The 127,887-nt window shown below is 39.7% G+C and overlaps 2 protein-coding genes across 2 annotated transcripts; one reads left to right on the forward strand and one right to left on the reverse strand.

The window, feature by feature from the left end:
- The first annotated feature begins 19,881 nt into the window (after positions 1-19,881).
- Positions 19,882-28,649, forward strand: CSRP2 (cysteine and glycine rich protein 2). Its single transcript, XM_067289928.1, has 6 exons — positions 19,882-19,911; positions 23,431-23,566; positions 25,603-25,771; positions 26,798-26,930; positions 27,574-27,667; positions 28,311-28,649. Exons 2-6 carry the CDS (start codon positions 23,455-23,457, stop codon positions 28,385-28,387), a joined length of 585 nt encoding a protein of 194 aa, XP_067146029.1. The 5' UTR covers positions 19,882-19,911; positions 23,431-23,454; the 3' UTR covers positions 28,388-28,649.
- A 5,396-nt stretch (positions 28,650-34,045) lies between these two features.
- ZDHHC17 (zinc finger DHHC-type palmitoyltransferase 17) lies at positions 34,046-121,571 on the reverse strand. Its single transcript, XM_067313073.1, has 17 exons — positions 121,497-121,571; positions 100,729-100,832; positions 91,448-91,570; positions 85,867-85,944; positions 84,291-84,435; positions 77,827-77,891; positions 76,894-77,056; positions 71,913-72,038; positions 70,191-70,333; positions 64,095-64,195; positions 50,545-50,669; positions 47,480-47,542; positions 45,998-46,091; positions 42,058-42,141; positions 41,496-41,653; positions 39,140-39,234; positions 34,046-37,187 (listed from the first exon to the last, which is right to left on the reverse strand). The coding sequence occupies exons 1-17, from the start codon at positions 121,557-121,559 to the stop codon at positions 37,049-37,051; spliced, it is 1,869 nt and encodes a 622-aa protein (XP_067169174.1). The 5' UTR covers positions 121,560-121,571; the 3' UTR covers positions 34,046-37,048.
- Between the last annotated feature and the right edge of the window lie 6,316 nt (positions 121,572-127,887).

Genomic DNA, 127,887 nt, shown 5'->3' on the forward strand with positions numbered 1-127,887 from the left:
CATTTCCTAATTTAGGCAACTCAAAACACACCAACAATTATAATTTTTAATGACTTGTGTGTATGTGAGGGAAGATCCCAGCCTTTCAGCAAATGGCAGCCGAGATCCCAACACAGTTAGGACTGGGATGCTGTAACATCTGCTAATCTTAACAGAACTAACTGCGCACCAGGATGTGCCTTAAAACTTGTTCTTAATTTTTTAATATTTTTTATTAAATAGGGAATTTGGGAATCACAGCACATTCATACATTTTTTGCTTCCTCTGTCAATAGGACAAAAACCAGGCCAGTCACAGAGAATAAATTAAAGATGAGCCAGTTGAAATATTAATTTAAAATAATATTTTATATAGACATAGCTCTGTCATGATGACAAAATATTCAAAAGATTTTCTAATTGTCTCTGAATTTGCAATACTTGCTGAATAACTGCAACAAGTAATTTTCCCATGAGGTAGTACAAATGTTTCAGCTCTCTGCTTGTTTGGCTGGTAACTTAAGTCATCTGGTACTGGTTACTGCTATCGGAACTCTAAAGGGCAACAAAAACAAAACGAACCTGTACGTAATGCAAGTGCTCACAATAATAAAATGGTATTATTGCACTTGTGAAGCCTTTGAAATAGTCTCCTAAGTAGCTGGTAACTTTTGGAACAGTTACACCTAGCAAACAACATGAGCAGTGCTAGCTGAGCATGAAAAATGGTCTTTTTTTTCCCAGCAAAGTATGTTATTGAACATGCTCTAAAACAAAGGGTTCTAATTCAAAAATCTGTGCAGGCTGATGGAAGTCTCCGCAGACCACAGTCGGTTTTGAGTCATGTCTCTAGCAATGTTGTCCTACCGCAGCAAAGAATGTCACCAGGGCACCAAAAAGTGTCCTGCCCAGTGACAAGCTGCCCTGTCAGAGGGCAAACAGCATTTCCCCCTTCTCCAACAGACTCATTTAGGAAGCTGTTCACACTCGCACTGCTGCAGACCTTCCTGCAGATGATCATTATGCAGCTCCCAGTGAAATCCAAATGCTATCACCGCTGATGACCTTGCCTGTTTCAAGAAAATATGCAAAGGCTTTTCTGTGGATGCAATCTGTTTGCAACTGAAGCCACAGACTAGAAGATAACTTTGTACTTTTTAAAGGAAAGTCAAATGGGAAAGCTAATCACCCATCCCTCCTGGGCTTCATTTGAACTTAATCTTATGTTTTTCCACAGAAGTATCACTGAGCAAGCCCAAATGTGGCCACACGCCATAAATTATGAAAACATGCCTACAAAAGATGCAGCACAGTGAAGAATGATAGGAACAAATCTGGATGACATTTAACATAACAGTTAATGGTCATCTTGTTCTTGGATTTTATTGAAAATTACCAGGCAGGGGCTGGAAAATATGTGCTGTTGGGAATCTGTTCAGAGTTTTTATCAAAGCTTCTTTACAATTAGTGGCAAATTATTGTTCATTCCATTGGAATTCTTTGAAATAAGATCACCCTGATTTCAGCCCGATACTATTCACGGGCTCATGATGTGCAACTCCCTCCTGCCGGGGGGAAGGTTTCCAGCAGCTCGTCATCCCCCGGCTCCCGTTGCTCTGCTCCTTCCTGGGAGACACCACAGAGTCGTGATAGAAAACTGGAATTAAACGTTCTTCTGTGGGAGAGCTGCAAAAAGCCTTAATGCAGCAATATCTGTATCAGTTGCAAGTGCGGTGCTGATGTGGCCCGAGGCATAGATTAATAGAAATGTAGGTTATTATTAGATAAGGCCTTGAGAAAAAGATGGTATTAAAAGTATTACAAGTCGCATGGTGCCTGACCATGAGGGACATAGCTGGAGTGATGTCGCTACCTTCATAGCTGTTCCCAGTAACACAATTGTTAGTAGAGTGGACAATGGGGAAGTTTTGTTAATTTAAACATCTTCAAGCAATTTATGCAGAAAAAAAAGCCCCTGACATTTCCAACAGCTATAGTGAAAGCATGTAATGTTTTTGAAGGCAAAGAGATGTTACTAACAGTTCCTTTGAATTGATGGGATGCATACTGTTTCCCCCCCCCAAATAAAAAAACACTATTAATTTGATTAAGGCTCAACCTTCAGAAATTGAAAATGCAGCATGGAAATCTTGATTAGCAATCACTGCTACCCTAAGTTAATGATTGTTAATGATTTATTAACAATTGCTGCTAACTCAAATGAGTTCCTGCAGCAATTGGATGAAATTATATAGGAAATTACTGTGCCATGGTACACTAGACAAATGATTCCCCTAGTGTGTATTTATAGAAGTAAATTGCACAAAGAAAGCAGCAGAACAATTACCAAAACTAATCACTCTTGGAACTTGGGATCTTGTTTACCTTTTATTTGGGGATGTGAAATGGACATGTAATATCCATGAAAAGCAGTGTAATAGTCAATGGCAAGACTTAGCACCTGTTCACCCAGTATGCTAGCTTTATGACCACAGCATACACTTTTCATGCTCCCTGATAACCTTTTAATTTTAAAGGAAAATACATAAAATTGTGGAGACTCCCTATTTTTCAGTGATCAGGATCAGGGATTGGAATAACTTTGTTTCTCTTTTAGGGCCTTATCCAGCAGAGAAATGCAGGCAGGCAACTGTGTGTGCACGTGTGACCACCAGCTTCAAAGAGGTGATACAGATCTATCCTCATTCATCCCACTGTAGGATCAATTCTTGGTCATTTATTTTACTTAGATGTTCTTGCAAAAAACTGAGGCTCGAAGCTGCTTTATATTATGTTTAAAAAACTGTGGGGGATAAGGAGGAAAAAATGATGCAATCACCAGATAATTATATGAAACAGCAATAAAAGTTTACTAGTCTAATGAAAAGGAGAGATGGAATACAACCCTACAACAAACATTTTTGTCACACAGCTATATTTTGTTTAATAAGAGAAGTTATTCTTAAGTGAATGAATGATTCACATGGAAGAAATATGTTCTAAATGTTCATCATCTGTAGGAGAGTATTGTTTCAACATGCATATTGTGGTTTGAGAGAGAACAGTTTGGCTTTGTAATAAAGATATGGGCTTTAGTGGTAAGAAAAGGCTACGTTACTTTAAAAATCAGCCAAGGCTCCAGAAATAAAACTTTATTTAATGAAAAAATATAGCATCATTATTCCCAAACTGTTATTACAGCTTGGTCTTGTCATGTGGAGAAATCCACAGTCGGTTATCCATGCTACTGAATTATTTGATAGTTTCCTTGAAAGACACCATCCCATTCACAGTATAACATTAGAGTAGCACAGCTATAGTTAGATGATAAGGGAAGCTATCTTCTCTTTCACAATAAATGAGGGTCATAACACTGCAGTGGGGAAAAATGCCCACATCCTAAAACTTTCAGTTGCGCTTCTGGGCTATAAGCCCCTTACCGGCAGCTTTTTCCCTTCCTTCCTGGAGCATTAATTTATTCAACACAGAAATCTCCTTCCAAGTGAGCTCTGATTCAAGTTTCCAAAGCCAAAAACGTGTTTCACAGGCGGAAAGCGAAGCCCAAGTTCATTGTCTCATCCAAAACCAGTCCTTTTGATGATTGCATCTGAAGGGGATGGTTGGACCCATTTTTATTCGCAACAGGATGTTGGTACATAGCCCTTGGGGATGGTATGTGAGCTCCTGGGCATATATCAGTTTGGTAATGTGAGATAGTCCCCAAAGCTTTGTGCTGAAGTGACCCGCTGAAGCAGGTAGCAGAGATACAAGTAGGATTCAGCTGGTCCAAAACTCAGAATGGCGCCTATATGAGTACCAAATGTACTGAATTCAAGTAAATGTATCAAGTCTTGTTTTATTCTCAGAGGAAATTGTGCAAGAATGACATTTACCACTTTGGGTGCTTATTTGTTTAAAACATTGCAAATGAAATGATTTGTTGTGTCAGAAATATAGCTATTGCTTGTACACCATAATCGGGCCTATCCAAATTTCTGCTCCTAGCTGTGCTACTGTCTGGAAACAAAGAAATTTTCAGTATTTGCAATTTAACTTAATTACAAGTATTTAGAGAAATGGATAGGTGCATCTGAAACAAATTAGGTGAGTGAAAACAAGATAAAAAATAGAGAAGGATTCTGTTACGCTGAAAACCAGCCAATACCACATCCATTGTTCCTGCATTTCAGGTCTGCCAGAGCAAAGGACAAGAGAAAATAACTTGTTTAATTCATTAGGAAACAAAGCAAAGATGAGGAAGCATCATTTCTGCTCTTTGATCCTAACTTCTTGAGAAGCAATGTTTGTATCCAGTGCAAAGATGAAAGTTTCCATGCCCCTCTCATCCAATCTGAAAAATGCAGTACATTTCAGTCCCCCGCACTAGGAAATCTTCAAGTAGGAAAATGCATCTATTTATAGGCACTGTAAGACAGTAGCTATATTATTTCAATGTTGCATTCCTGTTAGAACATATAAAGAACGCACAGTTGCAGCTTGCTGTGGCTTTTACCCAAGCCGTAGCTTTGTTCAATCATCATCGACCACACCACAAAAATATGCACGTAGCCAAAAAGGCAAGCCATTTAATTTGTCTTTTTTTTTTTTAAGGTCATATTCAGGAAAATCATATGAAGCTAAAGAACTCTTGCAAAGCACTAGCAGTCACATTAAAGGAGAAAAAGGAACCTTTAAGTAATATTTATATTGGCAACTTGTACCAGTTTCAGCAATCCTGATATGGACTGAAGTAAAATCTCAGCAGCCAACTCTAATAAACGCTGCATACGATTTGGAAAGATCAATATTTTGACACCTTTCTTTTGGTTAAACCTCAAATTAAGGCCCAAATCCCAGGCCTTACTGAATGTTCCCATGAATTGCTGCATGCTCCCCGGGGAATGCTGGTTGCCCTCTGCTCCCGTTAATTCAAAGGTCCCTTTATGCCAGGAGTTTGTATAGATCTATTTAAGATAAAGGAAACACAGGTTCCAGTTTCCTCTTGGCTATCTCTCTAGGCCTGAGGAAATTCAAATCAGACAGAAAACACTTTCTATGCCGACAGGAATAATCCCAGTTCCATAAAAGTGGAAGTTTCTTACAACTCCCCAAATGTCAGAATGGCTGCACCAAATTCATCATGTAACTGAAATGCACAAACTGGGCACTGTCCATAATGATGAAATTCAAGGAAATGGCCTTAATTGGACTCCCTTCTTTGAAAATGCCAAAGAATTAAGTAAAACTGATGAACCTAGAATGAACATGGAAATAAGCCACTCCAGCCACTGAGCCAATAAACAAGCAAATAAATGAGCTGGTCAAACTACTGAATCAAAAAGGAGCTGAACCTTTTATCCTCCCTTGTATCCGCAACGATCTTCCGAGCCAAATCCAGTAGCAGCCATGGGGCAAGGGAACTGCCTTCCTGCCCAACTCCTCACCCCCTTTTGCCCTTCAAATTGCTTTTTAAAACATATTCTTTTGTAAAGCATTATAGCTCCCTTCCCTGACCCATGAGGCATCAAATACTGATGCTCTCATTCTGTATATGTCTCACCTTGACATGGACAAACTGATGGCAAAAGCCCCTTCGAGTCAGTATAGAGCAAAGGCAGCAGGATTTGGCCGGGAATATCCACATCAGCTCACTCAGCATGGGGTTAGGAGGAGGCCCAGGCACTACTGCCCTTGCCCCAAACCACAGCTGGATTAAAACTGACTTTGCTGAAGTGTAGTTTCATCCACAGCAGAAATTCAGAGCTCGCTCTCATGCCCCTAAAACTCGTTTAAACTTTCGCTCTCAGAGTGCGTGCAACACGGGGAGCCGCTGACAGCCACCTGCTGCTCTGCTCTGGGCTGCAGTGGCATCCTCCTGCTACCGCAGTGACATTTTCAAATGCATGCTGTCAAACTGTCACAAATATTTTCAGCGCCAGGCCTCTGTGTTCAGGCTCTACAAACGCATGCTAATGCAAGCACAAATTGTCCTCGGGGAGGCTTTTCTGGGACTTAAGGTAAATTTGTGGGTTTGTGTTTGCTGTGTTGTGCCTTTTGCAGCCTAACTCGGTACTCAGGATGAATGAGAAAATATGTCCTGGAAAACTGGGTTCCTGGAGATGTTTTCATTGATTGCTGCTTTAAAAAATGCTTTGAGAAAATACGGGAGCGTTTCAGTTCAAAAGGCTGAGGATTGCAAGATATTTATGAGCCTCAAATGCGTAAATGCTCTACGTCTACTACCTCGGCTAGACTGTCTAGAAAGAGGACTAAGAGGAAGGCACAGAAAGGGAGCACAGCATACCTTCTGTGCTATAGCTCCAAACTGGTGTCATGTCTTCCCTGAAGAAGCAAAGCCTGAAATCCTCGCTCAGCGCCAGGGCCCGAACTGCCACGTAGCAGTACCAGCCTATTTATCACGTTGACTCCAACGCCTGAGCAGAGAGCAAAATCAGGTCCTGAGCCCACCACCCCCTTCTGCAAGCTATGCAGTACCTTCATGATGTGGGGAGCCTATTTAAGTCGACAGGACTTGAGGCATGTGCTTAAGTGAGCATTTTGCCAGGGACCTTACTTCAGCCATAACTGAGCAAAGAATATGCTTGGGGAATCTCTTAAGAAGGAAAGAGCCCTGGGCACGAGGAAGGATGCACAGGATAACCTCCCCTGTGGGGCAGAGCCACCCCACAGCAGCACTCGAATTGCAGGGTGATTGCCCACAACAGCACCGCGAATTGCCTTCGGGGAAGCCTCAGCAAAGGCGTTTCTGTGCGAACAGTCCTGCCCGCGTGCTCAGCGTGGAGATGCATGCGGGGCAGCAACGTTTCGCTTGGGACCCCCCTTGGCCTCGGGCATCATCCAGGTCCCCAGCTGGCCCATGCCAGGGCTGGGGAATGGGCAGCTCCAGCAAGGGGGAATGTTAAAATTAGGAATTGAGGAAGCTTTGCAGGCAGGTACAAACCTGCTACCGAGCTTCTCCTCTAACCAGCCAAGTTCTTTACTGGATTTGGCTCCAAGTTTTATACCAACAGACTCTGCAATGGGTAAAGCCTACACACTGGGAAAAAAAGAAAGGAAAAAAAAAAAGACTGAACCACTCCAAGTGCTATGAATCATATTTGATATCTAGTGAACATCAGCAACAGTGACAGCTGCTGGTCTTGGAAGAAATCATGAATGCTGACACTGCAATGTGCAAGTACAATATTGCACATTATTTGCAAGTGCCTCCTTCCCACCCACCCAAAATTAAGCCTTCTGGGAAGGCATCCAAGAAAGAGTACACCTAATACCCAGGCCCCTGGTCTCCTGTGGCAAAACCCTATAGAATGTAGCAGATTTAAGAGCAACAGAAAACCTAAAGCAAAACAAAGAAAACCATTTTTAAGAGCTATGCTGAGTGCCAGAAAGCTAAATGAAGACTTTATCTACTCCCAAAATAACAAATTGGTCCAGTGCCATGAGTAGTCTAGCAGTTCTGGAAAGCATATCAGTTAATGCCAATAATAATAGACACCTTCAATGTCTTCTTTACAGAAATTTACCATATATGACTGATTCAGACAAGGAGTAGTAAATCAAATGCCTGTACCTCATCTATACAAGAAATTATTTATAACACACTGAAATTCTTATATTAGAGTAGTATGTTGCATAATTTTCTTTCATATTTATTTACTTTTCCAGCATTTCTTCCCTGCAGTATATTTGAACTATGGAGAAAAGAATCAAACTATAAAATACTATATAAATTCAATTGTAAAGGTGCTGCTAAGGCAAACTAAAATAATACAGAAACTTCAAATGAGTTATTTGAAAAGGTCAGGGCAATGGATGTGTGCTCTCAAGAGAAAAAGAAGTATTCAGAGCTGTGGAAATAATGGAAGGACATGCTGCCAGATGGATTGAGTGAGTGCCTACTGCAAGAGTAAAAGGACATGAACTAAAGGAGAGAATAACTCAGGCACTAGAAGAATTTCATTATCAACGCATTGCTGAAAGAATGAAAAGTGCCAGCAGATCCAATGAGTACAGTTTAAAAAAATGCAGATGGGCACGTGGAGGAAAAAAGTGACCTGAATAGCAGGTCAAGTTTAGCACTCATATGACCAGGTTTTTCCTGACTGCCTGTGATCTGCATCTCTGCTTCTACTACTGGCTTCGAACTGTACAGGCACTTCTCTAACACAGTCGGTAGTTCACATGCCACCACGTAACAAAGCTGTGCTGCTCTCCTGGTCCCCGTGAAAATAGTACTTTCCTCTGTACATATGCATACACATATATGCGTATGTGCGTGTGTGTGCATTGTGTACTTTGTACTGACTCCTGATCTGCTCTCAAACAAGGAGCAGTAAAGCAGGCCCAGCTAAGGCTTCAGGGTGGAGATGGTAAAAGGACTGCCAGGCAAAGGGGAAAATAAAAGATCAGGCAGCATGACGTGTCCTGCATTTTTCCATAAGGCAAGAGCAAGAGGACCTAAAAGGCGCTGAGAGCAAAATGAGTAACGGGAAGCGTTTTTATAAGCAAGGAAGTAACCCCTAGAAACTATTTCCATACACATTGCTGAGCTAATTAGCTTAGAAAACATCAGGAAAGGATTACATTTATACAGATATGAACATCATATGAAGTTACAGTAGCTAAAATAAATAACTCCAAGGACCACTGACTGGCCGCAGGCGAGAAGGATTTTGTTTTTTTGTACAGTCGTGAGCAACAAGAGCGGGGTGAAACCGTACCCGGCCCTACTCACTGGACTAAATAATCCACCACTTCCCTGATAAGAAGAGCCCTGTTCAAGCAGCAGGGCCCCTGGGGTGTGCTGAGCCCCCACAAACCTCCACACGCTCTTGTGGGGTCTCCAAGCTCGGAGGAGGGTTGTGGTGACAGCCCCGGTGAGGTGGCACAGGGGCCACTTGAGTGTGTACAATCCTGCTCCTGAGCTGGGAGCACGACGTGGACGACCGCACTGGAAAACGTCTTGTCGAGTGCCCCAAGCAACGAAGGAAGCTGGTGAACGTCTCTGAGACCTCCAGGCCTCGAAGGTGTCTAGGTGCCCTATGGTTAATGGGACGGAGATGTCTAACCTGCGCTACTGAAAACTGATGAGATGTCTTCTAGCTCATCTGTCTCTCAGCTCTTAAAATGAAACCTGTACTCCTGAATCATGTAAGCGGTTTGTAAAATATTTTCCTGAAATATTAAATGGGTAAGAGCGACCTGAATGTCCCAAGAGAGGCGGCGATCTGTGCGTGAGACATCTTTTGCTGTATGCTGGAAATTTGTCAAGTCATCTTTGAACACAAAACAGCCACAGGCTGATATTAACCACCAGCATTCATTATCCTGAATGTGTAATTATCAGTAAATACGTCGCCCAGTGGTTAAATCCTCCTTTCTCAGCTGACTTTCCTGTTGTTTTTGGTAGAGCTTCCAAACGCTCTGCAGATGATGGACTCTCCCCATTGCCTTCTCTCAATTGTAGAGTGGACCATAGACAGTCCCATCAAACAGTAAATATTGCTGTACTAACCTGCAGAGTTGCTTTATTTCACCTTATGTCTTTTGCAATAAAATAATTATATTTTGTATTATGTTTTGCATAACATAATTTTAATGGCCATGTGTTAGAAGAGCTACTTGCTTTTGATTTCTGTTAATCTTTTTGCCAGGAACATAATACTGAACTGAGAACAATGTCTGGTTGCATGACAACAGTTACATGCAAATAAATCAAAACAAGTTTTAGCTGTGAATTTCAGGCCCATGTAATTATTTGTAAGTTGTTAAAAGCTAGTTTTGGAAGAATGCATGCAATGCCAAGGGGTCTTTAAAAGGCCTAATTCCTACCAAATAACCACAAGCTGGAAACAAAACACCTTTATTTCTGATGTACAGGTAAACACAGAGGTTAGATTTCAGAAAGCAAAATTAATATGAAGGATTTTTAATCCTGCAGCACCTCACACACTGAAATTAGCGCGAGCTCGTTGTGCTTTTGTTCCATTGCTGTTTCTGTGAGGTTTGCCCTGAGCCGTGCTGAGACTTCCCTGTTTGAAATACTGATGTTGGGGCCAACTGAAGAAGCGAGGCTGAAAGCGTGTATTGTACAGAGGCAGAAGGCTGTTTGCTAAAGGACCAGCACCATAAAAATAGCTCCTAGCATTTCCTTTTCACACTAATATATTGACCTTTAATTAGTGCCAGGACTGTAACCAGCTGTAATCATGGTGTGGCACTAGCTAGTTAAATATCCCTACCCCAGTGCTGGTTATTATTATTCTTGCTTTACAGAAGGGGAAAGGACTAGCAAAGGAGTCCAGATCTTACTGAAATCAGTGGGCCTCTTTTAGGTGTTTTTAGGGGGTTCCTGATCTGGCCTTTCAGCCTTGCCTTGATTAGGGGCTTGCCCACTCGCACGAGGGCTTTGCAGCCCAGCAGCACCGCTGGAGTCCTGCTTGCAAAACCGCCAGTGGACACTGCTCTTCTTGCATAACTTCAACCAGCCCCCGAGGAAAAGAAACCGCAGTGATAAAAGGCCCTTTTCCTGCTGTTCCTCCCACTCCCGGCCAACACAGCCATGTCACCACGATTGTTGTATGTGCACGAAGCGTGGGGTTAAACTGCACGGGAGAATGGGCTAACTGATGTTTTTCAATTGAAAGTGGAACATTTTAGGTGATTTATACTGCACTGGAGGCGTGTACTTGCCCTGTGCTCAAATGTGTAGAATAAATAATAGAGAATAAATAGTAATGTGTGTAACTAGAGACCAAAAAAGACACAGACTTTACTATGGAAATATATACATAATTGACTACACTTATTTCTGACTTGAAATTCAGTCACCGAAAAAAAATTATATACCAACTGTTTTGAGTTAGGGGAAATAACCTTTGCAGTAGTGAGGAAAAAACACCATTAACTAATAAAATTTCAATTCATGAATGGTTTATTAAAGCTTTTGAACACCAGAAATAGAGCCTTTTTGGACTGCTACAGGAAAAACATCTTTGGACAGAATAGCATGAACAGTGCCAGTACTTGCAAGGAATATTGAGAATAAACATATTCATCTAGTAGCCAGTTTGGAGTTAATAAGCTTCTGATTTTTTAAAAGAATTTTTTCAACCTAATACTAAAACCTGTCTCATGCTGATGACTGGCCACCTCCCTTGTTCAGTTTTCATGTCTCAAACAGCATTAAATGTTGGCTCTTTGTCCTCATCCAGAAGACCTTATCCACTGGGACCGGGCATATTATCTTCCTAGTTATCTCTCTTCCAGTTTCCATTATTTCCATTCATCTTTTTTCCCATTTACACATTTACCCTTTTTGCTCGCTTTGTTCCTTTTCTCACTCCTGGCCTCACACTTGCTGTTCTGCTTGTCATGCTCTCCCCATGCACCCGAAGTGGGGTGCCTGCAAAAGCAGGTTGCAAAGCAACCTCCAGAAACATCTTTTAAACTCCTGTTTAATTCCTGCCTTTCAGAGAGCAAATCTCAGTCACCTGCTCTTCAACTTCCGTTCATATGTCTTCTCCTATTTTAAGTTTTGGATTAAGTGGACTGTCTTTCTGTGCTGCACAAACACTGTCTCTTTTTAAGGTGCAATGCATCTTTTAATTGATTGTGTGGAAGAAGCTCGGGTCCCAAGCAAGGTCAGAAAAGACCCCGTGGTAGACAGTGATATAAATTTGTTCAATTTTAAAGTTTGTGGAGATAACTATCTATCTCGTCTATGCTAGAAAAGAAATCAGAATAGCATTTACCACTGCCCTACATCTAGAAAGATAAACTGACTTTCAGCACAATGTGGAATCAATAAGATGCATGACAGCCTTGTTTCATTGCCTTGCTCAATGAAGTGTAAAAAGCAAACTGACAGCACAACAAGGAGAAAAGAATAATTGATTTTAAACATATTTTGAAGATGATATTTGTAATCCAGTTAAGAAAAACATTGTAGGTTGTTTGGGCTTTTTCCTAACCATGGGATTTCACTTTCATTAAAGCTGGATCTTCCTCTCCAAGCGACAAAGTATCTGTAAGAATCCTTTTAATTCTTTCATCTCTTTTCCACACCAATATTTCTCAGCAAAACAGATTTGTATTGTACGGGCTCTGTTCTGTCTTTGAAAAACTGTTTGTGCACCGTTACCGAACATGCATTATGTAGCCATGGCCATTATAACTTGAACGCAGCATTAAAGATAATTAATAAGCCAAGTATTCAAAGCTGACCATCAGCACTATAGAGAAGAGCCTCTGACACCCTGCAACTTCCTCGTGCTTCTGTATTTGTGCCAAGAAAGAAGGGCTATTGCCAAGGCTGTGCGATGTGCAACAGCCAGTCAACATGATCTTTTTAAGCACAGCTTGTTTTCACTCACTGTTTGGGGAAGAAGGTCATAAATTATTATCCAAAGAAACCACAGAAAACAGGAGTGTCTTACAACGATTTGTTGCTTATGCTGTAGTTAATATGATCAGCCGAAGCCGGCGCCGCCACCATAAATTATTTTTGCACAGCCTGTTTTGACTGGGGTCCGTTCTGTGCCCTGGCCGAGCGAGAGGGACGGAGCAGGGCCGGGGAGGGGAGCAGGGAGGCGCAGCAGGTCCGCAGGGCAGGGAGGGCCGGGGAGGCAAGGGAGAGCCAGGGCAGGCAGGTCAAAGCTCGTGGTGGAAGGGCAGCATCCCTGGTAAGCAGTTTCTGCCAGGCCACCCACACCGGGTGCTCACTTTGACATGCTTTCCCTGCTGAAACCTCCACCTATAATCAGTGTTTCCATGGTACAGCTATCATCCATTTTTACTGGTTCGAAATTATTTAGTGATAGTGGTAATTAAAATACTCCAACCAGCGCTGATAACTGCCTTAATTAATAATCAGCATTAGCTGAGGTATTCTTTCCTCCTCATGCAGCACTGGGGTGAGCAGTTCAGCTGCGGTTGTACCTAAAGCACGTGGTGAAATCCATATGTGAGGTGTCATTGTTTTATCCCAAAGCTGCTGCCGTGAATCCTGCACATGGGGACACCCATGGCTACGTTCCCCTCCACAACGAGCCAACACTACCAGCCTTGGCAGCGGGGACTAACGCTGCCTTAGCCATGGCTGGTGTCCGCTGAACAGAGCCACCACGTGAAAGCAGTGCTGGCAGGAAAGATGGGTTGTTCAGAGGAGGTCAGAAATACAACTGCTGCGCGCAAGATCGTGGCTCTGCAGATGGAGCTTTTAGCCACACATCTCCCATCTGCAAGCTGAGTGCAGATAGGGCCCTCTTCGCTCCTGCGGGCAGAGTCTGCTAGAGAGGTTTAAAGGTTTCCACAGTTTCAGGACGGAGGAAACGAAGGTGGGCTGTAGCTTACGGTTGGCTCTTCCTGCTGCTGCCACGCTCAGCATCGGTTAGCAGCATCAGTAACGCCCAACCCTGGTGCCACCCCTCCTATTTTACCAGGTTGCTAATGAAGCATAATCCAGCATATGCGTAGTTCCCAGGTCTTTCTTCCACCAGTGGATTGCACAAAGGTGGAGGTACACCTCTCCTTTGCTGCTCCGCTGCTGCAGAAAAGAGATTTGCGTAGCACGCTTGTGCACTCCACAGTGACATATGTTTGCCATTCAGACATTACAGTCAGTTGCAAAGTAGGAGTCTGATGCTCATTTTCGTCCAAATGAGAACAGGAACAATATGCAATCCCGCAGAGTCCCTCTGCAGACAGTCAGTGTAATTAAAACGCTCCTGGTTGCGAGGAGACATGCTAGAAGTTACAGACCAACCACATTCAACAGCTTATTCCCCTGGAGGCTAGGCAGGTTGCCTGCCAAAATTTCTGCCCCTCCCTCTCCCCAGCTCTGAGTTTCCTAGCCTGGGAAAGGTGAGGCATCACTGCATCTTAGCACGTTGTGCTGCCAGGAGGAGGGGCACCAAAGACCTATTTTGTAGCAACCCAGCATCCACAGAGACAGCCTGCTTTCCAGCCGGCATCGGCACGTTGCTGACTTCACACGCTGACCACCCTCTAGCTGTTTTTGTGGAGTCCAAAATGCTTCTCCTTTGATGTAAAGACGCAGCAAACTCCACAAAGAGGGCTTGGAAATGAGCCACCCCCTACTTTCTCACTGAAGCTAGCAGTGAGTTCTGGCCCCAGACTGCCAGGGGATGCGGCAAAGGTTGGGCGCAGGTGATGTAACCCAGCCCAAGGCTGTGCTCCTTGGCAGGCAACCAGGGAACCAGATGAGCACCATCCCCCTGGCACTTTTCTCCTCTATGCTTCCTCTCCTTATCAAGACAAGAAGCTACATGCAGCGGTGCCAGGGTGTTGGAGAAGGAAGGTTTAGGGGCCAAAGTAATATTGGGAATGGGGTGGATGGGGGAAAAAAAGTCACATGGGTTCTTTTCTCAGCCTAACCACTGCTTTTTCATGTTATGGATTTAGCGCTGCTGCCCTCTGCTCTCTGGGTGATGCCTTCCCAGCAAATCGCTTAGCAGTCTGATGGAACAGGGAAGTTTTCCAAAAACAGCCAAGTCAGACCGTTTCACCTTGCTCTCCCCTCTGTGCCTGCTATCTAATATAAAACACATTTCCCTGCCCTCCTCCAAATCAGTACCTGTATTGCTGGAACAAGCTGTGTGGGTCCTCAGATTTTGTCCTGCACTAATGAAATTCTGTCAGTCAGCAACAGAGCTTGTACATTTTTGAGATTACTTAAGCTCTTGCCTGCAGGTTTTTCCATGGCACAATGCAAGGGATAATCTGGCCTTGAGAGTGTACTGTGAATAAATCAAGCTTTATTAAAGAAATCAATACTTTCAACCTAAATTATGTCTCCTGCCAGGAAGATGACATCATTACTAGTACAGGTATTAGTATTCTGCTGAGTTGGCACCTGAAATGGAGTTCATGTTTTGCTAGGCTTTTCAGAAATCTCCATTCAAAACCCCACAACTTCAGTATAATAGCTTCAATATTTGCTGGGCTTTTACAGCAATGTCACCTGATAGCATCAGCACCTACACTGCGTGTTACTTGGCTAAATGTATTTAGGATTATATACAAAGCGTGTGTTTCTTTCACCTTTGTGGGATTTAGATGAACCTACAAAAATCTCACCTCAGGCTTCAACATTGTGTGCAAGACTGTGAGAATGAATGTGAGCTCTCTGCCACTCTGAGCAGTGTTTTGTAAAGGCTTCCCCAGAGAAAGCGTTTCACCCCACTCGCGTTTTCCTAACGAAGAGCTCAACAGTTCACAAGGATTTATTGTCTCCTACATCCTGGACAACTTTAATTGAAAATTTTTTGAAAGCCCACATCTAAGGACTGGAAATTAGGACAAGCTATTTGCAGACATGTTTCAAGGTAAAAAAAAAAAAAAAAAGCCTTGCTGTTGTCAGCTGGTGCACATGTGTGGACCCTTGCACAAGTAAAGATCCCTACAATCTCCCTGGGGGACCACAAGCACCCCAGGTCCACCATGCCAAACGCTTTGCTGAGCTGAACGGGGTTAAGAGCCCATGCCGAAGCACACAGGGTTACACGGAGATTTCTCACAGGCCCTAAGGACCCTCTGCTCAGCCTCCTTAAGCTCCCACCAGCTCCCACACTTTCTGCAGTGGGCAGCTCTGCAGTTGCCTCACTTTCTGCTTTGCAGCTCAGAGCCCTTAAACTCAAATCCCCAGCGTGGGACTGTCGAAGACAGATATTCCTCTGCCCTCCGGGCCCTACCCCAAATCTCTGCAGCACCCAGGTGGGAGGGCACTTATATATCTCCCTCTCCCGAACAACTTGTTGTTTGGCCCCTTTGCCTTGGCCACATGAAAACCGAGTTGAGATCCTTGGGCTGCAGCAGGGATTTGCACTGCAGCCTCCCACGTTGTAGAAGACATCCCCGGCCACCAGGTTGTTGGAGATGGCAGATGGCTCTCTCAGCTGCTCCTCATACCACTATTGTACAGCGATAAATCATCTAACTTCATAGCAAGGGAGGAGGGGAGAAGACAGTGGCCAGCATGTTTGTGGGCCATGCGGCAGAGCTGTGCTCAATGCCCTCCACGCCACGGTGCTCCACAGGGTGACTGAGCAGCTGAGGAGCGGAAATGGGGTCCGCCACCGACCCCCAGCCGGCAGGACCTTTGCAGCTCCTGCCTCCGCAGGAGAGGTGCTGTGGCATCGGGGAGGACCCGCTTTATTTAGATAAGGAAGTTGGCTAAACGTGCCTGCCCTTCTAGCACAGGGCAAATAAGGGTGATACCAAGTATGAATTAATTTTTTCACTAGCTGATGTTGCATAGAGCTAACTTCAAAATGTGTTTGCTTAAAGGCAAGTTTTGGGGTTAGCCAGTGAGAAATTAATCAAGATACCCAGGAAAACATTGAGAGGTATCTGACCGCTAAGGCTAACTCTGATGCTAGCTCTGAAACAATCTTTCCTAATAGGAAAACTACCTAAACTATGCTCTGTCAAAAGAGTAATTAAGGAAGCTCTATCACTATTTTGTACAAAAACTATGTCAGAATATGACTAAAAGAAATCTGCAAAGTAAAACCTGGACTACAAAATAAATTTACATAAAATAATAGCAAGGATTATCAGGAGAGCAAGCAGATTAACTGTCCACTGTAAGCAGACAGGTGGCACCATACTTAGAAGATCAAATCAGGATAAGATAATCTCAGGTGAGTGGAAAGTATTTTGTGGATGTAAAAGGCCTGAGGACACTGACATGCGCAAGTCTTTTGAAAAACAGGCAGGTCAGGCAAGCTGAATATTTACTCAATCCTCCAAAACGTGGAAAAAGCACTTTCATATAAAATTACAGCAAAGCTAAAACTGGAGAATTTTGTTTTGAGGTGCAAGTGCTGAATGAACGTGCTTTGGGTCAATTTTGCAAGTGAAGGGAGAACTGTTTCTGTGCGCGGCCTGTGGCTTTTCGCATGGCCAAGGAAGGGGAAGTGCGTTTCCCCGCTCGCAGCCTAGAGCCAGATCTGGCAGATCTATGGAGCAAGGGCACCAGCGCCAGAGATTTTGGGCAAGTGAGTCCGAGGAGTTTACCGCAGAAGCCCGGTGTTAGGCAGGAAGAGGCTGGCAAGGCAAGGGATGGGGCAATGGGGCTGTTCAGGAAACTCAGCAACGGAGAGCGAATGGAAGGGATGATCCAAAGTAACAGGGTAAATGAGCACAGGGCAGCAAGGAGGAATGCTGTAAGGTCAGATGCAGGCATTATCTTTAAGAAATTCTGAATTATGCCCTCAGGAAAGTGAGAAAGAGAGAAAAAGAGATCTGCCAAGGAGATAGAACATATATATACACGTACATATACATATATATGCATATTTATAAGATGTACTGATAGGGAATAGTAATTAGCAATAGAAATAAAGCATGTGGTGAAAGTTTTCACTCTTGATTTTGTTCTCCTTTGTTACAAGGTATTATTTCTGAGTGTGCTAGTAACATATTCCCTAAATGTTCCTCCTGCAGTAAAGGACTTACCGAGGTATTTATGGGTGTCCCTCACAGTTATTCTACTTCTGACAGACTGCCTAAATATTAGACACGAGAAAATTAATTCTTGGACGTGAGACCGCCCAGTAACCCACTTAGCAGTGCCTCACCACTGAGCAGGCCCAGAGGAGTGTTGTATTTCCCACCAGCAGGACCCCTTGGTCACAGCAAGCATGTCCTTGCTTTGGGAAGCATCAGTTCAAATCTTAATAGAGCTGTAATGCTCCTTTCTTCTCTTTGAGATCCTTGCTTTTTATTTTTGATAGTCTTTAGGAAACACTGACAAAAGGGAAAATCTAATAGCATCTGGAGGCTACCTGAGGAGACAGGGTAAATAACGTAACATCATTACCCGTCGTTCCAGCAGGGCTAGGAGCAGGACTGGTTGGACAAGAGAGAACAGGCACAATGGGAGTCAGCCTGCTCTGACTCACACATCTCTCATTTTTCTGAATCGGAGAGATCCTATCCCTAAATGTGATCTCCAAGTCATGAAGCAAAAGTCACTATTACTTCTGCTCCTCTCTGTGCTCCTTTCCCTCAGAACTTAGAGTAAAATTTCTGTTAATACTTTTGAGGCCAGGCTCTTGGTCTTACTCCACAGGAACTGATACTGAGTTTGCCTATGGAACAGAGCACTAAGATGTATGCAAATCGGGCACAATTTGGTCATTCACAATTCATTGCAAATGAAGACGAAAAAATATCATAATTGGGAAGGAAAAAATCTGAGTGAGTCATGACTGCCAGGATACAGGCTGCAACACACTGGGAGCATGTTTTAATGGAAGAGGGCAGCTAACCTTTCTCATGCACGTGCCGTACGTGGAGGTGAATTTTAACCTTGTGATACAAGCAGTTTGGCCCCAGAATGTATCTCGGATGTTGGACAAAGTGGGTCATACAACACCCAGCCACCTGTGCTAGTACAGCCCCGGCGGGACCCGTCGCACACCTGTCTCACAGGCTGCCGTTTCGTTTTACAATACTTGCATTGAGCGTTTTGTACGAAGCCGCCTGCCCTGAGCTTGCTGGGCTTTGTTTCTGGTGCGGGCGAAGAAGTCACTCCTGCACTGAAACAGAGCGCCTTGGCGCTCGTACGGGTAATGACTAGCCGATCTGGTATTTGATTAACAGAGGAGGAGATAAGCCTGCGTTTCCCTCTAAACACCCCGTGCACAAACCTGAACCAAACCAAGCCGCGCACGATGGCCTTGCAGGCACTGCCGGGGAAGGGGCCACTTCGAAAAGGGGCTTCGAGCACCGAGGTGTTTTCCGCAGCAGGAACTGGTTGATGGGGACATGTCTAATTACTGTGAAAACGGTTAAAACCCTTCCTAACCGGCCCGTGCTGAAGCAGTGGTGCCAATCCCTCCCATGGGGGACCAGCAGACCCCCCCATGCCATATCGGTCGGTGCAGTGAAACACATTGTTCAGCCCTACCAGCCTTCCCCCCTGCTCCCAGCGGAGCAGGACCGTGAGGCCTGCGTGCACCTCATGGGGACAGCAGAGACATTCGGCACTAAGAAAGTCCTAAAAATGAGTACGGTGAATAAAAAGCCCAGTTTTGGTCATATCCAAAACTGCAATTTCCATGTTGCCTACCTGCTTTTCGAGGCGGCTGGTGCGGTCACACGCTGCCCTTCCTCACCCCTCACTTGGATGCCGTGTCTGGAGCCCCCCAACCCCCTGCGGAAGGTGCTCCACATGGGGGTCTGGGCACATGGGTCCCCTGGCCCCATAGCAGGAATGGAGGCCAACCCCATACTGGGGTGTGAGTCTACCCCCACAGTGGGGGTGCAGCCCTGGCCCCACAGCAGGGATGAGGGTCCAGCCCCACAATGGGTGCAGCCCCAGCCCCACAGCAGGGATGAGGGTCTGGCCCCACAGTGAGGACTGCAGAGCAGCCCCACAGTGGTGACGGGGGTCCAGCCCTGCAGTGGGGTGCAGGTCAAGCCCCGCAGTGGGGGGCGGGTCTGGCCCCATGGTGGGGAATGGGTTGGGCCCCACAGTAGGATGCGGGTCAGGCCTCACATGGGAAATGGGGGGCTGATCCCACTGGGGGGATGGGGTCTGGCCCCACGGCAGGGGCAAGTCAGGCCTCACAGGAGAATGGGGGCCCAGAGTCATGGTGAGGATAGGGGTCCAGCCCCATTGCAGGGATAGGGACCTGGCCCCACAGTGAGGTGCGGGTCAGACCCTATGGCAGGGATGGGGGGGTCCAGCCCCACGGCGAGGGGCAGGTCAGGTCCCACGGCAGGGATGGGGGGGTCCAGCCCCGCGGCGAGGGGCAGGCCGGGCCCCACGGCGGGCGCGGCGGCGGGGCCGGGCGGGGCCGCGATGGCTGCGCGCAGGCTCCGCCCCGGCCCTTTAAGCGGCGCCGGGGCCGGGCCGGGCCCAGAGGAGCCGCGGGCGCGGTGAGAGCAGGGGCGGCGCGCAGGTGCCGCGGGACCGCGGGGGGCTCGGCTCGGCTCGGCTCGGCTCGGCTCGGCTCGGCTCGGCTCGGCTCGGCGGGGCGGGCGGGCCTCGGGGTGCCGCTTCGCCAAAAGATCCCGGGCGGGGGGGTGGCGCCCCCCCTTGCGGCTCGGCTTTGCCGCGTGTCAGACCCGCGGAATCGCGGGGCTTTGCGCCGGGCGAGCCGCGGGCCCCTCGCGCGGCCGGGGCGAGAAGCGCCGCGCTGGGGCAGGTCGGCGCCGCGGGCTGTTGGCACCGGGACGGCTGGAGGGGCTTCGCCTCTGCCGCGGGTCGCGGCTGGTGTTTCGGAGCGCCCGAGCCGGTGAGGTTCCCCCTCCGGCCGGGTGCGAGGGTTTCCTCTCGGAGGAAGGTAGCTGCCGACAAACCCGCAATCGGAACTCGAAGCTGTTGGTGCTGGCGGTGGGATCATCGGGGTGTTTAATTACTGCCCCTCGGTTCCCTGGGGGCCTGCCTGAACCAGCCAGAAAGTGCCCAGCGGGAGCGAGGAACGCTTAATGCAGTCCTTGAAGTCGGAGTTTGCGGGCTGGGAAGCTGCCGGGTGAGACGGGGGCGTCCACAAGCTCCTGGGTGGCGCTGAGGAGACGGCGCGCGGGTCCGCTGCCCTTCGTGCCGCGCTCCCTCTGGCCGTCAAGCTGCGTCTCCTTGGGTGCCTTCTGGGCACTTCTGCCTCAGGGTGGCCCTTGCTGTGGGGTAACTGAAGAAGTATTGCCATTCCTCCCACACAGGCTGTCGCGGGAACGTTATGGGGAAGATAAATAGCAATCTCCTTTTGTGGAGGAGACCAAGGTCACCTTGAAGTACTGACTTCAACTCCACTTTTGTTTTTTATTTAATGAACTTTCGGAGTGCTTGTCAGGGGACTTGAGTCAGCCCGTGGTTGCCAGGGAGTCTAATGCTTCATGCTGCCCTTGGGCAGGAAGGGTGGAGCCGTGCCCTGCGCTGCCCAGTATTGCACGGGGGGTCTGTGGCAAAGCTGCAAACCTAGTCCAAGTCTTCACTTCTAGCGTGCATGGAGCTAAAAAATCATTTGCTAATAAAATAATTAAAAATACTTTGAACTCGACTAAATGCACGCAAGAACATGAGGATGAGGACAGTGAGAGCAAAAGAGGACAGAAGAAGACCACTTATGCTTTGGAAAGCATAAAAACTGAAAGCAATCTCTCCCCCCACCCCGTTAATGCATTCCTTTTCCGAAGCTTTGTGCAGCGTATATTCCTCTTAACTAAGGATGCTGTCTGCCGTGATTGATGTCAGCTGCTGTGCAGTAGCACAGCCAAATGCTTGAATAAAAGAAACGGAATCTTAATTTTTAGACTCTACAGTTGTGCCAAGAACGACAAAGACAAAGTGGTAAATGTCATAAAACTAATTTTATGAGCTTGGTTGGAGCATTAGTTCTGAACCACGGAGCAGTAATGGTGCTAATCCTGTAGGAATATTGAACAAAGGAATATCTCAGTAATTAGTGTCAGTGCTGTAAGCAGCACTACTCAGCCACTCCACAGAAGCTTCCTAAGCCTTTGCTTATGAATTTACCTAAGGTGCCCCAATCCACATTAATAAACTAATCCTATTTTCCCACATGCCATGAATGGCTGTTTGCTCCTTCTTGGACAAAGGTCTTCTAGCAGTTACTTGGAAGTATGTCTTGCTCGAGAACTGTGCTGCCCTCATTGCATGCCTAAATCTCTGCTGAACAAGTCAGGTTGTTTGGGCAGGCTGCTTACTTTAACAGTGCCAGCGTGATGGGTCAATTAATTCAGGCTTAGCAAAAACTGCTGCTCTGAGATGTGCCTCGCGAGTGGCGTCTTGTAGGTGCAGCAGCAGCCACGGTGCCCGCCTCGCTCTGCGCCACGGTCGCCCTCTCGTCTCTGTGCGTCCAACGTGTCGGTGAGAGCTCTTGGAGGAAGAGAATGGTGAAACGAATCACTTCCCTCTGCCGAGCGGGAGGCTGCATGGTGCAGGAGTGTTTCCAGCTCCTCTCTCTTGGCTGGAGAGACAGCTTAAAAGACTCTTAGTCCTTGGCTTCAGGCTAAGAGAGAGAAAAGGCAAAGCTGAATCAAGGCAGCAGGGTGCAGGCTTTTCATGTGGGTGCTGTCCCTTGTCCCTGTCTGTGGACATAGGAGAGCCTCTAGGAACAACCAAAGGTGAGCTGCACAGGTGGAAGTGGGCTGCCGCTGTGAAATTCCTCCTTCCCTGCCCGACCTGTACCACAGCACTGCTGTGATGCTGGTGTTGGGGAGCCGGCAGCGTTTGGGGAAACAGTGCAGGTGACGCAGGAGCGTTACAGTAGGTGCTCACTAGGTGTCCAGCTGGCCAACTCGTGGTCCTTGTCCCAAAATGCTACCTGAAACAGGGACCAGGGAGGAGCAGGGGGAGGGATGAGGCCTGAACAGCTCAACTCGGTCTTTAACCCTCCCCGTAGTTTTGTTGGCCCAAGCGCTTATGAGCGATCCTCCACTGGTGATGAACCCAAGGGGAACAAGCTCGCATTAAACAAGTGTTGTGAGCTGAGATCAGGGAGGGGAAAGGTCCGGTTCAGGTGGGACCGTTGCTGCTTCTGGCTTAATGTAGGAGGCTGCTCCTACGGCTGTAGTCAGACGTGATCAGCGCTGGTGCCTGTCCTCCCTTACTAGGCTGCTGCATGTCTGCCGCAAGTGATGCATGCAATACAGTTTTACTTTCTTCCAGAGCAGCAGCAGTCCCTTGAGCAGCTGGCTCCAGTTCCTGTACCTGTCTGGCAAAGGCATAGTTCATGTAATGGCGGTAGGGTGCTGGGGGACTAATCCCCATTAACTTCTCTGCCGTGTAGGCATGTTCTCGAAGGAGTTCAGAATATCCCTGCAGCCCTAATAAATGGCTCTCCGGTGAGGTGCGCTTTGGCTTGTGCTGTGCTCTGAGTGAAAGACCCGGCAGTAAAACAAAATGCTGTTGTTGGCACAATTGGTGTGCTTCCATCAGCTGAGAGGCCCACGGTTAATGAAGCATAGAAACTGAAATTATATCCATCTGGGGGGGGGGGCGGGGGGTGTTTGCTCAAGCTACAGTAAAGCCCTTGTGCATGGAACTGTAATTCGTGCATATCCAATTTATGTAACTTTCAAAATCCTGAACGGGGACTGGAAGACGTGTCTGGTGAAGACGGTATCTCTGTTTCTCTTGCTGTTAAGCACAGTGACCCCTCTTCCCCTTGGGAGCCCGTCGACTTTTGCAAATAGCCACAGAGGGTCTGCTGAAGCCTGTAAGCCTGGCCCAGGATCTAATGGGCTGAGAAGCTGCTCTGATCAGACAAACTTCTCGTGTAATGGAAGGTCAAATTTTTAAATAGTTGGAAAAAATCATGACCTTGTAGTCTGATAGCTGAACTCAGCAGACCTTATTTAAAGGAGCCTGTAACACTAATTCTTTACCCTAAAACCATGAGCGGCTCTGTGGTTAACAAACTCCTACCCTTCCAGCCTGGCTGAGTCTGCAAGGGCAGCATGCCGAACTGGGGAGGCGGAAACAAGTGCGGTGCCTGCGGCCGGACCGTCTACCACGCTGAGGAGGTGCAGTGCGATGGGAGAAGCTTCCACAGGTGCTGCTTCCTCTGCAGTAAGTACTCTGGTGCTTTGGCTGCGTGGCATTGAGACCTCACCTGCCGTGGTGCAGGAGTTGCCGCGGCAAGGTGCTCTTCCACAGAAAGTTTCCAGGGCTGCAAACCCAAGGCTCGGTGAGGACCTGTGACGTGTAGGGACAGCAGTGGCCAGTGACAGCTCTGTCCATCACCTGTCAGGCTTGATTCACGTTTCACTTCATGCTTCCTAGACCTGCTGGTGCCGTGTACACCTGAACAAATGTTATTCTGCCTGTTCAGTGTGGGACAGCTGAGAAACACCTCTACTAAGTAGAAAGTGGCTTTTTTTTTTTCCCCCTCATTGTTTCTTTCTCCTTTTCTCCCCCCTTCACCCCATCCTGGCCCTGTCCTCCATATGGGTGAGGCAGGTACTTTAGGATGGAAACCAAGCTTGAGTATTGCTCACACAGAGGAGAAAATCCAGTGACAGAGCCCAGTTTGCACTGGTGCACCAAGTTCAGATCAACTTCTGCCTGAAGTCTCAGTGCAGACTAAGGCTGATGGAAGAGTTATAAAACCCTTTCTCTGAAGGAATGTTTCATCTACTCCCATGCAGCCTGGGATGCTAACATGCTTGTAGTGCAGTTGAATTGTCAATATTTTAGCACAGCCAAAAGCTTAGACTTTCTTGGCACAGGGGCCTGTGGTTCCTTTCAGATGAAAGGAGTCCAAAGCATTATTTTCCAGTCCAACCAACAAATCCATTGAGGCATTGAAAATAGCTTTTTCTGCTGAAAAGACTTTTGAATAGATGAAAGAAACAAAGGGTCACTTTATAAATCCTAGGCTAGTACTTTGCAAACAAACAGTCTGCCTGACAAAATAATAGAATCTTACCTTATTACAAACATGAAGTATTGTTTTCTTACTTGCTGGCATTTAGTATCTACAGACAGGACTAGGATTCAGCCTTCTTTATATAAACCACAGTTGCAACTAGAAACTAGTTTGTTATTAATCTGCAGTATAACATCAGCAAACTGCATGGCATGTTAGTCTAGGTGCACCTCTGTTCCTTTTCCTTAGCTCTGCAGCAGTCATTTAAAAAAAAAAAAAGTGTCTCAGCTGCCTTATATTCAGTATTTTTATGGGATTTTCTATTAAAAGAAACCTGGAACTTATAGTCAAACAATGGCTCTAGTATGTTTGACTCAGTATTTGCTTTTGCTTAGTGCATAGTTCTGTGGGGGTTAAAGTCTGTAGACTTAATAAACATGCATTAGTTGGATTACTTATTGGATATTTGTCTTATGAAAAGAAGTTTGGAGCTAATGTATGCAATAAGCAGAGGTCTCTATTTTGAAGACTTTTTTTCTTTTTTTGTACTAAAAATCTACAAGTGGTACAATTGGATATTCAATACAGCTTCTTTTTTATGGGCATAATGCTGTTGCAGGCTGAAAAAGCACCTCAACTTTGAAAGAAGCTTCAAAAACAGGAAATAGTTCTGCTTGCTACTCTAACCTTGAGCAGGGCAGGATGCCTATGCTGCACTGAAGGACAATTTATGAACTCTAAGTGAGCGAGGCCCCTCTGGTATAGCTGTGAAACAGTATCAACTTTGCCCCAAACCAGCACTGGGGGAAAAAACTTTGGGGTTTTCCTTGTCGCTGCTCCACCCCAGCCAGAAGTGCAGGGCAGGGACTCTTCTGTGCTGATAAACTTTTGCTTCAAACTGTGGCAACAGTCAAGGGAAACTGCTGACTGCCTGATCTGGGTTTTCTGAGCAGTCTCGTTCATCAAGCCACAGCAAGTTTCCAGGCTTTAAATGTCATGATAGTGAAAAGGTGGGAGGGAATAGAGCCCCTTTATAGGGATAAGCATAATTCACTAATACAAGAGACAACTTGCCCCCTCTACTCTTTAGTGCAGTCCTAGAGCCTGATAGCAAGAATTATGGAGAAGGAAACCTATAACGTTGTTTCTCACTTGATATTTTGGCTTACAAGGTGTGCTGATGGAGATGGGCTCTCAAGGCAAGTTAACGGCCCCCCCCCTGCTTTTCTCCCTCCAGTGGTCTGCCGGAAAAACTTGGACAGCACAACTGTAGCGATTCATGATGCTGAAGTTTATTGCAAATCTTGCTATGGAAAAAAGTATGGCCCAAAAGGTTATGGATACGGCCAAGGGGCAGGCACACTGAACATGGACAGGGGAGAGAGACTAGGCATCAAGCCCGAGAGGTAAGTTAACTGACCTGAGATGTGTGGCCCTTGTCTTCCGCTACAATTTTGACAAAATCCAGCCTGAAAAACTCCTGTGAAATTCATGTTGTCTGAAATGCAAGCACTCCAAAATACCCCAGTGTAACAAGTGCAGGGCATTTAACTTAAAATGCACAAAACTTCTGCTTGTAAGTATGTGAGTAGGCACTGTATGAGTAGGAGTTACTGGAGTTACTGCAGCTGAGGATGCCAAACCAAGTCACACCAGGACTGGATTATTAAATTGCTGATGGTTTTGCAGAAGTCCACAGGATGCAAAAGTGAATGTTGTTCTTAGGGCGCTCTTCTAAATAAGATGCTAGTGGTAGCTGTTCAACAGGCTCTGGCAAGGGTGGATTCAAAGAGTTGAGAATCTGAGGCTACAGGAAGAATGAATGTGTAACTGGTAATTGAAGAACCATTTGTGCTCAGTTATAGCCAAAAATTAATGGCCTATTAAATAGCAAACATTCCTAGTCTGATTAGGTTCTGTCTGTAAAGCACAGCATCTAAAAAAGAAGCTGAGGTATGCCTCAAACTTGCTTCATGCAAGTTCCCAGATTATTACTTCACTTTTATGTGATGTGCTCTCCAGCCAGAACATGTCTGAAAATGACAAATAGTTCAGTCCATCAGGTTCAGTGATCAGTTCAGGCTCTAGCTATGAGCAGCTAAGAGGAGTTTGACAGAATTATCTTTAACTTATTGTCTGATAAATCCAATGTCTTCATACATGTCTTGGAATTCACTTCTCTAGAAGGTGAAAAGGAGAAGGCCCCTCAGAAAAGTAGCTTTTTTTCAGTAGTCATTACCCTTTGAAGCATGGTCTTTCCTTCCTCTGTTCCTACCAAGTGTAATCAGATAGCCTTACTGGTAACAATCTCTCCAATTTTGAAAAAGAGCTTTTTTCTGTACTGTGTTGGATGCTGCACCATTACTGGTGTTAAGGAGAGCAAGAGATATCTTATTAAAAAAGTAAAAAAAAAAAAAGTCTGTTTCTTTCAGCTCACCTTCTCCCCACCGACCCACAACAAATCCAAATACTTCAAAATTTGCTCTGAAATTTGGAGGTGCAGAGAAATGCTCCAGATGTGGTGATTCTGTTTATGCAGCTGAGAAAGTAATAGGTGCTGGAAAGGTAAGGAAGTGTGCCTTTTTAACTGCTAAATGGATTTTAAAGTGAACAACACATGTTACTTGGCTTTGCTAGAGGTATGCTATCCAGAAGGCAGCAGGGAACAAACTGTGGTTTAGTTACCTTTAAATGGCATTTCTCAACACTGGAAATGGCCAAATCAATCTAGTCTTCAACTTCTTCAAAGGAAGAACACCTGAAATGGAAACTCCGGATGAAGAATGCCCACCTTGGATGTCAGAGATGAAGCTTCAATATCTTCAATCAAATTACAGGAGCCCTCTCCCCAAAAGAGGGAACAATCTTGTAGTGAACAGCTTACAAAATGGGTTGAAGGTTTCAGCAGAAAGGGGGAGTTGTCTGAAAATACCATGTAAAGCTGGCTGACTCAATACTGATAACTGAGATCTGTTCTAAATTTATTAGAGCAAATCCAAACCTCTCAAAATACTTTCTGAACAGGATGCTGCCTGGAATTTGGGGCTGTGTGCCATCTCAAAAAATACAGAGGCTATAACCTGCTATTGATGCACTTAAACTAGTTTTCATTGCATCGGTCATCTATACTGATGCAGGCATCTCTAGTTAACTTTTTTTAAACACGCTTAGGGATTCTGTGTACTTAAACTCTTCTGTTTTTCCTTAGCCATGGCACAAAAACTGCTTCCGATGTGCCAAGTGTGGAAAGAGCCTAGAATCTACAACTCTAACTGAAAAAGAAGGAGAAATCTACTGTAAAGGTGAGGAAAGAAATGATCGGTTGTTTATGGTTGAAGGGTGTGGGTGGGTGGGTGTGCATTATAAGACCAGATGCTGAATTTGTTCCTGGTATAAGGAGACTTTTCAGCTCCTGTCATGACAGAAATACTCTATAAATCCTAGCAACGGTGCTAAGAAATGAAATAGTACTGAAGCTATTGACGTAGCTAATGTCTGCAGCAAATAAAACCTTACCTACTGAATTATATAGGAGTATCCTGTGCCCTGAGTAGATCAGAGTGCAAATCACAGAGCAGGAGACTAACTAGCAGTCATCCTGCCTTGGCTTGCATGATATCATGGATACAAACTTGATTGACACAGTGATTTCATGACAACATATGTCTTCAGGGATATCTAGCCCTGAGACAGATCTGTGAATTGCTTACACTGAACATTACCCAGAGTAGGTTAGGAAGTATGCTGAAAGAACAGCATAGTTTATATCAAGTTTAGGCATGGCATTTGCACAACCTAAATGCTTGTTTTTGAGTATTGCTTTGGATTCTGGATTCTATTGCTTTAGGCTCTGGTGCCTAAAGTGAAGTAGTTGAGTGGCTTAATATAGAAAATGCTGCTCTTAAGTCAGAAGCCTCAGCTACTACAAGTTCATCTTTCTTGCAGGTTGTTATGCAAAGAACTTTGGCCCCAAAGGATTTGGATATGGTCAAGGAGCAGGTGCCCTTGTTCACGCTCAGTGAGGGAGCACAACTTAACCTGTTACAGCTCTTCTGAGACTCTTCTGCAAGAAAACAGTTTCCTAAAGGTTACTAACTAACTACTGTGAAATGGATACTAGTTTACTATAGTATTTGGGCCAAATTTTTAGCAGACATTAAAAAAATAAAATAAAAAACAAAAACCACTGCTTTCTCCCCCCCGCTTTGTTTACCACATTTTAACACTTTTTATACTATATATCAATTCAATAAAGCTTTGCTTTTTGCTGTATCCTAAAAAGAAGTGTTATATGCTGTGTCAACTATAATAAGGAGATGAGATGTGGACTAGATTCAAATGTGCTGAGACATAAGGAGGTTCCTGGGGTGTTATGGGTGGTGGTGGAGATGATACAATGATATGGACTTGCTATAGCACTTCACTGAAAGCTCTGGACAGATCAAACCCAGCATGACTAAAAGTAAACTTGTGTAGCACTGCTCACAGCACTCAGAAGTGAATGAATGACCATCTTCCACCATCACACTACTCCATGCATGTGCAAGGTAACTGCTCACTGTGTGAAATGGATAAGTTTTAATCCACCTGTTCATGCAGGGACACACTTCTGAAAAGGATTTTTTGGAAGCTGTATGCTTAAAGGACCAGCTGTCTCTACCATAGATTTTTCTAGGGCGGAGAAAGTAACCCCTCTGACCATAATTTTTGGTTGGATTGCATCTGTCTAGGTGTTGAGGTTTTGCTATACACAGGACTTGGTGTATAAAAGTACTGTATCAAGACAAATGCAGACTAATACCATCCCTACTCAGAAACTGACTCAGTTTTAAGAGATGCTTTTGACTTTTTTTTTCATTAGTATTGTAACACTTGGTTTTCTGAAGACTCTAGAGGATTTCAGCTGTTTCAGTTGGAGGACTTCACCTACCTACATACTGACAAAAATAGTTTTATTCTGCTCTCAGTCATTAATTATACCTACGCTTTGAACATTCCAGTAGATAATGTGATTTTAATTCAAGTAGAATGGGCAAGGAATGACAGCAATTAAGCATACCAGTTATGCAAAAGCCATAATAGTCAGCATCCTTACATCTGCTAACACAACTATTCATTAGTAGCAACTCTCTAAATTATAAAGGCCTACAAATAAGAGGAAAACTACTTTTCTCTCACATGGAAAGCTCACAAGTGCTTGCCTACTGTTAGGCCCACAGGAGAATGCTGGGTGTGATCTGGTAACACCTGACATTTCACTTCTTATGAAACAAATGCAAATCACCTCAGCTAGAGCCCCAGGACTAGACCAACACAAAGGCTTTATGTGAGAATGAGGTGCTTAAGCCTGAAACATGACCCAAAACACCTAATTTAAGGAAAGCTGGCTTATTTTTCTATGACTACCTGGTATTTAGCATGACCAGTGTAGCACTTTTCTACCCAAACTTAAGTTTCCTGAGTATCTGTGAGAGCTGGTCACCAGTGTGCTGCCGACAAGTCACTTTCTTCTGCAAAGCTTATGGCTGGCTTTGGTTTACCATAAAGAGCATACAGTTGAGATTTGAGTTCAAGTCCTTATAAAGCCACATCTCTTACTTTGGTGGGGAGGGCATGCCTGAGCTCCAGCATGTAACAGGCTACCACAGGAGTGTCCCTCCAGCTGTTTCAGTGGCAGACACGCTACTGCTCTGCAAGGAGTTTGGGGCTCAGTCCTTGAGAAGAGCAGCATAGGTGAGGAGCAAGGAGCTCAGGGCAGTGGTTAGGACCCAGGTGATTTGGGGGTGGAGGTTGGAGGTTTAGTTTCTGCACCAATTTTACCCAACAGAAGTTAGTTAAACAAAAAGATGAGATTTGAAACACTGTCTGGTTTCAGAAGCAGCCTGATACCTTTGGGAAAAAAAAGTATTCACAGAATGAATTCATGGAGATGATGCATTCAAGACTGGGAATGTTACAATAAAAGTAGTAATCAACTATGTGAAAGCGGTTTCAGGCTGAATTTCAAGGAACTTCTACTGCCGCAGTCTGAGGTGGTGAAGCACTGCAAGCCAAAGCCTGATTAGAAAAATACGTATGAGTCAAAATAATACACAAAGAGCATTTTGTATGGGTCATTAAAGAACAATGTGGATATCAGGAAGGACAGACAGACTGATCAAAATGTGAGCCAAGAGCTTGTACAGTTCACAGAGGGAAAAAAGCCAACAGCTTAAAACAGGAACAGTAACTGAAAACCAGCACACGATTGGGGTGGGAGAGGGCAACAGCAAGCAAGAGCACAGCCCAGGCTACCTCGGCAGGAAACTCCAGGCCAGCTACTCGTACTGATGATCCTCACACAGGTACTTTTCTTTTTTTGCCAACTTCACACTTGTCAGGACAACTTCCTTCACCTCCTACTCTTCTACCCAATCCAAAGGCTCATGCCTAGCTCTGTGACCAACTTCCAACTAATGAATCTGTCCTAGGACTAAAAATATAAATAAGCAGCTGAAAATCTGACTTCTTAAAAAGTGGGAGGAAGGCTATTACACAATGGAAAAAAGTTCTAGAGCAACTCAAAATCAATTGATATAGTTAAGCAGTGGATCATCACAAGCTTTTATTCAAGCTAAGATCCTACTATCATTTTCAGCATTAAAGTATGCACTATCTAAAACAAAAATTATGTTCAGGAGAGAAACTGAGGGTCCTTTGGGGTACACGTTCTCTGGTATGTTAAATTCTTGCAAATCACTGCCATTTAGTAGTATATAAAAGCTACTTATTAAATAAAGTTTACTGCAGGTTCTGTCATTCTGACCTTCATGACCAACTGTAGTCATCTCAGATGTTCAGAGTGTCTCAAAACTGAGGAAACAACTACTTTTTACATTCAAATTTAAAAGGTAATGATAAAATGAAAAAACAATTTATTTAATAAATTCAGACTGCCTAAATATATTTATATATGTATACACACACTCTTATGCTGAAAGAACATAAATCATTTTCCACACCAGAAATATAATACAAAATTCATTCATTTCAGAAATCTCTGCAAGCAGTTCTGCAGTTTAGCTCAATAGAAGGTATTTTCATTTATCTTTCCTTCTTACAGTCATGTAATATCGCTACAACTTTCACAATCTTTATTTCTAACCAAGCGTGGGTAGGTGTGCAGCAACATAACCACGTCAGCTGAGCTGTCTCTTCAGGTGCCCTGTGCTAGTCAAATAATCCAGGATAGGTCTCTCCTCCTCCCCAAGGGAAGTCACTTCCAGACCTCATCTCTGACATTTTACACTTGAGCTTTCCTCTGAGTGATCAAATGGAGTATCAATTGGAGCATCTCAGGAAATGCAGTGTACAAAGCACAGCGTTTAAAATCGGAGCACTAACAGTTAGAAAATATTGGTATGTGTAGTCTGGCTTATTGGTACTTAGGAAAAAAAAAGCTAGAAAATGGAAAACATGTATTAACATATTCTACATCAGCGCTAGATATAAGGTCTCCTTGTCTGACAGTGCCTAGCAATGAACAGTCCAACCACAAGCACTTGAAAATGCCTGTTCACAGCTGCCTCGCAAATTGTTGTGGGAAGAGAAAAAGACCAGTTCTGAGTCCAGACTTGGGCTCCCGGTTGGGCTGCCCACAAGCCTGGGGGCAGAGGGCTGCTTCACGTGGCTCCTCGCCAGGCACCAGCTCCCCATGGCAGAGCACTTCCCTACTCGGGCCGCTCCAGCTTGGGGCGGTACCGGGCCTCCAGCGGCTGGGCACACGAAGACGGTGACGGTATCACCTCTCCACAGCCTTGTTTCGCGATGGAAACACTTGCTGTTCTTAGGAAAGGCATTGTAAAATGCTGAGCAGTCCTATTTGCTAGACAGAAACCAAAATCGTGCTCTTGACATGCATGCAGAGTCTTAACAGCCTAAGCAGATGAAACCACTTCCCATTATTTGCTGCAGCTACTGTAAGCAATTTAAAAATAGCCACATCAGCAGAGACAGTGGGTGCAATTTGTGCTGACAAAAATTGGCATATAGCACATGGTTCATTTTGCTATAAACAACAGCTTTCAATTCTTAGAAAGAAAAATGATCAGAAGAAATGATCAGCAGTGATTTAAGTCACTAAAAATCAAGGGCTTTCCTTTGATTTCCTAGAGGGAGTCACAGCAATAACTCACAGCTCCAAACTACTCTGCATCTCAACTAGTTATTTAATTTAACCACAAAAAGGCAAAAAGTGAAGGAAAAAGAAACCTTGTAACCATAAAGACATTGAATTTGTCAAGAGAAATGAGTAAATCGCACTGAAGTGCTTTCACTTGGTTACTGTCAGCTTTTCAGCAGCAACTGGTGAATATGCGCTCAGCCCAGGCTGGAGTAATGCCTTGAGTTAGTCTCTGTTTGGAGCTCTAATTTAAGACTACACTGGTTCTAAAAGAACAACTGGTTTCACCATCTAGAAATATTTCAGTAGTATGTAGGAATGCAGGCAATGTGAATACAGGGCTAAATTTATAAGTTATTGCAAATAAATTCAACCTGAAATCAGTAGGTGCAATTTTCACTGGTCCGCATTCAGTAGCATAAGACGGCTAAAATCCAATGAAGGTTTTTGCCTGTAAACACTGCTTTCAGAGCAAAAGAATCTGATTTCATGTAAAGATGGTTCATGGAAAGCACAAGGGAGGGGACACTAATCATACTGTAATGAGGGTGCAAAGGGCAGGCTTCTTCCCAAATAAACAAAGCAGCCAACTTTCAAGTCAGCAGCAGCCCACCCGTACCTCCCCAAAGCAGCGACTGCTGTGAGGGAGCATCTCAAATGGAGATCTCCACCATAGAAAGTCTTTTTAAAAGAGAAAGTAGCTTTCTTGGCCTTCACAGGGCAAGCTGAAGGATGGCCAGCAGAGGTAAGCATGGGCGCAGCTGCCCCACCAGAACCATTGCCTGCAAAGGGGACAACAGCAGTGGCAATTCTCAATCAGTATTAAATCCACACCCCGCAAAAAACAGACCTTTTTTTCCTCTTCTAAATCAGGTGTGCTTTGAAGTACTAGCCTTACATATTAATATATATTGCTGCCTATAAGTATCCTGGTAAATTCTGACTTGGCTGGTTACCTTGTTTCTACTAGAATTATTAATATTATTAATACTACCTTTACCACAGACCATCAGAGTCAAGGTATTCCTTTTTCCCCAGGTGCCACCCAGAAAGTGCATGCCTTGGTCATCACATCTACTAGTCCCATACGGCTATCTTGTTTAACCCTTAGAGTATCTCAGATGTCATTAATCATCTACATTTGGCCACCTGAAATGCACCCTAAAAGCCATTCTCCCTTAAGAAATCAGTTATGTTGCCAGCATACTTTATTCAAAAGAAAGGTTTATCTAACTAGTGAATAGTAACTTATAATCCTTGGTACAAAGGTGTAACTTACTGAAATCCAATGAAGAAAAAGTCTTACAGGATCTCATGTCAGCACAGAACGGGTACATGCTATCTCTGAGACACCTGGCAACCTTTCTGGAAATAGAAATTACTCAAATCATATGCAAGATAGCAGCTATTTTCTCACGGTATGGCTTCTGAAGCTGGACTAAAACACCACAGTGCGAAATCACATCCCAAGTCAAGACAAACACTGCATCTAAGAGTCAATATTTATTTGATTAATAACTTACAAAATTTAACAGATTTAATTTATGTAAGGAGAGCTAATTTATTAAACATTTTACAGATATTTTTTGTTCACAATGTAATACATCAAGATCTCGACGGTATTAAAATAATACTTGGCACAGTTATAAATAAAGAATATACAAAAAAAATCCATAGCTTAAAATGTAGTGATGCTGTTTTATGCATATTAATTAAAAAACTGGTGGACATCAAAGAATATAGAAACCTGCAAAGAAACAGCACATGTTTAGGGCCAAGACAAAATTTCCATTTATTCTACCAATATCAGATTAAGTTGATTTGACGTGTTCTTGGTCTGGATCAGCTTAAGTTTCAGAAGCAATGCAGTTTTGGTACAGTAAGTGAATTGTATGTTTGATAACTTGACAGAAAAATGCTGCATAGTTGGCTTTCCCCCCCTTGTTTTGATGATTTCAGATCAAAAGATTCAATATTACTCAAGACAAGTTACATTTTGCACTGGAAACTGTTTATACACCCCAAATCCATATATGCAAGTTAAGATTAACAGCTATTATTCTTACTATTGCTCAAATTCTGCAGGTCTTAGCAAAACTGTCACCAGAGAGCTATTATCAACTAAACAGTGCAGAATTCATCATTATTACCAACGATCACCTCTTCTTTGCAAACATTTTTTACATGGACTGCATGACACAATTCATGGTAGCAAATGCAACTGGGCAATTAAACCCAAAACTCGTATTACAATACCAAAGTGCTCTTCTGGTGCTATAATATATTTAATGAAGTGCACTGAAGTTCCTTACGTCAACTGACCCCCAACAAAAACGTGAAAAAAAGATGAAGAAAATGCAGAACATTACTGCTAATTAAAATAAACAACATTGTAAAGTCTTCATGCTTTTTCAGATTATAAAAAATATGAGTAACTGGTGTCAACTCTTTTCACTAAGGTAAAACGTGTCATCATTGGGATTACAAATTCTGTCTGACAAAAATAGCAAAAGCTTCTTGCCACCCCTACACCCAAATCTCTCCTGTTAAAACTGTGTCCAAGATGATGTTGATTTTTCCAGTATTAAACATTCAAGTACTCTAATGTTGCACTTCTGTAAATCCTGATATCTGGTACTTGCAAACTAAGCACATGTCTTGAGATCAAGGAACAACTACAGAAAAAAATGTTTACTTGAAAATACTGAACATCAACTATTTACAGTTTCACTGCTCCTCTTACTAAGGCAAGGGGCGGGAATACCACTAGATTGTTTTATTACCTGTAATCTGCATATTACAGAAAACACTAATTTTGCCAAGCATCAAACATGCAGTGAATTTGCAGGGTATAATGCCTATTAACAGCAATATTGAACATCACTAAAAGCGCATTAGATATCTTCCTACACTTTTTGGTTCAATAAAATGAAATGAGCAGCTTTAAATATACTAAACACACACTCACAAAGAGAAAACTATTTGATAAATTACTTATATACAGATACACATTCTTTACACTGGTCTCAGTCATCTGCTTTCAGGTCCCCTCCTCAAACTCCCCTCACACGTTTCTCGAACCACTAGGTTGCTACAGCACTTAGAAGAGAACTAACCTGATTCTCAGTCTCTCTGTAAACAATAGTTAAGGAAGCAGTGAATAATTCACTATGAGTATATGAAAACACCATAACAAAAATCAGTGCATCACATTCAAAAGAGCCCCTTTGGAATGCAATTTCAGATCATTCCTTACCTTCCAAACATATCTGTAGCATGAGAACTTAAAAACAAACAAACAAACGAACAAAAACAAAAAAAAGGTGATTTCCACTTCCTGATACACCATCTTCCTCAGAATGTTGCATTAGATTTTCTACTTGTATGTGCTATTATTGGGATCGTACTGTTTTGTTTTTGTTAATTTGTTTGTCTTCCATTAGTTTACATGCAAACAAAGTATTTCAGACAGCTTTAGGTTCTTCTTTTGTAGTCACATTGAATTTAAAACCATTATATCTTGTCTTTTTATAATTGAGACTTTTGTAGTCACATCCTTGGTTCTCCCTATAACACTTCTCTTTGAACACATTTCCGATTACACTACACAGTACTGCATGGGGATGAAACCTAATATTGAAACATCACTATTTCATAAGTTGTTTATACAATCACTTCAAAGATAAACTCCTTCCACTTTTTTCTGCTGAATATTATATACTGTAATCTAGTTTTAAAGGTGTATCATGCATTTAAGCAGGGCTTTAACTTTGAAAGAAGAGCTTTCCTTATTTGCACAATTGTTTATTTTCAGACTATATAATCTCAGAACAGGGTTATTACAAGTATTTAGTTGTACCAGGAACTGGTGGCAATAACAATCACCAAAAAACGTAGGCAACGTATTTTTTTGTTAACGTTATCTGACGTGCTCTACTGCAATAACTTAACACATTACAAGGGATTCCCACCACATGATTTTTATCACAGTATTGGAATGCACATTTTTCAATGTACATAATACTATAGAAAACCTGTATTAAAAAGTCACATTACAGGAACTACAATGTAGCAATCTTAGTGAACTTTGCATCACGAAATTTAGGGGGGTTTTTATTCTGAATTCTTGTTCCCCTGGAATTATCTGTACTGGGAAATGAATATTTCTGCTCAGCACAACATAACTACTTATGTCAATACTTTAATAATCTCATGCTCCATTGTGAAAGATCTTAAATAAAAAACCCAACAACAAATACTGTGAATATGCTGTTGTGAATAATTCTCATGTTAAGAACTGTTAAAATCCCTTTTTGATCTTCCTCCTCTTCCTTATCATGTTTGGCAGTTTATTCTGTCCATTTTTACTTTTGTTAATAAAATTCTGATGAAGAGAAGTTACCTTAAGATTCATCATCAGCCCTACACATAGCATGCTACTCTTCAAGGGATGTGGATTCGAGAGAGAGAATATTTTTCAGGCACCACTCAGATATGATATGCTCACAGGATGAACGTGGTGCTACACTAGCTGGTAGCCTGATCCTGAAGTTTGATCATACTCTATTGTATACTGCCTTGTCCAGTCCACGATAACAGGACGAAAAAGACCACAGCATCTGAATTCAAAGAAGTCTATAATATTCCTTATACATCCATGGCTGAAAACAAAACAAAAACAGATGTTACTAAGCAATATCATAGCTCACCTAACAAAGTACATTTTTCACCTACCTACAAATCTACTTTTTCTCCCTTTAAGTTCCTGCCTTTAGAAAACCAATGCATACAAGAATTATCTTAATGCTTGCTGATGAGTAATTTCTGAAATAAGAACAAGTCACTAGATTGATTAATGTTTGGTCTCAGACACAGCCAAGACACTAACTTTCTTTCGCTATCTGCCAAAACTGCATGAAAAAACTGTAACGTGATTGACAACATACCATCATATAAAATATCATGATAATTCAGTTCCCTTCCCAAGACAAAAGTTGTATCATATGGATGCAGGACACTAAAGAGCATGAAGTGAATGTGTTCCTAGAATAACTTCCATTTTTATCAACACTGATCTTCAGATTGATCTATCTCTGTCATATGTGCTGGTTCACCAGCTGCAGCTCTAAGATCAGCTAAGCCCCCAGACAGCACAAAATTAAGACAGCATTATCGCATGGAATTAAATGAATGAAAAGTTCAAGCGTTTCTGCTGCTGAATCAGTTTACTGTCAAATATTTAAGATGCTTATATCAAAATTCCAGGAAAACAATCTCATTTTATACTTAATTACACATAATTTGAATAGATCAGTGTTTTCTGGAAGGGAAGCTTGTGTCATTATATACGCCAGACTAGGCTGAAGCAAATAGGAGAACATGAATTCTTGATGTCAGTACTTCATCTGACAGGTGATGCCAAGTCGCTTATTTTAAACTTCTGGTGTTACTTGCAGGAGTAGTTTTTAGAATATTACTTATTTCAGTGAAAATGGTTTGTGAATGTGACACTAACCTGGGGACAAAAACAGTACTTTTTTCCTATCCTGTCCACAGCCCTGTGTTCTTCAGGCACAGTAATTACCTGATTTTGTTACAACTCTTACCTCTAGGAAGAACGCAACCATACAAAGATGCTTGTCTATTTCTCATTAAGTTTTGTATAAAGGGATATAAAAAAAGAGAAATCTCACAGAACTTTCTCTTCTAGCACAAAATTAAGCTACAAGAAAAACTCCCATCTCCTGTTTCCTTGGTACCACCTGAAAGAGAGGCATCTCCCACATGGGACACAGCACACACAGCAGGATGAGATGCACTTGTGTCCCTTTCCCATTCCTTATGTATAACATACCCTCAGCACATCAATATTCCAGTTTCATGGCTTCATCTACATCTTGCTCTGACTTTGTAAACTGCTCCATGCCACCATATTGCCACCCTTCAAGTATTGACATCCCAGTGCTGTAACATCCCCTAGCTCCCCTCTCTCACTCAGCTCGCACCCTCACCACTACCTAACCTACCCTGTACTTACTGATACCTAAAAGCCCAAGTCTCACCCACCCAACATTGGCTTCAGTCCCTGGGACATCCTGCTCCCTTTCTCTCACTCAGTTTTGGCCATATTCTTCCTCCTGAGCAGGAAGTGCTGTCTCTTTCCCACAGTTAAAAAAAAAGGGGGGAGGGGGGAGCAAGTGCACTGCATCAAATCTAACAGCCCACTAATATCAATCAGTAGAAAGTGCCTAGTGTGGAGGTGAAGATCCAGGTCAATGCCTGCACCATGCAGTAAGCAACTACCCCTCGTTCGGAAATCTCTGATTTATAAAGAGGGTATTTTCAATTTATTCTCCCCAGAACTCTACAGCAAACTATGACCACTTACTGGAAAGCATTATTTTCTGGGTTTATGCATTCCTGTCCAGAGTCACTACAAAATGTTTTTCCCTTCCTATAATTGAGTAGAATGTGTAAAAATAGCTGACAGATTTAGCATTCCAAATATTGAAAATACTTTAAAATATTTAAGTTCCATTTCAACCAGCTGTGCAATTCAGTCATGTACATGGCTACCCAAATGAGAAATACACGTTTACACTTTAAAACTTACTTGAATGGGCTTTCAATAGATGTGGTTGTAACCTTAAAGTGCTTGTATCGTCTTGCATTCATCCTTTCATTTGTAGTGATACCTAAACAAGATATCTGAAGATAGGAGAAAAGCAAGCAATTTAGCACAAGTAAAACATGCAAACAAACTCTAATGAGACAGACTGAAAAAGGACCGAATTTCCCCTCTCATATTTTTTCTTTTGAAGGACAATTGGGGGGGGGGTAGGGAATTATAGGGTCCCAACTTAAAACGCCCCGAGCCATAACAGAAGCAACACAACTCCATCCACAGAACTTGATCAGCTCTGCTATTTGCAACTGCCAGGTACAAACAACAGCTGTACCAGATGATTGCACAAAAGGTTTAATTTTGAAAGCGATCAGAAATAAATCACAGTCACTGAATAAATCCCAACCTGAAAGTTCATAAGAGATGCCTTTAACTATTTATATATAGTCAGCTGAAATCTGCTGTATAGAGTTATTTTACACAGCATTCAAATCATCTTATTTTTGTCCTGGAATTCTGGTTGTAGTATTGGTAGTGATTTCTTTTCCATTTATGACTTTGTTGCAATAACATAACTTTAACTTTTCTATCTATAAGATAAAAAGAAGACCAGAAAAAAGGTTTAGACACAAGTCATCTGGCCCAAAGGCTGTGATTTACTGTAACAGCTTTCCAACTACTTTGGCCTAAAAGGGCATCTTACATAAAACTGGTGTTTACTGTACTGTGACATTATTGGAAACAAATATATGAGAATGCTGCTAGCAGCCTTATGCAAGATAAAATTTTATAATTCCTAGTGAAATACAAATATTCAACTCTACTGCATGTTACAGGAGCAAGAATAATGAGAGTGTTAAATTTTGGCTTGTTTGTCTCATCTGGATGTACTTGAGTATTGTCTCAAGCATTTTCTCCGACCCCATGAAATCTAGCGGAGTTTCATGTCTGTGTATATAGATGAGCTCTTAACACCAACTTTTGAGGAAAGAAGTTGTCAAGGTTTTAAATTATTTTTCTGAGGTGGTAGCTAGGGCTTTGGCAGTAACCCTGGCCAGATGGTAAGGAGGACAAGTCAAACCTTAATTTTCATGCAGAAGAAAAAAAAAAAAAAGGCAGCAATAGCAGGGGCTGTGGAATTGTAGAGCAGAAGAGGTTATCAAGAAAATATCCTTAACAATTCCATCATTATGGCAATGTCCAAAGACATAGATGAAAGTGAATCTAAGTTTCCCATGCACAATACTCTTAGGAAATTTAGTAATGATTGTGCGTTCAGTTTTTGTATTTCCTTTAGTTCATGTTTCTAGGTAGAGTCAAATGGTAGAATTATTTTGCTTAATTACACTAATGATAAAAAATACTATGAGAAGTACTTTTTCAAGGGCCATAGTTCAGAGTCGTTACAAATCGTATTCACAGGAACCATGGAATGATTCCAATATTCAATATCCAATAAGGAATAATCAGAATATTCATGGGAATCATGCAAAGCTTAATGGATCCTTACATAAATATGTTGGAAAGCTCTCTGAAAAGTTGCCTGCTGATCCTGCCTCAGAAGCCTGGTGGTTTAGACCAATTTGAAAGCCATGTGAAATACATGTAGTCACCTTAGCTCATTTGTCTTGGGCAGGAAAGACCCCTAGAAGATTGAATGGTCCTGGCTCACACAGACAAGATTTTGAAATTGGGGTATGTTGTAAATCATGAGCATTATAGAAAAAGGAGGACAAAATTCAAATTGTCTACATAGTTTTACCTGCGCCTTAGAGGATTTTTAATTCCATGATCTCTGGAAAGATTAAATTAATTGTTAAGTCTCATTGTTCATTAAAGGCTTTCAATATGACTTGTCTTTAGCCTTAAAGCATATCATGAAGAACTTGGTTTTGGTCAGATTAGAGTAGTCATGTGATCCTAACAAATCATTTTCAAACAGTTTAAGAAAATATTGCATCCCATTTGAAGTTACTGTCCTCTTTCTGCTAATGACCTACTGCATTATTCCTACTTCTACCCATAGATTTTAATCTCTAGGCCTCTATTAATCTTTATTGCCTTTCTCTGGACTATTTTGCCTTTTTTTGTCAGTCTGAGAATGGAAAGTGGGAGAAAGGTATTTTAACCTTTTGTTTAAAAAGAAAACAAAAAACAATGGGAAGTGTATGATATCTTCTATCCAAAGACAACAGATGCCCACCTCCTCCATCTACGGTTCAGACACTGAGCACTCAATCTTGCATAATGAACATTTAAATTAAAATGATGGAAGCATTTAATATATAGGAGTAACATTCTTATGTCACTCCCAAGATTCAGCATTACAGATGAAGTGCCATACCTGATACATCTGACACATGAGTAACACAGCCACCCACATGAAGTGAAAAACACTGTTCAAAAACATCCAAAACATCCAAGGAGAACAGGTAGCAATCTGTGTAATATAGGTCCAAAATCCATCCTTTGCATAACTTGTCTCACAGTGGAATCCCCAATCTAGAAAAAAAACAAAGTGTCAGAAACGACACAGAACACTAAAGATCACACATTTACTATGCACCAACATAATACTGACATTAGAGCATCTTACATTACTTGAAATAAGAAAATGACAATGTGCTAGAACAGTTTTATTTGCTCCCTCTTCCTTTCCCTACCCCTGGGCTTTTTTCTCAACTCATCTAATACATGACATTCACACACACGGCTGTGATGAAGACAAAATCGAGGACAAGAAAAGCATCCTTTTCTGACTTAAAATACTGATACAGGCAATGATTATAGAGTTCAATTCCAGAATTAAAAGTATCAGAACTCTGATAAGGTAAAAATCTGAAGTGGGGGGGACCCCATACCAGGAAATGAAGTATTTATAAGCAACAAAGAAAACATTTACTTACAAGAGATGCATCCATAAATCATCCAGCAGATCATAAAAAGCAGGAAGAACAGGTACCCCATAAAATAGCGATGGTTCCCTGCTCCTAAAGTTGCACAAGAACAACAGGGATCAAACTACCACACTTTCAGGAAAGAGACAACACTACACCAGGAAGTTTAATTCCTTACTTAGAGGTACTGCTTATTACTCTCCAGCCTACTAAGCTTCTATAACTTCTAATAAAGTGAAATTTAACTGTTTCACTTGTGACTTTTTATGTCTGAGTACAACAAAGCTTCTTGAATTCCTGTCACATTACAGATGAAATTCACAGGAATGCATTTCACTGATGACCTCTGTCATGAACTAATACAATTATTGACAGACAACGTTTAGAGCAATGTTGGTAACAGCTGTTGCAGAGCCAAGAGCAGCCAAGAATTAATTCAATGTTTTTTAAAAATCCCACTAAAAAAATTTGACAGACTGCAGAGTTCATTTACTTAAAAGAAATGGAAATATGAAAAAATACACAACCCTCTGTGACAACATAAGTTAAAACATAATTTACACTTAAACCTTCTTGATGCAGCTAAATATAAATAAAGTCTCTAACAGAACTTGGAAGCAAACACATTTAACTGAAGAGGCCTAAATACCTGGTTAAAGTAATGAATGAGAAAAACCCCAAATATTCTGTTTATAACTGAATTTAAATGTAAGTTAAAAAAACAAGAGCTGTTATTAAAAATGAATCTTTTTAAAACATTAATACAGCTAAAAGATGCTTCTTATGTGAGTACCTCATATTTCTGAAGTGTTCAACTTTCTTTCTGTTTATAAAATATGTCCACTATCATAACATCCCAACAGCTCTAGGCTGTAAACTGAACCCAGAGAGGATAACAGGCTGTAAAAGATTTGACTGTCAGCAACTACCAGCATGGCATTTATTTGTTCATTATGCCAAATGTTTTGCCTGCTAAAACAAGAGCATCCTCTAGAGGCTGAAAACAATCAAGTGCTTTTAGCAAGAGAACTGAAAGAATATATAAATAAGAGATGAGGAAAAATAAACATACAACACAAGCTAGACTAAGCACAAGACATTTCCTTGAAAAATCAAACAAGTTCCTTCAGATGTAAACTATGCTGTAACATTGCCTTCAGTCAGCTAAAAGCGCACGAGAAATAGTGTTGGGAAGGCCTCGAAGGTATTGCTTCCATTTGCATCCTAAATTTCAGAACTGCTATGATTTATGAAAGACATTTTAAAAAAAGAAAGTTAAACACTGACTGAGAGGTCCACCTGATAAACTGATGAAATTCTCCTTTCAGTAGCACCTCCAGTGATACCAAGCCAAATATTCTACTTAACATGAAATCCCACTGTATTTGACAAAAAACTGTGTACGAACTATACATAGCACAGACTGTTTAAACTGTGAGACAGGTACAGCCTTGGTCACAGTTAAAAAGACTTTAAAAAGTAAAAGTAGCGAAACTGCCTTTTGTTTGCATCTTAAATAAGACTGGGCAAAACAGAGCATTATTCCCTACAGGGTCGTCCTGAACTGGCAGGAACAGGCAGGAACACACAGGCAGTGATCCTCTACCGTTAAAAACAATATGGTAAGAAATAGGTGCTGATTTCTCTTATATGGTTGTGTTTATGTTACTTATACATAAATAACAACATACAATTAACTGATTTTTAAATTAATGGAATTATATTGCATAATTTGGATGGCTTGCTCATTTCTTCGTTTTTCCTGCTTATAGCCCTTTGGAGAAGAATTTTTATATGGGGGGGGCAAAATCATTGTTCTAAACTGTGAAATAATTGCTTATATACAAGGGGCCTAATTTTTTAGCCACTGCTTTTGGAACAACAATTCAGTATGACTTCAGCATAACCAGTGTGATATATAACATAATAAAATTCAGTGATATCTCCTTTCATGCTATTATTTGAAAATTAAGCTTCTGTTGCAAGTTTGCAGTTTGTTTGAAATTTAAGTGTTGAAAATGAAAAATCAACAGATTTTTATTAAACAACCAACTGTAAAATATATAATGTCATTTTGATACCCTATTAAAAGATAAGTTTAATCACCGTTAGAGACTTGCTTATTGTAATTTTAGCTAAAATTTTGCAGTTAGGACGAATACAGTTTGCCCCAAACACCAAACAAATACATATTTTAAAAACAGTTTTCACTTGTCACTTTTTTCAGCGGTAAAAGTATTGATCCTTGATCTCTTTGTGTTACAACTTTAATCCCCAAAAGAACTATTTTAGAGTTTCTGTACACACTGTTACAATATCTCCCAAGCCTATCTTTAGTAAAATCCTTCTTATCCTTCTAACACATCCAAAGGAAGATCACGTAAAACATTTCCAAATTCTGCCTTTCTAGAAAGTCGTAACTGATGTTTCCCTTTTTTAGCAAACATACCACGAATGCTGTTTTAAGAATGGATTTTGTTGTGCAATAGTATGCTCAGAGCCACCATGTACAAATCAGAGACAGAAAAGCCATATAAGGTCATCCAGACCATCACTCCCTACAGTTCAGCACTGTTCCCATAATGTGATTTCTAATGCTTTTTTCCAGCATACTTTTAAGTGTTCTGATGTTTACTTTTACCATCAATTATCCCGATCTGTACAAGTCCACTTGCAAGAGGACTTGTTTTTTTGGCACCACCTTCTTTTTAAACATTTCCTCCAACTAACATAATCCCATTACTCACATATTCTCTCATTAAACACAAACTAGGCTTTCCCTCCCCTTGTTTTTTTTTTTTTTTAATGCTTTTCAAATCAGTCTAAAGTACTGGATCTTCCCCAGTACTTTTATAAAACAAATATCAAACTGTCACTAAACATGTTCCAACCCCGTCCCCCTTTTTTTTTTCTTTTAAAGACCTCTTTGGTCTTTATAGTAAAACATTTAAAATATAACTCAAAAGGTAGCGACAACATTAGGAAACATGAAACAGGAGGGAGTGAGATGAATCCATCTCAGTAGGACTTTAGCGATGCCACATTACAATTTAAATCCCAGCAGTGACTATTTTACTCCTGATCATAAGGACAGTCATTTTAAATTGCTGTGACTATTATTACATACATTTGGAAGGACTATAACATTTATTTGCCATTGGAAGTTGATGAACCCAAGTCCTGCTTACTCCCCAAGATTAAAGCTACCTCCTCTTTTGTCCAGAAAATGGGTGAAGGAAGCTGTCTCATGTCCTAGCTGTGAAAAGTGTTCAGCGTCCCTTGTGCAACAATGGTTTTCAAACAAGTTTCTCAAAAAGACAGGGAATGGTAGCATTTCTAGACTTTATTCCTGGTATACATCAGTTCCTCCCATCATCATGAGTGAGGATAAATGACTAGATGGAGGTCAAAGAGAGAACAACGACTCAATGGGAAGTCATTCCGAATCTAACTGCCATAATTATTACAATTTTGACTACGTATACTTTTCCATTAATTTTCTCTTACCTATGATTTCCCAATTTAAGTTTTATATCATATAAAGGATAAACAGTTGTGGAATAAGTACATGCCCTTTCTGCACAAAGTGAAAATGCAGTTAAGCTACAAGTCTTTTAGTTGCTAGAGTTCATATTAATAAAAATATATAGATAGAAGACTGAACTAGAAACAAAGAAGTTTTGAGGATGTGTATATAACAGACATTACAAAGGAAAATAATGCAGAGAACTATATGTAGAAGAAAAGTAAAACTGAAAATTAATATGCTTTTCCTTCTGTCAAAAGTCCTAAACAGTTTTTTTTTCCCCTCACACTTTTGCAGAAATCAAATCACCGTCATCAGCAAAAAAAGAACAGACAAAATCCTGTACAACATTTAGGAACAATTTCACAAGCTTTTCCTTTCTTTCACTCTTATGAGCAAATTGTACTTTAGCAAATTACTCACCTACACAGTTACCCACCCATGGGCAGTGGTGATCGAACTTTGCTATACATCGATTGCATACACCACAGTGTTTAGACCTCACTGGCTTCCGTATCTGTAATGGATATTAAAATTTGTTTAGAACGGTAAAATAAAACTGACAGTTTTACTACAGAAAAAAAAACTTGATTTAAACATACATTGATTTTTCTTTTGTTAATCCTTTAGAGAACTTCAAGCCTAATGGCTAAGACTGCATTAAAATTAGCATCAAACTTTATCTATATACTATGTAAAACAAGCATATATGTAGAATACAAACTTATTTAAATGATGATTTTCACTTTTTTTAAAAAGCTTGTTTTCTTTTTCATATAAAGTTCTCCTACTCCCTCCAGTTACTGAGCTTTGCATGCCAGCTTCACTTCAGCTTTTTACAATGACAGTATAGCATGAGTTTGAACTCTGTGATTCATTATTCATAATTGACTGCTAATGTAAACTTCTCCAAAGAAAGGAATAGGATTAAACAAGACTAAATTTCAGTGGAATTCAGAATGTTAAATTATTCCAACTTTTTTAAAAAAAAGTTATATTCTGAAAGAAATAAAATGGCAATGAAGGGAAAAAGAAAACTGATACTAAGTATTCTGAGATCTACCTATCTATCTATATATGTATACACACAAACCCATGTAATTTTTTTAAGGTGTCACATCTGTATGTAATTTTCCAGATTCAATTTTAAGAATCTGTTTTCCATAAGAAATATCACCTGTAAGTGCATAAAAGGATTCTAAATTTTTAGAATTAGCATCAATTGCCTTCTACATAGTACAGAGCATTACAGCATAATACTGACAACCTTGATAATTTTATATTAGCTAGTTATCTTTCTAAAAAAGAAACACTTGCATTACATTTACTATGAAACAGGCTACTTTTTCATTTTTTTCTTTTTTTCCTTAAACAGTTATTTTCTCCAAGTGTTTTGTGGTGGAACTGAAAAATAACGAGTCCAACAGATGTAAAGCTTGCCAAATTGAGAGAAAAAGGACAAAAATTAAGATTTTTGTTTTCAGATTGCCGCCAAATTTTGAGTACAATTAATCTGTGAAAAATATTTTACTCAACGTACCACATTGCTTTACAATGGAGGCACCAAGGTAGTAAGATGTCACCCATGGTTTTCCTAACTTATTCTGTGCATTACCAACCATTTGTTCTCTTGCTAGACATACTAGATATTTGGATTGTGACACTAATAAATCATCCGTACAAAGATCAATTTTTTCCTCTTACCATTGCAGGGTTGGTTTTTGTGTATGGATACATTATTAAATGAAAACAGTGCTTTAATGAAAGATTGCAAAAACAGTCCGTCTTTGAAATTGCATGATTAAAGCAAAAAATGTATTCAGCATATGAATATCTAGTTTTGGCCCAGAATAAAACAAATAAATAAAATCAGAGCCGCAATTGATAAAAAAAAAAATACACTACCAAACAGGTACTGCAGAATATACTGAGGTCCAGACTTCCTGTCTCTGCAAGTTCTACTATTGTCTGCAGAAAAAACAAAGAAATGAAATGAGAATTTAGCATACAGACACGTGCTGACAACCAATATAGTATTTGCATCTCAGACCTAGGATTGTGAACTCTATCTCAGGCATTTTCTACACACAGGAACAACAAACTCAGCTGAAACTGATTTTAAACCTACTTAATTAAACCAATATAGACACTTCTTTCTGAAAGAATTCTAGCTTATAGTCATTCCTATTCTACCCAGATTTAATTAGAGAAAAAGTAAGCTTATGTTAATTTTGATACATCCACACAGTGGTTAGCACCAGTTTGACTAGCCTGATGTTAAACCTATCAAAAATAATGAAGCTGATTTTCTAAACATGACCACACAAGACCTTTCAGGAAGCTAGCAGGATCGGTCACTCTAAAAAACAGACTTTATTTCCAGAAGTATCCCACCAAAACCTTCAAATCTATATTCACCTCTTCCCTTAGATGTTGAGCTTCTACAAAGGAAAGGTATAAAGCAAACCAAATCTCCCGTCTCTTACAGATAATGCTATACTTATGGATCAAGTGATACACAGAAGCAAATATCTGTTAAAGCATCCCTATTCCTTCACAGGAATTGATAGTTTTTTATTTTGTGCGCTCCTTCAGTATCCATTCCATTGTTGCAAAGGAAACAACCTATTATTCCATGAAATGAAAATACTTGTTTACAACAACTTTTAGAATTCAGCATTTGAAATCTGTGCCACAAGAAGGTTTAAATGAAATTTGCAACATCTGGAAAATTCCCTGAAAGCACCGTTTGCCAAACTAGCCTTCCTTGATCCCGAAAGAATCCGTTCAGCATAAACAGCCTAACAACAAATAGGCTAGTCTGCTGTTCACTTTCAAACCATGAATATCTTGTGTGTCACATACCACTTTCTGAATGAGATGATGACCAACAACATGGGGAACTTGACTGAAGTTGCAAAATTTTTCCCCCAAGATAGTCCACTTAATAACTGGTCAGAAAAGTGCATAGAAACATTCTAGAATCTGGAATTCTTTCCTCAAAACAGTCAGTAAAAGCTACAATCAATACTTCAGGAGCAAATCAGGGTCTTAATGCTTTCTTTGCCGATCTCAGGGCGATAAGAGGTTGCAATCCAAGCCAACTGCCAATCTTCAGTCTGGAACAGTCTTTACAGTTTTCTCATTTCTGCTGGTCTGGCTTTTGATATTCTAATACGTTCTGGAGAATTTCACAAATAGTTCCTCTGATTTCAGTGGAAGTATCTGTACACTAACGAAGAGGTGCACAAAGGAATTTGCATGTTGTGATGCTCAACACTGGAGTTCAGCAATTATCCACCAGTGAGATCCCAAAGTTTAGGAGAACAGAACTGAGCAGGAGCAGAGACACTTTTAAATAAAACTTTCCTTAAAATTTATAATGCATAGAGACTCAGGAGTGCTCAAGTTGAGAGACAGTTTTCTGTGCTTTGTAAACCTTAGGTCTATTCTCTGTGCTTTTTAATTTTTTTTAGTTATTATTAATTTTTTTGGAGTGACTCAGGTTATTTTGTAATAACTAGACCAAAAATGGGCAAGATGTATCAGAAGAATAAACACTTGAAAATGTTGCTTACGGCACATTTCCAAACATACTTAACTTGGTCATCTGGAATTGAAAGAATTTTTGGGTTACTTAATTGTTCAACAGCTAAAGGCTAACTCAACCTAACCTAAACACATTTGGAGACGGATTATGAAACCAGGGGAGAAAGTACGACACTGGGCCAAGTTAAAGTATATGCCCCACAGTGGTTTCTGCCCCGATAATAGATAGTTTGATAATTCAGTTAGTTGCAGTGTAAAAAATCCAAAACATTCATAAACTGATATGCATGTGACTGAAGAATTTGCATTCTGCAAGTCATATCCAGCTCAGCACAGGTTTTATGCCCACATTCAACTACTTACGCAAGTAGATCAAATGAATTGCATATTTGTGCAATTTGCTGAATCAGAACCAGAGTGCAGTTGCTGATTGTTCTAAAGTTGTATGTAATTATTCAGTCCAGTTGAAGGAATAGTACGTAGACTAGAATGCATTTTGGCAAATTTGCACTAATAGAAAAGGAATCTTCATGGTAAATCTGCACATTCACTAAGAAAACCCAGTAACAACGAATCAAAAAACAAAAGTCATCTAAACAATCACAGCATTTTTTAAAGGCTATTACATTTTTATCCCTATATATGGTCATAATACCCAGTGGTCTGATGTCAATCCATACAGGTGTTTTTACAAATCAGTGTGAACTAGGAGGACAAATCTCATTGACTTCTGGTGGGATGTGAACTTTTAGGAATCTTGCCCAAAAAAGAAACAAAAAAATGTTTCTGCTGCTTTTAATTTTGTCATTTTCAATCCTCAGTTTAACTGTTGAGAAAAATGCATTTCAATAAAAAAAATTAGAATTGCTAACAATAGTGTTATCAAGTCTCAGAAAATTATTGTAAGATCATACATATTATCTCTAATATGTAAACCAAAACAAAAAAGAACTGATTGCCAGGGATTTGGCTTATTTTATCCTTAAAGTATTTGGCATTCAGACAAACATATTTAGACACAAAGGAAAACAAAACTTGAGATGATAGAAAATATGGAAAGTTTTTAAGAGAAACAAATTAACTAACATTTATTCCATAGTCAGTCATTTTTGTTTCACTAAGTCAAAATTCAGTAACTTCACATTTTCATTTTCACCTAAGTGCTTTTTAAACTTTTTATCTTGTAAATTTAAGTTGCAATTTCATTTTGTTACTCAATGCAACTTTGGACCAGTAAGACATATCTTTCAAATTAAAAAAGAAATCTGGATGACAAATGAAGGAAAAACCTTGCAATATTTTAGCCATTCTGTTATACAATTTATTGACGTTTCCTGTACTAAACAGCAAACTACTCAGACCAACTGGCAGAAGGTAAACCATCCTTGAAGGACAACAGCTTTAGAATAACTCATGGTTACCTTTTTCTTTTGTTCTTCTGTGGCTTTGATGATTCCTGGATCAGATTTCCAGGATTTTCCAAAATTGTAGAAAAGTGCAACACTATTAGCGAGGAATGGAAGATGTATAAAGAAAAAATTGAGATGTGTTTGAAGTCAAGGATTCTAAAGTTTAAAATCAAAGTTGCTTTTGAAAACACCACTGCGAGATGAATTAATAACACTGGTAATTTTGAAATAAATACAAAGTGAATTTAATTTTTAACAAATGCTCTTGAGTCACTGTAGTGTTCTGAATTAACCAAACCAGTTTTGTTGTAAGAATTTCTTTTGTATTCAGTATTCTCTATTGCTCAAACTTGAAAATTTATTTATTTTTAAAATGCTGTTCTCCATGAGACACTTTTAAAGTACTTACACTCTAAAACATGAATAATGATTGTTCAGTTTTTATCATTATTTCTTCGCTTAAGTAAATTAAATTCCATGAAACTTAAAGTGTTTCCTGTTTTCACAATAAACATCTCAAAGTGCTACTTATAAGAAACTCATTTGACTGCTTATGTCTTCATTGGTTTGAAATTCCAATCAGATGACAAAAAAGGCTGCTTTTAGCCATATAAGGAATTGTGCTACAAAGAAGTTACATGGCAATCATGTCTCAAATGTCACTTATCTCCAAGAAAGGTACTGTCTGAAACCTTGTCCTTTTATAAAGCAATACTTCTATTTCACATCAATGAAAGTTATTTTTAACATACTAACACATCTACTAATAGTTATAAAAACACAGGACTCAGTATTCCCTGGAAATGTTTAAAAATTCAGTTACTATATAAAGATGGAAAATAACCACTAGCTTTAAAATAAATTTCCTGCATTGAATGATTTTCCACCTAACATGCACAGTCTCACAAAACTTGACATCTGTTCACAGAATCAAAATATTTCCTAGCAATGATGTTGGAAAACCAAATACTTCAGACAGATCTCTTCCCTAAATGCTGGAAAACTGGAGTATTTACTCTGTTACTACATCTACAAAAGACCCGACCAACACTAAAAATAGCTGCCAGCTTTCAGTCATAAATGCAAAGAGATATCATAATCGACAAAGCTCTACTGGCAGAAGCCTGTAGAGTATTAACCACCTAAAACGGACACTTTTACTATTACGGCACAAATTGCTGCACATTCAAACTACACTATATTCTGAGCTACTTAGATGAATATTTATCTCTAATTTGGTAGTCATTAAGGCTTTTTCTGTAATTAAAGTTTAATGTGCATTTGCATTTTAAAACCCTGCATATAAGACTTAAAAACAAGCATTAGGTGGCAATTTGTACTGAATTGCTATCCAAAACTTTAAAAAAAAACAACAAAAATTTGTGCATGCTTTGAAAAAAAAACAATCAGTTCTGAAATTAAAATATATGTGAAATATGGAAGAGGAAGAAAGTTTCTTAGAAAGAAACTTGAAAGAAAGTTTATAAGAAAGGCATTAAGTAGCATTCAGAAAAAAATGTTCATAAAATATTGTTAAACAAATCTGCATGGTACAGAGACAAGCAAATATAAAATGAAAAAAAAAGAGTTCTACACAATAAGAGTAGGTCTCTAAAAATCCTTCTACACTGCTCTTGTGACGTGAAATAAATTTGAAATTTTAATAAATTTAAGTAAGGCCTCTTTTGACTTCTGAAATGCTAAGAACAAAGTTAATGTGAAGCGTATCCCGAATAAATTTTGCTTCCCTTTTTTGTTGGATGAAGGACTGGCTGTAAATTTCCAATAAAAAAACCTGGCAAGTTAAGTTCACATTTTAATTATGTTCCTTATATAGTAGACTGTTAGCATTAACTCACTAAAGGCTAATTAATCTTTCCTGTAACAAGCCATTTCCAGCAAGTTTATAATAGGGAAAACAAAACAGGTATATTATAAGCTAAACACACACAGTTCTATTTGACGCATTACATATGAAAAGCTCCAAGTTTAACTTTTATACAATCTAATTTCTTCCTATTTTTCTTCTAAAGCTAACTGCTGCCAAGAATAAGTGAGTTCAACTTATTTGTTAAGCTTTAAGAGCTTACGTTTTCTTTATAATGCTAATATTATCACTGGTGTTTTTGCCACAACAATGAAAACTGTTTTTCATTTAAAAAAATCCCTTAATCAGACATCTGTTACAAACAATAAAGGTACAATTGAAAAAATTATATGAACCATTCCTAATTACTGTACGTCATGTCTAGACTGTTAAAGAAGATAGGGGAAAAGACAATTTATTTTTTATCCCGCAAAAGGGTTTTATGACCTTAAGGTTTTGGCCTCTTTATTTTACTGACTTAAATTTGGACAACATAGTACTGCGACCGTGAAGCCATACATGGATCCAAGCCACAGGAGTAGAAATTCAGCATGTAGAATTTTTTTGCATGTTGCCTTCCCCCATTAAACAAGTACTGCATAAAACCCAGGGAGAAGGCAGGAGACTGCTGCACAGTCCGAGTTCTGCCTCTCCTTCCCCCACCGTCATGGCAGCTGAGTGCCATGCTGGCAACCTGAACTGTGCCAGATAAAGTACTTGGATGCTGAGGATGGGAGATGCTGGGAGACCACACAGGAAAGGAGACTTAGGTATCGGGCAGCAGTAACAAAGTGGTGAAAGACTAAAAGTCAGCAGTATTTTTCATCAGTACTTTCAAAAACAAGCCTTTCGTAAGATTTAAGAAAAAATGGACAGAAGGGCTGCGAACTGCGCAGGCTCTGAATGGGGGTGCAATGTTAAAGCCGTCTCTTCCAGGCCATTTCTAGCATCGGATGTGGAACAGGATAAACCCCTCCAACTGTTGGATTCCTCTCACCTACCTTAAATCACTCAGGCTGCCTTTATACATAACTGAAAGAAAAAGCTACTTCCCACCTATCTTCAGCAGCAAAATATGTAGAATAATGAAACAAGCAATGCCCTACAATGGCTATTTCTCTCCACTGGCTATAGAGAGCTTCAACAACTTGCTTAGATATGGATGTCCATACTAGAGGTATCCAAAATTATGTATCTTGAATTCTTCTCTCAAGCTTACTTCAGAAGAGACCACAGCAACTTACATCACAGACATCTCTCAAAACTCTCCATACATAAGAAACCCTTGCAGTTTTGCATTAGCTACAGAGTAGGGAATCACTTCTCCAGAGACAGGGCCTCATTTTGTCCTGATGTCCTCATTACTTACAATCATGTGAAGAAAAAGCACATTAACGTATTAGGGGCTGTAAAAAGCATGATCCTGGCAGATATTTACCTTCTGCACTGCCACCAACTGGCCATCTTTTATGAGGCCTCTCCAGTTTTCACTGTGTGAGACAATGCAGAAACGTCCATGAAACACTTATTACTTTTAGTCCTAATCAATACAATCATTCCAAGGAAACGCTGAGGCAAAAAGACTGCCTTGTTAAAATGAAAAGCAAAATCAAGCACCCCCCTCCCCAACTCGATGAGTGATGTAAACATTTGATGAGCTCATTTTTTATCCTGAACTGCACCACCTATTTGAAAAGGCCCAAATACATGCAAATTCCTGGTATCTCAACCACACATCATACAACAGGGCCTGAAACCAAGCCAAACTGCACATTATATATCAAAATGCACCCTTCCATTAACTACTAATCTAACAGTAAAGCCCTTTTTCCCTAAAGAGAAAGATCTGCTGCTAGTAAAAGCTGTCAGAGATTGATACAAGCTGACGAATGTGTCGATCTGCACCAGCTGCACATTTGGATCCAAGAGTACAGGTTGACAACAGCAGCAGATAGGTCCACAGGCTGCCTCATTTGACTAGATATTACACAATATCCATTTTTTACCAAATAAAGCTCTACAAAGGCTCTCTACCTCCATCATCTAGGTAGTATAAGGAAAAATCCCTTAGCTTGCACAAAAAAGTTCATTCACTGCCATCACCCCCACACACTGAATTTTTTTATTTTTTAGTTATAAAAAATATTTAGAGAAGACAACAGAAATTGTGAATAGCTGTTTCCGGGCTTTGGGTTTCTTTGGTCTTTGGTTCCCCCCAGAAACAACTGCTGGCCTCTTTTTACTTTTTCCTGATACTAACTGTAAAATTTTGATAATATGTATGTTTTAGCTTTATCTACATAACTTTGCCAATTGGCTTGGTACAGTTTTTAAAACACTACACCACTATAACAGCTTTGTGAAAGCATGAAAATCATGATGAATTCTCTTACACTCAGTGCTAAGAAAGATCCCGCCTTGAAAAAATGTGCACATGCTGTTTGCTTTCCTTTGCCTAAAAACAATCACCACTCTTAAGTGTATTTGAAATCAGATAAAGATGACTAATGAAGTATCAATCAACGGTAAATAATTTGGCTTTTATCATCTCATTACCTCAGCACTGAAAGTCATATGTTCTACTAAAAAAACTTAACAATTAATGAAAACTGCATACTCCCAGGTGCACCAAATGGAAGGGGTAGAACCAAACAAAATCGTACCGTGAATATTTCGTGTTACTGCAAACCCAGATATCTTAGAAAAACAGTGCAGTGAAAGAACCTTCTGACATAGTAGGCACTATTTGTTCAGCTGTAACTGAAAGGAGACCTCATGAACAACTGAGATATAGACTCAGTACATGTGCCCTGAATTTTCACAGGACAAAAGGGAACAGTCTACCTGTAAACATTAAAGGCAAAGAATGAAATGTGAAATTCTAGTCTCACCTGATTAAAAGTGTGCTTTCAAATGCTTTTTTTTGTTTGTTTTAAAAATAAAACTAAATTAAAATACAATGATTAAGTGTGTAAGACTGTTTCTTTCCTTGGTGAAATTGCCCCTACTCCGCAAAGAACTGAAGATGAGAACACATGGAGAGAGTGAAACACAACACCTTTTCTTTGCTATGGACCAAAAAGACTTCTGAAAAGCATTGTGTTAACACACAATTTAGGTTATTCTAAGACTTAAAAAAATAGAAAAAAAGAAAAACACAAAAAGAAGAAAAAGATATATGAATTTATGGTCTTATGCTTCCATTCCATAAATACGTCTGCCATAACTTTCTCATTCTCAGAAAGAATAGTATTTCTATTTTAAAAAATACACCATCTATTTTAAAAAATATACCAGTCTCAGAAGCTGCTGAGAAAAATCCAGTAGAATGAAAACATTTGCTAAAGTACGTTAGATTGGTATGAACTGTTTGAGTTTAATTTCAAGATCGCTCATTTAAAAGACACATCATTAAGTCTTACAATTTAAAGAAGGCCTTATTTTTCATGCAACCACCCTGATATTCAACAAAATGCACTGTCAGTCTTTGATTATGTGTGTTATTTGTGATGCACTGTTTCTACTGTCCTTTTTGCCTCATTAGAATTAAACCTAGAAAACCAAACACCTTATAAGGATCTACAGGGAAACAAATTCCTACTAAACACTTCAATATTCAAGTAAAACAGCAAAAAAAGACTTTTATATTACTTATAATATTACATTTAAAGTTCCAATAAGGCAATTCCTGATAGTTGTTTAATATTAGAAACTTTTTATTTATGAGCAAAACATTGTCAGGATCTGTGAAAACTGCCAGGACAAATTTCATCAGATATCACTTCAACATTATAGAGTATAAAGTAGTAGTATAAAGTACCCTGGTCTGCTGTAAGTAATCATATACAGCTGTAAAAATACAAGAACTCTTACTCCAACCACAATAGTGTGCCTCATGCTATAAAAATAGAGCAGGCATGTAATTTCTTTCTTTCTTTTTTTTTTCTTCCAATAAAGTTACAGGGCAATTTTCCAGAAGAAGAAAAATGAATTTGGAATCTTATTACAGAGATTTTCAATTTAAAATGATCAATTAAAGGAAGATGGCTTCAAGGACCAAGTCTCTGGCACAGCTTGTCACACAGAATTGTGTCAGCTCTAATGAGAGCAATTAGTAGCAACTGATATTTTTAGACTATTACTTTTGTGTACAAAAAGACTGTTGCAAAGATTCTGAGGTATCTATTTTAAGTTACAGAAGCAGTGTAGTATTTTACTGACTATTCTGAAGTCAGAACTTCATATCAGATTAATTAATTTTCTATGCTTACTACTTTCAGTGAACAATGAACATTATTCTCTGACAAAAATGAACGTCAGGTTATGCTAATCAGAATTAACAACTAACGGAAGTAAAAAAAACCTCACCAAGTTCGTACAAAGGTTGATAAAAATCTCAATTTGCCAGCTTGCTTTCTCATAGTGTGCTTTTTTAAGGCACAGCTTTCTACATTAAGATAACGACCATTATCATATCATGTTGGCCGTGGCAGCTATTTTAGTATGGTATATGATTTTGATAGCAAGTTGCACATACAGTGGATACATTCTTAGGTTTGTTTCAAGATGATGTAATATTAGCATGAGAACGCATTTCATAGTAACATAGTAATGCATTTGCAGCCCCCAAAACATGGAAATGCATGCTTGCCAACACTGCTAAAGAAAAATTACAAGGTATAGAGGGCAGAGACTCAAAACTGAGATGGTTTAGTAGTTATAATTGCCCAAGAAACCTGTATTTTATTATTGGCTGAAAGTCAGGCTTGTTTTCATATCAAAAAGAACAGAAAAGCAGCTTCAGTCTAGTTGCATGACATACTTAGACAGTATCTACTCCTCTCCATAAGAACTGGAAAAGTATACCTCCACTTTTAAGTATAGCTATTTAACTTAACCTTTTGTTATTCATATTGTATTTGTTTTCTTCATTCAGCACTTACTGATAAATTTAATTAAATAAAAACTTAGAAAACAGGTCAAAACATGAGACTGGTAGAATGACAAGAATTTCTAAATAACTATTTCAATAGCTAAATTTCAGTAACTATTTTGTATTAATACATATAAAAAAATTTCTTTCCTGATGAATACTAGACTTTTTTATTTTTTTAAACATGAAGCAACAGTCCTCTCCCATCACATGGGCTCTGTGGGGGGATGCTCCCAGCTTCCCCCCCCCCCCCCCCATATACATTTGGTGCCAGTTACAAGTAGCCTGAATTCCTGTGTTTTACACTCCAAAAGGGAGGATGTCAAGACTTTGAGATAAGGCCTGCTTGGGCCCCAGGACCTTGAGAAACAAAAGCTTCCTTTCACTGCTGGGGCAGTGTTAATTGCAGCCTGGACTATCTCCACCTGGACCTTGAGAGACAAAAGCCTCCTCTCGCTGCTGGGGCAGTGTTAATTGCTGTGGTCAGAACTGCCTCCTCCTCATCAGGACCCTGAGAGATAACACCTGCTTTCACAGCTGGGGCCCCACTGCAGACTGGAATTAACTCCTCCTTACCCCAGCTATGGGATCTCTCCTTGGGACCCCCACTGCAAGAGTCAAGCAGTCATTCGCAGTCACTCAAACTCCTTTCTTCAGTGCTGAAGAGCGTACGAGGCAGCTAGCCTGCCCTTGGGGGTGTTCGGCCACCCCCCCCCCCAACCCATGACCGTGGGTGCGATGGTCGTAACAACGAGGGAGGAGAGTTGAACCCCGCAGCAGCCAAGAGCCAGGGACTGCGCCTGCGTGAAGGGAACTGCGACTGGCCTAGCGACTCCACCGCCACCTTCCCCTGAAGGGTACAAACAGGTTGGCCCCGGAGGCCGTCTTTGGCTCTTCCCGGGTGACAGCGGGTGTGCCAGCTTGCGGAGCCCCTCGGGACAGGGACGTCCTCCCGCAGTTACTTCCCTGGGATTGAGTGTACGTTGGCCGCTGAGGCAATGCGTGGATAAGATCGATCAGAATTGGTTTGCCTAGTTCATTCATTTGGGTATTTACAGTTAGTATAAATTAGCTATCCTTTTCTGTTTACTTAGTAGTTACTGTTAGCATAACTTTTAATGTAATTAGAAATAACTATTCTAGTTGAGCTGAGTTTCTGTTAACAAGAATTCTTGCTTTGTACCATTGCAGCTTCTGTAGTAAATTTTGGTCTTTGAAACAAGTTGTGGAGTCATGCAGTAAATCCCCTCTCCCCCTCCTCCCCTCCCTCGTGCCACATGAAACCTACACGGTCTGGGACTGTAAGACAGCCGGTCATCCCATGACATTATTGGTACCAGGACTGGGGTTGTGGTTTGATGAGATGGGGGCTTTGGAAGGATATTTACAGAGGCATGGCATCCCTAAGAACCCAAATTTTGACCAGCAGTGGGCTGAGAGTAATCGGGATTGAGAAAAAGAGATCATGCGTCATTTAGAGGCCACACGAGATAAGATGAAAAATGAAAAGGGTAAAGGCATTGTGTGTAAGATGCTTACCTCTTGTTTGTCAGCAGGAGATGCTGAGAAAAGGTGTTTGTTGAATCAGATGAGAAAGACAAGCATATTAAAGATCTGGAGGCACGCCTCACTTTTGGAGATTCAGTTGCAGTCTCAGAAAACAACTGCGCAGAATGACAGAGCTTGCATTCAGCAGTTGGAGACTCGGGTCGAATGTATGTTGACTCGACAGTTAGCGTCTGGGGGAAGAACACCGGATCCTTTGAAGATTAGAGCTCTAGTCAGAGCTGGTCCTGAGCATTGGGACGGAGATATTCGGTTTGACTCTGATCTGTCCGAGCCCTCGGACGATGAGAACTCTGTGAGTGAGACCACTGCAGTGAGACCTGTGGTGAAGTGGGACACCACGGGTGGGCGAGAGGCTCCACCTTGCACAGTCATGAAGACTATTAGCTATGATCCAGAGGCATTGATTAGGATAGCTGATCAGTATAGCCATCAGCTGGGAGGAAACCCCTCTGGGATATGCGACTTGCGTGTGAGAGGATGGGGGTGATCGTATCCTTCTCTTAGGTTCGGAGGCGTCAGGGAATTGGGGGCCAGGAGTGGTTCTGTCTGGCGCCCAGCAGGATCCTGCGTCCATTACCCACCGCATAGCAGTTTGGTGTAGCAGTGTGCCTCGTTTAGAGAGAGGCGAGGCAGCCTGTCTGCCAGCAGAGACAGTAGGAGACTTAACCCGTGGATTTCTAAGAACTGCCATGGAGCAGTTGTGCGAGCTTAAAGGATTTGGCTGGGGCCCTTCAGGGAACATTCCCCTGGATTCCCCTGTGGAAGCCCATGCTGATCCAGTCTGCTTGGGACCCTTAATAAGGGGTGCTACACCCGCTGTCAAGCTTGCACTGGTTAGTGTTAAGAATGAGCTTCAAAATGCCCCGTTGACATGGGGGGAAGTGAGTCAACGGGCTCTGACCTTAGTTTGGGAAATGGGGGCAGAGAGTGAAGCTTCCCGTGAACCAAAGCCAGTCTGGGCAGTGACTGCCTGCACTGTTAAGTCAAAGGAACAGAGAAATGCCTCAGTCCCGGAATGCAGAGGCAGGTAAACACAGAAGTGATTTGTGGAGGCAGGCCCTTAAGGCAGGTATTCCTAGGGTGGCTTTATGTAGAATGCCTACTCCTTAGCTGCAGGCACTGGCGGAGGCCCTTCTGAAGACGGAATGGGGTTGCCCTGACCCAGGCAGGTCCCCGTCTGCTTCCCCAGTAGGGGTGGACCAGCAGAATCCTTTTTCTGGTAGTCCACATAAAGAAATTCAGAAGGAATTGCATTGGATAACTGGGGTGGATTTGGAAAACTAGGTCTGCCCGAGCCCCGGACAACGGTCCCCGTCCAGGAGCTGCAGGCATTTCAATAAGATAATAAAGGGGGACCTCATGTAGTATTGCCCACCGGAGTGGTATGTGCTCTGGTGCAATTTTTAATAAATACAGGGACTCAAATTTCTCAAGCAGCCCAGGGGTGGAAATATATCTTGGTAGAAGTCTGTTCAGGCCTAATATGCATACATCCCTGTTAATGCCTGATGGAGTGATAGGCTCTGGACATCTATTAGAATCCTGAACCAGCAGCTTAGACCTGCTGGTCACCCCTTGTCACACACTTTTCCACCTATGACAGAACAGCTCTTTCCCCAAAGAAACTTGTTAGAACTTGCCCCCTGCTTAGCACCCGGTGCCAAAGTACAAGTCTGACTCCTGACTCTGGGGACTTTTGAAAGTATTTTAAAGAGACCTAAGGGTCCTCGGTCCTAAATAATTGCCCTCGAAGGAGGGAAGGAAATTCATGTTCCACAGGCTTGGGGGCACCTCCCCAAGACCTAGTTTCTTTTGTTTTTCAGGTTTCATGTTCAAGCACAAGAAAGAATGTTGCTGACACCATCCCCTTCACAGACATGATTAGGACTCCAACGATTCTGAATGGTGATGCTAGGATGGGAATGGGTACTAATAGTTGCTGTGGTAATTCTAGCAATATGTGTGCTAGGCCTTGAATATTGCTCCTCAAAATTAGCACAGAAATGTCTGGTGGCTGTGTTGTCAAATGGAACCAGCCGAGCCAGTAAATTCACCATCCAACATCTTGAAAATAATTTAATCCTACAACAAATTCATAAATTTGGCCAACTAAACCACCATAAGAGCCTGCCTGCATATACCTGAGTCAATGGATGAGGCAGCACTGAAAATCCATGCATACCCACCTTCTGACTGGGGGGAGTGTCTCCTCAACCTCTGGAAGAAGGCTGGCTCATTTATGTTTACCTCTTATGCAGCTGACAGCAATTATTCCTGGCCTGCACACTGCTGGAATGACACTGCCATTTGTACTAGATATTATCTTAGTAGCAAGGTTCCTAGACCTTGCTCTTCTCTTCCTTGGGGGCTGGCAGCTGACACTAGTGATTGGGACCGAGGAGATCATTCTGTCCTGTGGTCAACCATACCAGATAACATACATTGGTGTATAAAGCAACCTTCCAAGTTCAGCTCGAACTGTGGAAGTGCATGCCATTACCAGTATAATAATGATACCTACCCTGGAGACCCTTGAACAGTGAACTTCAACAAAAACTGTGGTACTGATTGCACCTGGGGGGATGGGTTTGGATGTGAGTTGCATTCCTGTGCATGGTTTGTCTCTGACAATCCCAGAGGATCTCCGTGGAAACCCCTGACTTCATGGATATTCCCAAAGGAAACTCATACCTGGAACTGTTTAATTCTGACACCACTTCACCCCGAGATCATTACCTTCTACATTATCCTCCAATTGCACGAGCTTTATTTCAGGGTCAACTGTGTTTTATGGTTGAATAGTTTACTGCGATTTATATTATCTATATTGCTATTATCTATTGTAATTTGCATTGCTTTTGGATGTATCCATCACATTGTTGAATGTTCAGTATTACAGATTAAATATGTACTCATAAAACCAATAGGCCATGTACCTGAAACCCTGGAAAGTAACACTATTACAACTGTCTATACCCCTGTGTAAGTAAAAGGTGTTCTCACCGTAACTACACAGTATGGAAGGTGTCGATGGAGTTGAGGGGTGGGAATGTGGGGGGATGCTCCCAGCTTCCCCCCCCCCCCCCCCATATACATTTGGTGCCAGTTACAAGTAGCCTGAATTCCTGTGTTTTACACTCCAAAAGGGAGGATGTCAAGACTTTGAGATAAGGCCTGCTTGGGCCCCAGGACCTTGAGAAACAAAAGCTTCCTTTCACTGCTGGGGCAGTGTTAATTGCAGCCTGGACTATCTCCACCTGGACCTTGAGAGACAAAAGCCTCCTCTCGCTGCTGGGGCAGTGTTAATTGCTGTGGTCAGAACTGCCTCCTCCTCATCAGGACCCTGAGAGATAACACCTGCTTTCACAGCTGGGGCCCCACTGCAGACTGGAATTAACTCCTCCTTACCCCAGCTATGGGATCTCTCCTTGGGACCCCCACTGCAAGAGTCAAGCAGTCATTCGCAGTCACTCAAACTCCTTTCTTCAGTGCTGAAGAGCGTACGAGGCAGCTAGCCTGCCCTTGGGGGTGTTCGGCCACCCCCCCCCCCCAACCCATGACCGTGGGTGCGATGGTCGTAACAACGAGGGAGGAGAGTTGAACCCCGCAGCAGCCAAGAGCCAGGGACTGCGCCTGCGTGAAGGGAACTGCGACTGGCCTAGCGACTCCACCGCCACCTTCCCCTGAAGGGTACAAACAGGTTGGCCCCGGAGGCCGTCTTTGGCTCTTCCCGGGTGACAGCGGGTGTGCCAGCTTGCGGAGCCCCTCGGGACAGGGACGTCCTCCCGCAGTTACTTCCCTGGGATTGAGTGTACGTTGGCCGCTGAGGCAATGCGTGGATAAGATCGATCAGAATTGGTTTGCCTAGTTCATTCATTTGGGTATTTACAGTTAGTATAAATTAGCTATCCTTTTCTGTTTACTTAGTAGTTACTGTTAGCATAACTTTTAATGTAATTAGAAATAACTATTCTAGTTGAGCTGAGTTTCTGTTAACAAGAATTCTTGCTTTGTACCATTGCAGCTTCTGTAGTAAATTTTGGTCTTTGAAACAAGTTGTGGAGTCATGCAGTAAATCCCCTCTCCCCCTCCTCCCCTCCCTCGTGCCACATGAAACCTACACGGTCCGGGACTGTAAGACAGCCGGTCGTCCTGCGACAGGCTCTTAATATTATACCAAGATAGCTCTTACTCTTACTCACAGTGGCAACTTTGCAACACTATCAGCACGGAAGCCGAAGGCAGTATGAAAACAGGGTCTACTTTGTGTTCTCAGCCCAAGAATGTGAGGCTTGTTCAGCTAAGATTTGAGAACATATTGACAAGATGATAAAAAGGTTGCATTGCTACCACCCTATTTCATGCTACAACTCCTTTAAGGCTGAAAAGGAAAACAATTTCTAGAAAAGCCAAGCCAACATCTATCATAAATACTAATTTCACTTCAAGTAGTCACAACTAGAAGAACTGTATTAAAAATTTAACAGAATACATTAAATCTCTATTCCATTTCTAAGTTATTGTAATTACAATACCCAAGAAAGTAGTTTAAAAATTTGAATATCTCTTTAATGTGGGCAACTGACATTTTTCAATGAACTCTGAATCAATTTCTACCCTGTGAGTATGAAACATTCATATCTAGGCAGACAGTCAAAGAAAGAGATGGGCATATGTGGAATCTCTATATTCTAGTGTTGTTAACACATACATCTTCAAAGACTGAAAATACAGTTAACTTAAAAATATATCCACAGTTTGTATGAAGTGAAATCTACAAAATCTTTGGGAAGAACTAATTATAAGGCTATTTCCACTACAATTAATACACACTAGGAAATTATCTATGCCTTTCAGAAGAACACAGTGTCTGATACTTGAAAAAAAAGTCACAATTTAATTTGTCAACTCACAGCATGTTTATACAATTGTTTACAGTTAAGAAATAAAGTATAGCAGATTTTGTAGACCATTGTAAATGAGTTTCAAGCTTTACTGAAGCAAAGCAGTAAGTGTGTACATTTTTAAAGCAATAAAAATATTATTTATCAACACAGAAAACTTATTTTTTAATGAAGATAGCTATTTTAAAATTTTAATTAGTTTACTTACTTTCACATGTAGGATAACTCTGGGTATTACCTTGTATTACTAATATGAAAAAAAATATTACTGAACACAGGAAAAGGATATCATTCCAAAACCAGAAGAACCACGTCACATACATCCAGAATTTTGTTGCCAAGTATATTCCAAGAGGCAATGCACTGTGCATGGAATGATCAAAGAATGACCTGAAAAGGAGCAGCAATGCCACATAATAAGTTTCAATTTATAAAACATAAAACATGAGCTACCACTTGCGAAAAGCACTTCCTATTAAAAAGTGGACTACATGGGATATTTCAAAATACTCCATGAAAACATTTTCTTCACTTTTACCTTCAAAGTTTGTGAGAAATACCTGTTTTCAACCTGCCCAGCTGAATGGTCATAGCTGAAAGTTATTAATTAAAATTTATGCATTCACATTTGAAGTAGGTATATAAGTGTATTTCAGATAAATTTAATAAATGTGAGCATCAGCTCACATTGAGCTTGATGCTCACATAATGCTTATAAGAATATAAGCATCAGCTTATAAAGACTGATCACTGTTTTAATATAGACTCACCATATTTCCTAGTCTTATAAAAATCTTTATACATTAAAATAAAAATGCTCAGTTCTCCCAGCATGAAAAAAATCTTGGAGTGGATCGTTTTGGAATTGCTCAATAGTTTTATAAAAAATAGTTTTAGTATTTTGAAAATAGTTTTTTTTTCCCTCCCCCTACCCCCTTTTTTTTTTAATTAAAGATAACCATGATTCAGTTTCAGCATACTTCACAAGTCAACAACACCACAGCAGTCTAGAACTGGACAAGAAATGGAGACTGCTTAAATTCTGAGAGCAGCTAAAAAAAAATAAAAAAAAAATCAGTGAGATTCCTAGCCTACAGCATGGATATTGTTTACAAACTGCATTTACACAAGAGATTTCAATGCCAAAGATATTTAAGAAATCCATACACCAAAAATTACATTTTAAAATTACTTCCATAAGAAAAAAAATTGAGAGATGTTGGTGCTATCAGCCTACATATTTGAAATATTTCTGATTCTCGAGTCTTCTGCTTCCATTACGGTTGCCAACAGAAAGTCAGAGGAAAAACAGTTGAATTCAGTTCCTGTATCAGTAAATTTGTCAAATTCTAAGACAAAAAGTTACTTCGTCAATCAAAATAAAAAAAGCAGGCCATCTGAATTCTTTTCAGTTTCTCACCATCCTGCATTTTAAGGGATATTCTGGAAAAAAAATTAAATTTAGCTGACACAAATTAGATGAATGATTAGGACTCCACATTCAAGGAAAAGTTGCTAAACATATCAAAAGTCACATTCTAAAATGCTAAACAGCTTGAAATAAAACTTCCTTCACCTCCTTCTCAAACATCCTTTCATTGATGCATTTGGCTTTTTGTCCCGACAGTGCCCTCAGGGTTGCTCTGGACAAACTTGTGCACTGAGCAGTTCCCATTTTACTCCATTATACTAACTAACTGTCTCCTGTCTTTGAAGGTTTCTTTTGACTTTTGAGAAAATTTTGTAAGGAAGATGAGCTAGAAGAGTAAGTTTAATAATTAAGAGTAGACAGATCTCAACACGTATTAGTTACTCAGCAGTAACTTCTTTCTTTCAGTGGCTTCTATGTATTTTTCCATTGTGAAAGTATCAGGGAGAAAAAGCAGCTAAGTGGGTTAGCTAAAATTCAACAGGGAAAGGGAGTATTACTAGAACAACAGCAGAAGTAACTGCAATTTCATTCAGTTCTGGCCTTTATAGAAAGCACCTAAAAAAATATTTATACTAAACACTAAGCAAAGAACAAGAGAAAGTGAGAGAATGTTAAACAAATACACATCAGATAGGTCAAAAGTATAAAACTCAAGAAAACATAAATCTTGAGAAACTGGACAAAATTATGTCCTTGCCTGCAGGAGACTGTGCTGGTTGAGGACTTGCATTGCCAAGATAAGGAACTGCGGGAGGAGGGCAGCAGACTGCACAGCATCAGAGATGATCAAAAGGAGATTGAGCAGATCATCTCTGAGGATACCAGAGCCCAAACTCCAAACAGGACGAATGGAGGGGCAGGCAGCCTGTCCTTATCAGGCTGGGAAATGGAGAGTCCCATGCAGGTGAAGGGCCAGGAACTGTGTCCAGAAAAGCATCTGAGCCAGCTGAGCCTGAGCCCCACAGCAGCACCAGGAGGAAGCATGAGTGACAGCAGTAGGAGACTCCCTCCTGCAGGGGACAAAGGACCATCTGCCAACCTGACTCACTATCTAAGGAGGTTTGCTCCGCTTGCCAGGGGCTTGGACCCGGGACCTTGCAGAGAGGCTGCCACAGCTTGTCCAGTCCTCAGACCCCCTGCTGCTGCTTTTCCACATGGGCACCAGCAATACTGTCAGGGGAAGCCTGGGCAAGGGCCACAGGCATGGGGTCCAGGTGTGGTTTTCTCCTTGATTCTGCTGATGAGGGGAAAGGGCTTGAGGAGGCATGGATGGATCCTGCAGGTCACCAGCTGTTTGCACAACTGGTGTTGACAGCAGGGATTCAGTTTTTATGACCACAGGACCCCCTCTGAGGATTGAAGACTACTGGGAAGAGATGGGATCCCACCTGAATAAGTGGGGCAAAAGCATCTTTGCCAACAGGCTGCCCAGCCTGGTAAGGCAAGTTTCAAACTAGGAATGACAGGGGAGGGAGAGGACAACCCACAATCAAGCAAGGAAGTTGTGGACAGGACTGGCGAGCAAAGGGTGCAGGGTGACCCGGTGATCAGCAACACAGGGCTGAAGTGGGCCCCCCTCAGGCGTATGCACACAAATAGAGAAGTGCCAAGAGGATAACACTATGGGGGAAGCTCTCACGCTCTTTCCTGGGAAAGACTTGGTGCCTCTCTCAAGTGCCTGTACAGGAATGCGCACAGCACAGGGAACAAACAGGAGGAACTAGAGGTCTACACACAATTGCAGGGCTAGGATCTCATCAGGATCATGGACACATGGTGGGATAGCTCACACAACTGGAGTGCTGCCATGGATGAATAAAAGCTGTTTGGGAAGGACAGTCTGGGATGGCAAGGAAGGGCAGTTGCCCTGTATGTGAGAGCACAACTCCATGCACAGAGCTCTGCCTAGGCAGCTCAGAGCCAGCTGAGAGCTTATGGGTTAGGATTCAAGAGAATGAGAACAATGTTGTGGTGGGTGTCTGCTACAGACCACCTGAACAGGGAGAAGATCAGGCCTTCCTCAGACACCTGGAAGAAGCCTCACATTTGCACGCCCTGGGCCTCCTGGGGGACTTTACCCACCCCAGGGTCTGCCGGAGGAGCAACACAGCAGGGCACAAGCAATCCAGGAGGTTTCTGGAGTGCAATAATGGTGACTTCCTAGCACAGGAGATGGAGGAGCTGGTGAGGCAAGGTGTTCTGCTGGATCTCCTACTTACAAATGCAAAGGAACTGGATGGGGGAAGGGGAAGGTTGGGGACAGTCTTGGCTGCAGTCACCATGAGATGGTGGAGTTCAGGATCCTGCAAGGAGGGAGCAAGGCAAAAAGCAGGATCCCAACCCTGGACTTCAGGAGAGCAGACTTCAGCCTGCTCAGGGACCTGCTTGGAAGAATCCTATGGGATATAGTCCTGGAGGGAAGAGGGATCTAGGAGAACTGGTTGATTTTCAAGTCGCACATCCTCCAAGCTCAGGAATGATCCATCCCAACATGCAGGAAGTCAAGGAAAGCTGGCAGGAGGCCTGCTCCTGACAAAACTCAAACATAAAAAGGAAGCATACAAGAGATGGAAGCAGGGACAGGTGACCCAGAAGGAATACAGACACTGTCTGAGCCTGCAGGAATGGTGTTAGGAAAGCCAAAGTCCATCTGGAGCTGAACCTGGCAAGCAATGTGAAGGGCCACAAGCAGGGCTTCTATCAGCAGAAAAGACAAGCAGCCTCCTGGGCTGCATTAGGCAGAGTATTGCCAGCACATCAAGGGAAGTGGCTATTCCCCTGTACTCAGCACTGGTGAAACCACATCTGAAGTGCTGGGTCCAGTCCTGGGCTCCCTAGTACAAGACAGACATGGATTTACAGGTCCAGCAAAGACGATGAAGATTATTAAGGCACTGGAGCATCTGGCACATGAGGAAAGGCTAAGAGAGCTGTGACCGTTCAACTTGCAGAAGAGAAGGATCAGGCTGGATTTTATCAATGTGTACAAACACCTGATGGGAGCAAATGAAGCAGATGGAGCCAGACTCTTCACTGTGGTACCCCAGTGAAAGGGCAAGAGGTAATGGGCACAAACTGAAGTACAGGACATACCATTTAAACATGAGATGAATGTTTTATAGCATGAAGATGGTCAAGCACTGGAACAGGTTGCCCAGAGGCTGTGGCATCTCAGTCCTTGAGATTCAAAACACAACCAGACATAGCCCCCTAAGCAACCTGCTGTAGTTGATCCTGCTTCAAGCAGGGGGTTGGACTAGACAATCTCCAGCGTCCCTTCCAACTTCAACAATCCTGAGAAATAAAAATAGCAATCTGTAGAAAGTACTGATCTGAGAATGGAAATGGGCATAAGAGTATCATTCATTTTCTTTATAGAGTATGGCTTGGAGCGTAACAACTAGTTAGCCTCACTAAGCTGATGAGTTTATAGATATGAGAATACCTTATTCATAAGAGTATATTAGAAGAAAATGTCTAATAGTAACTCAGACATTCCAAGTGCTTTGAGGAAAAAAGATTCCAGTTCCATAGTACATACTGTGAGAGGCTGCCCAGGCAGCTAAAAACACCTTTGCAGGGGTACACATAATGCAGCCAAGTACTACTTGCTTTTGGCACACTTATCAATGAAAGGCAATTGCATCAACCAAGAAAATACTGTTTCAGGAAACTAGAATTTACAAAATGAACAGAAGTTTTCATATATGTGGGACAAATCTAAGTGATATAGACAGACATATTAATATCATGAGCTTGATGTTTGCTTGTTCCTTTGTCACAAGACTGTACTTTTCCAAGGAACTCAAAAGATTCCTACAGATGTTTCTAATGGGGATCTTTGTTAAGTCAGAGAAGATCTGGTTTACACAGATATTCTTCCTCTGGCTTGAAGATTATTTAGAAAGCAATGGTAATACCCAACACACTCTGAAGACAAAGCCATCAAAAGTCCCTTAGGCCTGCTGTTATCTTAGCCCTGTTCTGTCTGTCCTGTGTGCAGAGCTCCCCAAAAAAAGGAATGGGCAAAGGAGTTTTTGACAATGGCCATTTGCAAGCAAGGTACATCTGGGAATCATTCCCATACATAGAATTCACAATTTATTTATTTATTAAGGAACAGGTATATTTTCCTTTTCTCTAAAAATGGAAAGGAAGGAGGAGCAAATGGTTCTAATGGACATGACATCCAATGCCAGAAAATCACAAAGCTCTTAAGTGTGAGGATATATTAGGTTTTTCTATATATGTAGTATAAGACACTGAGAAGCTAAGTACAGATAAGTAGCCCACAGATCTTGTGAATCTGTTGAAAGATGCCTGTGTGTATGTGTGTGTGTATTTACAGATATTTAAAAGTAATCATAAATGCATGTGTGTGCACACAGAACTATAATTCTTTATGATTAGGTAACAAATTAAAAATACATTATTAGAAAGAAGCCTTCTCCTTTAGTCACCCCTTTCAACAACAACAGAAGCTGCAAATCCTATATCTGATTATGTTTCTCTCTGTAAATTTTAGATACTTTGGGGTATTTTAATTCTAAAAAACTGGGATTTAATGGCACACTTGTACATTTTTTTCTGTCCCTTTCAAATAACTTTCCCCTTGACTGTTCCCTTCAAAATTCACACAGATGACTTTGTAGACAGACATTCAGCACCCTCCTCTGGAGACTGACTGAATTTTTATTCTGCTGTTAGCTTCTGTTAACTCATTGGTATTCATCCAGAGTAATTCAATGGCAATTTGTAAGACCACAGAGCATTAAAATAGCTAAGTTGCAATAGATCTTTCCCTGAAGTAGTGAGAAAAAATAATTCCAACAAAACACAAATGCTGCATACCCAAAAAACCCATAAAAATTTAAGATTATTTATTAAAGAAACAAGATGCCAACTAAACACTTCTTCTATACACACTAAATAGTGTTGTGGTAAAACACTTACTTTGAAAGAAACTGCACCATAGCCCAAACTCCACCATACATCAGCCCTTTAATGAGCCAAGAATCAATGTCTAGGTCTGCTATAAACCCAACCAGCCAAATAACCAGGAAGGGAGTTCCTAGCATCACCTTCTGACGGAATTCCTGTATAGAAACAAATATCAATATGTAATTTTACTTTTTAGGAATAGGCTGTATACTACTGTCCTATAATAAAAAGAACAGGTGATAAAGTTAATGTTAATTTTTTAGCAAGCTTGACACACAGCGAGGATTAAGATTTTTTTGTCATTTCCCATGTTTACATCTTTCCCCTCCACATCCCCAAATCATCCTAAAACTGTATAACAAATTAGGTGTCTTGTCCCCCTCCTCACCCCTCTCCCCCTGCCAAGAACTGTCTTTTAGAGACTTTGCTACTGATCCAGAATAAAGGCAACAGTAGTTTTCTTCTAAAAATCCAAACTGTATGAACTACTGCATAGTGCACAGTAGATTTTGGATAGTGAATATTAAAGATTGAAGTTACATAAGTAATAGATAAATTCATATTGAAAATTCTATGAAGAAAGGACCTTTTTAGCCTCACACAACGTAGATACAATTCCTGATTAGGGCACTTAACTCCTGGATATTTGAGGTATAGTCACAATACACATTTATGCATAATACAGGGCACAAATCACATAAAACAACAACTCACAAGTATTAACTTTATTAAATGACCATAGGGTTAAAGCAGAGGCTGTAGCCAATGCTTTAATTATCAGGATACAACGCATCTCTAAAGAAATCACAACAAATCAGTGATGTAACACTTGAAAAATATATGATATTCTCACTTGTAAGTAAACATTAATTATATACAAGTACTCCAGCTACAGGTAGGCAGACAGTTCTTCACGACAGAGCAATATGTTACCCTTTATACTCTCATTTCTTGTCTCCTCAGTCACTTTTAGTACGATCACATCAACTCTCCAGGTACCAGGCTTTAATTCAGTAACATGAGGTTCAGCATTTCAGTTCTCCTCATGTATACCCCCCACCTCCAAAAAAGAACCTCAAAAAAAAACAACCCAAACTGAATATAAGAATCACAAGAATTCAAATTGAACTTTATTTAAAATTGGTCATTCTGCACGCATACAGGTTTTTGCTAATTAGGAGGTTATTTTGAAAGCTGACAGGGATATTAAGTAAATCTCAGTTACCAAGATCAAATACTATCCGTAGAATTAAAGAATAACTTGAGAAGAAATAATAGGCCTCCAAGTTAGAGGTTCATATATTACATTATACCAGTAAGATTGACTTCTTTTATCATTCAACAGAAAACACTGAGTAATTAGGGAGACCAGAGCTCAGGACATCTAAAACACTTATTTCCTCAGATACCCAAGAATCAGCTTTATGACAGTCTTGACTATTCCCAGCAGTACCACTGCTTGGTATTTCCTAATGTTTAGTCAGTGCAAAAGCTAAAAATAACTGTGTGGAGGCTTGTTTTTCTTCCCCCCCCTTTTGTCTTGAATAAGGTTGTTTTTGCAATTAGTTGTCACAACAAAAAGATGACGACGTTTCCTTGATACCGAAGCTTCTCCACATTTCAGGCTAAAAAAAACAAAAAAAATCCCCCAAAAACCCACCACCCACATGTCCACCCAACATAAAAAAATCCACATACATACAGCAGGATTTTATATGTTATAGTTCTTCTCACCTTATCAGCTTTCAGCTTTCTGAGAAAGGATGGACTGTCATATCCCTTTGCCTGTCTTGCTTCCTGTAAGTGGTTGATCATCCAAACATTTTTCCTCTGTTTTGCTAGATCAAGTGGTGATTCTCCCTGCCAGGAGTATAAAAATGGGAAACATCTAATTTAAAAATAAAATGCATTCGGATCACTTTTGAAATAGCAGATTGGCAGGTAAAAATAATACATTTAAAAACAGATTAAACTACATTCTGGCACTTTCTCTCTGCAGCTTACTGGACACCAAACAGATCATTAATTCCTTTTGGTCTTTTTCACTCTTATAACTGTATATGAGTAGACAAGCAGAATATTAAATTTGTGATCCTGACACTAAATGTCTTGATGCAGCAATAACTGTTGCTTTTGCCATAACACATCTGTGTTTCAGTGTTCTACACACAGTCTACTAGTCTGTAAATGAAAGACTGTGCTCCCCCTCAGCTATTGACAGGCAGCAGAAATCAAACGAAGAAGAAGAATTTGTGACCCACTGGATCATGGAAACTCTCCCAGCGTAAAGCCTTACTTCTCAGTTAACCCTCTGCCTGCTTGGCAGAGTGAAGTTACTAATATCATGAAACGTTTCTTCTAAGGATTTTTTTTTTTTTTTTTAAATACACAAGCTTAATGCTCTTGGTTGTCTCAGTCACTGAAGTCCTAGGAAGAAAAATGGGAAAGAATAAACTGATTCCTCATGTCCAGCTTGCTCCCAAACTCTGAGCTTTCATGCTTGGCTTGTGCTTTGCATACATTGAGTGCAAAGCCAGCAATAGTCCATGCTTTTCCTTTCCTTACAGTCAGGGACAACCGACAGAGAAAGCAAGAGAAAGATATATAGAGGCCAAAGGTGCCTACCAAAATGATTTGATTTTATTGCTTTTTAAACATCTAGAAAGAGACCTAAACAAAAGTTATTGACTGGGTCTGAAATTATAGAGGAGGCAAGAGACAACCAACTGCAGGTACCTCCAGCTTCAGTTTTGCATTTGACTCCTCCTCTCTTCTACTGGAGTTAACTCCCCTCCTAAACAAAGCATTCATGGAGGCTTGAAAAATGGCTGAATCCTCCATCGCTCGGCCCCCTCCTAAAAGAAAAGTGAGACAGGTACCAGAAACTGAAATTACCCAGGAAGGGCAATACTTACTATAGACAGAAGAGATTTCAAAGACATAAAGGACAGTTAGTTACCTATATCCCATAGCAAGACAATGGGAATGGTGTACTTAACTCTCATTTTGCCTTTGAAATCTTGCTCTGAGTCTCTAAAAGGAGGGTAAATAGCACAGACTACAGATTATGAGGTAAAGTGTTTTGCTGCCTAACAGAACCTGGCATTTCTTCTGTCTGAGAAGTTAAGCTAGCAAAATCAGTTAGTAAAGAATAACCTTTTGACTTCACTTAGCTTCAAAGCCTGATTAAGAAACAGATTAAGTTAGCTAAGTTATCTTCAATAGAAACTCCTGAGATCCAAACTATGGTGCCTGCTTCATCCCAAAGCTAATAGCATCTTGAATTGCTAATATCGGAAAACCCCAGAGATGCTCTATTTTGTTTTTTAATGTCATTTTATATATCCAGACTATAAGATTACCTGCAGACAAGCAATCCCCTCTGGGAGTTGATCTCCCAAGTAAATCCTGAAGTTGTCTTGGGGTCCAGCTGAGCATCCCTTCCACTAGAGGGCCATAGACACCTAGGAACTGCCTAGATAAAGAGATTGAGGGAGCTTTAAAGACATCTTCCACTATGCTTCTGATCATCCGGCCATTTTAACATTTTCCTCATAGTCACAGGGATGCATGGCCAATTTGCTTAAAAAGCAAAACTAAAGGAAAACAACCCCCCAACAAACCAGGGATCTTAAACCTTAGTCTAGTAATACAATTATCAGTTTGCCAGCAAGCAATAAGGCTTTAATAGCATATATTTTGAGATTTTAAAGTGATTAGACAGAAAGAATAATCTGAAGTAGCATTACCATATGGCACTTTCAATGTAGACTTTCACAAAGAAGTCTTCAAATACACTACATAATCAAGAAACTATATCTAAAGTCCATTCAAAGATTCACTAATAGTTTCAATTTTTTAAAACAAGTATCTTCTTTAAAGCATAAAAGTTCCTTTCTCTGGGGGTGGGGGGGGCTTCTACATATATTTAAATAAAATTTGTTCATCCCTCCCCCCCTTCTCCGATTAACCAACTTCTGAAATTTTGTCCTTATCTGCCCAATGTTTCCTGGTGTAGCAAGACACTTTGTCCTAACAAAAACAAAACAACCCCCAAACCAAAGAAATCCATACTCCAAAAGCCTACTTTGACTACTAAAAGGAACTTACATCTCCAACTGCAGTTATTAAAAAAAAAGGGGGGGGGCCTTACTACCAAAAGAGCAATATTAGTTTCTTAAACAGCATAGAATAAAGAAGATAAGTAACTAGGGCAGGACAAACCCACTTTGATTAACTTGAAACAACTGCATCTGTGAGGTATACACATTGTGGTGTTACTGCCATTACACTACCTAGTATCATTATACTTCCAAGATAGAAGTATACTTCCAAGAGATTTTCTTTTTTTTAATATCAAGTTTTAGTCCAGAGTAAGTCTCATGAGTGCTATTGATTTAGTTTTCTCTTATATAGCGCCCACTATCTCTCAGACTGCCATGCAAAATAAAAATAATGCCTTACTTAGATGACTGGTTCCAATTTACATCAACTTCCCCACCAAAACCTAGGAAGCTAGTAGCATGTAATTTTCTAACATATACTACCTTGAACTGATAACAAAAAAAAGTCAAAGCTTGCACTTAATATTTCAGCCACTACATAATTTGAAAAAGATGAAAGGATTCCAGCCAATATATTTCTTTAACCTTAAATGTTTTATCAACATTTGTGGTCAATTCCATGGACTGAGAGCAGGACTTCACTGAACAGAGATCTGGAAATGACTGCATCAGAAAGGAACCTTTCATGACTCCTTTTAATTTCAGGAAAACTTGAGCCAGACACTTTAACAACCAATTTTTGGCTCAAGAAAGAAAACATTTTTGCTAAACAGTCAAAGCAGAAGCACAAGACAGCGAGTTTCTACATACCTATGGAAATCTCTCAAAATCTTATGTTTACTATCAACTTTTGCTAAACATATGATATACCACTCAAATAAGCATCTGTTATAAAAACCATTGACAGGATGGCAAAACTGCCACTGCTAGAAGAATTTTGATCCTAGAAATCCTATAGATCTTAGGAATCCTAGGATCTTAGGAAAGGCAAACAAGAAACCTAGCCTGCACTGCAGAAGGAAGGCAGTGAATAATGAAACCAGGCTCATGTCTTCCAGCGTGACTGAAAAGATCCCATGATCCAGCAGGTTCAAAAGCCTATTTTCCTACTGACCGCTGCTGTCTGTCAATAATGAAGGAAACTATGAATTGCTTGAGGCTAGTAGATATCCTTTCACTTGGCCAAATGTATTAATTTTTAATTACAGATTCCATGAAAGTCAGGAAACTTAGGTATGGGTCACTTTAAAACTCTAGTTAACACAAATCAGTCTCTCCAGGGAGGCAAGTTACAACACACCGATTGTTTCACAAAACCCCCTAATTTTTACCATTAGGTGGAACAGAAAAGAGCTTCATAACAGTTTGCAGGAAGTGAGACTAGAAGTGTATTTCATCCACACAGCTGACCTTACAGACCACTTCTTATATATCCACACCAATGAACGCAAGAGACTAGCTGATTTGTTTTAAACACATATAAAAAGCCATGTGGTTTTTCTGATGAGTTTTCAGCTCGTGATCATCAGTATTTCTGGTGATCTAGAAGTGATGTAGGATGTAGAAAGACAGTAGCAAAATTTGACTGCACTCAAAAAATCTGACCCATGCTGTTCAAGAAAATGGATGTATATATTTTGTTAGCATATTGCTATCACTTGTGGATCACAACACAATTTTTTTGGTTGATAAACTAGTACAATAGACCCTGGTCATCTTAATCAGTAGGAAAAAACGGTGAAAGGTCAGATTAACTAAATATTAAGTATTTTATAAGTGTACATATAGAGCTGTACTTTCCAATCTATCCATCCCATTTGTACCATTCATTAAGTGCAAAATACAAATATTCAAAGAGAAACTGAGTAGTAGAGAGTTATTTTTTCTAAAAGTGAGCTCCTCCCTGACACCACAGACAGATATGTGATAAAATGCATCTAATGGGATATACAGGATGGTCTGGGAGCAATGGACAAAAACCACTGCAGAGCAAAGCTTTAATATGCCCATTTCCCACTGCTGGCCAAGCTCTTACGGACTCTGTGTCTATAGCATAAATTGGAACAGCTCCTTGGCTGTTCTGTGGGTGGGATGGGCTCTGTTTGTGCCAAATCTAGCTTTGTCAAGAGGTTCAGGTAGAGTAGTTGGACAACTTAAGATCTGCCCCAAAAGAGAACCAATTTTCTGATTTTATTCTTACTGATACTTTTAGTCAAACTTCCTTACTGCCACTGGGTGAAGGAGACCTACTAGAGCATCCGTCTTCTCTCTGGGAGAAGACATGGATGTCTCACATCTCACTCCATCAAAACACAAAGTCGCTCCAAATCATAACTAGATGACATTCGGTCAATTTTCTGATTTTGCATCCAAATGCATGATCTTCATGCATGCAGTCTAAATACACACACACAAACCATCTGTTTGCACATACCCATTGGTAAATGTATTTACACATGTACTTCGGAAGGTGCAGATTTAGTGATTCTACATCATTGTTAGTAAAAACTGATTTCTAGATTAAACATTAGTGGCATGGCTTTTGCTGCATCTTCATGGCCCCACCACACCCTCAACAATCATCTATTCTTCAGATTTATTACAGATTTCTGCATTAAATCGCTTAGGATAAAAACAGATTGAGTGTTTACCTTGATGTTCTGAGCATCTACATTAGCTCCAGCTTCTAACAGAAGACTAATGACTGTAGTATTTCCTGCCAGCACAGCCCAGTGCAATGCTGTGTTTTTATGATATTTGTCTCCAAGATTAACAGAAACATTAAATGTAAGTAGTAATCGTGTCGGATCCACACTAGAAAAGAAAAGTCATGTTAGATCTACAGAAGATTAACTAAAATACATTCCAACTTGGTTAATGAGTTCAGCTTCTATAACGGACATTGATTAGGTACACTATTTAATAGCAAAATGATTTTTTTGCTGATAAATATTAACGGCTCAAGTTTCCAAAGACAATCCACAAAGATCTTACTAAATTTAAAGGGAGCTTAGTAAGACATACATTGCCCAAATCTATTAAAGCTCATTCTGGGATGTCTTGAACCGCATTTTGTATGCATTTTTATTTTCACATCTCAAAAATGTAACAGTACTAACAAATTTGTAAAAGCATGTACATGATTATATGTTTGACAGATGACAATGAAAGTACTGAATATGTTATACCTCCATCCCACATGCCAAAAGATGAAAACAAAAGAGGCAATGACAATGTTGGTAATAGTAGCTATTTGCAAAAGCTAACTTAGGCTCCTCTCAAAAATCAATGGAGATAGGTCCCTCTGAGCCACAAATCAATTCAGACAAACTTGTTCTTTGGAGAAGCGTCTTTTTTTGCTAACCTCTACAAGATGATTTACTTTGTAGACTGAAAGTTCATATTGGTGAATACATCTGCATAATATCCTCTCTCTTGAATAGGTCAGAAATGAAGAAAGTAGAGTGGTAATTGTGAGAAGTACATTGGCTAATTAAACCAAAACACTCTCCAAATCAAAAGAAATCATCATTCCATGCCATTTAGTTAATGCCAAAAAGTCAGAAATGTGGTGGGTATATTACCTATGTGTTCTGTAAGCTGCCCACATTAGAGGTGTCATTCCATTTTGATCCATCATATCTACATCCTAAAAAGAAAAAAAATGCTGGTGAGATGTGCATGCTCAAGTTTCAGTAGCTATAAGATTTACAAAATACTGCTTATTACAAGACTAGCCAACTGAATTAGAGAAAACCTAGCAAGCTTTTAGTATGTAATGTCTGTTTTAATTTTTAAATATAATTTTATTAACACCACCAGTGCAAAAATATGACCATTTCAATCTATTTTGGAAACTAAGGAGCAGCCACAGGGCATAAGACTGGTCATTTCAATCTTAAATTTACCTTCAACATAAAAAAACATACATAAATGGTGTAATATTGCACTCAAAAGCAGGAGAAACATTTAAATAAAATGCACTAAAGTTCAATAAACTACTTCATAAATTAACATAAAAAACATGACTTAGCATCCTACATGGTCACAGGCTAGCTGTATCTGTAGTTTTCTACTTGCAAAGCAGTTTTACTTTACACATTTCCAAGGGTATTTACACGTCTGGATATCAGCTTAATGGAAACCACAAAAGAGTTAAGTGTAAGCAAAAGCCATTAATAAAAACAATTAATCTACTCAGAAATAAAACTAACTTATAATCAAGTGGTGACTAAACAGATGGCTAAATAAACAAAAGGATTTATTCCATTATTATGCTTAACTGAACATTACCACTGAATGACAAATCATCATCATCCAGGGCAACTGATTAAGACAATCCTCCAAGACCATCAGAATGGAAAGCATCTATTACCTATAGTATTTTTTTTCCTGTTATAGATCCTTGCCTCAGTAACATGGAAGCTGGGAATTCCTAAACACATCAGGCAGATGAGATTCTCAAGTATATTTGGGCAACTTTCACCGACTGCAAATACAAAATTACTCTAAAATAAAGACCTGCACAATTTTCCTTAGAGACAGCAGAGCTCTGTCAACATCTCCTACACTACTCCCCTCAGTTCTTACTAGAAAAATTACGTTCGAAGCTTTTCATTAGAACCATTTGCTATCGAAACCCTTGATGGAAACCAAGAAAGCAGATAACGTTGCTTTCCATCTCCCCCAGAACCTTCTGCTCCTTTCTGTTGTCTGCCAGATGCCCAGCACCCTGGGATCCTCACCAACTGTGCTGTTAGCCTGACCCAGGCAGAAATTTTCCAGAAAATGCAATTTAGTCTTCCAAATAATTACTTTAAGAAGCTCCCTAGCTTGCAGAAGCTTTTACATTTCTGAGTTTTTATTCTGTCGCTAAATAAAAAAAACAAAACAAAAAAAACCCCAAAAGCCAAACAAAACCAAAACCAAACCAAGGGAAATAAAAACTGATTGCCTGGGTGGAAGGACACCCATTATTTTATTGCACTGTTTTTTCCAGAAGTGTGTTACATGCACTAAGACCAGAATCCATGTCTGTTTGTCCCAGGAACATGCCTACACTTAATCTTTTTGAGCCTACTAGGGCTGCACAGCAGTTGAGACTCCCTTTCACCTCCTCTTGCCAAGAAGGAAATTAGAGGCATGGCCTAACCTCAAGTTCATTTGTGCTTCAGAAATGTAACTGATTCACAGTTCATACTGTGTGAACAACACATTTTGAAGAATGTAAAGATTACTATAATATGAATAATCACTCTTTCATCTTTAGATTTCATATGGAAATGTTAACCTTTCGTGACCAACAGCAGGTACCTGACTGCCTGCAAGTAGGTAGAGACTCCTTTAGCGATTCCATGCTGACAAATCAAAGTTACACTTTGCACTAGGTGACACTAAGTAAAAACAGGTTACTCCCTGCAAATCTTAACAGATTACTGAAAGAGCCTACAACTATTACTCAAAATAAGCTCCAGTGTGGGCTAAGGCAGATCCTTCTTCAAGGGAACTACAAGTCCCAAAGAAACTGAGGTTCACTTGCATACAATTTTATAGACATAACCTGTGGATAGCAGACAAATGGTCTAACAAAACTTCTCTCAAAAGCTTTGTTATTCTGCCAGATCATAATAACCTCATCACCCAAAGCAACATGAGCATACATTCCAGAAAAAAAAAAAGCCTCCTCCAACAGCATATATGCATCTGGAAACTTTTCATGTGCTCTGGCTTGTACCAACAGGTGTTTTGGTATTAACTTCTTGTCTGATTCTCAATGACAAGTCAATCCGATACTTCTCAGGGACAGGTCTCTATGCTGTTAGGACAACAGTCTGAGCACTGCAAAAAGCAAAGATCTCAGTAACAAGTAAAGCCATGCAATGATCAAAAATCGCACAAGCTGCTACGCTGCATACATATTTCAAACACAAGAATACCCCGTACCAAAACTGGTACATTTATTAGTTGGCTCTGAAATAGGACAATTCTGGTTCTAAAACAGAACAACTTTGCATATCCAAAGACAAACCAGATTTTCATCCTAGGACATGAATACAGGATTTCCCACAAAAGCTTTTGAAGAGGCAAAACCCAGGGGAGAAATTCTTACTTCCTGCATGGAAGGGAGCTGTGGCAACCATCCCGCTGCTTAAACCCAGTTTCTGAAAAAAACCACTGCTTTCTAAAAACAATATGGTTGGTGAGTTAGAATTCTGAATAGCAAATAGAGCTCACAGCAGCATTTAGTCTTATCAGGACAATTAACAAATAACGGTCAAACACTAAGGTGTTACAATAGGGCCTTCTCAAAAGCACTAAAAGCATCACAAGATTACGCTTAGAAATGCATTAAGTTGCACAAAAGGAGCATCTCTGGAACCATTATCAGTTCTTTTATAGAATGGAAGCCTCTGTACAGAGATAGATCATGCCCTTGTGCAGAACCCTGTTCTCTACAGGGAAAGATCTCTTTTACACAGACTGTTATCCAGCAAAAGCAGAACTTGGACTCTCAAAGAGAGAACATATTTAGAGGCAAAGAGTAAGGAAAATTTATCAGGAAGAGTTAAGACTGAAAACATTTCCTCAGTTGAGAAAGACTTGAGCTAGTTATTCACTGAAAGCAAAGATTTGAAATTTCTGAGATCAGTCTAGGAGTCATGAGTGGTAAAAGCTGAGCGCAGGTTGACAGCTTTTATCAAGCAAGGTAACACACACACACACAAAACCACACACAGAAGCAACCTTGCTCTTTTGAGCAAGAAAAACTCTGAAGAACCTAGTGCTTCATCAGAAATAGAGACTGTGTTGAGAGTCACGAAGAAGAAACATGATTTGCCTTACACTTCTGTAACTAATCTCTGTACAGCAGATCTAGGGAGTAAATAACACTTGGCTCAGTGTCGTACACTGGCCCGAACCCTGCTGGAAGAACAAACCTCAATACTGAGAGAGAGCTAACAATACTTAAGAGCAAGGCTGCTTTCATCACACCAACATCTTCCAAACCCATATGCCAGCTATTCCTAAGCCACAGCTCAGAATCAAGCCCTAAGTAGCTCTGCACAGTAGTTAAAGCATAAAGTTGCAACTCTGAGAATAAAAAAATAAAAGAATCCTGTACCCAACAGAGTAAGGGATAGTTAAGCTATGATCTTAAGGAATCATAGATACTCCGGGGATAAGTCTCAGAACATGACTTTACCCCAGTAGTAACTTTACAGTAGCTTATGACCTAAGCAACTGAGGTAAGATATGCCACTGAATTGAGAACACACACATTGCCAGTTATTCAAATATCTGATACACCATATTCGTATCCTAACTTATCCTGGGGTGATGTGTTTGTGTATCCTACATCCTGATTTGCCTTTGGAATTTAAATAATTAAGTACAGTGTCAAGTAGTGACAATTTTAAGCAGTTTTCAAGCACCTTCATGCTATTTCAAAATCTTTCTTACTCCCTTTTTTTAATATCTTTTTTTAAAATCAGAATCTGTAGCACTGTCTAGGTTTAGATATTTGCCATGTTGATTGTATCCATATTGTATGCTTGTCCCAGGCTGATTTTGCCCCAGGCAACTTACTGACACAACACGACCAAATTATGATAGGGCCAAGTAATCAGTCTCTCAATATTCAGTATGAGGCGAGATGAAATAAAAAGCAACAGCTATCAGCAACCGCTGCCTCTTGGCAGAGTAGTGCTTGCTGGCATGAAGGTGGGTTTACTTTCCAACTGAGACCAGAGGGAACTTGATCGAGAGCTCTTCCCCTACAATACACTCCAGACGCTAAAGGACCGGACTCTAGCCTCAGATGGGAAGTTTTACTCTTGGGTGCTGCAGCCCAGAAAGAGAACGGAGCAGCAATACTGAAGCTGGGTTCCAGTCCTGCCTGGAAAAGGGACAAGAAACAATTAGGAGCAACTTCAATTAGGAGCAAAACTAAATCCACCTCTCAGCTGTAACTCAGTTCTCTCCACAGCTGACTGAAGGCATGAAAGTTGGCTCTCCTCTGACCATACAGGTCCCCAAAGGATGTCAGGACCAGCACTAACAAGGCATAGCAGCCTACATGGATTTATTTTGACATTTATTTATTCGACATTTATCATGCAGGTACTACATGATGACAGAAAATTATGTTCAGCAAATATAGTTTTTGGATTTAAGAGAACCTGGTCTCTATATAGGTAAAGGCAAAGCTTACAAGCAGCAATAGGAAAAGCCAACATAAGCAAAGGTAATTAAGTTTCCAAACCCAAATCATGGTATAAAGAAGGAGGTAAAGACCAGTGTAAATAAAGTGAGCAATTAATAATCTCACATATAGTTTTTAAAGGAGAATACAAAGTAGAATCATTCAGTTCCCACAGGTTCATAGAAATTATGCAGTTTCTGTAGCTGTATGTAGTATAGCTATAGTATAGAACTGAGTTCAGTAATTTTTATTACAGCGTTATTACTATATTTTAACATTCTAATCAATATATAATTCTAGAGTTTTGCTTTCTGAAGTGCTTCTGAAGATAACTGGTAAAAATCAATTCAAACTTATGGCATGGAAAGGATACTGAAGTCATTAAACCCAAAATGTTATCAAGTATAAGAATCATCTTTTTAAAAGCTTATGATAAGGAGAGCTGTTTCCAAGATAATAGATTTTAGATTTTAAAACAAGCTCTGTGTGTCTATTTATGTACATATATATGTACACACAGCTTCTCTTGGACTGAAGCATTATATGCTCAGATAGATAAACAGGAGATTCTGTTTATAGACATCAGGGTATGCAAACATTTACAGGGAGATTTCATAATCAAGAGAGAGTATTTTAAAGGCCATTTATTCTTAAATTTAATGCTGTACTTTCAACAAGTTTCAACATGTATAACATCTGCAAGATTCTTCTGGTAACACAAAAAATCTATAAAATTATACATAATTTATGAACAAAGTATGTAACACTTGTTCCTGATGAAAAAGGATTTCTCACCACCCACTATGCTCTTATAAAATAGCTAGCTATTATATATGATCAGCATCTTCTTGTGTCTAGCTTGATCTCTACCATATACTAAATACTGTTTGACAAACAATTCTGAGATACAAGCCAATTAATGCATACAGCAGTAGTTTATTTTTTAAAGAGATTGTCGGCACAGATTTTCTGCAGCGAGTTTAGTATTTGTTACGTAATATAGCAATACTTTCTAGCTAACACTGACCAAAAGCACTGATTCCACAGTGAAATTCTACAAGACTCACAGGATCATATCCCACTATCCTATTTGAAAAGAAATATCAGAACACAGAATTGGGAACAGCAATAACTAAATTGTAAAAGAGGGGAGGGTTCTGATTTTTTTATGTGGTCTGCAAACTTGTGTCAAATTCTGTGTTTCAGGCACGTATCTGTGGGTATCTACAACTTGCTTATAATGAAGGGCAAGAGCAAAAAGGTAAACAGTTTTCAGCATACAAAATGAAGGATGGGAGACAATGAGAACAGTACCAAGTACACACACTACACATTTAATAGATACAGCAGTGATACAAGATGCAAGAGAGAGTTTTTTTTTTTTTTTTAAATCTACACACACATGCAACTATAGCAATAAAAAGTTGTGGACTGAGGTGTAAAAAGTGATGACCTATGACAACCCTTTGTCATTAGCTTCTTTATCCATGTCTAGCCTGATGCTTCTATGAAGACTACTAAAATATTTGCTATCATTGTCACCCTGAACATTTAAAAGTTAACTTCATTAGGAATAAAGAGCAGTAAAAAAATATCATCTAGAATTTCCACATACTATGCTAAACATATATAAATTAAAGTCAAAGCACTCAGACCACTGTTCAAGGAGATTAAGGTAAAACAGATGGTACACGCGTCAAAAACTAATCTGTAGTTAAATACATTGAATTATTTCTACGTTTAGTCAGGTAAATTTTTTGTATTACTTGAATCACAGATAGAGTTTTCAATCGTTTTCCTATTCTGAGTAGAATCTATTTAAATATGATATTACTTAAAATTTACCTGTCCCTTTGCTATCAGGTAAGCAACAATCGAAGTATGTCCAAACTGGGCAGCCAAATGAATACAGCTACATCCTTCTCCATCAATTAGCGACGGATCTGCCCCATATTTCATCAGCTGTACAACCATGGATAAGTGACCCTGTCTAAATGTAACAAAACACAAAAACAAACAACTGAATAACTATACACAGAAAAACTATTAAGATTTTAATATTTGAATAGGACAAATACATTTAACATATTTAATTATACTACTGGAGCTTCTGAACTTTGACTCGTTCTTTGAAAACAGTGATTGTCATGATCTGATTCTGCAACTGAGTAAGCAAACTCATTCACACGAGCAACTCTATGCAGCCAATGCATGCACCACATGCAGCTGGCTCAGGTGTGTTGTGAAGCAAAAGGCCAGTCAACAACAACAACAACAAAACCCAAACCAAGTCATTAGCTCATATATCCGATCTACTGTGACTTCTTCCAATCTACATATGAAACCAGCTATTTTAAGAGATGTCAAACTAGTTTATATACTCTTGATTTTTGTGGGGCACATTATCTTCCTACTATTAAGAGCAGTACTGGCATAAAAATGGGGGGAGGGGGGAGAGGGAGAGGAAAACCATGGACCTACATCTTCTCTACACTACATTAGAAGTTCAAATACATTTTTGGCATAATGAAAATAGGAATATTCTTCCTATTAATAAGGTGCACAATTGTCAGCACAGTTTCTGACATGAGCAAAAAGACCTTGAGTCTATCAGAACCACCTCTGGACAATGCTTCACAGAACAACAGATTACAGCTATGAATACCAAGGAATTTAATCAAGCATTCCTACTATTAATACATTGAAAGTCAAGTGTGATCTTTAATACCAAGAAATACACATGCTAAAACCTTTAAAGATTGAGTCTAATGAGCAAGTTCTCATCTTAAGTAAAGAAATTATTCTGATACATTAAATGTTCTAAAAACTAGTGTGCCAACTCTCCTTTTGCAGTCCACAGTTAAGGATATTAATAAGTATACAGTTCCTTTCCTGCCTATTTCTATGCAGTAGTCTGCAGAAGTAGCCACTAATAGAAGGCCATCTATTTTTCCCAGTCACTCATCATTCTCGGACCATCTTCTATATCATAAACCTGATTTTTTCCTTTAAGTTCATCTTTAAAAGTCCACATACAATAGACCACTGTGAGGAAAATATCACACAAAACTCATCCCAAGCCACATCTGCACAAGTGTTGCTCAACTCCAGAAAAGAGACAAAAATAAGATCTAAGAGTAATCCAAGGTGACTATTAACTCTAATTTTTCTTTACTTTTTCCTATCTCTGTGATCATCTTCCTCTACACCAGAAAGAGATAAGACAAAAGTTAAACCATATGCTGAAAGCTCTCGTAGCTCAAACATACTACATTCACAGTGGGTCCAGTTAACAATGACAAAATTCATTCTTGTGTGAATTATCTCCATAAAATAAAGGAATTTCATAAAACCATCAGTAGCAGATTCCAGTTAAAGAAAAACAACACAGGAAAGGAAATCCCAGAAGACTTTTTCCTACCTTGTCGCCCAGTGAAGTGGGGTAGAATTTAAATCCCCTCCCAGCTGATCAACAATAGCACCTTTTGATATATAGTATCTAGAAAAACAAGGAAAGTTAATATTTTTCTTGATTGTCTTGGTTAAAAATAAAGTACACACAGTAAGCATATGTTTGAAGTTATGCAAAACAGACAACTACAAATCAAAACCTTTGCTTGCCTTCACATAAGCTTTCTTTTTAAAAGGTCATGTAGATATGTTGGATTTTTTGCCTTTTCTGATGTGGGTTGGGAGAGCAGGGATGCTTCTTAATGTTTTACACACACCATCGTTTCCTAGTTCAGTTCCAATGTAAAATAGAAATGATATATTTATTAAGACAAATTGTGCTACCACATAAGTATTTAATAACAGATTTTGTTTTGTTTTTAAGATTTATGTGATTTTGCTAGGTTAAAAAGAATTCTAAATGTAATGATAGAAGAAAATGCTGCTAGAAGGCTGGCATATTTAGAGAATTCTGGCTAAGACAAAACAAAATTTTATATAATTCAACTTGCAGCATGTGTCAGCAGTGGAATGTGTCAGCTGAAGTCACTGTTCCAAGTATTAATACTTGTTATGCTTTCAGCTGAGTATAAGGATTTTAGATGCTTCTCAGCTACAGTTAAACAAAGGACAAAAACAGTGGTTACTTTAAAAATACTTTAAAGTGATGGGCTAGAAGCTATTTGCTCCTCAAGAACATTTTAAGCAGAGAAGTCATCTGTAGGAACAAAGTAAGTTGCCCATATTTAACCCACAGTAATTCATATTCATGTCCATTTGTATTGTTTTTGTAAGCTCTTTTCTGTACTACTTTATCTGGGACACTAAATCGGCAATATCACTCTTCCATTGAGAAAGAAAATGTATATCATGCCTAACAAAAATTCATGTTTTTAAAAACCAGACCTTCCCAAAAACTTAGAACATTGATTCTTCATTCATTCAGTGCTGTGCAAGTCAGTGAAAAAAGAAGTTACTACTAACAGATCTTTGAAAAGTACAATCTAGCTATAGATTCATAAATGCTTGCACATTTCAAGTACCTGTGCCTGTAGACTTTTACTGTCATAATACCTGCAAGGTATGTATGAAATCCACTCTCTCGCCCACAGAAACTGCCCTTCAAATCCTCAGCATAGAGCTTGCGGCACCTCAATTTTCCCTCAGTATTTCAAGACTGATAGCAAGAAGGGCAACAAACAAAATCTGAAAAATACATTACCGCTAGGTAACTACCTTTTTTTTTTTTGAGTGTTTATGCATTCACACCAAGTGCAACTTCAAAACAGCCTACACGTTACTTATAGGAACAACATCTGAACAATGCACTAGCTAACAACATTCACACTAAAAAAACCCTACAAGAAAATCTTTTCATATGGTTGCTTTAGAACTGCCAGATATGGAGATGTTCTTCAGCAGAAGCACCAGTGTCATACAACTCTGGTATAATTAGGTCTTATTGCTAATCCTGCTGTCCTGCTGCTGTGGCAGGACAGTCCACTCAAGTGGACTCAGATACCAACAGAAAAAACTGCAATATCTTTGCTGAAATTATTAAACTTTTGGATTTTTCAAAGAGCCACCAAAGATTTTCTGAAAGGCTTGGTCCTGTGTAGGTGAAGAGATAAGATTTATTCTTTGCAGGCAGGGGGACAAGACTATTTCATTTATTATAAAGCCAAGTCTCAGCTACCAAAGAACAAATGTGGAAGAGACACTGAAGATGATTAAGTCAATCTTGGGAAGGATTTCTCTAGACAAGGTTCCCTTGAGAATAGAAAGCATGGAAAAATTCACAGTCAAAGCTTCGATCCATCTCACTGACGTGACAATCATTTATAGGGAGGTGACCATTAAGCATATTTATCTTCATTCAAACACTGGTCCCCGCAGAAAGGCAGAGTTTATATTCAGATTCTATGGAGCAGCAACATTGCTTAGGGGCTAGTACTTTTTATTTAAAATAAAAGCTTGCAGTTTGACAACTGGGGAAAGAAAAGGAGACCATCCCCTGCCAGATAACGCATTGAGATAACAGTCTAGAACACTCATGGGAACACAAAATAAGCTGAGATTTATCACTATTTCAGCTTCAGTACACATAAATGCTGAGATTTTTCTTCAAAAGCAGTTTGAGAACTTAATCTGGTCTAGATAGATCTATCCCAGAGAATCACTTCTGTGCTGGAGGAGAATGTCCCTGATAAGGATCAGCTGGCTGATTCTACACTCAGTGAGTCATATAGGTGTCCATGCTAAAAGATGCCAGGCAGGCAAATCCAATTTAAGTAACCTACTTGCATTCAAAACAAACGGATCTGGTAAGATGCTGCCTTAGGAAGCAAATACTTTCTATATGTGATCACCACATTAGAATCATCTTTGCCAAGCATCAGAAAACTGCCCCTGCTTGGATTCAGTAGTTTGGGGATTAAAGTACATGCATTCAGTGTTGCTAAGAGGAGGAAAAGGAGAAGAGACTCTTGTCTGGAGAAACCTTCAACAAGTGGCAGGGTGAAATGCAGCCACTGGTTAACTGTAGAGAGAATGAGGCCAATTTGTGCATCTTCACAGAACTGTGTCAAAAGCAAAATAATGGATCAGTTTCATGATGAAAATATGGTATGTTACAGAGGTCTGACACTTATCTTCGATCCTACAGAAATGAGAAAGGGTTCTGCCAAAGGGCTTCACTGGTATCTGGACTGAATCACAAAGTCTCACAACAGACAGGATTAGTAAAAATAAACAAGGAGAAGTTTATTCCTAGGTCTGAACCCTCCACAGATGAGCTGCAAGGCTACTTCACTGGGATGACGTTGTACAATCAGCACCCAGTAAGCAGGACTCTGATCTGGAACCATGAGGGCAGACTACTTGCACCTAGACTCTGTCTCTGATATCAAGCTCACCAGCCAGCATACTTAATGGAACTACCCACTGTGTCCACAACGGACACACTGCAAACTTGGGGAGAGATGTTACAATAAGATCAAACAAGAAAAAGAAGAATCATTTCTTTCTGAGGAAACAGAATAATCCAGTGTCTCAGAAAAAAAGACAATATGCGACAAAAACTAAAATAAATTGAGACCCCTAAGGACAGAAAAACTTGAAGAGAGTAACAGCCCTATCAGGAAGAAAGAATTTTAGATGCAGTTAAACACATTAGTGTTTAACTCTTCCTCTCCTGGGGAGAAGAAAAGCATGCATTCTGGTAAACAGTAAGAAAATGCACTGCAGTATGCCACACTGGCAGAAATATATTAAAAAGGGACAAGACCACTGCCACATTGTTGAAGAAAAAGGAAAAGTTAAGCACATTAGGTTTATGAACATTCAGTTGCCAACGGTACATATTGAAAAAGCTTGAAAAAGACACAGCTGGCACCATTACAGTTAAGCTGAATATAAAAGTCTCGGAACAAAAGTTTTCAACACCCAAATGCAGGTGGAGACATCTATTATATAATAAGGAACAAACTGGAAATTCAGACAGATTTGAAAACAGAGTTCCATCTACCCAAATCCAAAGGTGATTTCTGACCACCTCTATTTACAATATACTAGCTGTAACAGACAGTTCTACTAGTAACAGGCTTGGAGGAAACAAAACTGTACAACAGGACAGAAAATATTCACACGCTAAATTACTTCTACCAGAAGTTAAGCTACAACAGAAGACTAATAGGGAATTTCAAGCTTGCTTTGATTTTACTCTGAACAGCTAAAGATCTCCAAACAAGGGTTAATAAAAAAAAGCTGTAGATTAAATACAATACTAGTGAACTAGAGCATTAAGCTGCAATCAGGTATCATATAGGTAGGTTCATTGTGAAGTTAATGCAGGGGCTTCAATCTTTATCCACAATATAGGTCTATTTTCTTCAAATGCTCAAGTCATAACAACTTTTTATGAGTGAAATGATAGTTGTCTCATGCCATTCAGTTTTCAGACTTTATGAAGACACATCAAGTGAGATGGAACATCTGTAATGCAAATATGTCTTCAAACAGCTCAAATAAGATGATGAATTCATTGCACATAATTTATTACACATTCAACTTGGACAGAGAAGTGAGCTCAAGATGTAACAACTGCTTTCAGATGCTGTACTTCTACTGAAGAAAGCTAGTGATCTGAAAAATTATAGGTATTACAATTATTTCAAATCAAGTTGTAAGATGCTAACCATGAAAGACCCAAGACAAGCCCCAAGGAAAATATAATGAAAAAGAAAGAAAGTAGAGTCTAAAAATATTTTCTTACTAAAAAGGTTGATGAGCTAAACCAGGGTCTTGCATTCTGTTGTCACTTTTTGCAGATGACTCTCTTCCAATGTGCCAGGAGGCTGCAGATTGTTACTTGCCTTTTAAAGAAAAGCTATCCAAATGCACAATTACAGGTTCCCTTATAACCTGCCATTCACAATAAAGATATAAAATCCTCATACCATCCACTGAGGACAATAAAATCTTCCAGGAACACTGAGTTATTTCTAAATCTTTGGCAATTTAACCTTCTTTAAGAGAACTGCATTAGGACAAAAACAGTCCTCTTAAAAACAAGGTAAAAGAAAGCTGAACTTGAGAACTTCAGGAAACTTCAAGATACTCAAGAACTGGTCTGATAAAGGCTCTGGTGATAAACATATGTAGGGAGACTGAGTTTAAATGAAGATGTTCTGCATTTTTTAGGTGTAAATATACACACCATTAATGGGAACTATTTTGAAAACTAGACTGATCCAAAGTGTGCACTTTATGCCAAATCTCTAGAATCCTGCTGATTCAATAATATTTTACGCTTTTAGGTTTAATTGCATGTACTTAGCTTGTCATTTTGTTAGTGTTACAAAAAAAGGATCACATTCAATTCATTTTCATGATTTGTAAAATAGCAAATACTAAGAATTATCCCTTCAGGATTTAAGCTCTCAGGATTCTGAAAGATAATAATACACTTTAAAAACTCATAAGTATAATGGTCTGAATTTTATAAATTGAGGAAGAAAAAAAATTCCACAACTCCCACAATTAAAGATTTTTTTTATTACTTGAAAGGAGAGGTGCTACAACATTGCCTATGGTAGCAAAGCCTGTTTTTAAAATGCAAGGAAGTTAAATCAGGACTTCTTGAAATGATAGGGACAAAAAGATGAATTAAATAGAATGCATCTTTTTATCATATTCATCTTACTTCTTAAAAAAAATTCACTACCATTGTGCATCAGATTTCCCTTTCTCAAAGGGAAATTTGATATTACAATGAGTCTTCCATAGTATAGATAAATAAATTGCACATCGCTGTTCTACAGGTTTATCTCATCTGAAAAATGCTTGAATTTGACTACTAGACATTTACCAGGTTTTAATTCTTTTCACTATGGCATCACATCATTAAATGCAGATTAGGTCTTCTATTTTCCCCCTCCCTGAACTTCAAGGCCAAAAATTGAGGTTTTAAGGTAATTAAGACTAACATCATAAAGAAATACCAACATTAAGGACACAATTAGTTGATGTTTAAGTAAAAATGTAATACATACTTCACCAAATCTATCCTGTTGTTGATTGCAGCCCAATGGAGAAGCGTTACATTTTCTTTGTCTGGTTGCCGTACATCATAACCTGCTTCTACCAACTCTCTACATCGCTCATATATTCCATACCTTGAAGAAGAAAATAAGATTTTTCAAAGATGTTACCTTGGATAACAAAAATAGGCAAACATCACTATGAGCAAGATGCAAAAGCTTCAACAGAAGAGAAAGACGACAGAAATTTCACACCTGTGAAGGAAGTTTCCACCACCAAAAGTTCTATTAACCAATTCAAGATTTTATAGAAAATTTGTCTCCACAGCAAACCACACAGCAGAACAAGACAAAATATAGATCAGTAGTATGTCTAGTGGAAAAAAAATTCTCTCTTCCCAGGGACTAGGTTATATTTGTTTCTTGCACCTCTGTTCCTCCCTTCTTTCTCTTGAAGGCCAGAACCGCTTAGCCAGCTGACTTAACAGTAACTCCCTAAGCAATTCACAAGATTACCACATCAGTTACAAACAGTAACAGATCTCAGGCACTTCTTGTTTTTCCTGAAAACAAACCAATGGCAGTTTGCTTGATTTAAGTGAGTACTATTTTCTTTTTTTATAATACCACTTCAAAATTATATGCTTTAAGAACAAGTCTTAACTTTTTCATTCAAAAGGACTATTAAGTGAGAACTATCCTTACTTCAAAAAAAAAAAAAGTCTGCCTATAATTTTGAAAGCTGAAACAATTCAGGAAGCATAAACATCACTTAAGCATCTAATGTAGCACTAACTCCAGCATTTAATAACACTTGTCTTGATGTTCACACTGTTTTATCCCCTATTTTTAGCAGCAATAAAAGCAACCTGGAAAGGCATGTAAAGATTACATTTGAATGTCTGTACCATCCACAGGATATCAAGTGTTAAGGAGGAGACTGATGTGCATGCAAAACTTGGAATAACATCAGTGCTTGCCCTCCCTGTAACATCCGCCTTCTGCTAGAGCAGTACCGTAACCTCTCAAAGTTAGAGTTTAGGTATGTTTTCCTTAGGCTGTTTCAACATTTTGCTCTCCGCAAAAGAAACATCCTTAGATAAGTTGAGTACCCTTTGCTCCATTTGATTGGTTTGTGTAACTGATGCAGAGGCCTTTTTCCTTGGTAGTTAACAGTCTTGCTTTTTCTTTCATTTATTCAAACGGAGCTTCAACCTGGGCAGCGCTCAGAGCAAAGCCTTAACTGACTGAAGTCAACTAACCTCCCAAAAGCTTTCCAAGCTTACCACAGTTTTGAAGCACCAAATTTGTCAGACAGTATTTAAGTTAGACATAACTCACTTAGATCATGACAGTTTCAATTTCTTACCAAAGTCACGCCTGAAATTACGAAAATGCTACAAATTGCTGTTATATACTTACAGTCTTTCAAAGCATTAAACAAAAAACCCAACCCCCGCAAACTACTACATTCAGCACATACTAACTGGAATGTCATTAAAAACATGTCTGTACAATCCTGAGACTGAATAAAAGAGCTCAAGTCATGAGCAATTTTCATAGCAAAGCTCTGCATCAGTGGGGAGGAGAGGGGGAATTTGGTTTAAAAAGACTCACAAAAATATGCAACCCACCAGACAAAACACACATACTCAGATATCGGTAACTCTGCCAGGAAATCTGATAAGATACTAAGTCTATCCAATTCACTGGGTGTACTATCTCTGAAGCCCCAGTCTAGACCAAAAGTGTGGTCAGATGAGTGCTTGTTCAAACAGCTTAACACTCTGCCATCCTCAACTGTCCCCCTTGCTGTAAGGGCCACTGAAACAGGTTAGGACAACTAGTGTCAGGGCCTGAAGGCACTACCTGCCCACCTCCTCGGGCCTCCCCACCCTGCCCAGGCCCCCACTTCAGCCCAGCCTGGGGCCATCAGCCCATGCCCCAGTGACATTGTAGTGGTGCCAGTCTTCAGCCCCACCAACCCCGACTCTCAGGTCAATCCCCCTGCCTCAGTCCAGCCCTGTCACCACTGCCCTGCCTTGCCATCACAAGGTTGGGTCTGACTCCAGTTGCCCTCACTGGGCCTGACCCAGACCCACAGGCTGACTGCCTGGCTTCTGACCTGCCTTGTCCCTATGGACCATCCTGGCAGTCACTGGACCTGATCCTAAACCTGACCTGTAGACTGACTTCCCAACTTGAACTTGGACCTGCCTCATCACCATGAACTTGCCTGATGATCTGAACTTGTTGTTGAACCTGGCCACAATCTCTGAGCCTGCCCTGCTCCCTCATGGGGCAGTAGGACATGCCTTGGCTGGGGAGGCCATGCCCTGCCACCACAGGGCTGCGGCTCCCCGGCCCCAAGGGAAGAGCCAGCCCTCGCTGCGCCCAGCCACAGACAGGTCAGTCAAGGATGAGGAGGGAGGAGAGAGAGGGAAAGAGAGGGGAAGGCAGGACTTCTGAGCGCGAGACAAAATTCTGACCTTACCATGTGGCACCACACTAGCGTATTACAACATCTGGAGTTATGCTGGCAGGTGGTTCAGACAATAGCAAGAAAGCCTGTTTCTTGACGAACTTTTCTACTCTAGTCTGCTGTTATAACCACAAGCCCTCTGCCTTCGTTTAACAAGTAACTGAATAAACAACGTAAGAAATAATTGTCCTACAGCCCTGCTATTAAGTTTAATGGTCACCAGCTAAAAAAATTGTACTGCCTAAGGCTGAGCTTAGCTGAATCTCATCTTGCTTAAATAAGCAGGACTACACAGCAGGCAAGAATTAAGTGTAAGAAGTGATCATGTAAATCTTTCATGTGACAGATTAGTACAGTAAAAAAAATTTTCAAAAAAATCAGATCCTATTGGTCAGCTACAGTAAACAGTACAAATGATTTAGATGATAACTATGCAACACAAAATGAATATCCTCAAAAGTAACCTCTCATGCTTAGTTAAATCTTTGTTAGAATATACTGCTGAGATAGGTGTAACCAAATGGCACCGCCACAAAACCTTCAGGGCTTGTTTGTTTGTTTTTAAGGCATACCTAGCCTTACAGCAAGTGTGAGACTGCCTTCTCATGAACTTTGCTGAAGAGACATGGAAAGGAAGGAGAACTGTGGCAAGCGGCAAGCGAATAAACTCTGCAGTCTGTGAGGCATCGAGTGCTGTGGCAGATAGCCCTGCAGGAGCTCCAGTAGTATGCTCTAATTGTGCTCTGTATTCATGTTTACAAATATCACTCTCCAGAATTCACTCCTATGCTGGATTTATCAGGTTAATATATTGTTCCAAGCACCTGGGCAAAGCCTACTGCATGGGTTCGGATACAACAAGCTGCAGTCCTACCAGATTCCCTCCCTAGGCTTAGCTGCACAGATTTCTCCTGCCCACAAAGACAAACTGCAAATCGCAAATATTTCCTACTGCTTAGCCACAAAAACAAACCATGCAGTTCTCCAAGACATCAGGAAAGCCTTTCCAAGAGCCAAATGCATTCCAATTCAGCCAGTTACACTGAGAATGGGGTATACAGTGGATTTTAAGTCACCATCAGCTTCTGTTGCTAGCAGCTTATTTTTGTTGCCTAGAACTTAGTCACAACTGATTACAGAAGATACAACACACCAGATATAATTTAATAATGCTCCAATTTACTAATCTGTCAGAAGAGGGCTTAAGGATTGAGACAGATGAGAACTGCTTCAAAAAGGTTAGAAATTTAGTGAGTTGCTCCTGTTCCTGGAAACAGTATGCTGTCGACAATTAAAAAAAACAACCATCAACAACCCCCCCCCCCCAAAAAAAACAACTCACATCCATTCCCTCCCCCCTTCCACCGCCCACACCAACATTCTGAATTTGATGTAGTCACAGGTTCTTGTCCTAGGAGTATCAGCATTCTTCTCAAATACCACCTATACTCTTCTTCTATCTGTCTTCATCTTGTCTTCTCCAAAAGTTCATGAGATACTGTTAGATTACAGGATGTTAAGGTCATTCACTTATTTCAGAAACTCAGCATAACTACACTCATGATGTTGCTATCAAGGGGTACACACCCTTCAAGAAAGAGGAAGGAGGAAGGTTCAAATTCTTATAAGACGATAGGTTGTATTAAACTAATAAATTCAGCATCTGGGTGAATTCTAGAAGATATCTGTAAACATCAGTATGGAACATAATTTAAGAATACTACTGAGCCTTGTTCTTAAAGAAACGGGACTAGGTCTTTCAAGGCACAAATACCATTGTGTAGGCTTGTTTTATAATCAGAGTGTAAGACGTTTCAGTAGCTAAGTTATAACCTTGTATTCGTCAGCCTAAGTTAAAACATGTTCTGAATTTAGTACTTTCAAAACAGGATTGCATACTTAAAATGCAAAAGGATTCTGGGGTACTTTTCTTTTGTCCAAAAGCACACAGGGCTTTGGAAATAGACACATCCAGCTTTGCTGTACGATTAACATCAAATTTGGCCACAATACTAGGAAGGAATCTCTCTTCAGTGAGTATATCACCATGCCGACAATCAGGAGGTAAGCCAGGAGCTTATTCCCTCCTCTTGCTATCTTAACTCCACTCAAAGCTGTTTTAACTGGAAATGCAATTAGTAGAAAGATGCTCTTTTTCATCTTTTAAAGCCTCGTCCCAGTGAATGATGGTGGTTAAATACCAACATACGTCTTTCACACATCATTACCGTTTAACATGCAAAACATAAGACAGCTTTGTTTCCAACAGCAAAGCAGTAACTCAGTAGAGCTGCTTAATGAACCTTAAACAATGACAACAGGAGACACAAGAAGTTCAGCAGCTGCATATATTTCCAAGTACCTCAAACTGGCTAGACAGTGGTGGTGATGTCACTACTCTTGTTAAAATCACCACTCTTCCATGGGAACTTTGGACATCTGTCACTTTTAGCAAAGAGATCATCAGCATCCACTGGCCCGAACAGCCAGGCACAAAGAATGCACATCTGGGCGGTGGTCTGTCCATTCGCTTGGATCAGAGCGTGACAGACTCCCTTGGTAACTGCAAGAAGCTGGGAGTAACTGTCGCTTTGGCCAGCCCTCAACAATTTGAATTATTCAATATGTATCCTGTTTTACTTCTTATCAGTTACCCTCTGAATGATGAGAAATGGAAGAGGAAAAAGAAAACATGCTCTCAAACATATTCAAGACATGTTTTTTTCTGAGTAAGATACAGCATATTCATTTTGTGTTGCACTGTTTCACAAATCTCATTTTCAAGGATCTCAGTGAATAAGAACAGTAAGAGAAAAGGTAACTTTGCAATAATAAAATCCCAATGCCCTAGTACTCAAGCACAAGAAATCAGTCTTAAAGAACGCATGAAAGCATTCACTAATTTTAATGTTTAATACTAATGTTCATAATGATTTAAGACATTTTCAAATTAGTAAGAATTTGCTCAAGTTCACTACAAGCAGGAGATGCCTGCTCACATGACTGAACAGTCATGAAGATAGAGAAGAAACGGAAGACTTTCTACGCAGCTAGAAGCGAAGTACTTACGAAGTATTAGTAAATATCTAATGTTCCTCCACCACCATAGCAAAGGCAAACATGGCTCATTTTAGACTATTGCTCTGAAAATAATTTTCAAATACATGTAAAGCAAATGGCCCAGTTCTGCTCTCAGAAACGCACAGGAAACTCTGAGCCGAACAGAGTTTTGTTAAAACAACTGAATACAGGATGCCAAGAGATTACACATACTTTTTAACAACATCTGCAAGTTGAAGCCCTAGTGTTAGTACTAGTACTTTTAACTCTGTGCCTTTGAATACATTATAAAGGATACTTTTCACTGGATTAGCTATATCAATACAAATTAAATAAATCATACACTATCATTTTCACTCCAGCACAAGTTTCTCCAAAATAAAAAGACAGAGGATACTCTTGGTATCAGTTAAAACGTACCCAGTCCCACTTCCGTGGGAGATTTGCAAGAACTTACTCTGCAACATAAGAGCATGTACAGAGCAGGGAATAGAGAAATACAGCTAAATTCTTTGCAACAAGAATATCAACTGACCTGCTCATTTCCAAACAAAGTCTTAATTTGATTGTAAAAGTAGTTATTAGATTTGCAGCTCAGTGTATGAGCATGTTAATTTAATAAGCATCTAATCCACACACTATGAAGATAAAGCACATGAACAGTTGAACAAGGTATGAAAACAAAGAATGAACAAATTTTACTGGAAACATATGCAGAGCTTGCAAACTCCTATCCTCCCCCCCACTAAAGAACATCGAAAGCAAATACAGTATTTTACTAACATAGTTTTATTTCTCTGTAATCAAGTGCCAATAAACTCAACATTTCAAGTGAAATTCTACAGTCAAACAGCATGTGTGTAATACAGATGAATTTAATCTTTTCATCCCATTTTTCTTTAAACTTCAAAAGTTTAAGGAATCATGGTGCCCATTTTAATGAGCTATGTTATTGTTGCAATATGCCTTAGTTTTACACAAGAAACCTCTAACAATGAAGCATAAGCAGCATGACCAACAATAATCAGGAAACAACACCTGAAATAACTGACTAGCTATTCATCCTATATGACTAAATACTTGGATTATCAAAAATTTGATGGCCAACAATTTTATACTGCGGTAAAATGCACTTTCTACCTGTCAAGAAGCCTACAACTTAAGTGTTCTTACATGAAATGTCATTTAAAAATTCTAACGAACATATGGACAACATGGTAGCAATAAAAAACTTTGCACAATGACAGTAGGCAGAACAAATTTTAGCAACTACACAACCTTGATTATGCTTACCAGTTCTTGATTTTTATTTTTTTTAAATCTCAGATGGGAGACAACATTAGCTCTTAGTTCTTCCTTCTGTTTCCACAGAAGGAATGAAAATAATCAAAGTTACAGCAAAGTTTTAAATTCCACTAAAGGCCATTAATAACCTGCAGATGAACAGTCCCGAGTGAGAAGGGAATAGATTTTGGATGACACAGACCAGTTTGTTGGTCCAGGAGCAAGGAGGGATAAGATGCACAACTTTTTTTTTATTATTATTATTATAATTAGCTTTATCAAATCACTCTTAAATCCAATAGGATTTCATTTTGCTAATGGTAAGCACTCAACTTGGCATTTGATGGTATCTCACTTTAAAAAAACCTGTAATGTTCTTTTGGGGAGCTTTTGAAGAGTGCTTAGGTGCTGAAAAATATCTAATTGTGCTGCCAATCCCATGCAAATAGGGAGTGTCTGGACTTGGGGACGGGGGGAAGGAGAAGGCAGGGGGCAAGATAGACATCAAAGCTAAGAGACTGAAAACAATTCTTAATCTATTTTGCTACATTTGAACTTGCTGAACTGTCTGAGATGGAGGATTCTGGGAGACAGATGAATGTCCCTTTTTTACAAACCCTTTTTGTGTTATTTTGCATTAGCACTGACCTGAAAAGCAAACTAAGTCAACATATATTTTAATCTAAGTGAACAGTGATTTCTGAGGGCAAACAGCAGAGAATGAGATCCCCTATTTTTCATTCATATGAAAACAAAGTTATATTTCTACAAAAATCAGTAACCATGTCATTCATTTTTAATAAGAATTGCATATTAGTGGAGCACCTTTTTACCATTGCTGTTTATCAAATGAAACTTTTACCTCTGATAGGAATGTGGAGACAAGATGAGTTTTTTTTGTTTGAATTACCATATTAGCAGTATTCTTTATTTTATTGCAGGCCTTATGATATTTAGGGGGGTTTGTTTCCTGTCTTAAATCTCAGAGATTTTTCCCTCATCAAAGACAGCTTGTGAAGGTCATCCTGTTTTGTATAACATGGCCATAAAATCCTTGTAAATATTTAAAATAAAAGGTGAGATTTCCCTCTAGTCAAGGAGGTTCCAAGGGATATTACTAACTTAAATTCATCATATTCCATGCTATCAGCTACCTTTCCCTGTGATATGAAACTATAGCCCTCTCTTACAGAGGAGAGTGTAAATCACCAGTCCACCATCCTTAGAAGATTGCAGGGGAGCATAAGCGACTCCCAGTCCTGTTAATCCTTACTAGAGGACACCAGAAAAAAATTCTAACAACTCAACTCAAAGCACAGATCAGCATAACTTTGAAGGATAACAGAGACAATTGTGTTTTAGGGTTGAATTTAGAATATGCTACGATCACAGAAAACGGAAGCAGGTAACTAAAAGTTACTTGTGCCATCATGATATTTGCATGTCTTTTTAAAAGTAGCTAATTTGACAGTATGCCAATATTTTCATGTCTGGAATTCCCCTAATAAGTTACAGTTTGCAGTATTACTATTAAAGTCTTTACAGCAACAACTGCAGAATCAGTCAATATCTGCTCCATGGAGTGCAATCTCACAATTCAAAATTAGAAAGAATGGAAGTGACAGAAAGTACATACTTCCTACACCTAAACAGGGCCTGTGCGTAACACAGCTGCAAAGGTGCTTTTAGTTGGAGGAAAGGTGCTTTTAGAAAGGAAAGAAAAATTCTTTTGAATAAGGTAAATACTTCAGCAAGATAAGAAACATAGGCATTCAAATTACCAGTAAAAGAAAAAAGTACCTTACAAAACAGCCTATCATCTCAACTTGCTGAAGAAAAGTCACTGTGGTGGTTTGTCAATGGCAAACTGAAAAGTGGTGTGATGATAACCCTTAGTAAAATCTTTTGAGTTAGTATATACTACATGACTGTATAGGATATAAACCTGTATAACTAATTGGCATGAAAAATGCAATTATTCATTAGTATGATTTCAATTAATTCCTACAGTCCTTTCTCCACAATAAATTCAGTTTCCCAGCAACCCTGAAACAGCAGAATTAAAGGTGATGAAGGAAATTACATACAGATGCATTCTTTCTAAGCTACAAATGATGCCAACAATTCAAGCAAACCCACACGTCTGCATACCTGTTTTGCCCATTTACCTCTTAATTATCACCTACAGAGTATTAACACCAGTCCAAACTGGTGGAAAAAAAATAAAATTAGTGTCTCTTCCAACCATCTGCCCAGCAACCACCTATATTTACATTTTATAACAATTACTCCTGCATAATTTTATACAATGCTCATAACAGTAATGTTGTAAAGTTCAGTTTTGATCTTGCATTACTATTTCTACAAATGTAAACTTATCCTTCAAATTTACATAGATAAAAAATTTTACTGTCTTTCAACTACTACAGACACAGACAAACCTAACACTCAACAAGAATAAACTTACTGTGTGGCTTTGACAATGTCCCAAGTGCTATAATCATCAATGTGGCTTTTCCGCCCAAGAGATTCACTATATCCATGGTTGTAATGGCTCTGAGGTTTGAGTTCCTAAAAAAGAAAAGTTTACTATTAGAACATCAGATTCAACAATACTGAAGTTTCTCAGAAAAAAATTAAAATCCTTATTAGTAAGTAAAAATAAAAGCAGCACCCAGTTCAACGTACTACCTAAATCTGAGGGTGGTCAGCTACAGGTTTTTACATTTTGTATACTAGAGAATACAGTAGCCTGTGTTGCACCTCAAACATCTTCCAGAAGATACCATTTGTAGTAGCAGAGTTCTGCCAAATCCTATGCTGTGCTATTTTTGAATGCTAACAAAAGCTAACAGCAGTATTTTATAAATGCAACACAAAATAACATAGCTAAGAAAAGCCACTGGCTGTACATTGACAAAGTCTCATCTTACTCTGTTACCACAAACGTCAAACTTCATCAGGTTGCGTAGTTGAATATTGTCTGTAAAACCAGAAGTACTTGGGAACAGCTAAAACCAATTACTAGAACCTACTTTTTATGTTTTATTGGTTCTTCAACTCCAATACCAGCTTCAGAGACTATCTATACATTTAACCAGTCTCTTGACACGAGATTTAAGAAGCAGATTGTGACACTTTGCCAGAGCTCCTCATCACAGAAATAAATGGCATCACCATGACTTGTTCACAGATATTGTTCTCTACATACTTAATTCTTTTGATGAAGGGTGAAACATTGTTTCCCTTGTTGATTTTTACATTAAAACATTTGTATTCATAGATCACTAGGGCAGCAACATACCATTTTGCTTTACAAACCACATGCATGAGGGAGTTCAAAGAAATCAGCTCAGCAAACTGAAATGAGTTTAGTTTCTATAGAATTATTCATAAATTACAAATATTACAGTTACTACCTTTGTGTATCAAAAACGTGAGAACTAGAACACTAGAGCAAAGAACAGAAGAAACTCTCTCCAGTTAAAGTTCTGAAACATGCATTTCAATTGATTTTAGTGAAATATGAAACTTCTTTTTAGACAGCAGTTCATTCACTCGATTTCCCCCAAAGTATGTTTAAATGGACAGAAATTTTATTTCTTTAGTTTACACCTGAAAACATTTTTAAACACCTTATGAAACGTACCAACTTCCACTTAAAGTCAGTGATTGACTTTTTTGCCATTTTACTAGGTAGGTATTTTTTAATTGGGAAAAAAATAATCTGAGCCAAGACAACCATGTAACAATACACCTAATTTTAAACATAAGGACTATCAGTCACAAGTCCCCACAATTTTCTTTCCTAAAAGGCAAACTCCCCCCCCACTCCTACCTTAAAGTGACTAAGACCTATATTATGTTATCACCAGGGAGAAGAATTTACTGCTAAGATGAGCAGGCCTCCCATTTCTCACACTCTCTCATCTGTGCAATTATTTCTGGAAAAGAAGCTGTCAGTCACAAGGAGAAATATTAGTAACTTGTTACTTCATCCAATTTTGGTTAGCCAGCCAAAGCAATTTCTGACTTCCAGGGACAAAACTAACCAGGTATCTATCAACCTAGCTCACATGCAAACAAGTAAACTCAGGTGTCTTCTTTTCTCAGTCAGAATTTATTCATCATAGATGCGTAAACAGAATGCCTTCCCAATGTCTGTATACAGTTAATCGAATCAGTCATTAAACATTTTTCTCATTAAAGTTTTTACAGGTATTTCTAGCCTAAAATAGTTGTGTGTGTTATTTGTGTGTTATTTGTGTGTTATTTGTTATACATATATCACACACGCGCGCCATGCGCGTCGCACATATATACGCGTTATACACATATGGCATGCGCGCTTTTTATATATATATATGGCGTGCGCGCTTTTTATATGTGTGTATGTATGTTGTATATGTTATATATACACTATATATATAACCCCCCCCCCCCAACAATAAAAGTTTAAAGCATTATCCCTGTCTGGGACCTAATCACTATGCCTAGTTCTTTATTTCAACCTGCAGGAGCTTATGCCTTTAGATCACAGGAGGGAGCTGCAGCTCCTGAAGATGATCCAAACAAGGCGTCTCCACACTGCTTGCATCCTCCATCTATAATGAGGATAAAGCTAACAGATCAGAAACAGTTCACAGCAGCAAAACAGGAATCTATTTCCAAAAGAGATAAGGAAAAACCTCTTTCCTTTCTTCTCAATCATTCCCATTTTCATAAGTCTTTCAAAAAGACCTAGTCAGTACTCATCATACCCTTGATGGACAGAACTATCACATAAGATTATCAGAAAACAGATTGTTGAATACTGAAATTTAGCTACCAAAAGAAGTTTAGCTACCTAACTCAAAGAAGACTATTTTCATTTTCAACCCATTTACTGTATTGCACTTACACACATATAAAAAAATATATTAAATTTTTACTGTTTATGTATATATATATATATAAATAAATCTTCTTTTAGGAATACTCATCTAGAAAGAAAGGAAGAAAAGTCTCATTCAATAGGAATATGTATACACAAAGAGACTGGAGAAAAACCTTGTCACTGAACGTTCAATTTTGTTCAGAGTTTCTTTATTCTACAAAATTAAACACCTCACAAAACCATAAAAAGAGAAAGTGCCTCATAACACTTAAGAGCCATCATCCTCTGACACCTGTGAAGCCTCAACAAATCAGAAGGAAAAACATAATTTAACATCTTTATTTCCTCCAGGCCTTTTTCAGAATGAGGCTTTTACATATACTTTTCAGAAAAATGAATATTTCAAATTACTTAGTACTTAAATGATCAACAAATGGGGTCCCTCTTTTCACGACTACAATGCTTTTTGTGATGCTCAGTATTTTCACTGTTTTGTAAGCCTGAAGAGTTAACTAGATTAATCAATTAAACTTGGCCAGCCCAGCAGTAGGGCTGCTCTGTTGCCATCTATACAGGATAGCCAGCTAAAGATGTACCAGGGCATCTGCTGTGATCCAAATCAAGTTATAAGCGATACACTTACTATCTGGAAAAACAGCTTCTTTTTGTATTTGAAGAAGGCAATAGCTTAACAAAAGCTTTTTTTCCAGCTACAGGATAAGCCAAGGATGTTATCTGGAGTAAAGATGCTGAAAAGGGTACCAAACAGAGGATGAAAAACAAAGTTTAAAATATCACAGCATGCTAAATTCAGTATTCTGTGCCATGTAATATTCTTTTTCCTCAAATTCCAAAACAAACAGGGATTTATACTGACTCTGTTCACCTCATATTATACTATACAACTGCACAAGGATTTTGCATATTAAACTGCAGTGCTCAGGCCCTGAGAAGCCGAGCAGAGAGTCAGAGGATAAACCAAGCAGCCAGAGGCCAGGACAAAGGAGATTTGCTTTCCTGGAATGCCCTGATGAGGAGATACTTAGTTCAGTATTTCTCAGCCTTCGTCAGCTGTTGGAAGGGGAAAAAGTTCCATCTTCTTGTTATCTAAGACTCATAAGAGCAAACCGAAAAACCTGAGTTATTCTCAGGCAGATATTAATTTACCAGGAAACACTACTCTGAGGCTGTTTTCATGACGGTTTTAAGCAGACATAAACCAATTTACGCTCCCTTGAGCCCACACTAGCAAATCGAGAGCAGCCCTTTTAGAAACAGTGTATATTTATGTCAGTCTAAAGTAACCAGGAAACCACAGCCTTATGTTGCTAATGCTTTCTCAAAAAGGTTTATAGGAATACAGCAACATATTAATTATTAACTACATAAGTATTTCATCTTATTTGTTTTGAATTTATCAGCCTCACCTACATCTTATCTACTACTTTTACTAAGCACTTCAGGGTAACTATATAGTACCCTTAACTTTAGCTTTCAATTTCATTTTGTATTGTTAGTTTTTAGAACTACTTTGTTATCCTGAAACTTTCAACTTTGGCTATCTTAATGCAACATAGCCAAAGAGATTTAAAAATTACATTTGAGGTGATGACAAATATGACTGCTCGACATGAAATAAGTGAGGAACAATCCCCCCCCCCGTACCTACATTATATTTAATAAATGTCTCAAAGGACAAAGACTCAAGAAAAATATAAACCAAGAATGAACCCTATGTTTCATGACTAGTAAAAACAGGAACCACATTTATTTTGTATTTTACATTAAAAAACAGTTAAAGCAATCCCTAAAATCCTGGAAGACGCACGAACACCACAGTCTCCAATATCATTGGATGTAGTTTTCTAACCACTAGGTTATTGTGAAAAAAGGATCTCCTCAGATTTGTTTGGAAATAAGATCCAACTCCTGCTCACTTCAGAAATAAGTCATTTAAGACATGTTCCAGAAAAGCATATCGAGGCTTTGAATTCTCATCTGATGTGGTCGATTCTTTGCAGCCTGGACACAAATTCCTAAGCTCACCAAAGTCAAAATTTAACATTCAGGACTACCTATGCAACTTTATGGTTGCATGTTGGCTGCTAGGAATGCCATGCTATGGGATATAACTCACTTGTGGTATAACTTACTTGGCATTATAAGTGCCAAATTCATGACTGTGATCTGCAAAATAACTTTTAGGTTCCTGCATCAATGCCTGATCTGTATTTGGTCCCATCAGTACAGTTCACTCCACTCCATGCACGGCACAACCCCAAAAGTTTAAGACTCTTTAGGAAATTCAAATCATGTCCTTTTCTAAGGGTCTGTAATTTAAAATCATAATTTGCAATATTACAATATAGACTTTTTTTAAAAAAAAAACAACTGTTTTCTGAAGGATCTGTTGCACAAATGAAAAAAGAGTAACTACATCTTCTTTTGTAAATACTTAGCCAGAAGTCAAATTCTACTGGTTATTTCTGTAGTTATTTAAAAAGTAAGAATCAGAAAAACTGTACGGGTAATTGTTTAATTTGACTACACTACTTTATTGCAAATATAACCTGAAAGTAGACAAGATCTGCAAATGCAATTAGCATAAGCAAGCACTGTCTCAAGTACTGCAATACTATAAATAGAGTTTGTAACAAAAACTCAGCAGTAAATTTGAAAAATGGCCAAAGCAAAGAATAAATATAAGGATTTCAATTCTATCTTGTAAATAAGACCTGTTCAGACACCAAAATTCCTCATAAGCCTAAACATTCCTGTACATATTCATCTGTTACAAGCTATGTACAAAACTACACCTAAAATACAAGAAAACCTTTGTCCTGCTCTATAAAACAGTAAGAATTTGATACCATTCAACATCTTAGTTTTACAATGTGCATGGTAACTAAATCTTTCAGATACAGTCTATGCATTAAAGTGACATAATTCCATCCAAAGGATATACTAAAAGGACTTGCCACAGGCATTTACACTGTTTTCCAAATAAATAAGCCTAACAAAAAGACAGACTTATCCACACAAGTCCACTGCTTTGTAATTCTATAACAGATGGGATGTTTCATTTACAGTACATTTTTAGATCTGATGCCACTAGACAATCACTCTATCCATACTGGGATTTTTGTATTATTATGACTCAAGAGGCCTAGTCCGAATACAACAAAGGGAAAAGTACAGGACAAAAAAAAGACAATGTGAGAAATCATGGTATTTATACTATTCCATTTGTAAGACATATAAGTAACCTTTTTTGCATACAAAAGGTTAATCCAGTGATTCTGATGCTATCTACGCAGTTATGAATCCTCCTTGTATCAAAATCTGAGGGTTTTCCTATCTAGCAGTGATAATTCAACAGCTGATCTGCTTTCTAGCATAACTGTACAAAAACACATGCAAAAAGAGAGGTCACCGATCTCAATAACACTTGAGAGAAACAGAACTTTTTTACTGTAAACACAAATATAATCATATTTTCACAAGAAGCTGTTCAAAGACAAAGCAGTTGAGAAAGACAAGAGCAGTTATAGCAAGGCTCAGAACTATGTGCAAGAGATACTACTCCTTAAAACAATACCATGACAGAATTTTAAGACTAGAAAAGAAAACTTTAAAATATAAAACTGGCCAAAAAAGGTGGCAGAAAAGCTCAGTACGGTAATGTAAAAGATGACTATTTAAAAAACAATGGATATTAAACTCCATCTTTCTCCATGCATTATTACCAAAGATAATGGCTCCAGCACAGCCGTAATCTACGCGCAGGCACAGCTCTAAGTCGACTTTATGCTCCCTGGACAGAGCAGCCTACATCCAGGAATAGCAAGTCCAGTTGACCCCTGCTACAACCAGTTACAGTGGTGTTATACCAGGCATGAGTTTGCCCAGCATGTTAGTGATTCTGCATCAGCAGCTAAGATAAAAGAAATCATAAGTCATGACATTCAGATAGCATCTATTTTTGGAGCGTAACAGAAGATTAAAAAGCACAAAAAACCAGATTATTTCCTCCCAACTTATCAGATAGAACAGAAAGCACTGCTTAAAAATCCTATTCTGACCTAGAACACTTACCATCATTATTAAAGAAACAAGAAAAACTACAAAAAAGTGAAAAATAGTGATCACTAAAGATTTCCATGCCTTTCAAAAAAACTTTGTATTGTCACCATTTGTCTTTTACATTCTCACATAAATACAAAAGAAATTTTTTTCCAGTCAAAAAAATACAGTTGAACATCCTCTAAAACCACCTGCCTTCCTACAAGTTTTCATGAAAATAGTTAAAGTTCCTGAAACTACTATGAAGCTTTTTAAAAAACAGATTATAGACTGGTGGTAAAGTAATGATATAACATTTTGAGCCTAGAATATTTATCATCTTCACAAATGGGTTCAAGAATTTTCCAAAGTGCTAAAATAAGTCTCCTTTAATGCTGAAAATGATTTATTCTGAGGAAATTTTGTTTTAAAATGATGATCCATCATTAAAAACAACCTTAACAGCTATTCTTAATTATAAGAGAAAAAAACTCACTGAAATCCAAGCCTCTTTTTTTTTTTTTTTTTTTTTTTTTGATATTTACATCTCTATTGACAATCGCTTTTCTCCCCCTCCTGTCCCAGTGAAAGTGAGGAAAACTACAGAGAAGGTAGCAGGGACAACGCCTGATATTACTGACTTACAATAAACAGGTTGCAAATACTAAATCTCTCACTCACTTCATCTTATTTTATGGAGCCATTTCCAAGGGTGACCTGAGCTGATTTAAGAGTTTACCATTGCTAAAAAAAGAAAGGTCATTTCTCTAGCCACCCTCTCCTGCTGCTCTCGGCAATACGTTCCCACTGCTCACCTCAAGCCAGTTCTGTGATTACAGGGAGCCAGCTCAACTCACCAGAGAGAGGGTTGGGAGAAAATAAATAAATATAAACCCCAAACCCAAGGAACAGAAAAATTGATTCTTTTATCAGGACAGCAAGTTGAATCCATTTCTCCCGTGAGAAGACAAGTTCCAGAGCCACTGGCAGAAGGAAAGCAAGGAAAGAGAAGGCAGCAAGAACATTGTGGCAGCTGCCACCTGTTAATATGACCAAGTCCTTACGGAATTGTACACTCCAAGGGCAGTAGGCTGACAGGGTGGAGAAAATGATGCTTTTTCTAGAAACTGGTAGAGCTGGTTGGTTTGGAAGGTGGCAAGAGGAAAAGAAATTCCATCTACATATCAAACTTGATTTCCAAAGGTGCCTTCACATGGCAACTCTGAGCAGCTAGGAAAGAAAGCAAGGTGCTAGGTTGGCTTCTCACCTCCATAACTATCCTTTGACAGTGCCCTAATCACTCACAGGCATCTGTGACTAGTTTGTCATTACTCATTACTAACAAATGGTACAAGTTCTTTGCACAGATGCATAAATAATGCAGCATAGAAAAAAAACTAGGGGGAAGGAGAATAAGACTTAAAAAAGGGTGTTTTGGAAAGAAGAGACAACTAGATACAAGAGAAAAGGGAACCACCTTTGGAAAACAGGACTAATAAGATGGGATAAATGGAAATGAAGAAAAATATGAAAAATAAAGGAAAGAAGGGCAGTGGAGAAAAAGTATAACTTCCAAGAAAGAGCACTGATAATACAGCTGTTCCCAATCAATTCTCCTCATAACTAAACACACAAGTAAAACTATGCTTATTTCCCCTTCAACATTCAAGTCTTTAAATCTTTTCCAATAAACAAAAGCCAAAATGAATTAATTTCAAAGAGAATTCTGAGAACAGTATTTATAGGGGAAAAAATGTGAGAAATTATGCACAAAAGAATAAGATGACCAAGACTGAATTATTCTGTGATAGCAATTTCATAATTCTCAATTATGGACAGCAAGAGGATATGAATAGGTCAATATGCCTGCCTGGACATAAGGAAGGGAAGAAAATACTGCAGCTTACAGCTGCTACACATGGCTCTGGTGGACAGTAACAGATGGCTAGAATTGCTTTTCCTTTAACATTATACAACATTGCTGCAAGGAGGTGATACCATGATCAAAGTCAGAGATCCAAATTCTGAATGTTGACCAAGTTAATTAACAGACACTTAAAATGAAAATACTAATAAGGTCTAAAAAAAATAAAAAATAAAAAAAATAAATGCATTATCTTCAATAAAATATTCCATACTATTTCCTGTGTTTTTAATGAAAACAGGGGAAATCAATGTTCAGGCAGTTATTTTATTTAACTTCTTTATATTATGATTGCAACCAGATATTGCAATAAGAATCATGATAAAATTGGGTATGACTGGAACATGCTGCAGCATGCTTTATACCAATCTTTAAGCATGCTGTTTCACAGAACTAAATAATAAAACAACCCTCTTTAATATTAACCCCTGTAGTCTAACACATTTTTATATAAGAATTTTTTTACATCTAACATTTATACATAAGAATTTCTTCTCCTCACACCTGTACATTCATTTGCTCTGTTCTTTGTTTGTTAGAATACAATGCTTTTTAATAAGCTTTCTTGGTTTTCCTCCCTCTTTTAAAAACAAAAGTGCAAGAATCTACAAATTTATTTATATTCATTTGCATATTACATATATGCCATATACACATCATACACAAGCCAGTCATGGACTAGCATTCCATGAGAGTTTTTCTATTAATGAGTACAAAACAAATCAATTAACTACACTGCTAAAAAAAAGTTATTGCAGGTATTTAACTTTTTTAAAGGAAGTTCCTCTTCAAAAATCTACAAGAACTTCCTTTCTTGTCCCTACCCCCTTGTTACTATTGCCACCTGCCTCTGCAACAGAGGAAGTCACAGGAACAGAGACTAAAGTGATCATGTCATCATTTAAACAATACCACATTTATTTCTTTATAGGCATGGGAAGAGTAGCTTTTTCCTGTATAGAAAGAACAGGAAAGCCATAGGGTACAGCCAATAACAGCTAATTCGACCAACAGCTCACTGTCATCAAGCGGGAGCAGTCCTGATCTGCCCCATACTCGCACAAAGAAATCCTAGCTGGACAAAAGAAAAATTCTGCAGGGCAGCACAGATCTATCACCTCCAGGAGTCAGAGCCTTTGGCAACTATGAGCAGTTAGATTGGCTTAACGGGACCATGCATATACATTTTCTGTTTAGCTAATATATGCTAGAAAACTTCCATCTAAACCAGATTACATTTCCCATGTCACACCACCTTCACTTGAATTTTAACTGGTCATTTTATATATCAAAAAACACCCCCCCCCAAAACAACAACAACAACCACCACCAGTTCAGCGTTTGGCTTGCAAACACATACTATCAGATTGTTATTTTACTTGGACACAAAATTCATTTGGGGATTCTCCCTGCCCCCTAGTACAGCATTAAATTACACAAAATGAACACGGCGTGACAAAAACCTCTTCCCTCCGTTGTTAACTGTCGTTGTTTTCCATTTTTCACATTTGACAGTATTTTGTGAATAGTCTGTTCCACCTTCCCCCCCTTTTTGGGGTCCTATTTGCATGGATCCTTGATGTACTAACAGAAAGGAAGATACATTTATGAAAATCCTCTAAGAAGTTAACTACAGAATTAAAACACTATTGGAGAAATTCAGTACCTGAAATAATATTCTGATTCTTTTTCAAAGCAGGTTACAGTTTAAGTTGACAATGCATTCTTCAAGGAAAAAAAAAAAAAGCAGAATAGAAAAAAGCATCTGAAACCCTATTTCAAGCATGATAAAGTAATTCTTTCACTGATACAAAGCTTCAGCCACAAAAAGGTCAGCCATCATGCAAAGTGAATAAACCTGAATATTCTCCAGTGCAGTTATAATTTTATGTAACAATGGGAAAGAGATTCCCAGACAGAGAGCACCTTTAATCCCACCACTGTACATGGAGTTCAGAGAGATCATGTCATTTAAGGCACAGCTGGTAAAGAGTAAGTTTTGTTTGTTCAAAGCAAGTGTCCATAACCAATTGACTGCTTTCTAGTCACTCACTTAGATGGCTCTAAATTGAAGGATAATATTACATTTTAGTAAATAATAGCTTCATAAGTAGGCTTTCCAGATTGCCTTGTATTTGCACATGTAGTGTCACCAGCAAATATTAAAGGCAGATGTATTCACTAGCATTTGTAAAGCTTAAGAAAAGTAAAGCTTAAAATACTATGGTTTAAAGTTCACTTCTCACCCTAGTTTCTGTACATAAAGGTGAAAGATTAAGTATTTAGAAACAGTAAATACAAATTTATGCTATGTAAATATATGTCAATAATTTCTATTCTAGAAATGTAGGCAAATTAAGAAAAATGTGAGTTCAAGTACTTTATCATGCTATTTACTGATAAGTTATTTAAATAGCACACAAATCCCCTATGTTCTGTGGTGTTTTCTAATTGTGCCCTTATTTACTTCCTCAGTCCCTTTTCAGATGAGCATATTTCATATAAAAGTATCCTCTGTTAAAGTTATTAAAATAAAACTAGTCTTTGTCATTTACCAGCAGAAGCTTCTACAATAAAAGTTCTCAGAGTATGAAAATTGTACTAGTCAACAATAAAAGCCAGTGGTGAAAATATGCTGGACAGAAAGCTGTTAAATATAGTAAAATTTTCATTTTGTCTCCTGGGAGCGTGAATAAAGAGTAAAACCAGCAAGATAGACCTGCTGAGTACTAGAAAATATTAAATGGACCACCCATTCCATTCTAAATGATCATTTTTCTTAGTGACAGCAGTAACAAAACTTTTCAGTAAAGATGATCAGAAGTGCTGATACCAAAGAAGGTTTGTCAAGTTCAGCCATGCACCACATAAGCATGCTGAAATCCTCTTCTCAGACTTAATTCTTTGAAACTGTTTTCTAGCTCTTTATTATATTTATGCACTTATAGAACTTCTTTTAAGTAACCTAAAACTTCTTGTAAGTGCATGCCAATATGACAACTTTTAGAAAACAAAAAACTACTCTGGATTATACACCTATTTTCCTACTAGTTGTACTCACATATCAGTCACGTAACTGTCTTTGAGATTGTGCTTCTAAAGTGGTAATTATTTGTAGTTATTAAATGGGCAATTTTTCTGGTTAAAATTCTTATTGCTGTTTCTTGAAAACATGAGGGATAATTCCCCCCCTCCCTCCAGCATAGGTAAATATCTACAAGTTTTGTTTTAGTTAATAACTTATATTAACATCTACATACATCCTTTTCAACTTTCTTTTCAAGAAGTTTTGCATTGTGTTTTCATCCATAATCTCAGTATTTCGAAAAAAGCTGTTTTTTTTTTCCAAGTGATAAAACAGAGCTCGCAGAGCTTTCATTTAACATCAAAAAAATTCTTGAGAGACCCAGCACTAGTAGTCAGTCATCATGAGGGTAACTTAAAACCAATTATTCATTTTACTACTTTCAAAGTGCTAAATTTCATAAATGCAATTAAGTATGTATACAGCTGAATCTTGATGCTCAACTTCTTGTTGAAACAAACTTTTTAAAATTCCCAAACAAGGAAATTCTGAAAATTCATTTTCAGAGATGAATGTTCTTAGTTCAACTTTATAATATGATAACACCACATACTTCTAAAAAACAAACACAGCATGCTGAAGGTTCTGCCTCAATCAACAAGTACTTGCCAAGGCACACATATCAAACATGAATTATGCTGTTCAGTGAATTTATAGCTAACTTGTCTCAGGGAAACAGTGAAAAAAATAAATCAAGGATTACAGCACAGTCAAGTACACAGTATAGAACAAGTATCAGAGTCTAATCATGGACCCGTTGATCCTTAGCATACACACACACAAAAAAGTATGAATTGTAGCAAGTCCTCATGGAAAAATTTCAATTCAGCACCCCCAACAACCTCCAAGCAGCAAATGGAGCTTCAGATCAGTATTCAGCTAAGCAAACTCATTCCCACTTAAAAAGACAGGCTGGTTCACCTACTCCAGCTGGTAAGCACATGAAAGTCACTTCTAGTTCTGGTGATAGTTAATTTTCTGGAGTATACTAGACAACTTAGTAAATCTGTGGTCTGCCATTTAAGAGAAGCAGTCCCACTCTATTCCACTCCTCACATCCTGCATTGGTCACACAACCTCAGCCCCTATCTTGCATCAGTTCTGTAACTCATTTGATCCTACAACGATTAAGTCTAGGGAACTGAACAGGCAGAAAGTTATTCACCTTCCTCTGTAGAGGATTAGTGTTTTCCTGGTTTACTTCCTTGAACTGGCTTATCCTGGGATCAAACGAGTATCGGTGCAGCCAGAAGTATTCAAAGACAGGTCTCACGATCAGCTTAAGTCAAGCTAAAACTGCCCTGCCCTCAGAAGGGGTTGTCTCACTCTCAATCCTGGCTGCACGTTCCCCACTGCCTCTCATCAGTTCTCACAAGAGCACAGCAGTGGCTTCAGTCAGATCAGCTCACCGACTAACACGGCAGGAAGGAAGAATCCCAGTTTACCCACTGGGCACACAACTGCAAGAGCTGACCCAAGCAAGAGTAAAGGACTGTGTTTGGGTCTCACTGCAGCTTTAGATCAGCTGAAGCTTGGTCATGAAACCACATCCTTTAAAAGCTGGCAATACAAGTACTTTCACATCACTCTCTGATGTCCTCCCTCCCTTTCTACTCCAGTTCCTCCTTGTTGGGTCACCTTTATCCCACTACCCTCCAGTTTTGATACCTCTCCTCTTGCACAGAGGATCAAGGATACATGTTTAAAGACCTCAGGGCATGCATCCTAGGAAGCGCAGGAAGGAATTGCTAGATTTCAGAACTACAAAAGATGAATTGTAATCTAATGTTAAGTTGAGTACTGGGCATGACACACCTGGGTTCAATTCAGTCACAGACCCCCTCTGAGTTTAGATAAGCTTTTGACTTTCCATTCTACAGTCTCATTTGCAAAAGACTCGTGCATTTCTCTCTCAACTGAAGATACATTATGAAAGTCAAACCCTTACCTCCTGTCTTTGAAAAGCAGCAGAGGACAGTATGAATGCTGAAATACCAATTACTGAGGCTGGTCCCACTAAACATATCAGTATCAATGACAATTATCCAGTTTTCAAACATTTACAGCAAACTTACAAAGTATTACAAAGTAATTTTTCTCTTCATACCTTTAAACTAATTTCTGCAAAGTTAAAACATAACTGTTTCATATTTTTTGTCGCATAATCTTCCTAAGCAAACAAACACAATGAAACAAATAACGTTGAAAGACTAAAATATTGTGAAATCTGAGAGAAAGTCTGTGCTTAGCAAGTCAATTTGAGTAAACACAAAACGGAGGTCAAACCAGACATTTATCACCGATGCTTTAAGAGGGTGTGCTTCAAAGTTAAAAAAACAATTACTACCCAAATCAGAGGAAAATATGTAGAAGGAGGAAAACTGTAAATATTTCAAAGTGTTTTAACAGATGCCCAAGAAGTCACAGGGTTACTATTGAGAAAAAGCCCAGGGTGGCGAAACAGTCTGGTTTGAGAGAATTGAAAGCAACTGCTTAAAAAAAAAAAAAAAATTGCAAGAGAAAGGCAATGAATGTGACAAATTAGAGAAATAGGGAAAATTCGAAGGCAAGCAAAAGGACACAAGACACATCCTAGAAGGGCAAAGTGTACTAAGAACAAAAGAAATCCTAATAGCTTTTGTCTATTATGACATGAGAATGATAGAACTGTCAATAAAACACAAAATCTGAAAGCATTCAGTAAGTACAGAACAAAAACAGCTGAGAAAAAGCCAGATAATTTAAATTACATCCTGTTGCCATGATTAAATGCTTTCTAGCCTAATAACTCCTATTCAATAACCTGTAGTTTTTAAAAGTTTAAGTCAACCATGTCATGCAATAGATTTAAATACCGATTTTCATTAAGCCTGGAGAAAGGTCTGGATAAAAGCGAACATGGGTTACTATTTTAAATTATTATTGGCCTGTCTAGGTTTGATATAGAATTAATTAAAAAAAAGTAAAGACTAGTAATGCTAAGTAGCATGACTTCATAGAAAAATAAACCCAGCACTTTTGGTTAGTAAAGGAGTAGTGCTAGTCAAACAGAGTTAACATTCAAAGTGTTAGTATTGTTTGGTATTTTGATTAAGAAGCCAGATCACATTAATTTTTAATACATGGAGGTACACTAATAAGAAAGTTAGTGATGAACAAATTTTATTCTTATGATTGATTCTGTGACTATTACACATACTGTCTTTAACTATGCTAGCTGAAATATCTCCTTTTGCTTGTCTTTTCAGTAGTTCACATTTTCTAAATTCTCAGTGGACTGTCAATATGAGAATACTATTGAGAGGGCACTCGGAATCCTACAAAGCTTGTATTTGACCCCATGCTACTTCATAGTTGTCTACAACCTAGGAGGAAACAATAATTATAGATTAGTCTTATAGTCAGGAAAAAAGTCATAAACAGTAATCTATTTCTGATACAGCGTAGCTTGTTATCACTTCCAAATCTTTGGACAAGCCAGCATAATGATTCTTAAACATGAAAGGCAAAGTCATATCTAAAATGAAGACCTATAGAGGAAAATACCCAGAAAGCACTGAAGGGACTTGGATACGGATAGCATCTCAGCACAAGCTTCCAAAGTGATATAGTTCCCAAGACAACCAGTACAATTCTTGGTATATGCATACAGGGAATACTGAGTAACAATGTGGAATTTATTTTACTACTGCAACTGGCACTGGTATGACTGCTACTGGAATAATGTTCTGTTCTTGAGTTCACAATTATGATAGACATTGTATTCAAAGCAAAACCATGAAAACACAAAGAACAAGAAAAACATGTCTTTACGAGACACACGAAAGGTTCAATCTATTTAGTCTATTAAAATATGACTACAGACCATAACACCAACATAGGGAACTGACATTAGTCAACATACTAAATGTATATACATATTTAACTTGTGTGTGTATATCTCTCTCAAGATACAATAACTGGAAACTGAAACTAAATTCAGACTAGAAATAGGTACAAGTCTTAAACACAGTAGCTTTTGGGGTAGCTTGCCCAGCTATACAGTATTATCCATTACTGTGGGATTTAGCTTATTTTCTTTTTTATTGGATGTATCTCTAGAAGTAGTGTCCTGCTATAAAAAGAATTAGTTCATGAAAATACTTCATGCCTGTGTTATATACGGAAGGTCAAATTAGATCTGCAGTCCCCTCTGGCCTCATAACCCATGAAGCTAACCACTATTTGAAACAGGACTCAATTCTCAATATTAACTCTAATTCACAAGGATGAGAATTTCTCTGAGACATCATAGTTCCATCCTCCTTTTTAAGTAACAGGATTAAAAAAAAAAAAATCAGTCTTAGAATAAGATCATGAATGTAAGCTTAGCTGCTGGAGTGACCCTGAATAAACTACACAATAAATTCCGTACCTTTACAGGAAGAAGGAGAACAATCTGCATCCCTATGCAGCCTTGATGATGTCAACAGAACTCCATGAAAAATAAAGCCAGACCAAGATCAGGCTACTCACTTTTTCACTGACATTTTAAACATAATGAGTTCGACCCAAAGCTATCTACACAGTAAGTTTACTGTTTTCTTCACACCACCACCGAAAGTATACAAGGAGATATCATGTTTCTAACTTCGTAGGTAGTTACATATTGAACCACAGGGAGAGGAAACCATAGATAAAACAAAGGCTCCCAGCTGGCATTATTCCTGTCACAGCCCATAACTCTTAACTTTTTCTTCCACCTTCACTGGAAGACTTTTTTTCTGACTTCGGAGTAAGCCAAATCAACTTCCATACTAAGACTTTTCTAATGCCATAAAATATTTGTAATAATCAATACTTCCATCTCTCAAACATAACCAACACAACCTAACAACACTGGAGAATACATTTCATAGCAGTATAAAACAGTTTTCTTCCCAATAATAGTTCTTTAGGAACAAACTTAAGAACAAATGCAGCCCTGCATTTGTGTTGAAACACCTTCAGCAGTTCAGGCAGTGTCACATGCCAGGAATATTTTCAAACAACAAAAAAGAGGAATACTAGAAACAAAATCCATTTCCTAAAGACTCCCCCATAACTCTTGAATTTCAAGACAAAATATCCAAACCTATCACCACCTACTACAAAATAGTCAGAAATTTTTATCAGAAACATCTGCCTAGAAAATCTAAGGAGTTTAAGGTCAGAAGGACTACTAAAATCATCTAGTCCAAGGATGGCAAGCACAAACGCTATGAGTGGCATTCCCATACTAGGACTACACTGTATAAATGGAAGCAGAGTTGTGCCACTAGGTAAACTAAATGCAGAGAGAAGGAAGGAAACCAGCAGAGACTGCTCAGACCAGCGTTCCCCCACCATCTCAGAGTGTCCTGTGTACACATCCTGTCTCCTTCAGTGGAGCTATCAGACTGCAGGGCAGCTGAGGCCATCTTCACCCTGGGATCTACACCCAGAGGACCCCTCTCTTTGGGCCTCCACACACATCATAAACATGCTGAAGATTTCATGTATGTAAAAGCAGTGGTATGTCACTCACAAAAATCAGAGTCAGCCATTCCAGTGCAGTCTAAGCAGTTCTATATTCATGGATTTTAATCATCACCCAGTTATCACTGTTTAGGATTCAAAAGCTTGGGTTTAGCCTCCAAAAAGACATGCAAGCTCAAGCTGAAAACATCAAGAGATGGATAATCCACTGTTTCCCTTCTTATTTTGTTACAGTGATTACAAACCCTCACTGTTTACAGCTTGTGCCTTTCAATTTGATCCCATCTGGCTTCACTTTCCAGCAACTGGAACTTGTTAAACACGTACTGATTAAAGCACCCCTTCTCGGTGACGAAGTATTTACATGCTGCAAAAAAGTCACTTCCCGCTATTTTTAATAATGTGAGCAGACTGAGCTCTTTAACACTTTTTGCCATAAGGCTTTATTACAATCATTTTTTAACTCTTTTCCACACTCTCTAGTCTTTAACATGACTTTTAAAGACTCAACCTGAATGCAAGACTTCATTGTCAGTATTGCCACATACTTGAGCAAAAAAATCATCTCCTTGCTTCGATACACTAACTCGCTTAAAAAAATTTTTTCAAAGAATATATTACCTTTTTTTAATCAAAGCATTATACTGGGAACTTCTGCTGAACTGCTCATTCTTATCAATATCCTGCCAGTCAATAAATTTCAGGACACAATCCCATGCCATGCCTCTTATCTTCAATGCATTACTTTGAATATGGCTACACTAAGGTGAACTTTTGTTTTACTAGCATAACGTAATGAGATCTAGGCAGTTTTGTATAGCTGTTCTGCCTCACTGTTTAATATCTACCCATCTTCTCCATTTGCAAGTTTTATTAGTGACAATTTTGTAATTACTTCCAAACCATTCATGAAAGAGTCTAGCAGCCTTGGCTCTAGTAGATTCACTCCTGTAAACTTTCAGCAATAATTCCCTCTAGCAATTGTTTCTGAGATGCATCAGTTACCCAGCAGTTCTTAATCCATTTATCATATGCTAGAAGATCATATAACGCTCATGTAACGAGAAACGGACATTATTTATTGGACTTCACTGTTTATGCACTTTGCTGTTGCATCAGTCTTGTAGCAATACTTAACACTTAGACAAAAAGCACATCCTGCTTGTGCCCTCTAAATAAACTGAGTATAATAATAAACCTCTAAATAAGTAAACAATGTATACTCTTCAGGCACATACTCTGTTTCTAAACTTGTACAAGACTAAGCATTCTGTCATTGCTGAAGTAGAAACAGAAAAATACAGTGGGATCTACACAGTCATACTTAGCTGAACTTGTGATACCAGGAAAGAATAAATTAAAATTCTATTTTATAAATTAGGCTTGTTTTTATAGTGGGAGGGAGGGAGGTCCAAGAACTCAGTCAGCAAGATACCACTCAAGCACCACCAAAAGCAGTTCCATCATCCATATCCTGAAGTGTCCACATGTCCATCATTGCTTTTTACTTCTCTCCGTATCAAATTTATTTGAATCAATTGTTTCAGCTAAGCACAAGAAAACAAAAATCTTTCATCACTTGACTATTCAAGTAATTTCTCAAACCATCCTTCCTACAACATTAACACTGATAGGGTTCAATAGCTTATGGTATCTCACAATGAGGTAAAATGCATGGCAAAATGCAAAGCCAAAGAGCCCATATAAAAACAAAAGCCTGCTTCCTCAAAAAGCCCCTCCCCCAAACAAACTTTGAAAGTAACACAAATAAGTCAAAAGAAAAAGACAGTAAAGAAACTAAGAATTAAAAAGACACAAAAAATATCTGAAAAAGCCTTATGACATTGAGATAATGGCAAAAGGAAATGTGATAAACCAGGAAAGATTATGGCAGTCCAATTCTATTAAAAAAAAAGAAAAAAGAAAAAAATCAGTTTTATATGTATACAAGGGTAAGAACTGATTATATGCTGCAACTTCAGTACTTACACAAGAATATGGTGTTACTTTCTTGAAAAATGGAGATCAATGAAAATTAAGGCCCCTGACCTCCAAAAATCACTGAACTCAGATACACTACATTGTTCAGTGGGCAGGTCCTGTGATGATAGAGCTGTGAACAGTTTTGCTATGGCACAGGATCCTCAAGCTTTAAAACAAACAAACAAAAAACCCACACAATTTCCAGAAACCCCTCTTTTAACAGCTAGTCACACTACAAACATTAAGAACATCCTTCTCTTTCAAAGCTTATCTGCATAAAGGGATTCTAAGGACTGGGGTAACACCCACTGAAATCCACATAACCAGAGTTAACAAGGGATAGGCAGATACACAGCATTTTCAGTTGAATCAGATTTTAAAGAAGACAGTAATGGACTACTGATATTTATTGCATATTAAGAGATTGAGATTGGTATATAACATAGTCACTTTCTTCTCCATCTTTTTATAAACACTCAGCTTTATATACAAAGAGAAAAGCATCAAATTCTGCCAGACCACCTACCTAACTAGCGAAAAATGAATTTGAGATTACATTTGTTTGCTATATAGTAATTACTCAAAAGTACTCATCTTCAATCTTGAAATGATAGTGGTTTCCCAACAGTCTGCACAGTTTTTTTAATTCTATTTTATTGTTCTAGATTGTTTATCTAAAATTCCAACAAGTTAAGAACATTTTCTTTCAAAGTATAATAATGATATCAGACATAGATTGGACTTCTATTGAAAACTTCTGTAGAACACAGAGCTAAAAAACATCAGACAGTGCAAATGAGGGCACTTTTTCAGTTACTTTAAAGAAGCACATAGCATCATTCTTTGCACATCACTTAAAAAATTGTTGTTTGGGGTGCATACTTTGCTGCTTAACCTTCAGAACAGATGGTTCTATTTTAAAGTCTCAACTGAGCACAGTTGGGAGAGGTAAAGAGTGGGTAGGATACACAATCACATATAGCCTATACAGCCTCTTCAGTCATCAAGAAAACTAAAAGTGTCTTTAAGATGTTGTTTAAGGAAAAGGAGTGCCATCTGTTTAGTAAAAAACCTGGAGCCTGGCATATGCATTAATCTTTTTTGTAGGCTGAAAAAAAACAAAACAAAAAAATCAATTCTTACAATCCTTAATGTATGAGGTGGGTGAGAAGTCCACACATAAAAGGTTTTCTGAGCTGTTTATAATACCCTTCCAAACAATCACGTTATTCCCAAAGCATGTTCACAGGCTGTTGTCACAGAGGGAAGGCAAAAAGCAGACAAGAAGAGTAAAAATAGGACATAAAATGACCTCTACATGTTATCTGCAAACATTCCTCCCATCGCCTGGCCAATACACCGGAAAAGACAGACCGCTTGTTTCCAAAACACAGTGCACGCCGCCCGGGGCGGCACGGGAGCAGGCCCAGCCGCCGACCAGAGGCGGGAGACCGCAGCAGGCCGCCCGCGTCCCCCCCGCGGGGCAGCGGGGGCGGGCGCCGAGCGCGGCCAGGCACCAAAAAATGCTGCACGGCGACGGCGCCGCCGCCCGCGGCCCCGCGGCCGCCTCTGCCCGAGCCCGAGCCCGGGGGCAGGCGGGGCCCGGCGTCCCCCCTTCCCCGGCCCCGGGGCGGGCGAGACCTCCCGCCGGCGGCGGCCGCCGCCTCCCCGCGGCCCTGCCCACGCCGGGCCGCCGCCGCGGCGCACGCCCAGGCCGGGAGCGGCGGCGGCGGCGCCTCCCGCTCCCGCCACCGCCCCGGCCGCCGCCGCCGCCCCGCCGGGCCCGCCACCCGCCGCGGCCGGCCTCACCTCCGGGTGCAGGATGGGGACGCAGCCCGCTTCTTTCTCGTACTCATCCAGAGGCGCCGCCATCTTGGTGCGAACCCGCCGCCCGCTGCATGCCGGGTAGTGCGCGCGCGCGCCCCCGCGGCTCCCCCCCGCCCCCTCCTCTGCTCTGCTCTGCTCTCCTCTCCCCTCCCCGCCGCGCCCGCCCCCTCCCGCCCCGAGGCGGAGAGGGCGCGCGGCCGTTGGCGCGGCCGTTGGCGCGGCTGCGCCCTCCCCCGGCGGCAGCGCTCCCCCAGGCAGCGGGGCCGCCCGAAGGGGACCCGCGACCCCCGCGGCGGCGACCTCAGGGTCGGCCGTCCAGTGAACTTGACTGCGCCGAGGGGCGGAGCGGCGGCGTTCCTCGTTTATTCCGGCTGCGCCTGAGGCTGCTGCTCCCTGACTGTCAAGTCCAAAGGCTTTCAGCGCCTGGAAATAGCGAAGGGCTGGGAAAGGGGTGCTGAGAGCGCGTGGTTGATAACCCAGCCCGTGAATGTCCGCGGGCGGAGGGGAACGGCCTCTCCCTGCTGGCAGGGTGCTAACACCCGTCTGAACCGTGCCTCTCCGGGCAGCTGTTGGATTTGTCCACGTGCCAGCGCTTGTCATTTTAGGGTGAAAACTTGCTCATTCTAGAAGCAATTTATCATATTTTTAAATAGGTATTCCCCTGTTATTTTGATGATTTCACTAGGAACGTTTGCTGTCCTTGAAAGTCAGTCACTGTAATGCTTTTTAGAGCTACACACACATCTCGCTCCCCTAACGATGCCAGTGTGATTCTCAGCATCTCCTGGATGTGACAGTAGTTGCACTCTAGGCTGTCACGTTGCGCGTTGGTTTGTGATGTGCACAGATGCCCACTGGGTATGAAACGAGACAGCCCAATTCAGCCCTTTAAAGCGCTTCTTCGAACATTTCTCAACAAATCTTCCGAGAGGCTCAAAGCTGGCTTGCCGGGTTTCCAGCAGAGAGCTTTCTGCTTTTCTGCAGGTTTGCCCCATTGCCTTCTCACATCCTGCCCCTGCCTCCTGGGCAGCCCCCTCTCGGGCCCGCCTAGGGCTGGGGCCCCAGAGGCCCCTTGCGCCCAGCGCAGGCAGCCTTGCAGCGCACTCACAGAGCGGCTGCTATGTGGGAGGCAGCAGAAACCTGAGGGAGAGCGTATTCCTTCTTGGCGGCTTGGAGGTCTGGAGAAGCATGTTAGCTTTTGAGACAGCGGTATTAGCGCTTCTGAAATGAATATTTGGTGCAACTTATGTTTCAGCTTAATTAGTTTCATTATAACGTGGAATGAAAGCAAACTGAGAACTCCTCTGTGTATTTAATATTGATTTAACTCTAAGTAATGTCTGTCCAGTGTTCTTTGGAAGTTATCTTCATGCCTACTAGGTAGCACAGGGAGCATAGAAGCAAGTTTTTTTAGGTTTTCATTGTCGGCTGCAAGAAAAATATTTGAAAAACCTTAGCAGTTCTAAGAAAGTCTACAGGGGATTCTTTCCAATCCATTATACCCAACTGATGTGATGATTTCTTGCATCCTGTCACATACACTATCCAGATGGCCAAGCTATCCACTGCAGATTTCTGGGGTCAGATCAGATCTTGTGGGAAAATAGGTTTTATTTTGTTTTGTTTGTATTTTCTGTTCATACAAGCTGTGTAATATGCATCCAGCCAAGATTAGAAATCCTAAAGCTCTTTATTTCAAACTCATGTATGTACCCACCTTTTTAAATTACCTTTTTATAAAAAATGTTTTTCCAATTACAGAATGTTATTGCTGGTTTGATTGTTACCTTATCTTGTCATATCTATGGTGCTCTCATTTGCCTTTGTGAGAAAGGGATCTTTATATAATACATTTTATTGTATCATAATACATTAAGCTCATAAGCCTAAAAACTCGTGATGATACACTCTTCATTACTCATTCCTGATCTCATATAAAATGTAATAGAAAAGCACTAATAAAATTCGACTACAGCATTATTAAAATGTTAAACCATAAATATTTTTGCTGTAAAAATATATTCAAGTTTAAAATTTTCAAGAAGAAGGATGACACAGGATTTAGAAACTGGGTGTGCAATAGGTCAGACAGCACGGACTTGAAACCATAAGATACTGAATTGCTAGAAGAGCAGAACAAGACAGAGTATGCAGGAGAGGATCTATTTTTAACTGCACATATGATTAGATGCAGCAGGACTTAGATAAAATTTGCAATCTGAAGAAGGGGGTTTTTCACCCCCCTGCATAACTCAGAAATAGAAATCCTGTAAGTCACCACAGTTCTTCACTCATATTTATAATAAAAGTAAGGGTTATAAAATAACCCAAAACCCTTATAGTATTTTTACTATGCAAATTATTTTTTCTGGCAAGTCTAGAGAAGCTTTGCTTCATCACATGGCGCATTCAACTTCTGCTCTTAACTGGATCATAAATGCATACCCTCACATCAATCTAGGTATTTATATTTTGTTCTTCACAGGTCTTCTGTGCATTTTGAAATTAATTCTGTCCTCAGAGACATCTGTACAGGGAATTTTTGCCATTAAACTTGAGGCCTCATCTATGTTTATGGTTCCATGTGCTGTCCATTATATCCTTCTTCAGAACTGAGTCTCCCTTTTACCATCAACAGCAGAAATAGAATATGGGAACATGCTAAGGTCCCTCCGCATAAGAGTTCTTTATTTAAAAACTTATAATAATTCAGAAGTTAAAAAACGGTTTCCATACACTACAAGCATTGCCCATCCTTTCCTTATCTGTAATACAATTGCTTGGAAACATGAGTCTTTACTGTCTTACGTTGTCATTACACACAGGCTTTACATCTGTGCAGAGTAAGTGAACAGCACATACAAGACTAATAATCTGCTCTGGCAACAAAGTTTACACCTATTTTGTACAAATCTGAAAGATTATACAAAGGCTAAAAGGTTAGATATTCTCATTGTCTGACCTTGAGCAAGTATTCTACTGTTCTGTGTTTTAGTTTGCTCATCTGCAAACCAAGTATTATGACGCCTAGTTCAGAAGGGTATTCTGAGAATTTATCATCATTGCAGAGCAATTTAAGGCTCTCAGATTAAAGTTGCCTTGTAAATGCCAGAAATTATTATCGATCAATACCAGAAAATGCTGTTCTGTGTGGCAGAATTGAATGATCAATAGCTGATGTGTGAAATGTTTTCCATATTGACCAAAGAGGTTTTATCCAGTACTACTTAATAGGCATGCAATGAGGACAAATCTATAATATTGGCAAATCATGGCATGCACTGCAAAATGATTTTAGATTCTGGTCTGATAAAAGGAAAACACAGTTCACCAATACCATGAACTCACAGCATTTCTTCCCTTTGTTTTGCTTTACGTTAATCACTGTGAGAAAGGACACCTTTTAATTCTCAAGTAAGCCAAAACACAGACTAACTGGGAAATAGTAGCACAAAGCCTTATGCTTCCCCTTTCTGCAGCATGAATTTCACCTTTTCTGAATGAACTATTAGAAAAAAGTAACTTTGGCAGAGGCAACAAGACATAATATATTTATAGAATACACATCCAGACACAACAGTTCAGTACTAAGGATGTTTGTGCAGCTATTTCAGCTCTTATCTTCCACTAAACTGTGAAATGTGACAGTGAAATAAAAAACATCTGTGCTCTGCTCCCACTATATTTAACATACATAATGTCTTAGCAGTGTTTTTGTATTAGTGTGTTACCTTTTAAACAACTGCAATTAAACAATGTTTACCTTTGCAACTAAATACTGTAATTAAAGCTAAGTGTTTACACTCTTGGCAGGCAGAAACTTAAAATGACAATATTGAAATGTCTACAAGAATGAACATATTTAAGGGAAAGGTGTTTATTCTTCATTTTTTGTACCTAACTTTCATTAATCCTATTCTAATTGAAAAAGCATGGGACAGATTTTCCAGCATACTGAGGTCTCTCTGAATTTTTCCTTTGCACAGTCATCTATAAAACTAGCTTCTCTGACAGTGGCTAAAATATCTGGGGAAGCCATATCGCGTTCCTATTCTGTGGACGTGTTTGCAGAGGGGTTATGATCAGAATGACTAATGTAACTGAACACAGGAAAAATGAAATACTACTGGTGTGGAATCCTCAGAACTCCCAGGGTCCTAGTCTTTACAGCTTTGCTGTTAACCATCTACGCTGCATTTTCTAATCATATTACTGTCTGAGCTTTGTGTTTCTATATTGGGAATTACATCTATCCATCTAAGCGTACATATCGAAATGAATATATAAAATGTGTAGTTCTGCTTACAATTATCCAAGCCCGTGCTTACTCACTGCATTCACTTCTAGATGGAGAGCACCCAGTTCACACCCAGTTTTGATCTGTTTGGGTCACTGAATGCCTGTGGGTACATCCACCCCCAGGTGGCCACTCTCTTAGTGTGTTCCTGGTTCTGGGTCTTTGAAGCACTTACATAATGTGTTTCTGCAGGCCAAACTACTGCGGCATTACCATATTGTTGAGTGTTTAAGTATGCACTGAGTGCAGTAACATGCAGTTCTTCACAGGCCGTGTAGCTCTTTCTTCTCAGTGGGATCAGCATCTTTTAATTGTCCTAACATCAGCCTGGTTGAAGCTCACTCCCTCAGCCATGACAACATGTCTTTTATACTGCACTTCCACGAATGTCTCCAATTTGTTTTTGTTATCGGAAGGCATGCCCAGCACCTACAGTGAAACTTGCTTCATCAATTTCATTCTAATTATGTGCTGTAGACACTTAAAACTTTTAGAAACTCTTATTTTCTAGGCCTCATCTTAGCACAAGAGAGAATAAATGGAGGAAAATTTCAGATGAAATTGGTAAACCACTTTTGACAACAGGGAGGGTGAAGAAAAGCTTCATCCGCAAATGACCTACGTCCATCCAGTGTAGACAGAACTGGGAGAAAAAAATGTCTTGTATGACCATTTTTCTTTTTAAAGAGAGGTGTCTTTAGTGTTCAGTGGAAACCATTTGTATATAACTGAGACAAGATCATAGCACTATTACAGGATTTCCTTTTATACCTCCTTGCAGTTAACATTTGAGTTGTGATGCCCCAAAATATATATAGTTTAACAACGTAAGGAAATTAATTTAAAATCATGATTGACAGCTCCTCCTCTATGTTGGACAGGGAATGATATCAAAATTCAGACTAGAACTATTTTTCATGAGAGCAATCCAAGTAATTTCTCTTTAGTGAAAGACACAATTAATGGGAAGATTGGGATAGTTTATTTTGCTTTATTCTACCCAAGTCTACCCAAATCTACCCAAATATTTAGAATACCTACTGTAGCTGCATAGTTATCACTTCTATGACGATATTTTAGGGCTCTGACAAACATGTGGATATGAATAAAATCTGAGTGACTAAGTCTGTTTTTGCTCCCAACCATTTGCCTCATCCTCTTGAAAGAGGTTGTTAGCCCTGGAAAGCCAAGAGAGCAGATCTATCTGTGAGTCAGGTCCTAAACCACTGTAGATTTCAGCCCTGTGTACTAAGGTAAAATGAGATTCAAGTCTTCAGTGCGCTGGGCCGAAAACCATGGTGGTTCAGAAGCGGATTCATGAGGGAATCAGATATCCTTACTTCGAGGTGGCAGCATCTGTCAGTAAGGATGGCTGGGGACAGTAGCAACTCAACTGCTTGACTGTAATGCCCTGCCGCATGTCAGTCAGAGCTCTTAGTTTAAGAGAGCAGTGAGTAATGTAGTCTGCCTTACTATCGAGCACTGTCAGGCTCCTTGTGCAACCAGAACAGAGGAATAGTCACAGTGGCTACTTTAGGCACTTGCGGTAGGTAGCTCATTTCTGTGGATCACATCAAAGAGCCTGACAGTGCTCTTACACCATTTTTATAGTGATGTGTCTCTGAATTTCAGTGGTGCTTGTCTTGATTTAGATCGTTGTGAAGAGAGGAGAGGCAGACACACTCTTTATTTATGCTATTCTTTAGTATTTCTCAAACACTACCATGTATCATGCCAGGCAGTTTTAGGTACCACAGAGTATCGTTGACATCCCTAGAACAGAACAGGTGACCGCAAATGGTGGAAAACTGGCTGAACTATTACCTGTTGGCTGGGTGCTCCCTTAATCGTTGTAACTTGGAGTGTACACAGCACAAAAGGTGGTACACTATGGGGAAATCCTCCTTCCCCACTACTCCTGAGTAAATCTGTTGGGAGACAAGTTTCTCTTGATGGGAGAGCAAGCTGTAATTTTGTCCAGTGGCTCTGCAGATGTTAAGGGGTTTGAATCTGGTTGACTCTGCCATTTTCATACACAGCATCCTGCTCCCTTGAGAACACTCCAGGAGAATGTTA

Source organism: Apteryx mantelli, chromosome 1 (assembly GCF_036417845.1).
Source record: "Apteryx mantelli isolate bAptMan1 chromosome 1, bAptMan1.hap1, whole genome shotgun sequence".
Classification (NCBI taxonomy): Eukaryota; Metazoa; Chordata; class Aves; order Apterygiformes; family Apterygidae; genus Apteryx; species Apteryx mantelli.

What these genes read in the sequence shown, in the direction of transcription:
- ZDHHC17 (XM_067313073.1), bottom strand. Translation starts at nt 121,559, where the DNA reads ATGGCGGCGCCTCTGGATGAGTACGAGAAAGAAGCGGGCTGCGTCCCC. An exon ending in CCACTTCACTGGGCGACAAG is followed by an intron (nt 84,436 to 85,866) that starts GTAGGAAAAAGT and finishes TGTTACATTTAG; the next exon opens with ACAGGGTCACTTATCCATGG. An exon ending in TCTATTGAAAGCCCATTCAA is followed by an intron (nt 37,188 to 39,139) that starts GTAAGTTTTAAA and finishes TTTTGTTTTCAG; the next exon opens with CCATGGATGTATAAGGAATA.
- CSRP2 (XM_067289928.1), top strand. Translation starts at nt 23,455, where the DNA reads ATGCCGAACTGGGGAGGCGGAAACAAGTGCGGTGCCTGCGGCCGGACC. An exon ending in CAGGTGCTGCTTCCTCTGCA is followed by an intron (nt 23,567 to 25,602) that starts GTAAGTACTCTG and finishes TTCTCCCTCCAG; the next exon opens with TGGTCTGCCGGAAAAACTTG. An exon ending in AGGAGAAATCTACTGTAAAG is followed by an intron (nt 27,668 to 28,310) that starts GTGAGGAAAGAA and finishes TCTTTCTTGCAG; the next exon opens with GTTGTTATGCAAAGAACTTT.